This window comes from Peromyscus californicus, unplaced genomic scaffold (genome assembly GCF_007827085.1).
Source record: "Peromyscus californicus insignis strain IS unplaced genomic scaffold, ASM782708v3 Scaffold_5__1_contigs__length_169319896, whole genome shotgun sequence".
Lineage (NCBI taxonomy): Eukaryota > Metazoa > Chordata > Mammalia > Rodentia > Cricetidae > Peromyscus > Peromyscus californicus.
Genome location: NW_026294573.1, coordinates 2,353,369 through 2,493,653, shown reverse-complemented (window position 1 = coordinate 2,493,653; position 140,285 = coordinate 2,353,369). Strand labels below are relative to the sequence as shown.

The 140,285-nt window shown below is 49.1% G+C and overlaps 6 protein-coding genes across 15 annotated transcripts; 3 read left to right on the top strand and 3 right to left on the bottom strand.

Moving 5' to 3' along the window:
• Positions 1–24,063: 24,063 nt before the first annotated feature.
• CUNH1orf174 (chromosome unknown C1orf174 homolog) lies at positions 24,064–29,297 on the top strand. 2 transcript variants are annotated; one of them, XM_052717537.1, is made up of 4 exons: positions 24,064–24,184; positions 26,670–26,783; positions 27,773–28,237; positions 28,756–29,297. In XM_052717537.1, the coding sequence occupies exons 1-4, from the start codon at positions 24,170–24,172 to the stop codon at positions 28,861–28,863; spliced, it is 702 nt and encodes a 233-aa protein (XP_052573497.1). In that variant the 5' UTR covers positions 24,064–24,169; the 3' UTR covers positions 28,864–29,297. The 2 variants fall into 2 exon arrangements, with proteins under 2 accessions (XP_052573497.1, XP_052573498.1); XM_052717538.1 differs by lacking the exon at positions 26,670–26,783 and having other exon boundaries at positions 24,072–24,184.
• A 2,801-nt stretch (positions 29,298–32,098) lies between these two features.
• Positions 32,099–45,657, bottom strand: Dffb (DNA fragmentation factor subunit beta). 5 transcript variants are annotated; one of them, XM_052717543.1, is made up of 9 exons: positions 45,431–45,657; positions 45,120–45,250; positions 44,877–44,883; positions 43,501–43,521; positions 43,085–43,316; positions 41,475–41,554; positions 38,947–39,117; positions 37,572–37,672; positions 32,099–33,397 (listed from the first exon to the last, which is right to left on the bottom strand). In XM_052717543.1, the coding sequence occupies exons 1-9, from the start codon at positions 45,551–45,553 to the stop codon at positions 33,169–33,171; spliced, it is 1,095 nt and encodes a 364-aa protein (XP_052573503.1). In that variant the 5' UTR covers positions 45,554–45,657; the 3' UTR covers positions 32,099–33,168. The 5 variants fall into 5 exon arrangements, with proteins under 5 accessions (XP_052573503.1, XP_052573499.1, XP_052573500.1 ...); XM_052717539.1 differs by lacking the exons at positions 43,501–43,521; positions 44,877–44,883 and adding exons at positions 40,743–40,791; positions 41,139–41,185 and having other exon boundaries at positions 43,085–43,273; positions 45,124–45,250; XM_052717541.1 differs by lacking the exons at positions 43,501–43,521; positions 44,877–44,883 and adding exons at positions 40,743–40,791; positions 41,139–41,185 and having other exon boundaries at positions 33,250–33,392; positions 43,085–43,273; positions 45,124–45,250.
• A 116-nt stretch (positions 45,658–45,773) lies between these two features.
• On the top strand, positions 45,774–92,747 carry Cep104 (centrosomal protein 104). 4 transcript variants are annotated; one of them, XM_052717534.1, is made up of 22 exons: positions 45,774–46,177; positions 53,687–53,838; positions 56,153–56,326; positions 56,611–56,749; positions 58,222–58,284; positions 58,527–58,609; positions 59,984–60,152; positions 60,462–60,620; positions 61,706–61,933; positions 64,177–64,374; positions 64,846–65,013; positions 65,525–65,698; positions 68,438–68,614; positions 71,750–71,956; positions 72,443–72,550; positions 74,185–74,215; positions 75,121–75,187; positions 75,666–75,774; positions 82,840–82,978; positions 83,126–83,193; positions 85,326–85,416; positions 92,578–92,747. In XM_052717534.1, the coding sequence occupies exons 2-22, from the start codon at positions 53,726–53,728 to the stop codon at positions 92,634–92,636; spliced, it is 2,724 nt and encodes a 907-aa protein (XP_052573494.1). In that variant the 5' UTR covers positions 45,774–46,177; positions 53,687–53,725; the 3' UTR covers positions 92,637–92,747. The 4 variants fall into 4 exon arrangements, with proteins under 4 accessions (XP_052573494.1, XP_052573493.1, XP_052573492.1 ...); XM_052717533.1 differs by lacking the exon at positions 92,578–92,747 and adding an exon at positions 86,254–88,383 and having other exon boundaries at positions 45,774–46,119; XM_052717532.1 differs by lacking the exon at positions 92,578–92,747 and adding an exon at positions 86,254–88,383.
• Positions 92,748–93,918: 1,171 nt separating this feature from the next.
• On the top strand, positions 93,919–104,736 carry Lrrc47 (leucine rich repeat containing 47). Its single transcript, XM_052717536.1, has 7 exons — positions 93,919–94,560; positions 100,542–100,994; positions 102,114–102,230; positions 103,005–103,120; positions 103,551–103,653; positions 104,124–104,213; positions 104,322–104,736. Exons 1-7 carry the CDS (start codon positions 93,943–93,945, stop codon positions 104,565–104,567), a joined length of 1,743 nt encoding a protein of 580 aa, XP_052573496.1. The 5' UTR covers positions 93,919–93,942; the 3' UTR covers positions 104,568–104,736.
• Positions 104,737–107,867: 3,131 nt separating this feature from the next.
• On the bottom strand, positions 107,868–110,916 carry Smim1 (small integral membrane protein 1 (Vel blood group)). Of its 2 annotated transcripts, XM_052717545.1 has the most exons (5): positions 110,536–110,916; positions 110,131–110,258; positions 108,497–108,986; positions 108,268–108,396; positions 107,868–108,011 (listed from the first exon to the last, which is right to left on the bottom strand). In XM_052717545.1, the coding sequence occupies exons 4-5, from the start codon at positions 108,375–108,377 to the stop codon at positions 107,885–107,887; spliced, it is 237 nt and encodes a 78-aa protein (XP_052573505.1). In that variant the 5' UTR covers positions 108,378–108,396; positions 108,497–108,986; positions 110,131–110,258; positions 110,536–110,916; the 3' UTR covers positions 107,868–107,884. The 2 variants fall into 2 exon arrangements, with proteins under 2 accessions (XP_052573505.1, XP_052573504.1); XM_052717544.1 differs by lacking the exon at positions 108,497–108,986 and having other exon boundaries at positions 110,536–110,902.
• Positions 110,917–111,245: 329 nt separating this feature from the next.
• Positions 111,246–128,110, bottom strand: Ccdc27 (coiled-coil domain containing 27). The gene is made up of 12 exons (XM_052718420.1): positions 127,934–128,110; positions 127,130–127,256; positions 126,186–126,296; positions 125,313–125,464; positions 120,120–120,299; positions 119,420–119,512; positions 118,757–119,129; positions 118,426–118,556; positions 115,622–115,699; positions 115,114–115,326; positions 112,941–113,045; positions 111,246–111,606 (listed from the first exon to the last, which is right to left on the bottom strand). The coding sequence occupies exons 1-12, from the start codon at positions 128,108–128,110 to the stop codon at positions 111,484–111,486; spliced, it is 1,863 nt and encodes a 620-aa protein (XP_052574380.1). The 3' UTR covers positions 111,246–111,483.
• Between the last annotated feature and the right edge of the window lie 12,175 nt (positions 128,111–140,285).

The window sequence follows — 140,285 nt, the reverse complement described above, 5'->3', positions numbered from 1 at the left end:
TAAGTATTTATGCTTATACCCATGGGTTAATGCTGCTCTCAACCTTGGTTGGGAAGGATGGACAGAGACTAGGAAAGTAGGTGCTGAGGACCCAGCCCGACACGGCCCATCCGTGTCACCTTTGAGGAGCATCACAGAAGAGGGACAGAAAGAAAGAAATATTCAGAGGATGGAGAAGAGGGCTGGAAATGCTGTCTTCTGGACGTGACATGGCCGACACTTACAAACTTCCAGCAGCCGTGGCCATGTGCAAAGACCTGTACAAGATCAAGTTAGTTAAAATGCCAGTATGGATGGGAGGGGGCTCATTGGCAGCTAATGGTTGCTGGCCGAGAGGAAGTCATTTTTCTGTGGCAGTGGGGCCACTGGTACATTGACCGTGTTCCTGTAAGTGGTGTCACACCCGTGCCCATCAAGCAAACCTAATTAAACTTGTCAGGTCATAGAAAAAGACAGGCAGACAAAAGGGGCGCTTGTGGGAAGATTGGGTCCAGGGGGAGCAGTGTGGGAATAAGAGGGTCGTGGGTGAATGTGAACAAAATATACTTTATACACGTATGAAATCTTGCCAAAGAATAAATTTTAAAACATTTTAAGTTAATATAAATAAAATTTTAAAGGAGCCTGGGCTGGGGATATAGCTCAGTGGGTAGAACCCAGAGTTTGGTTCCCAGCAGCTCATAAACAAGTGTGGTGGCACATCCTGTAATCCAGTCCTTTGGAAGCAGAGCAGGAGCATCGGGAGCCCAGGGCCATCCTCAACTATACAGTGAGTTGGGGGCCAGCCTGGGACACATGGAACCCTGTCTTAAAAAACAAACAATAAGCCGGGCGGTGGTGGCGCACGCCTTTAATCCCAGCACTCGGGAGGCAGAGCCAGGCGGATCTCTGTGAGTTCGAGGCCAGCCTGGACTACCAAGTGAGTCCCAGGAAAGGCGCAAAGCTACACAGAGAAACCCTGTCTCGAAAAACCAAAAAAAAAAAAAAAAAAAAAAAAAAAAAAAAAAAAAAACAATAACAACAACAGAAAAAAACTTTTTATAAAGAAGATCGTGGCAGAGCCAGTGAGCCAAGGGGTGTGAGTGGCCTCTAGAGGCTGAGAAAGGCAAGTCATGGGATCTCTGGAGTTCACAGTGGAACCAGCCCTGACCTCTGGTCTGTAAGTGAAACCCTTGAAGTTAGTTTGAGCCACCAACCTGTTAGTCACCTGTCAGGGCAGCAGCAGAAACAGTATGGAGGGCTGGGTGGCCTCTCCCCAGCTTTTGCTAATCAAGTATTCCACAAGGCTTCATGAGTTCCCCATCAGGCCCAGCTTCGAGCCCTCTCCACCACTTCCAGCTCTACGGCCTCAGGCATGTGGTTTGTCCACTCTGTGATGAGTCTTCTGACTTAACAAGGACAACAGCTGGTCCTGGGAAGGAGCCATGGGAGCCTCTGGCGGCCACCATGGCCCTCTCAGGGCTGTGGGAGCAGGAGGCATGTTTCACACATTATCACAGAAGCCTCTGAGTGCCAGCCATCAGAAGCACCACAAAGAGGAAACATCCTTCACCTCAGAGGCAAACACAGCCCCATGGGCAGAGGAGACAGTTAAGGATGGAGACAATGGGTATGTGCTGAAGAAAGGGAGATTTGAGCTGGCAATGTTAATCAGGATCACGGCCTTCAACAATGGCCTTGAAACAGGACATAGAGATTCCCTCCCAACCCCAGCACCCTCCTCAAGGAGAAGGAACTGAACCCCCGAACTCTCCAGTTCATCTCATCATTCCGTGCAACAGAATGAATCCTCTATGAGTGTCAAAGAACACGAATCATGAGTCTCTGCCCTGCCCTGAGGAAACCCAAGGACTGGATGAAGGGAAAGATTCCAGCAAGACATTGCAATGGCCCATGGGGGCAGGTGCTTTGGAGGCAGGCCCAGGCAGGAGGGAGGATGCTCCACACACATTAAGCACCTGCTGGGTACACAAACTGCTAGGGCTTAAGAAAGGACTCCAGATGGTCTCAGCCAAGCGAGACATCTGTCATCTGCCTGAAGATAGGCGTGTGCAAGTCACTTTGCTCAAGTGATGTGCAGACACTTGAGGGCCACCCAGAGCAGGGAAGCTGGCAGAGAGATACAGACGCAGAGGCTCTTCTCTTTCTTAGGGGGCCAAGAGGGACAGAGGTTTGCAGATGCTCATCCTGATATGCCCTGGGAGGGAGTATATGAAAGGACAGAGTGTCCTCAAACACAGCAGGACACACTTGAGGTGGAGACTGGAGAGAGCCATGAACTTGACTTAGGGCTGTGAACTCTGAGGTCCAGGCAGAGCCTCAGCACGGAGGCATGGGAAAACACACTGGAGGAACACATGAAAGACAGCTAAAGCGACTACTGTCACAGCCCATGGAGGCCAAGAACCTCCAACATGTGAGCCACACTCCAGAACCTGTGAAGACTGAGCACCTTCACACTCCTCCCGCTGGCTTACAATCACATCCTCCTGTCCATCCATCCTGTTCCTCCCTCAGGTGCCAACAGCTAGGGAGATACATGTCCTCTTCATCCACACTGTCAGGGCAGTGTTAGACACAGAGGCACTGCTAAAGAAAGCACCCAAAGAATTTGGGGGACTCCCTGGCAGGTATAGGTGCAGACAAGCTAAGACCATTACAAGGTGGGGAAGGCAGAGCTCTTTCCAGAGAAGAATAGAGGGTGCTATGGGGTGAGTCCCTTGGTGGCATTCCTCCTGGGCCATCCTTGAAGTTGCCCTGAGGTCATTTTCTGTAGCAGAGTCCCCTCAAAGGCCTCTGGGAAGGCCTGTCCTGGTTCAGCACAGCTGTCAGGGTATCTGTAATAACTTCAAACTTGCCCTTAATCTCTCTGACTCTACAAGTATGTTACACAAGCGATGTGTCCATCTCCGGGGAAGCTTGGCATTCAGTGGGCCAGGATATCCCCAAATGATCCAGGCCATGTGCTCGCTGCGATGAGGATTCCTTTACCTTCCAATGAACAGACTTCTCCCACCCCGTCCCTCCAATAGTCTACCTCAGCCAGCAGCTACAGGCCCCCATTCCCAGAGCCTCATACTGTGTGACTGGAGGAAATGGGAATAGTAATGTCCAAATGCCATGTGTGCAGCCAGACAGAGTGATGGAAGTCGTAGGTAGATGAAGTGGTCAACCTGGTCCCCAGCAATGAACAGTCTCGGGTGGGGTTTCTAGTGCTGTAATAAAACATCATGGTCACCAGATGTGGTGGCACACGCCTTGAATCTCAGCATTCAGGAGGCAGAGGCGGCAGATCTCTGTGAGCTCGGGGCCATGGTGATCCATATAGTGAGATCTGGAAAGTCACAGCTACATAGAGAAATCCTGTTGGTGGTATCATTACAACACCACAAGATTGATTAAGAGAAACCTCACTGTCCTCCAAATACCATGCCACAAATATTTTTGGACATTCATGCCTCCATGATGAGAAGCACAGACTTGCTCCCAGCCACTGTGAGCCTTCCCACCTGGGACCTGCAAACAGTGGACAGGAGATAGATGGTCCACATCGTGACTACCCAAGCAACTGCTTGTCTCTGGATGGGATATGAAGGTAGGAAGGAGACTCCTGGGCTAGGGGAATGGCTCAGTAGGTAAGACACTTGGACAACTAGGAGGAACTGAGTTCAAATCCCCAGAACCCACATAAAATTCCCACTTCACTCATTAAAAAAAGAAAAAAGAAGAAACAGGCCCATTTGTTGGAGTTGTGAAACTCCATTTTATATTTTAAAGGCCAGTGAAGGTACCCATGTGGTCATGACCCAGAAGAAGAGATGCAACAGGATTTATTGCCCATCAAAAGTTACAGAGCCCCACTCCAGCCCAGTCCTCTCACCCAGAGTCCATGACTTATCTACTGATGAACTCAATGCAAGTTTTTGTTGATTTTGTTTTAGTTTTTGTTTTTGTATGTGTGTGCATGCTTATATGTGTGCACTCTCTCTGTCTCTGTCTCTCCGTCTCTGTTTCTCTCTCTGTTTCTCTCTCTGTTTCTCTCTCTGTTTCTCTCTCTCTCTCTCTCTCTCTCTCTCTCTCTCTCTCTCTCTCTCTCTCTCTCTCTCTGTGTGTGTGTGTGTGTGTGTGTGTGTGTGTGTGTGTGTACATGTAGACCATCAACATCAGGTAGTGTTCCTTGGGTACTGTCCACCTTGTTTTCTAAGACAGATCTCACACTGCCAAGTAGGCACTTGCCAAGTAGGCTAGCCTGGCTTGCCAGTGAGCCTCGGGCATCCTCCTGTCCCCACCTCCCCAGTGCTGGGATTAAAGACACACATCCCCATAGGTGGCTTTTTTCACAGGTCCTGGGGCTCAAACCCATGTCCTTGAATTTTCAAAACAAGAACTTCATGGTTGAACCATCTCCCACACTCAAGACAGTTTGAAGAAACCTTCCTGCAGTGATCTGGCCTGCCACCTCCCCAAAAGGAGAGGTGGGGCTGACTGCCCTCTCCAAGGCCACTGGAGCATTATGATAGAGTGTCACCCCCAAAGCTTCACTGCTGGGCCAGTCAGTGCTAACCACTGAGCACCTGGCAGGCAAGGCATAGGTCATAACAACACAAGGGGGCCTCACACTCTCGGATATGCAGAGTTCACCCAGCTAAGCGGTGTGCAAGGCTGAGGGCCCAGAAACCAAGGTGAGACAGAAGGCTAAGGAGATATGGAGGCAATGTGTGGAGAGGAAGGGATGAAAGAGCCAATGGTACAGGATGATCAAGACTCTTCCTCTTTCTCCAGGGCAGCCTGCTGCAGGGCATGGGAGGAGGCGTGGGTGGAAAACATCCTCCACTAATCATATCTGCCCATCAAAGTCAAAGCACCTCTATAATGTGAGCAGCACCCAGCCCACCACTGTTCATCCTTTGCCTGCTAGGGTCCCTCGGCGCCAGCCACTGTGCCAACTTGCCTCTGTCACCAGGTAAAGAAACCAAAAAGAGTGTGTGTTTCAAGGTAAACCCAACCCCCACTCACACACTGCCTGCTCCCAGAGAATGGTTTCCTGAGGCAGGGAAGAGCATCAGCTGCCCAGCACCACAGCTCCTAAGGAGTGGTAGCAGCTAGAGACGATGATGACTTTGAGTCCCTATTTGGAAAAGGAAAGAAATTGTCCCTGCAAAGGCAGCTGATGCCGTGGGTTGGGATTAAATGGCAGGAGGAACCAGCCTCCTCTGCTGGCCTTCCTGGAACACAAAGGCTTCCTCCGTACCAATAGGAGACCCACGTGAGTGTGAAAGCCACAAATAGCACTGGAGAGGTCGAGCCCTTTGTAGCTGGTGAATGTCTGGATAGGGGTCCAGAGGTGGGAGGGAAATGATGGAGGACCTCGCTGGGCAGATAAGGAGTGCTCTGCATTGAGTCCTCCATACCCACTCAGAACAGCCCTCTGCTTCCTTGGTTATCTGAGTGTGATGAACCACCAGCAGCCCCTGATTCAGGGCTCTTCCTCTCAGCTGTCTGGCCACCACCTGCCATCACTCCACATGCTGAGCTGTTTGTAGCAAGTGTTTTAGGAGAGAATTCCAATGGAAGCAGCTCATAGGGTTCTTAGGAAATGTGATATGTGGGTCTCAGAAAGCAACTTCAAGTGTTGACTTCCACTCCTCGTGTACACATGCACTTACCCCAGAAAATGAGGTTAAGTGCCAACACCCCAACCCCAAAGTCTGCAGTGAAAGAATCCAGATGTTTCCTCTGTGCCCTTCGCACCACAGATGTGTGCAGTCTGCATAGGAGGAAAGTCATCTGAACCCCTCTTTCGGAGAATAGTGAGCTCTGTTTCTAGCGGGAGCCCCCTTCTGAATGCCGACACCCCCTCCTCACCTCACCACACCTCTGCAGTCTGTGTGACTGGTTAGTCCTGGTTAGTCACAAAGAACAGATAGCTCTCAATGTTAGGAAAGGAAGATCCCGTCTATGAAGCCTCACTATATGACAAGCACCATTACAAGCACCCACATAGTCTCTACACGGGAGCAGGTGTGATAGTCTGTGAGATTGGGTTGTGACACCCCAGGGAAGCACCCACCTCCTATTGGCAATGAAGATTTCATGAGGATGGAACTCATGACTCTTTCCTCAGCTCCCTGGCAGGTGTGACCAATTAGGCTCCAGCCATTCCCCGACAATGAAGATGGGCTTGTGGCAGAGCCTGATACCCAATCAGAGCACAAGGATGGCAGACCAACCTAGAGTGGCTGGAATCTGGGAGGCTCTGACCTCCTAAAACATCACTGAAGCCTAGCAGAGATGGAGACTGGGCCCTGGGGCTTGCAGATGTGCTTCAACCCTTTCTTTAGCTTGAATCAGTTTGGGTTGTTTCACATTTTCACCTAGAATTCAAAGAGCCCCACAGTCAATTAGGAAGCTGATCCTCAAAGGGATTAAGTAATGCGGTCAAGTCCACGCTGCTGTTGAGTTGCTGAGCTGAACTTAAGTTTTTAAGTCAGATCTGTGTCTGGAGAAAGTACCACATTGTATCCAATCTCTACAGTTTGCTACCATATAAATGGGACACCAAGAAAGAACAAAAACAATGTATTAACCCCTCACATACTGCTTTTAGAACCCTTGTTGGGGGGGGGACACTTACTCAGACTCACTGGGAGATTTTTACATACACAAAAAGGAAACTATATGCAAATGACTGGTCTGTTGTCTCTAAACGTCCTCACCATCAGAGCCAAGCCATCCTCTGACCTGGTCTCTGGGGCGTTCCTGGGAGTGACAGGATGGACATTAAGCCTGCTGTTGCACCTGGGACATCCTCCAAGCTGCTGCTACCTGTTAAAAGGCTTATAGACTGTGAAGGACCCCAGTTCTTCCCTGGTCCTTTGTTGGTGTTTGGACAAAGATTTCAAGGCTGAGGGTGAGCATGTTGCTGCCAGGGTATATCCAATGCAAAGATACTGTGACAGGAGAGGGGGTCCTTTGGTTGGATGTTGACAGAGCATCTGCACATTCAGTGAGTATCCCATATGATTCAGAAACCAGTGATGTATCGCACAGTTTGCTATGTTTCACTGTAGGGACATGGGCCTGGGGATGACATTTGTGCCCAGGCCATATAGCAAGCTTAAGGCAGCACCCCGATTCAAACTCAGGCTTGCTACCACCAGAGCAGGGGTTTCATCTACAATTACAGAGACACCAAGGCAGGAGGGAACAATGATTCTTTACAATGCTGTCTTTAAACTTGACGTCTGTCAAGGCCTTTGAGGAGACCCAAATAATACTGCCTTTCTTCCAACTCATCATGAACCAGGTAAGGAATAAGACACATGAGTCAATGGGATGTTGCAATGAATGAGGCGAGGTCTGGATACAGAGCTGTGGGAGAGATCCAATATTGCAGATAATCCACAGATACTGATAATGGAACTATTTATTTAGAAATTATATTGGGGAGAAAAACTCACTAAACAGGATAGGCAAAATCGTCACAGAGTCCTGGAAGGCTGATGTCCGGTCCCATGCTGCTTCTGCCACCTGAGTCAGTCCACACCATCCGAGCCCACAAGGGTGAGAAGAGAGCAAGCCGTACATGCCCCTCAGGTCTTAAGCTAGCCCCGAGGCCATGCCCTAGGGCCTGGTACCTCAAGGTCATAGATAGAAGAGGTACCCACACATCCAAACAGGCTTTCAGCCCCAGAGCAGACCTAGTGAAGCCCTCCTAATGAGTGAGCGGTTGCTGGGGAGACAGGGTGGCTCACTACTGCATCTAGACCTGATTCAGAGGGAGCAGGGAGAGATGCAATCCTCTCAGCTTATGTAATCCTCTCAACTTCTGTCTATATCTAATGAGAGAAGTACACCAAGGACATAAATCCACCTGAGACAAGAGGCCATGATACATGAAGAGACCACTTCCACCTGGAAGGAAACATTAGGAGTGGACAGAAGACACCCCCAGCACCCAGCCAGGTCCTCCTTCCTCTCAGAACTGTACCTCATGACTACACACAGAGAACCCTCTGCAGTGGTAGCAGTGAGGTGCAGGACAAGCTCTTCTCTAGCTGGCACATCGCTTTTACAAGCAGCAGTACCCCTGTAGAGAACTCTGCTCCCGTGCCACTGAGCAGCCATAGCTACAGAGATCCAAGGAACACAGCCCCTGCACAGGTTTAAGGGAGGGGGGGTTCCATGTAGAGATCAGGAACTTATAAACACGGGGGTTGGACGGTTTAGAAAGGGAGATAGCAGAGAAGACCGGTGGCTCTTTTACCTAAAGGCCAGAATCAGGTAGAGACTTGGAGCTCTGATGTGTCCTGGGAGCTGAGAATGGGTGTCCAGTCCCCAAGCAGTCCCCTTGGTGTGGACACAAAGGAGGGCTTGATGGAGAACATTGTATCCAATGTTATTACAGCTGACCACTGGCCTCCGGGGAATCACTTCCACCCTGAAGCTCTAAATCTGTCTCATCAGAACTCCTAGACACCCCAGGGGGTAGGTTCTGGGATATACAGCTCCCAGCCTGGCTTAGATGGTATTGGTCAGGTGAAAAGTGATACCCCAGTCCTCTGGCTTTCCAGAGACCAAAATGTGCAGATGTTTGGGAGTGTCTATTTAGCACCAGATGGGGCAGAGGCAGGTTTTTCAAGCAGGGTTAGGGCCCAAACCAGGCATGTTGGACAAGGGATAGGAGGAACAGGACTCTCAGAACACAATGGGCAAGATACTTGTCTACATATTATTTTCCTTCTTTGAGGTATTAGTGACTCAAGGGAAGCCTACTACCACCTCAGAGCAAAGTAGGGCCTCAGGGAAGCCATGGGGAACAAGCTGGCATGAGGTGACCAGGTGTTCAGCAGAGGAGTTGAGGGTCATAGCTAGGATCAAAGTGTCATGGAAAACCTGTAAGCCTTGCAGGATCTTTTCATTCTGTAGGGGTGTTATAACTCTGGATGGATCCATTAGTCTCCAGAGGGGAATCAAGTATAAAACTGGAAGTCCCTGAGGACAGTATCTTACTGTGCATGGTGGGCATCAAAGGAAGTTTCCCCAAGGATAATAAAGTTGAGGTAACTTAGTTACCACTGACATGGTCTGATGACCACAGCCAACTCTGCCTAGGAGTCTACAGATCAGAGGTTAGCAGACAATCCCCCAGAGTGTAGCTGGGAGCCAGACAGAAGACAGTACCAAATTTCAGACATAGGGGTGACCCTTCATGGTCTCCCTAATTCCCCAATCCCCTGATGCATTCCTCAGAATAGATCCCACTCATGTCACTAACAGATGGAGGAGATGTGAGCCACAAGCTTTGGGGCCTAGAGACAGAGTCCTGCTGAGGTTCCAGAGAGGTGTGGGGATGATCTGAGGCCAGCGTGGAAAGCTGCTGGGAAGAGCAGTAGTTTCGAGAATAAGAACTGGAGAGGCCATCATGGAAACTCCACATTCACAAGAAAATCCCACATCTGCACAGAAACCAGACATCCACCTCCTACAGCAAAGCAGCCTCATTCCTCTCAACCTGGGGCCCACAGAGAGCTCTGGGAGGGTTGCAGATGACACCAGAGGGCAGACAGACTGGTGACAAGTGCGTCATGAGCCCTCTGTGGGTGGCGGTGTTCATGTAGATCACCCGCAGTCGAAGGAGAGTGTGGGAGTCAAGCTAACAAAATGTTCCCCTTGGGCAACTCAGCGGATACTCTAGTGTATACCAGATCTCTGCATGGGGCTGTGGAGCCACAGCTGCAGACATGTGGCCTGGCCTAAGTGACCTCAAATGCCATCTAGCCCCGGGGTTTAGGCGTGCTTCACATCTGCACCTCTGTTCTTATAGACTGGGTTCTCCCGAAAGCCCCTGGTAGCATATGCTCACTAGGCATGGGCCAGCCACGGCACATCTGTGTTTGCGTTGGCGGTTGGGCCCAGAAGGCTGCCCTGACACATGGGCAGCAACCAGTTGGCAAGGACAGGGTCAGAGATACCCTTCCACTCTACTCTCTGTGTTGGTTCTGCTCACAAGGCTCATGGCTGGCTCTCTTGCAACACTTAGGGGAAATGCCTATCCTCTTTGTTCCCCACAACATGAGTGGCAGTTCAGAATTACACACACTCCCTTCCCTGCCCAATGTGGGCTCCAGTCTTAGGGGAAGCCAACTTTGCCAGCTTACCCTTCTCCTATAGACTGGTGCCCATTGTGACCATACCGCTGGCTGTATGTGGTCAACCCACATGTTCAATTCCATCTATTTCTGTGCCTGGTTAAGTGAAGGCCTGGGATAAAGGTACTGAGCTGTGTACTGAAGCATGGCGGATATTCTGTGCCAGAGTGTGTGTGGTAACAGCCCACATTATGTAATGAGTTTCTCAGGACCACTCTGCAAAGGCTCTGAAAACCCAAAAGCAAATTCCAGGCTCCTCAAACAGGTATCAGGATCCAGGCTGGTGGAAGGGAGTCCTCCCACAGGCTTGGGGAACATGGATTACTGTGCAGATAGGGGTTGTGGCAGAGAGGCTGAGGGGGAAAAGGCTGGAGGCAGGAGAGAGAGAAAAGACATGCTGTGGAGGAAGATAGGGAGAACAAACCATTTACAGGTTGATAAGGACTATCCCAGAAGAGTGCACATACAGACACGCACCACAATCTGCCCAAGGCTCAGCCAGGGCTTGTGCAATTCTAAACCTCAGTTTCCTTAAATAGACCAGCACACCCTGGAGTGCCTCTCTATGATTTAATGGATATCAAGGGATAAAAAGTGTGTCCTAGAAAGTGTCCATGGGAATGGGGGTTCAGGAGAAGGGGGTGTCAGAGGACCTAGGCTGGGGTCTTGAATCTTTGTGTGTGTCCTGAGGGCCTAGAGCCCAATGTCATAGATGGATAGGTTACCTAGAGAGCTCAATGGAGGGGTTGGTCTTCTTCTGTGTACAGGACAGGCCCTGCTGCCAGTGAAGAGGAAGGCTGAGAGAATTAAGAGACCTGAGACCACTTCACCCAGGGATGAGCTGCACCAGAAGGCAGAACCCCAGCAATACCACAGCACCAGGGCATCCAGGAGCCCACGGCACACCAAGCCAGCGCATGCTGTGAGGACACAAGGGAATATGGTTTCTGAACTATACAACAACAGACAGGCTCTGGGCTGGCAAGCAGGGTGCCCGTCCTGAAGGTGACGGCTCTGCCTCTTCTTGCTGATGCATGTTTGATGCTTTCTCTCTGGACTTTTCAGGAACTCCAAAGCCCAAGGCACATTTTCTATGGGTTTTTCTGCTACCCCCATTTCCATCCTTCACAGAAGATTCTGGAAGCCACTGGGAAAGGAACTGCTTTCTCTGCTTGACCTGATGCCCATGCCACTTCCTCAAGGGCATCCTGAGAGGTCCGATCTCAGCCACTTTCCCAGGAGTGGTAGGCAGATCTGTAGCATGGCTGCTTGCCTCTTCTCCTGTCTCATCCTGCCCCCTGGTGTCGGTGGCCAGAGACATCTAGCTTCCAGCGGGTTCAAAGCCACTTTGTGGCCTTAGTACCTGTTTGCATGTGATCTTGGGTAAGTTACACCTCTTCCATGTGTCCCATGGTGTCACAGAAGACAGTCTGTGTGCATACCATAGGTGTCTGTGACAATGACATAGTGACACACAGGGAAACTTTGGAACTATGCTATCTATACACAGTCCAAGGTGCTCTCCATACACAGACATGGTCATCCCTGTCACCATCAAGATGGAGCCAAGCCACAGGATGTCTACAACTTCATTGAGGACCTGCTTCTTCAAACTGCAGCTGCTGTAGTCCCAGACTCTGCAGGCCCTATAGTCAGAAGTGGAGTGGCTAAGCCTGCAAGGCTGGGCATCATGCAACTTCTAAGACAGCTTGCCGTTCTTCCCTGCTCACTTAGAAACCCTGGGATCCAGTAGTTTATCCTATACTCTGCATCTCCAGGGACAGCCTGCATATGTGATACTGCACCTAGACCCCACCTCCCATGTGCACACACACACACACACACACACACACACACACACACACACACACACACACACACACACACACACACCATCTGAAGTATCCTAAGAATGAAAACCCAGGTGGGACAGCTGGAAATTCTGGGCATGGACCAGGGGAGCTTGTTAAGGACCCTGAAGTCTCTGTGTCAAGTATCCCTCCTGCTGAGATCTTAGCTGCAAAGTCTAAAGCACCATTGCTAGAACATTCTTCCCATCCAGCCCCAGATTCTCAAGCAGAAAACATCTTCCTCTGTGGCTCCCAGCCTATGGGTACCCACAAAAACCACAGGCACGAGGGCTGTTGTATACAGAGCAGCAACACTCACCACCTGGAAAGGACTCCCCTGACATGCCTCAGGTTGGAAGAAATGATGCTGATGGTAGCAATGATGGGTAGGGTTATCACTTACCAGGGAAGGTTGGTCATCCACCCGCCTCTCACTGGTGAGAGGGGAGCCGCCCATCCCCACTGGTGATGTTCTGAGGTCATGCTAGGGGCTGTAGGAGAGAGGATCCTGACTGAGGCTCCATAGGCCATAGGGAGGGAGAGACTGACTTTCCATCTCTGAGAGAGGGTGGGGTCCATTAGCAAGTGTGATGTCCCCTGGGCTGTCACCAGCCTGATTTAGGCTCTGTGCCAATATTAAAAGGACATTATCTGTGTGTCTCTCTGTTGGAAGGTTGCTTCCCCTTAGCAAAAGAGTCAAAAGATTTTCAGTAAATTAAAAAAGTATCCGGAAGAACATTTCTCTCTCGCTGAGAAAAAGGCGGGGAGCCTGTTCCCTCAGAGGAAAATGTTCTACAAAACCTTTTTTGTCATCAGGGGCATGCAAGAGGCGTTAGTTCTGGGGAAATTTCAATAGAAGTCACAAAGAGAGAGAAAGAGAAGAACGCACCAGGCAGCCTCTGAGAGGGGAATTAGAGACCCACCAGGGCTGTGCTCTTTTATCTCCTCACTCCCCCAAATGTGTGTGCTGAGCTCTAGAGGACTATGTGGGGAGAACTCCACCATTGTCCCAAACGATACCTAGACTTTGTCCTCAGCGTCCACGGGAGTGGAACCTCTAAGATCCCTAGTAGGATCTGCACTCTTTGTCTGGGATGTCAGCTCACCATGGATAGGCTAAGGGTATTATTTAGGGTGGTAAGAGCCACACCAAATGCAGGACTGGCCAACCCAGAAGGGCACTTTGGGCCATGAATACCAATCAAAACAGGGAGGCTATGACAGCCACTGGGTCTCCTTGTGCAACGGAGCCTTAGTGAGAACTCCAGACATGAGATTCAGTCTTGCCCCCAGCTGTCTCATCATACATCTGTCCAGAAGACTGGCCCCTGGGAGACAGACCAGCATGTTCTGCTCTGTGGCTTTTCCCAAAGCCCACCTTCACCCCAACGTGTCATTGGCTGGTCTTATTCTATGTCCTTTCCTCATAAGAAACCATCTCTGAGACAGTAACAGCTGTCAGGTTTCTACAAGTCCCTCTGGGAATGTGGAACCTGGGGTTGATCTTGGTGACTTGGCATGTTGACTGGTTTCAGAAGTCATTTTCTGTGCTGTACAGACTGTGTCTTTATCTTTGCAGGGAGTCTAAACTTTAGCTCTGTGTATGAGAGATACAGAGATAGAGAATCCACTTCCCCAACATCTGGCCCCATCCTATCCGCTGGGATACTTAATTGTATAATCCCAGAAATAACAAATCAATGCATGGATTATCCCCACCTTTTGCTTCCAAATTTAGGCCAACTGAGTTAGTCCAAGAATGTCCAAGAATTCCAGATGGTTGCCATAAAACCCCGACAAGACACACACCTTGTTAGCTGCAACCTACACACAGGAACTGACACCCCAAGCCGAGGGAAGCTGTGGAGACCAGATAAGGAGGTGGGCACTGTCTCCCACATTATGCCCAGACTCTGCAAAGAAGAAGCCTGTGAGGCAAGGGGGAGCTTACACTCCCAGAGATAAGGGGAAATTGTTTCACAAGACGTCTGGGAGACAGCCAGGGACCCAGCAACCTTGGCAGAGCCAGACCTGAGAGGCAAGGTTATGTCTACGACATTAGTTCACACCTGTTAGCCACTGTGAACCGGCAGCAGGTAGTCCTGGCTCTGCTGCCCATATGAACACACAATGTCGTTTATCCAGCATTTAGCTGCCCAAGATGCACTGACCTGGATCCGCACTGGCTTTTAGGAGGCATCAGGCTGGATTTCTGCCACAGGGACCTCAGCCAACACGTGTCCTTCAAGGAGTCAGGGTCTGCTCTATGCAGAGGAGCCTCGGTGAACAGAGATGCCACCCAGATCGACAAGAAGAAGCAGAGACCCCTCTGGCCTTATCAAGAACCATGGTTTACTTGAAGCTCCTTCCTGCTGACCTGTGGGCTCCTTGAATTCGGTCTTGCAAGGGAACCTCTGGACACCTTCATGGGGGACAGACTCACAGTGTGGAAAGACAGATTTTTCCCTGAGCCTTCTTGCTCCTGAAAATGATGGTGATGTCCCAAATCCGTCCAGTCCCCAAGAGCAAAATGGTTGAGTGGGAAGATGGTCTCTCAGCTCTTCCCACTCTCTGGCATCAGCCCTTCTGCGTACATCTTCATTGCACTTCCTGATGCCCTCCCTACCACCTCAGAAGTCACCATTCCCTGGACTCTGTGGCCCAGAAGAAACTATGTGACTTAAAAGGTGGTGACATTTAGTTCAGGGTGTGTGCACTTATGGACTCAGATCTCAACACCAACTTGAAGTCAGTCATCACCATCAAAAGAACAGAGGCTCCACTGTGAGCCTCTCATGGGTGTCTTTCCCTGTGGCAAAGCTGGCATGGATGAATAGATGCCTACATTGTTGTTGGTTTGTTTTGAGACAAAGTCTCACTCTTTCTTTTAAGGATTTATTTGTGTGTGTGTGTGTGTGTGTGTGTGTGTGTGTGTGTGTGTGTGTGTGTGTGTGTGTGTGTGTGTGTGTGTGTCATGTCTGAGTGCACCAAGACCAGAAGAAGGCATCAGATTTAAAACTGGTAATAAGGCAGGTAGTGGGCTGGCTGATGTGGGTGCTGGGAACTGACCTCCTATCCTCCAAAAAGCAACAAGTGCTCTTAACTATGACCTCATCTCACCAGCCCCACCCCAGGTTCTCACTCTTTAGCCTAGGCTGGCCAGGAACTCCTTGTGTATCCCAGGTTGACTTCAGACTCATGGCAATCCTCCTACCTCCGCCTCCCCAGGCATTTGGATCACTATCGAGAGCCACCACACGTGGCTCATGCCCTGGGTTTGATAAAGGAAAAATCTCTGGCCCTGACAGATCCCCTGGAACTTGCTTTTCCTGTGTTCAGCAATGTCATTACCCAGCCACGGAGGGAAAGAAAACAACAGTTAATGATCATCACATCTACGGGCAAAGCCTCTTCTCCAGCAGCTGTCCCTACTGTGCCACTGATGTTCAGCCAAATGAGCCAAAAGGGCAAGGAGAAGCAGGAGCATCTGAGGGGAGGCGGCGATAGCTGCTTCAAGGCTGATTCACCCACATTGCCTTGCAGTTTGATCCCCGTTTAATAGGATCACAGGAGCTCCCCACAGGAGCTCTCCATCATTGCTAGCACCCCCTGAAAGGCAAGGGACCCTCAAAATAGAGCTTTGCATCTATGCTTCTTCCTATCTGTCCAAAGGTTCTCAAAAATGGCATTTCTTTTTATTGAACTGAAAACAGCCATTTCAAAGTTCTGCAAACCCCAAGCCTTTTATTCAAAGGATGCTGTGACTGCGTTGTGGCCACAGAGCTGGCAGAGGGCTGTGAGAGGTTCAGCCTTTGTGTCCAGATATGTCGGAGTTCATGATGTGAACACTCTTTAGGGTTTGCAGTTTCACTAACACTTGGATGAAGGATGCCCTTGGCATTGCTGGGGCAAGCTTAAACTGGCAGTTCCCAAAGCCCACAGGATTATGGCATTTCTCTTACACCCAGATGTGAATGCTAGGACTCTCCAAGTAGACATCCATTCCAAGCCATGTCCAGGAACTCCATGCCTGCTGCATTCTGTGTAGTCTATGACATTCCTGGCCGTGGTAAAACTCACTCCAGGGCTAAATGAAGTTTGTCAGATGAACTAATCAGATAGCATCAGCAGTTTGGGAGTGTGGGAAGCCATTGAGGAGTATTTCTGGTTGACCGGGCTGGTTCCATGAGGCTTCTATCTCCCTTTTGTAACCGATGAGTAATCAAAACGACCTAGAGCTGTCATCAACTGCAAGAAAAAACAATTAGATTTTTCAAACATACTCGATTGATTGATAGAAAGAGACAGAATCCTCAAGAAGGAGGAGACAGGAGACTGAGACTGAATGGGACTGTCAGTATGTGGGGCATAAACACGGAGCCTCTGGTTCCCTGTAGGCAGCAGAGGGGAGATGGGAAGTCCAGCTGGGGCTGTGAGCTTTGGGAGAGGTCAACAAGCAAACTGAGGAGCCATCAACTCTGGGGGCTGATACCAACCTGCCCTCTGCATGGATTATGAAGTTATGCTGCAGAAACCAATGTGAGGACCCACCGCTGGATCCCCATCCCAGCGGGTTGTAGGCTATCTAAGGCAGAAAATGGCTTATTGTACTCAAACGTTCTAATGTCATGGGCTATTGATTAGTCTACAAAGTAAAGCTGCCTAAATGCCACAAGCACTTACCCCCAGTGAGCTCCGAAAGGAGCAGGCACAGGGCTTCCACCCAGGGCCAAGCCCAGCCCTCCTCCCTACTGTCCCCTCCATCTCCAGTGACATTTCCTGCAGCCCAAAGCCCAAGGCCATGCTGCCTACCACAGGAAGTGTGTTCTGACCAAGCTGACTCCATGTCTGCTTCTATTCCTTGTCAATGAGGCCCTTGATCCTACTCACCCTCCTTCCAGCTCCTCGCACGTCAGCAAATGTGTGGGATCAATGCATGCTGGATCCAGCACAGACAGCAATCCTGCTGTAGCTCACTGCTGCTGGTGAAGCCAGGAGATAAGCAACCTACCAGGAAAATAATTATCAGAACAAGTAAAAGAAGGTTTTTCAAATGGGCTGTAAGCTTTTGGCGGGGGGGGGGGGGGGGGGGGGGGGGGGGGGGGGGGGGGGGGGGGGGGAGGTATTCTCTCTTGGGCTTTCTCTTTACATTGTCTTTTTTCTAAATTTTTTACACTTATTTTGTGTTCATCCACGTGTGTATCTGTGTGTGCATGCATGTATACATGTCTGCACATGTAGAGGTCACAGGACAACTTGGAAGAGTTAGTTCTCTCCCTCCATTATGTTGGTTCTGGGGATAGAACTTGGGTCATCAGGCTCAGCAGCAACAGCCTTTACCCTCTGAGCCATCTCACCAGCCACTACAACATTCTTCTGAACACAGTCAGGACGTAGGAGGCACTCCTTCATCGCAGAGGCCTCCATTTTTTCAGCAGAAATTAAATGTGCTCTGGCTTGGGTGCCCTGGTAAATGAGGCTACTGACCAATTACTAATCACTTCAAAATCTCCTCGGCCTACAGTGTTTGAAAAGGCAAATACCAAGCGATGGATGTGCAGTGTTTAATCAGTGAATGTGTGTCATGCACAAGCATATAAAGTTCCCTCAGAACCTGCACACCTCTCTCTCTTTGTATGCCACCACCACCCACCCCACAAATGTTACTCTGCCAGCACTTAGGAGGCTGAAGCGTGAGGACCATAAACACAAGGCTAGACTCCATGGAGCAGGTGGAGGAGGAAAGGAACTGGGGTGGGGGCATAGTTCCATGGTAGAGTGTTTGCCTAGATGGTGCTGTGAGTGTTACTGGGGCTCAGCCATTATGCAGCAGTCACTATGCTGGACCTATGTCCTCAACAGACCCCCAGTCCATGTGGGAGACAGATCACATACAAGTACTGTATAAACACCATATCCTGCCACTAAGATGGTGCCCCCCCCACCAAGCCCCTACTCCTTCTTCCTGGGAGGTCAGTGGGTATAGCTGATCCCAAGTAAAGAAATGAAGTGGGCAAGAGGATCCAGAGGATCTAGGGACTTGGGGAACAGCTGGCTCTTGTTCTCTATGGACTTGTATCCCAGGATTTTCTGCATCCCAACACTCCAACATGGGAGTCAGGGAAGAGGAGGGAGAAGTCCAGAAGAGCTTCTCCATCCATTTCACCTCATGGAGAAGGTCACCTGACCAGTCTGGAGCACTACCAGATCTGTTGTTTCTGAAGAATCCTTGCTGTTCTCTCCTGATGGGCCAGAGGTGAATAAAGAAAGAGGTGACCAAGGGTTGAGAAGGTGCCTCGTCTGACCTGGGGAGGTCTGACACCCACCATGCCATGTAACTCCCCCCCACACTGAAGTTCTTGTTACCTTGAAAATGTTCAGAACGCTTGAAGTGATGTTTCGGTGGAATCTGTATCCCTGGCTGGTCCAAAGGCTGTACAAAGGCATGAGAGGGACTCACTTGCCAACACTGTAACATCTTCCCTGTCCCAGACCCACAGTGAGAACTTGGTAATGTAGGGGAATGAATGAATGAGCCACACTCTGGAACAGAAAGGAGTGAGAGGAATTCAATCTGTCACCCCATCCTGTGGATGAACACATAGCTCCAAGCAGTGGCCCACAACACCCTCAGTCTCTGAGGGACAACTGTTAGCTGGGGTCACTGACTGGACCAGGGGTTTCCAGGTTCTGGCTTCATAATCAAAGAATTGCAGAAGGGAATACAGAGTGGAAAGTTGCAAGAAACCTTATCGTTCACTTTCCTGACTACTTGGAAAGGCCCAGAAAGAGCTGCCACTCCCTGCTCACTAGAGGGGCTACCATCTCTAGAAGCAGTGAGAGACATAGCAGGACAGGCACTGAGAAAGCTTCTTCCACAGTTTTGACAGTGTGCTGGTTAAAAGGAGTGTAGCTGCAACTAACCAACCAGGTAGATTATGCTTCTAAAAAATCTCAAAGAAAGGTAGTCCAGGCAACAGTAGCAGCTGTGGGATGTGGCGCTAAGGAAAGGGTAGAGACATTCAGCCAAAGAGTGTGAAAGTCAGAGACAGAGCGTGGAGGCACCAGTGTGGCTCTAGTGACAAGAGTTATTTCTCATTTAGAGCTGGTGATATTCTTGGACATGAAGTTGCCCTTTTCACTGAAGTTCTGACATATTTCATCATGTAAATCATTTCCATGCCTCCCTTTCATAATAAGTAGGTGATGTGCAAACTAATGAAGAAAAAAAATGGAACAGTGTAGGTCAGATACACTACAACGAGAGCTGTAAGCTCCATGGGTTAAGCTATTCAAGGGACTCAGGCGAGTCCTGTATGAGCTCTGAAAGGAGGAGTTTTGTTGTCAAGAGGTGTACTAAGGATGGTGTTGCAGAAAGTCCCTTTATACTTTGTGAAGATGTGTCACTATGATTGGTTTAATAAAGAGCTGAATGGCCAATAGCTAGGCAGGACTTCTGGGGACAGAGAGGACTAGGAGAGGAAGAAAGGCAAGGCTGCCAGCCAGACATGGAGAAAGCAGCATTAGCAGTACTGAGAGGTAAGGTAATAAGCCAAACAACAGAATGTAGATTAAAATAAATGAGTTAATTTAAGTTATAAGAATTAGTGGGACGGGCCTAAGCTAAGGTCAAGCTTTCATAATTAATAATAAGTCTCATTGTCAATATTTGGGAGCTGGTAGCAAAGAGAAAGACTTACAGGATGGATCTGTTTTGATTAACAGGGTTGGATTATATAAACCTTGGCTTAGCTTACTGAAATGCCCCTTCCCATGATGCATTTTATCATCCTATGCAGGCACAATATGGATAGGCACAATATGGTAAATAGGGTTTCTTCCCTAAACAATCATTCAGAGGACACAGTTTGCCTTACTGCCCAAGTACTCAAAGCCAGTCTTGGCCCCTCACCCTGTACACAGCTATATTCTAAAATATGTTTGAATGGAAACTGACCACAAAAGGAGAGTTATTGATGGTGTTAGTGGAGGAGTATCTTACTAGTGTTGTTTTGAGACATGGTCTTATTATGTAGCTCAGGCTGCCCTGGAACTCACCAGGTAGACCAGGCTGGCTCAGACTTCCAAAGATGCACCTGCTCTGCCTCCTAAGTGCTGGGATCAAAGGTGTGTGCCACCACACCCAGTCCAAGGGGAGTATCTTATTCCTTTGTTCAGAGCATGATGTGTGGGGAATGAATGAGAACCTGAGTGAAGGTGTATTTTTGACATGAACAAAGCCATATCAAGGACCCTAACCTCTCAGACCAATGGGAATGGCAAAATCTTCTTCTGATCCAAGTACAGATATTATCAACAATTGATCTTTTGCCAAAACTAATATATGCAGAAAATGTCAACCACAGTTTCCTCCTCTCAGATAACTACAACTTGAAATTGTCCCCCTACAGAGACCTCCTACCAAGATGATCTAACCTACCTCCTCATTCAGCTGTAAACTCACCACCTCAAATGTGCTGAGTTTCTGGGTTGCAGCTGATCTTTCTTCATCAGATCACACTACCCATGAAATCCCAGCTTTTATGTACATGTATCAATCCATTTTTCATTCCTTCATCACTCTAGTCAGGACAACTCTAAAACCATGCAGGTCATGTCAGGGGTGCACAAACAATCTGATGCAGTAGAGGATCTTAAGTGGCTAAGTACAGTGTTAGGAGAGGGGTGTGCAAGCACAGGATATGCAGGTGAGGGATCCTAGGTTGCCAGGGTGTGTGTACAGCCCAAGCCAGGTGGAGTCCCAGGTTGTTAAGCTACTCCCTGTGCTTGTCTACCTTACGAAAGTAAAACTAACTCTTTGACTTTGAAGCAGAAAAGTATTTCACAGAAAGCCAGTCTAAAGCAGAATTGGAGTTTATTAAAAAGACATTTTAAATACAGATTTTAAGCTCAAAGATTAAGAGAAGGAACAAGGCCCTAGAGCAGTGGTTCTCAACCTTCCTAATGCTGCGACCCTTTAATACAGTTCCTCATGCTGTGGTGACTGCCAACCATAAAATTATTCCATTGCTACTTCACAACTGCAATTTTGCTAATGTTATGAATAATAATATAAATATAAATATAAATATCTGATATTCAAGATATCTGATATGCAATCCCTCTGAGAGTCTCGACCACTGCTCTAGAGAAAGCATCAGGGTAGGCTGCTCTGAGAGTTTCATTTCATGATCTTTTAATAGTCAGATACAGACCTGGTGTGGTAGGGTTTGAAGCTATTGTCCCCAACAAGTTCCTAAGAACCTAAGTAAGAACACAGGTGGTCCCTGAAGGGCCCCTGATGAGATTATGATTGATACAGTTCAACTCTATCTAGATCAGAGATATGTGGGAAGGTAGACTGACTTTACTATAAACAAAGTGAAGTGACTTCTTAGATTCTGCCAGGGAAAAAATAGAAAAAGGAATGAGACCATTTCAAGGTCATGTAAATTCACACCCTCAGCCTGATTTACTGCTATCTTAACACAAAATATCATATATGAAAACAATGATAAATCTATGTTACTAGCCATCACAGGAAAAGTGTATGGTGCTGGATTCTCCCTTTTCATCTGTCAAGAGGCTTCAGTCAGACTCCAAGATAAGGGGTTTCTTTCCCTTCTTGTGTCCTCATACTTTACCCTGCCTTTATATCTTGCCTTAGGAAGACATGGAAGCCAGCAAAAGGAGAGGCCTTCACATAGCAAGCGCTCATCTGTTATGGAATATTCCTTTACACTTTGTGGAGATGTGTCACTGTGGTTGGTTTAATAAAGATCTGAATGTCCATTAGCTAGGCAGGAAGAGGTTAATTGGGACTTCTGGGGACAGAGAGCTCAAGGAAGAAGAAAGGAGGAGTCATGAGCCAGACACAGAGAGAGCAAGACATGCAGGAGAAGAGATAAAAGCCACGAGTTACATGGCAACTTGTAGATGAATAGAAATTGGTTAATTTAAGTTAATTAAGAGCTAGTGGGACAAACCTAAGCTATAGGTTGAGCTTTCATAATTAATAAGAAGTCTCCATGTAGTTTTTGTGAGCTGGTGGCCCAAAGAAAAGTCCAACAACACTCATCCATGACCTACTGTGGGGGCCTGACAGGACCTCATAGACCCCATCCTTTATGTTAGCCTTGATTCTGGAAGCAGTGATGCCATCATATTATCCCCAGCAAGATTCCAGGCATAGATCCATTCTGGCATACATCTGCAATGACCGAGGAAAGGTGTGTCCAGCTGAGCTTTCCAGTCCAGACTTACAGAACTGCTATGGATGTGTCAGGTGAGAATACAATGTCAGGACCGCCCATGGAAGCAACTGAGGAAACACTATTCCTATCCCAGCTGGGAGTAGAGACAAGACAGTATACCTATGCTTAGAAGGAGCACTTGTTGCTATTGCAGAGGATCTAGGTTCAGTTCCTAGCACCGGCATGTGGCTAACACCCATCCATAACTCCAGTTCCAGGTGATTCAGTGCACCCTTCTGACCTCCAACAGCTGCAGACACACATTTAGTCCACAGACATGCATGCAGTCAAAACACTCCTGTACATTAAGTAAATTGATTCAAAATTAATGCAAAGACCACGAGCCTTTTGGAGTGTTAACCTTACAGCAATATGTTTTTAGGTTGACTGATACCAACTCCAAAGCCCAATAGAACCAGGACCTGGCTTCTGCACCTGAGCCCTCTGAAGGACAAAGGGAAATCACTGAGCTGAGCTTAGAATAACCACAGTGACGACTGGGCAGGCTTGTTGTGTCACAGCATAGGCTGGTTCTTAACAGTTGGCTGCGATTATATTAATTTCCTTTCCAATGGATTTCCTGCCAGTCACATGTCTGTCAGTCCCCTTTCAAGCATCATGGGAAATAATGGGGAAGAAGCATGAGGCTAAAGAGGAGGGAACACCAGCCAGGAAGGTGAGCAGAGGATACCAGTATGATAAAACTGCAAGATGCTTGGCTCCCTCCTCAAAGCGTAATCCTACCAGCATCCTAATTTCAGGGGCTCTGTCCATCTAATACCCAGTGGAGCCCTCCTAAAGGTAGAGGAGCCTCCACAGATCTGCAGTGCAGACAGGGCCTTTACATGCTAGTCTCCTTTAGTGCCCTGGAGAGAGGTGCAGGCTGGTCTAGGCTTGGAGAGAGCTGTCTGAGAGAGCAGAGGACATGAACTTCCAGGACGCAAGGGGAGCCCTAAAGCAGGTCACTCTCCTGTCCAGCCTTGGAGTCTCGCCCTTAAAATGACAAAACAGCTCAAAAAAACAAACAAAAAACAATGACAAAACAGATGTCAGTCTCCTTCACTTCATAAGTACTGTGACCAGACTCCTCAGTCCCAGCCACCCAACAAGACCAGAGGCTGAGGCCAAAGATTTCATCTGTATTTAAAGCTATTTATCATTTTCACATTTATTTATTTTGAGACAGAAAGAATGAAATGAGTTAGTCTCGGGAGGGAGTGTCAATCTTGTCAGGGTCTTGGAGTCAAACTCAAAAACTGTCAGGTTTGATTGCAAGTGCTTCTATGTACTGGGCTCCTGCCAAGGTCCGCAAAGAAGCCAGGGTCCGCAGCAGGCAGAGCTCGGGACCCCGAGCTGATGTTGGCCCCCGCAGGGTGGGAAGACACTGAGACCAAAGAGAGGAGGCCCTCCAGGGAGGCAGCTGGCCCTCTCAAACGCAGCGGCGACAAAGGCATCAAGGGATATGCCTTTTCAAACACGGCGACCACAAGTAGCAAGGAAGCGCCCGTCACAAACATGGCGGCCACAGAGTCATCAAGGGATGTGCCTTTTCAAACATGGCGACTCATGCATCAAAAGGAGCGCCCTTCTCAAACATGGCGGCCGCGGAGGCCTCAAAGGTTGTGACTTGTTCAAACATGGCGGCCAGACATGGTGGACACTTGCATCCAAGGAAGCGCCTCTTCTCCATGTGGCGGGCACGCCGCCCGGCTTCCGGCGCTCCGCCCTTGGCTCAAGTTCCCGGAAGCGCATTCTGCCCGCTGTCCAGAAGGACCAACTTTGTTTGGGGCACGTGATCTGGGGACGCCGCTCTGTGATTGGCCTCAGGGCGGTGACGTCAGACGCAGCGGCGGCGCGCGCTGAGAGCCGCGCGATTGAGACTCTGCGGAGAAGCGTTAGGCCGGGGCGCTCACTCATGAGGAGCAGGAAGGTGAGGGGCCGAGCACCCCCTGGGGAGCCGATGAGGGGCGGGCGCCTCCCTTGGCCCCGCCTGGCGGTGGCTCCTTGCCCTGGGTGCCTTAGTTTCCCCAAGCTCCGCCCCTGGGAGTGGAAGACCCCACTCCCTACACCCCGTTCCACCCCACACCCGTCCCCACGTCTGAGTGTGTCACACCACGGACCCTGCCCCAGGAGTGGGGCTCCAGACACATGCTCCCCCGGGTGAGGGCCACAGTGTGCCGTTTGGACGGGGTGAGGCCCCTCTCCAGACCTGCGCTCCGCCCTGCAGTGCGGGTTGCTGCCCTGGCTGCCTGCCCCTCGGCTCTGCCTGCACATGGGCATGGTGCAGCTGACCTCAGCCAAACCCCGTATCATGGTGATTGGGCAGAGGACCAGCAGTGTGACAGTAGGGAGGGTGACTGCGACTCTGACCTGGCATAGCAGTGAATTCCAACTCCTTTAATCTGAAGTGTGTCCGCTGTCTGCAGGTGGCCAAAGTCCAGGCTGGCATCCCGGCCTTTTGGTTGGACTGTGGAGGTGTTTGTGTGTAGTGTCGCCCGTAGGTCACGTGTTAGTATTGTCTTTTGCGTACCAGACTTAAGGGTTGAATTTAATAATTTTTCACGATGCTTTTTACTTCCTTGTGTGGGTGCTTTCAGGATTGTACTGCCTCAGTTCCAGGGAGATGCAGAATGGTCTAACTCGTGCGGTTCTCGCCCCACCTTCTGTGGTATTTTGTTGGACATCTATTGACAGTCAGCCTTGCAGTCTTTACTTTACCGCCTCTCACTTTAGCTCCTTCCTTGGGTCAGCAAGGCTCCCTCATACCCACCCCCTTTGTTACTGTTTGCATTTTGTTAACATGTTGCCTTTTGAGAGAAGTGTGTAAAATATTCTGTATAAGGACTTCCCTTGGGGGGGGGGGGGTGCTCCTGTGTGTATTTGGGTTTCTGTTTAGGTCACTAGCTTCAGCTAGAACTCCCAGCAGCTCTAAAGCAACATCAGTTGGCACCTGGAAATTTCTGTATCCATGCCTTCATTTTACAGGACAGGTTTTCTGATGGGGATTTTCTTAGCTGGCATTTTGTTTATTTAAGTGCAGTGTGGCTCCCACTGCTTCTGAAGAGTAAGGGGTTGGTTTCTCACCAGTTCTTCTAAGATTAGAACTGCTCCGGGGACGGTCTATCCATGGGCTTTTCCTTCTCTCCCTGTTGTGTTACAGGTGGCCTGTCACCTTGGAGTTGAGTTGGTTAAGATTCCTCAATGTATGGATTATTGTTTTCAGTAAACAGAGGTTTTCAGCTATCATTTCTTCGAATACTTTTTCTGCTTTCTTTCTTTGTGGTTGTCCCTTACACGTGTGCTAGTGTGTGAATTTAAGGCCAGCCTAGGCTACCTAGGGAATTCTAGGTCAGCTGGGGCAATAAGACGATGTGTGAAACAGTTGTGTGTGGTGCTGTAGGCTGTGGCCCCGGCATTCATGAAGCTAGGGCAAATGGATGGATGGAACTTCAAGACCTGTCAGAGTAATTTAATGAAACTTTCTCAAAAAATAATTTTTAAGGGGTGGAGTTGGGAGTGTGGCACAGTTGGTAGAGTGGTTGCCTGGCATGCATGAAGTGGAGTTCATTTCCCGGTCCCACATAAGCCAAATGTAGCAGCTCACATCTGTAATCCCAGCACTTGGGAAAGAGAGGCAAGCTCAGGAATGCAAGGTCCTTATTAGCTACACAGCAAATCTCAGGGAGCCTGGGATACATAAGACCCTGTACTGAAAAAAGAGGTGGGCTGGAGCTATAGCACAGTGGAATAGATTCTGCCTAGCAAACAGTAGGCTCTGGATGCCACCCCAGGATAAAATAATAATAATAAAAATATAAGACAGAAGCTATGTTTCATAGGATTGGGCCCAATGAAGGGGTAGAGGAGAGTGCGGGAGCTGGTGTTTCTGTCTCATGTTACTTTTGTTAGGGGCTTTGACACAGATGTATGAGTTCGTGTCCACTTACTACAGTGCTGGTTCTTAGAAACATACAAGACAGGGGACTGATGGTCCTGAGCTTCCACAGTAGACAAGTGGACACAGCCAACCTTGCATCTTTAGTTTTTGATTAAATGTGTGTGTGTGTGTGTGTGTGTGTGTGTGTGTGTGTGCGCGCACGCACATGTGGCATGTACCACAGCACAGGTGAGGCCAGAGGACAACTTACAGAAGTCAGTTTTCTTCCACCCTTTGGGTCCTTAGGATTGAACTCAGGCCCTCAGTCCTGGTGACAAGCCCCCTTTCCCACTGAGCCATCTCTCTGGCCCTGGACTCTCTGTCTAAACCTAGATAGCTGGTTGAACCAGCCTGGCCATAGCAATCTTTGTTTGTAGGTGAGGGAATGTGGGTACGCCTGAGGCTCTGAGCTGAGAACCCGCAGCTCTGTGCTGGCTCTCTGCCATAAGCTTGCTCTCTGAGCTTCACTCTTGTCTAGCTCACAGGTGGAGTGCGATCCTCAGCACGCCTTCGGGCCCGAAGTAACTCTTCAGCCAGCTCGGCCTCTGCCGAGGACGTTGCCAGCTCCACATCTGCCAAGACAGCATGTCTGGTGAGCTTCATTACCGAGAACACCAAGGCCTTGGCTCCACCCATTTCTATCGTTGTCACTCTGAGACGTGTTGTGTAAATACAAGCCATTGCTGCTGTGTATAGACTGGAAGACATTTCAGAGGCCATGTGACAGTGCCGTCACTCTGTCAGAGAGGTGCTCGTTGAAATGCAGCTGAGTTTGCTTTTGTGCACCATGCACGTGCGTGTATGGAAGGGTGCTAGCGATCCAGACACTAAGGCACAGCTTTGTGCTCTGTGCCACTTAGAAGGTGGCCTGTGCAGCCATGTGAGTCTGTCACCTGCCTCACCCCTAGAGCTGAGAGAGGGTCAAGCAACAAGGAACGGACTGTCATGTGCTCTGTTGAACATCACAGTGCAGCCGCCCTAGTCCAGGAAATCCCATCCCCACACTGACGCAGCTGGGGCTTGGGGCACACCTCCACCTCTGAGTAAGCACAGCGCTTACTCAGGACAGCATGCTGCCACTTTGCTAAAGCTAGCCTGAGTATCTGCTGACCTCCTATAGTCTCCAGGCATTGGTGATGGATAAAGCATTAAGAGCTGAGAGCTTGCTTTGAGTGGGGAGATGGAAACTGGGTTCTTCTACATGATTTTTAAAATTATATTTTCATTTATTTGAGGGAGAGGCACACATGCTATGGTGCTTATGTGGAGGTCAGAGGACAACTCGCAGTAGGAGATTTTCTCCTTCCATCATGTGGGTTTGGGGATATAATTTGGGCAGCAGGCACCTTTATGCTCTAAGCCATCTTGAGTGTCCCTACTATGATTTTAAAGCAAGCAAGCATGTACTTCAGGAAAAAAGCCCTGGGAAAGCAGATTGCTGGAGTGGTGCCGTGGAGTCCTCCTGCCCCTTAGCAGCAGGACAGATAGCAGCTGGTGGCAGAGGAAGAAGGGGGGCCTCTGGGACTGAGGCCTGTGCCTTTGCCAGGTCTGGTTTTCTCTTACATTTTTCTTTCCTGGCAGGCTTCCTCATCACACAAGACTACAGACAGACGCACTTCCAAAAAGTTCAAGTATGACAAAGGTCACCTTGTAAAGGCAGAATTACAGAAAGCTGACTCTAAAAGTGACACTTCTTCTTTGCCAAAAGTGGCCCCTGTGGCCCCTTGTGAAAATGAGTTTGCGGAGGACAGTGCTGAGGCTACTGTCCCTGCACCGGAGAGTGAATCGCCTCCCCAGGGCTGCTCCCAGCCTGTGAGTGAGGAACCCTCAACAAAGACTGAAGATGGCCTGCCCACACCAGAACCCAGCAACGCTGCCGCAGAGCAGGAGTCTGATGAGAGTTCTGCCCAACAGACAGAGCCTGTGCCCAGGACAGAGGAAGTGCAGGCACCTGTGCTCCAGATGGACAGCAGCGTCTTTCTAGATGATGACAGCAACCAGCCCATGCCTGTGAGTCGCTTCTTCGGGAACGTTGAGCTTATGCAGGTAAGTGTTACCTCCTGACTCTCGTGCAGGGCCTGGGCAACAAACTGCAGCTACCATGACCATGTGCTCCCAGCACTGTGCCCCCAGAATGCCACAACACAAAGGTAAACATAAATGGATCAGGTTCATGCAAGAGGAGAAAAAGAAAATGAGCTATGTGCTATTTGAGGTGCCTCCCTCACACCACCTCTACTCAGGCTCATAAACTGGGAAGCGGCTCTGGTTTGAAAGGCTGGGAAGGCGGGGTCCCTGGCTGCAGCCCCTGGGTGTGTCTGGGACCTCAAACAAGGTTAGGAAGTCAGATCTGTGATTTTGTGAACATGTAACCATGTTTCTGTTGCTATCTCTAGTTTGGAGCATAGCACCTTTCCTACCAAGGGACCAGTGCCTAGACAGACTTCCCAAGTCTATAACAGAGGCCAGCTCTGCAAGGCCCAGAGCAGACCGGGGTCAGGTTAGGATCTGGGTGCCCAGGCAATGTCACTCAAGACTGAAGTCATGTTTTCTTCCCCTCCAAGGATCTGCCACCAGCCTCTTCATCTTGTCCTTCCATGAGCAGACGAGAATTCAGAAAAATGCATTTCAGAGCCAAAGATGATGAGGATGAGGATGACGCAGAGATGTAGAACGGTGTCTTCACCTGTTCAGTAGGTCACAGTCGGACGATGCAGCAAGTTTTAAGATTTCTGTATGGCATCTCCAAGAGAACATGCTCTTAATTGAATACAAAATTGACGTGTCACCTGCGCACTCGGCTCCTATGGAAGGTTCCTTATGACCACAGGCTGCTGCCACCACTGCTGTACTGACGTCTTTTCCTTCTCTCATAGATGTGCCATCCTGGCACAGGTCAGCAGGGGGCTGGGCAGTGGGAAATAAGGAAAATTCCTGAGTGCTTTGGTTTTGGTAACACAAGCTTACTTTCCATGCCAAACTGATCACTGGAGATGAATTCAGTTTCTTCTGGAAGGACTCCTGTTTCTGAGTGAAGCTAATCATTTATCTTATAGTTTTTGCAAAGTGCATATGAGAAGGAAATAAAATATATTTTGAAAATACATTTAAGGAAATATTATGTCCCTAAAACTGTCAAATATTTGAGAACCATGGGAAGAAATGAATGGGGTCCAAAGCTGGGACCACCCTTCAGGCCCATTAGCTAGCAGGAGATGCAAGGCCCTTGGTACAGGCCTTGACCAAGAGGTATCATGACAGCCCCTTCCCTGCTCTGCTGGGACTGAGGCTAGCCATGTGGGTACTGGGAATTGAACCTGAGTCCTATTCAAAAACAAGTGTTCCAAGCCTGTAAGAAGTTTTCAGTTCTGTTCCTGTTCAGATAGAACTGCCCTGCCCAGCCCCCCAACAGCTAATGTTCCCTACCGTCATTGGCTTCCATTGAGATCCTTTCTCATTAGCTGTGACCTTCACCTACTCAGTTTTGTGATTTAATGATTGATGAACAATAATTTAAAGCTGTTGCTTGTGGTCATCTTCTGATAGGGATAATAACGCACAGCCTTAGATTGCTGGGCCCCCAGAAAAGACACACCAGAGTTCCTCAGTGGGACAGCTGTGTGGTTCTCACAAGCAGACTTCAGTAAGAATCCTTAATCACAACATGCCTACCAAAGAGACAGGCATGCCATGACCAGCAAAATGGGGAACGGAGCTTGCTTCAATCCTTTACTTAGAGCCCACCCTGCTGATGGATACTGGGTAGAAAGAAGCATGGGGACTAAGTGTCAGCCTACAGCAGGCCTCAGCAGGTACCACCTTTCCCTCACTGGCCCCATAACTCGAATGCAGTCAGCTCTATTTCTGCAGAGTCATCCAGCCCTGGGAAGCTCACGGAACCCTTTCCTGTGGGATTGGAAAAGTCTGCTGAGATGGAGGTAGTCACAGACCTAAGTTCCTTGCCCTGTCATGAGATGGAGGAGTTGCCAGAACACAGGTATCCTCTGTGAACGTACAGACAGGGTGGTGGGTAGGTGTGGAACATCAGGCACAAAAGGACACAGGGAGAGGGTCCAGCAGTGTGTGCTCACGGAGAATCCACAGCAGCAGAAGCAAATAACTCAAGAACAAATAGACAAAACCCAAACAGGTTTGTTTGGCTCATGTAAGGGTACTTGCTGCCAAGCTTAAAGATGTAAGTTCACTCCCAAGACCCCACACGGTGGACAGAACTGACCTCCACAGGTTGTCCCCTGACCTCCACAAACATGCCATTCATGGCATGTGAGCACACGCACACACGCACACAAATGGCTTTAAATCTTAGTATTTAAACACATTAAAGCTGTTATTAGAATCTACTTGGGGAGCTATACTAGGTTGTTTAAGAGCCTGAGCCAGCCAGCTGTTGCAAGAGTGACTTACCACAACCTTGACAGTCTATACAAGTGCCAAAGCCAGTTGAGAGTCTGCAGATGGGCCTGTGGAGGCTCCAGTCATGGACACCTGTGACACAGCACAGCCTGTCCTCCCAGTGCTGCAGTCCTGGGGCTAGCCTCCCGGGACTCAGGAACCAGTGACCACAGCAAGGACACTGAAGCCAGCGGCTGCATAGGGAGCGAGGGTAGGTCTAGAGGAAGTCAGTGTGTTTCCAGGTACCCTCCCTGTGGAGTCCTGTCGTTCCCAAGACAGTGGGAGACAGCCCGGTCAGGTCCTAGATATTTTTGGAGGTCAGTCACCTTGCTGAAGACCTGTTGTTCCCACTCCAGTCTCCCTGCAGATCAAATGGGCCATGGCCTGGGACAGACAAATTTCACCCAGCAGGGCACCCAGGGTGCTGGCTCCTGTGGGAGCTTCCTGAAGACAGGCCCTTCTTTGGACTCAAAGGTTTAAGCCAAAAACTTCCCCAGATGGCTTCAGTGGCTCTGCCTTGCTTAGGTATTTATGCCCACCCCTTCTCCTACATCAGTTGGCAGTACCTCATAGCAGCTTAGGTAGTTGAGACTCCCTAACCTTGCTTGGTACCAGGCTTCTGCTGCCTCTCACTGACTGTGTGACTCAGCCATAGTGCGAAAACACAATGAATCTGTGTCACTACGTATTTTTTGGTTCACTATTTTTATCCTGGGGTTTGCTGCCTACATTATCCTGGGAGTCTGGGGGCTTGGGTGACAACTCCTATCTGTGACACTTCTCATCTGTATCCACCACTCCATCATTCTGACCAGCTGAGGGCCCAGAAGCCGGCAGAGCATGTCCCATCAAGGACAGCCTTCTGGCTTTCACTCAAAGCTCATTTTTCATGTCCAGCTGCAACAAGTGTGGATTTCTACATTCTACCAACTGCAGAAACAGAGCCTAGATCAGGAGGGTGCAGAGCAATCCTCCACGAGGCACACTGGCAGGGGTGTGCATAACAGAAGGCCACAGATGTCCAACTTGGGGCTGAAGAGAAGGCTCAGCTGCTCAGAGCAATTGCTGCTCTTGCAGAGGACCCAGATTGGGTTCCAGCACACAATGATGGCTTGTTTACAACCCCTGTAATTCCAGTTCTGGGGACCTGCATGCACATGGTACACTAGCATACACTTAGGCACACACATGCACATAACAAGTATCAAACTTCAGAGAGCCCAGTTCTGGCAACAGTCCTGGCAGGGGGCAGTGGCTGTGCATGTCCATGGTGCTTGAAAAGGGCAGCCCTTTTCCAGAAAAATGGAAGAAGACACATTGTGAACAGTGTGCATCCATGACTGTAAAGCAGCACGGTCCTCTGAAAGCTCCACCCCACTGGCCTGAGGCACTGCCATGCATCCCTGTGAAGATGGACTCAGCTGGGGCAGTCACCAGCTGCTGGTATCACACCCTTAGCCCCATCCTCCTCAATACATGCAAACTCTTGACATGTCTATTTTGGAAACCCTTTATTGTTTTTCTGATTATATGGCAAATATAAAAATCCAAACATTACAAAACATATAAAATACTCATTAAAAAAAACCCTCAGGCTGAGCATGGTAGCACACATCTTTAATCCCAGCACTCAGGAGGCAGAGGCAAAACTCTGTGAGTTCAAGGCTAAGCTGATCTAATAGTGAGTTCCAGGCCAGCCAGAGCTACATAGTGAGATCCCATCTCAGAAGAAAAAAACAAAACAAAACAAATCAAGTACTATAAAAAAACATGGTGTAGGAAATTAGTACTTAGTGATCAAATCTCATCCTGCTGAATACCTCGGGATTACTGCTATCAGTGTGGCATTTCCTCAGACTGTCTCTGTGCACAAACTGATACACATTTAATATCAAATACCAGCTCTAAGGATGAGGCAGGAGTTTCATGAATTCAGGGTCGTTCTCTGCACAGGTAAGCCATCTGTGCCTTTAACAGCTTCCCATCTCTACACATAAAAGCTTAAACATGCTCCAATTGTGCATCCATAAATGTATCAGTGTTGGGTCATGAGATTCATGGCAGACAGACATTATTTAACCCATTAAAAACCATTTCACATAGCTCAAGATAATGCCACAGTCAGCTGATTTCACCAGGAGACATCTGGAAGGCTTCTCACCTGCCATTTTAAACAGTTCGGCAGAGAACATTCTCCATGTTCATTATGAAATGCAAACGTTTACCCCAGAGGTACCATTTCTTTCAGAGAAACGTAGTCAGAGCTGCCACTGCAGTGGAAATGGTGGCCATAAAAGCTGAGGTACAAACTAACACCATCCCCCATTCCACAGTGGTCAAGTTCAGCCCTGGAGCCATGTGCATGAAGACCCTGGCACAGGGACACAATGAGCACCCAGCACTGTCCTCTGCACACTGGGCTGTCAGAGGCTGGGGAGCCAACTGGGAAGATACTCAGATCTGTCAGAGACTTGTAAAGGCTTTTCTAGAACCTTCTAAGTGACAAAATGTAAGCATAGTAGCCCTGTCACCACTGCAGTCACCTCACAGAGGGCTGGCATGTGTCACCGGCGCCTCCGAGCAGGCCTCTTCTTCTTGGATCCTGTCTGGGGCCGGTAGATCCTGCTGTGGTCACACTGCAGCTTGTGTGTGGTCTTCTTGTGGCAGGCAATGTGCACCAGCTTCAGGTTCTCAGCAGTGAAAAGCAGGCTGTAGAAGTACTCCCAGTTCACCTCCCGCCCGTCCTGGATTGCTTCAGCCAGCGTGGGCACCACGGTGCGCTTCTTCTCTATTCTGCCAAGTCAGGGGAAGATGGCCCATCTGCTGTCAGTGCCACACATCACAGGGCACTGTGCACTTTCCCATCAGCCACAGACACTCATAGCACAGTGTCTACCATAGCAAATACCCCTGCTGTACTGGTTAGATTTTTGTCATTTAGGAAGAGGGAACCTCGATTGAGAAAATGCCTTTATCAGATTGTTGTGTGTGCAAGTCTGTGAAGCCTTTTCTTGATTGATTGCTGTGGGTAGGCCCAACCTACCCCTAAGCTGGTGGTCCTGGACTGTATAAGAAAGCAGGCTGAACAAGCCAGTAACCAGCACTCCTCTGTGGGCTCTGCATCAGTTCCTGTCTTGAGATACTGTCCTGATTCCCCTTCATGATGAATGATAAGCTTTAAGATGAAATAAACCCTTTCCTCCTCCATTGCTTTTGGTCAGTGTCTTATCACAGCAATAGAAACCCTAAGACACCTGCTTACAGGTGTGAAGATCTTGAGGATTCTTAAGGAATCTAAAGTAGGACTATTCCAGAAGGGCAGAGGCAGTGAAATGGATGGGACTTACGGATGAATCAACCAGAAGAGCCCAGCACCATGCTTCATAAACTGGTGACATTGGCCCATCCCTGACATGGGCCATGGGTGGACATGGTCAGTGTGGCACAGTCCAGTACAAGCAGTGCTGCTTGTCTTATTACTTTGCAAACTTGAATGGTGGGCACTGCTTAACATACTAAAAAGAATGCAAGAAGGCCCGGTTGCTCACATGGCCATTCAACAAAGCCAAGCCCCCATGTGTGAGCACTTCTCAGCCCCTAGTGACTCCTGTTTGTTCGTGGACCCATTTTATACAGGTGCCCACAGACCCCCCTCAAGCCTGGGCCTCCCACAGACATGTGATCCAAGTGTGTATGGCCAATGTGACATAGAAATGGCAAGCAAAACCAATGTCATGTCACTTCAGAGCCACTGAAACAGGGACATCTACAGGGAACAAACGCAGAGCTACTCTGCAGAGACACTTTGACAAGCCAACCATAGAAAAATGGTCACAAAAGAAACTCAGATCCAAGCACAGTCACAAGAACAGCAGAGTAGAAGGCAAACCACCTCCCCCACATTTATCATTTCCAACCCTGAAGCCTGGAAATCTAAGCCATTGCACAGTGGTCTGGTCTGATCAGGACCAACTTCCTGACTTGTCCTCACATAGCAGTGAGAGCATGAATAAGCTCTCCCACTTAGAAGAATGTCTGTTCTTGTTGGATTACTCTCCTCCCTATGACATCATAACTGTCTCCCAAAGGACCTATCTCCAGATGCAGTCTCATTGGGTGACTGTAGCAGGAATCTTAACAGGTCTTATTAATAAAATCAAACCTGAGCCAGGTATTGGGGTGAACGCTGGAAGATCAGAGAAGCAGAACAAGCCACAGCTACCTCACCTTGCCAATTCCTCAGCTGATCCTGTTTCCTCAGACTGGATGCCTCTGAGTCCTCATCCAGAATGAATCTCAGCTGAACTGCTGTTCGAAAACCTGAAAGCGTAACCAGCCAAATGCTTCTAGTTTCTGGTCTTCACGCCTTATATATCTTTCCTTCCTACCATCACTCCCTGGGATTAAAGGCTCACTTCCTGGGATTAAAGGCATGTGTCACCATGCCTGGCTGTTTCCAATGTGGCCTTGAACTCACAGAGATCCAGAGGGATTTCTGCCTCTGGAATGCTAGGATTAAAGGCGTGAGTGCCACCATTTTCTAGCCTTTGTATCTAGTGGCTGTTCTGTTCTCTGACCCCAGATAAGTTTATTAGGGTGCACAATATTTTGGGGAACACAATACCACCACAGGTGACAGTTTCGATGGCAGGGATGAGGGACAACAATTGAGTCCACAGCAGGAAGTTACCCGAAAAAGCAGTATTGAGCCAGAGCATGCAAGCAAAGCCAGCATAAAGGGGGTGAGTGGCAAGAAGTTCTCAGAGTGCCCATGGGAATCCAAGAGACTGCAGAGGAGAATCAGAACTCTCCAGGACAAGTCACAGCAGAACCAAAAAGAAAGTTCTGTCTCTGGATGTGCATCACTTTCAGTTAAGGGGAAACAAACTAGTCTTCACTGAAAAGGCAGACTGCTGACTGACAACAGCTCCCATGAGCAGATGCCAGGAATCAATGTGATCAGCCTCCCTCCAGAGAGTGCAAAAGGGACCTAGATGCCTGTGATTCCAGACCCAGTGTGAGATAGTCACTCTCCACTCACTCAGTGGTAGAAGTTTCGACAGGGAGCTCACCCTCAGACCCTCCTTAACAAGTACTAGGACCACTCATTGGCCAACCCCTAGCAGGACCAAGGAGATGTAGGAGGCACTGAGCCGAGAAGTGGAAGGTGTGAGTAGGCACTGACATGAAAACAAGCATCTGTGCAGGCTTAAGGCTAGGTGGGACGACAACCCAAAAAAACAGCCCCGGCACAGGGTACTTAGTAAGACCAGTGAACAGGCACAGCAAACAGCAAATGAAATGAATTCAAACCTACTTATTCATGCAACAAAATATCAAACAAATACTGCACAGCCACCATATCCAGACACTGGGACAAGGGTCCTGAGCAGGACAGTCTCAGTTAGACAAGACAAAAGGCAGCTAGTGTGCTAACAAGAGACACCCAGCCAGGGGGAGCGGGAGACCAAGAGCAGAGTAGGCATAGAGAGTCTCGACCTTCAAGTACCAGAGCACAAGAAGGACGAGCAGAATGACAGGCAATGACAGAACAGCCCTGGGAACTCCAAGACCTGCCCAAAACACACATCAGAACAGTCACACTGATCTCAAACACTAAAGTCAGGTGCAGCTGGAGACATGTAGCCTCGAGCATATGTTAAAACACAAAAGAGAGAAACCAGAGAACAAGGAGAAACTAAAGGAACACAAAGTAGGAATAAAAATAAAAGCAAAACTCGCTGCAGTTAAACACAGGGCAAAAGCAGCTGCAGACGATGGGGAGCAGAGAGATGCCCTGCACCCGCAGGAGGAATGGCGGGCTCTGTGCACAATCTGCAGTCAGGATTCTGACAAGAGCAGTGCCTCAGGCCCTAAGGAAGGGGCCTAGTCTTCTAGGGCTTACCACAGCCACCCTATCCAGTCGTGATAGAAGACATCAGAAATGTGCCAAAAATATAGCAACAATGTCTCTCACACAGACAAGCAGAAGAGAATCAGTGCCCAGGACAAAAGTAAACAAGCAAAAGGAAGGACATGAAAGCCACACTGGCAGAGCCACAAAGAGGCCGCAGCCTTCCAGGGGCCAGGAAACAGAGGCAGTCAAGTGGGTGCTCTCCTCAGACAGGGAAACGCAAAAAGGCACAGTGACACCGAGTGGCGGCAAGGACACTTGCAATCTGTGAACTGGAACATCCAGAGAAGGCTGGACATACTCAGAAGGGGACCACAGGAATTAATTTCCCTCATGATGCTGGGTAGGGCCCAAGGCTGCATTCCTCAACAGCTATGGATGCAGCCAGTGCACAGAAAGATTGTCAGGCATGGAACTGGGCGACTAGTGTTTCATCCCAGAGTTAGATAACGGTGAATTCTCAGAATGGCCTAAATGCCCAGTAGGGGAACAAATGTAGAGCTAGACTCTGCCAACAAGTGAAGGAGTCTGTGCTGTTGCCTGAGTTGTGTGGACAGACAGCACACATCCAAGTCCACACTTCCTGGTAAAGGTGTACAAGAGGCATTAGCAGGGCCTATTTCAAGACAGTAGTTTCCCTGACAACAGGGAAGGGGCACTGAGTACAGAGGGTAAAGGGTTCAAATATAACTCACTACTTATACTTTTTTAATAGTTTTGATGCCAAGAGTCAGGTACCAACTGGGGTACTTGGAGCACTCTGCCTTCATAAAGCAAGGTCAAGGGTAGTTACAGTCAGGAGAGTACCACAGCTGCCGAAGTATGTTCCTGCCCTGCCCTGGTTCAGGAGGAACGGCTACAGCTTGCCCAGCTGTGACCTCCCACACCATAGCCCTAATGTGGGCCAGAAGCCCCTTCCATAAGCATGTGGGGTCTGTCCCTGGGCTCAGGTGTAACATACCAGACCTGAGCTGCCTGAGCAGGCGTGGGAACCCAATCAGATACTGGGTTAGTTCTGGTTAGTGAACTTGAATCTTGGTGACAGACACTCACATATGATCCAGGTTCCAGGTGCTGAAGAGGATCCGGCTCTCCCTGTTGCCATAGGGGTTGATGGAGTGCTTGGAAAGACAGCTATCCAGGTCAAAGGGGCCCTGCAGTGACCACGGCAGGGGTTAGAAAGGCAGGAGTGAGGTATGTTATTGCTCTCCTCCAAGCCAACAAGCTTGCTAAGGAGTAGGCCCCACGAGGCATTTAATCCATGAACAGAAGTTTGAACCAGGCACAGTGGCAACACCTTTATCCCCAGCACTAAGAGGCAAAGGCAAGAGGATTTCGAGTTTAAGGCCAGGGAGATGGCTCAGCAGGAAAAGCACTTGCCACACAAGCCTGAGAACCATGTTTGGATCCTGGAGTCCATGTAAAAGTCAGGAGTAGTTTGTCCTCTGACCACACCCATGCCATGACATATGCACACTCACACACAAACATTACACACATATACACAAAAATAAAATAAACATTAGGGCTGGAGAGATGGCTCAGAGGTTAAGAGTACTGACTGCTCTTCTAGAGGTCCTGAGTTCAATTCCCAGTAACTACATGGTGGCTCACAACCATCTATAATGAGATCTGGTGCCCTCTTCTGGCATGTAGGCAGAACACTGTGTACATAATAAATAAATCTTTTTAAAAAAAAATAAAAATAAAAAAAATAAACATTAAGTCAGTCCGGACTATATAGTGATCTTAAGTCTAGCCTCAACTATATATTAAGACCTCATTTAAAAAAAAACAAAAGTGTTTGCTGTTCATCAGAGACTGGAAATTCTCTTTGTGGGCTGGAGAGATCAGAGGATTAAGAGCACTGGCTGTTCTTCTAGAGGACCAAGGTTTGATTCCCAGCACCACATGTGGCTCACAACCACCTGTAACTTCAGTTCCAGGTGATTTGACACCCTTGACACCCTCTTCTGGCCTCCACGGGGTACCAGGCACACATGTGCACAGACATATACACAGACAAAACACCCATACACATAAAATAAACCTAATTTTTAAAAATTCTGCCTTTGGAGTTCTACCTGCCCCCAACATTCCATTACCCCTGATCTTATATTCTGAGTTTCCAAAGATGAAGGCATTTCTGTCCCTGTTACTAGAGAATCATCCTTTGCTAGGTGCCTCTACACAGCCACACAGGATCAGACCTGTTATCCCCAGCATGCTCCTTTGCTCCTATGGTACCACATACTAACACCCCAACAACTGCATACCACCATCCCTACCTCCTCCTGCACTCTGAATGTGAGGGCCACCAGCATCTACCCTCTGGCCAGCTGCGGAATGTCCTCCCCGCCTCTCACCCCAGGAAGGCTGTGCTCAGCAGTACTCTTAGTAACCCCAGAACAAAGGGCACAAAGCTCACCTGGCAGGAAAACCAGCCTTCTGGAGTACAGAGGCGGCTGCTGGCCTTTGCACCTCTGTCGAAGTAGCTGCCATTGTACTTCACAGACTTGAGCTTCCGGCACATGGAGCTAAGGACCCGCTCATATTCTTCTCGAGCCGCTGGATCCACCACACAGGCGTGTGCACTTACCTGTAAGAGTGAGCCAGAGGCATCACTGAACCTGAGCCCATGCCCCGACCATGCCCAGAAGCCTGCATTCAGTCACCAACCTGTGCCATGCATTGGTCATCAGGAACCTGCCTAAGCCCAGTCCTACAGTCAGTGTCTGACCACTGCTCAACTATCCCAGCCTAGGAAACCATTCTGGGCCCATGAAATGGAATCAACAATGCCTCCATCAGGCTGGGAGAACAAAACAAGAACAGGCCAGGCAGAGTAGCACACATTTGTAATCCGAGCACTTGGGAGTCTGAGGTAGGAGGATCCAAAAGGCCAGCCTGCTCTACATAGCAAGATCCTGGTGGGGGGTGGGAGGGGATTAAGATCACATAGTCAGCAGGAGCAGTGTTCCCTCTGCTCAGGTGAGCAGCAGTAACAGAAAGGCTCCAGTCCATGCTGCCAAAGGTTAGGTACCAGGACCAGTCAGGGCACCTACAATGTTAGGTCATGTGGGAACAGTCACCAAGGCCACAAGAAGTACAGAACACAGGACACCAAAACATTAGCAGCTGTGACACACTGAGTGAGTTAAGCTGGGTACGGGGAATACAGGGACAGCACATGCCACTTTAAGGCATCACTTTCTACCTGCCAATCGATGAGGAGCCTTACATGCAAATGAGCAGACAATGAAGGCCAAGCTGACCCCACTTTGGGAGGGAGAAGAGGACGATAAAAGGTTTAAAAACAAAGAAAGCCCAGGGTGAAGGGGATCCACACCTGCTGCTCCAGCTGCCGGCCACTCAGGCCTCGGCTGGCACCCGCCTAGTTTTGGTCATAGTCCAGCAAACTCAAGCTCTATGTATTCTCTCAGGTCAGGCCTCCTGTCTGCCTGAGGTTGGCTACTGCCACCTAGAAGGAACCTGGGCAGAGCAGTCAGGCATGGAGTACCACTGTCCCCACTGCCTGCCACAGTGCTCCTACAGACCTCACTCCAGTACGGAAGACGACTAACAGGTAGGTTTGTAGAGGGCAGTGCCACAGCAGCTTAAGAAGGAAATCATGGAGCATGCCCAGTGGAGATATGGCCTGAGAGCCCAGCAGGCCCAGTGCAGGCAGACAGTGTCCACAGTGATGAGCGAACAGCCCAGGCACTCAGGGTTTCAGGCCAGCTGGTCAGACAGGTCCTCCATACCCTTGGGAAATGGGGGTAGATTCAACCAGCAGGTGGCTCTGGGAACACATGCACAGGTCAGGTTTTCCCCATAGGACACTAACACTTAGTTCAAGCTACACAACAGAATAAGATTTGAGAGGAGGGTGTTCATGAAGGAAGAAAACAGCCTTAGGATCTACTCTCAACCAAGCAGCTCAGGGGTGACATGATGTAAGACAGACAGACAGAGAAGCCCCAAGCCTGTGCCACTCGCCAACTGCTGGGCAATTACCCAAGGTTCTGTTGATAAATACGCCCCTAAGGAGAGCAGGGAGGAAAAGGTCCCTACGAGCCAAGCTGCTGTCCCCAAACCACCCATCCACTGCTCATCCTATCTAAATGAAGGTGTCATGTGGAGCCCAGTGCAGAAAGGCACAAAAGGCTCTCCTGGTAGAGTGACAGGCACCTCTTGCCCTCAGTATGGGCAGGTCCCACTCACCAGAGAGGGTCTCCTTCCACTCCGCATCTCACTGACATTCATGTCTGCACTGAAAGGAAGCCAGGCAGAGGAGGACAGGGCATCAGAAACAGCCTCCTTCTGGAGTTAGGCTAGGTATGGCTGCACTGGAACCACTGGTCACTCTTCACAGTGAAGGCCTTGGTCTACTCAGGAGCTGAGACCCCGCAGTCATTCAGAGCATATCTACAATGCACCCCAAGCAAAAGGCATCTTCAGTCCTCTGTTCCACTTTTCCGAGGTCAGAGGACTGCAATGTACCCAGAGAAAAAAATAAACACAAGTGTTAGGGGAAACTACCACCCAATTAAGAAGGTGACATCAGAGCAGATGCAGAAAACTTATCTATAATGGAAAGAAGTTTACATCAGAACAGACCTGCCAGATGTACAAGAAGCGAGCTGGTGCTGCTCTGAACAGGATCCCTGCCAAAGAGAAGAGAATAAGAGCTGAGACTTGAGGCCTCTGACCCTAACCAAAGCACATGGCCCAGAAAGGTTCTCACACCTGCTGGACAACAGGGTCAGAGGCTAAAGTGCAGAAGAGAACAGATGCATAGAGACAGGAGGCTTTTGCTTCTCTGAGGTATACATGCCTTCTGCTGACTTAGAAGCAACCTTACAGATATGCATCAGCAGAGGGGTGGAAACCCTACCAAATGATCCATCCTGTGCTAAGCACTCACTCAGCATGATCTGGTAAGCATGGCCTTACCTCTCTCAGGTAGCCCCGGATCCGGCTCTCGCAGCTATATCTCAGGTAGCCAGACTTATTCCTGAATCGAGACTCCAAACCTGCAAGAAAGATGATTCTGGAATCCATAGGCAAACCATGACCTCTTGGTTTGTGTCCCGCACAGCTCAGGAGCCAAGCAGACAAGAAAGGGGCAGGGAGAGATGTGACTCCACTCACATAGGTGTCACATGGAGGAGGAGTTCTATTTATAGAGCTGGACCGTGGAGTGAGAGGGTTGGGCTGCAGAGCCACAGAGCATGGGCTGTGCAAGATGAAATGGGCTCTGACATCAAACACCAGGGCCGATGACAGGTGAAGGTGTTTGGATGCATGAGTGCCACCAACTGCACCACCAGCCTTCTGTACAATAGATTCACCCAACCACAGACCCTAACCATTGAAAAATCTTACATCTGGGTAGGTGCACAGCTTTAATCCCAGCACTTGGGAGGCAGAGGTAGGTAGATCTCTGAGTCTGAGGCCAGCCTAGGTCTACAAAGTGAGTTCCAGGACAGTCAGGGCTACACAGAGAAACCCTGCCTTGAAAAACTAAAACCAAAAACAAACAAATAAATAATTAAAAAAAAAAAACCCTTGCATCCAAACTAAGTATGTGGATTGTTTTCTGTTTTAAAGGATGCCGAGTTTGTGTGTGTCTGTATGTGGCGTGTAAGAATGTATGCATGTGTGCGCACATCTGTGCAGGTGCACTCACCCATGCATGGCACATGTGAAGAGGTAGAGGTCACCACTGAGTGTCTTCCCCTGTCACTTTCCACCCTTATTTATTGAGACAGTGTCTCTCACTAAACCTGGAGCTCACTGTTGGGGCTATACTGGCTGACCAGTGGACCCCAAGGATCTGCCTGACCCTGCCCCCAACACTGAGGTTAGGCATGTACACTTGGATCTTACCTGGGTGCTGGGATCTAAACTCCAGTCCTCAAGCTTAAGCAGCAAGCACTACCCACTGAGCCATCCCCCAGGACCCTACAGACTGTGTTTTCTTGTCATTATTCCTTAAAGAGAACAGCCAACTACTACTTTCCCAGAATCTGCATTGCATCAGGTAACTTAAATGACCTAGGGATGGTATGAAGTATATAGGACAGATTCCTGAAGTTTGCTGGCCAGTCAGCCTGGCCTAACTGATAGGCTCCAACCATTCCTGAGGATGACACCCAGGGTTATCCTCTGACTCTCTGACTCTCTCTCTCTCTCTCTCTCTGTCTGTCTGTCTCTCTCTCTCTCTCTCTCTCTCTCTCTCTCTCTCTCTCTCTCCCTCTCTCTCTCGCTAAGGTGGTAAACTCCACATTCCATGTATTTTCCCATGGCTTTTGGAAGAATGACTTAAAAGAAAAAGAGAAAAGACTATTTTGAGGCTGCCCTGGACACTGCCTCCAGCCAGGAGTCCCAGCCAGATGCCTTCCCATGGACACCTTTTGTTATCACTCCAGAGGCCTGTCACCCTTGGTTGGGAAGCATCGGGATCTGAAATAGACTGAGATCCTCCTGAGCCTCTGCTCTAAAGAGGCCCTTCTCCGCCTGCCCCAGACACCCTGGCCACATGGTCACCCCAGTCCACATACCTTCAAACCAGGATGGGTCCTGCTCCCGGGTCTCAGCAGTGATGTTCTGGCTGACATGATGCAGAAGGTCGGCCAGCAGCTTCTGCCTCAGTGGGGCCTGCTCATCTGACAGCAGCTGCCGTGCAGCCCGGATGACCCCGGCATGTGGCTCATTAAACACACTGAGGAAGCGAGTGATGTCACTCACATCTGCCACTCCAGGAGACAAACATGTCAGGGACAAGGATAGAATCTCTAGTTAGTGGAAAAATACAGACCCCCATAAGACAGGGAACTAGATCATCTTACAGTCAGGTTGCCTAGCAACAGGACATTGAGGCAGAGCCCTTGACCCTTTCACCCTGTAAACATCCTATACAAACATCCTGTTAGCTTGCCCCACCTTATGCAGATGACAGCTTCTTGCTCCCCCCAACCCTGCAGGAACTATATAAACCCTCTTGGAGAAAAATAAAGTTACACCTTGATCAGAATCTAGACTTGGTGTATTTCCTTGTATCTCCTGTCCCTATCATTCCGTCCTTAAGGTGGTCGAGAACCCGTTGAAGCCCTGCGGGCGGGGCACAAACAGAAACACATGCACGCTGTTCTGGCCCCAAGAAGAGGATCCTGTCCACTCAGCCCAGAGACTGCCCAAAGTCAAGACTCTGGTGTCACAACCCTTGCCCTGGTACTTGACACCTGACACCTCCACAGGTGTGGCACTACCAGTTCCATTCCTCTGGCCACCTCCTGTCAGGTGATGGGGTTGTGGTGATCTAGAGAAGCACACTTCTCTTCTTCTGGCCCTCTCTCCTCCACACTAAGTCACCTCCTTCGCTCAATCCCTTAGGGACCCACTTCCAGGCCTTCTAATCCCTCTCTCTACTTTCCCAGAGACCCTGTCCACAAGTGACTACAGTGAGCTTTCCCAGCAAGTGCTGAACGCCGAGTACATCCTCCTGAGGATCTTATCCAAACAGGAGCAAACAGAACCCAGTACCAATTAAAAAGCACAGACCACAGCCAAGTGAAGCTGCAAGTCTGGTTCATACTCAAAAAACTCAGTGAGATCTGCTGTGTTAACAAGCTGAAGAAGTAAAGTCTAATGAACACACCAACGGATGCAGAAAATGCAGGAGGGAACCTCAGGAAGTAGGACTTGACAAGAGGTTTCTGGATGGTGAAAATGCACAGAGAAGAAAATGACAGTCTGGATGTCATCAAAGTCAGAAACTTGGAAGCTGGGTGTGCAGCACATGCCTGGAATGTCAGCAGTTGGTAGGTGGAGGCAGGAAATTAGAAGCTTTAGACCAGCCTTAGCTACAGAGTGAAGTTAAGGCCAGCCTCGGCTACATGTATGTAACCTTGTCCTCCCTTTCCCTCCCAAGTCTGGACCTTTTATTCTACTATAGAGCATGAAAAGAGCATGGTCAGTTAGCTCAGCTGGTTGGAGCTCAGTTCCAATATGGAGAGTGAAAAGGTACACAACAGGAGATATTTGAAAATCACATTATCTGACATCGAAGTCATAACCAGGATTTTCTAGGGGTGGGGTAAATACTTCAACAGCTTAAAAAATTCGATTAAAAACAAAAAAGACATGAAGACTCCTGCAGGTGGCAAATGGGAACACAGGAAGATGATATCCAATCCCATTAGCCACCAGAGACATTCATATTAAGGCCACAGGGAGCTGTCATCCCACAGTTACCTAGAATAGCTTTAATGAAAACCATGATCCCTGACAGCATTTCAGCATTCACATGCCGAAGAACAGCCCTAGGCAAGGGTGAGCGTGCCTGCCCTGCACAGTCCAGCTCAGCAACACCTTCCCGGGCCTTCCCTAATCCTTCCCCCTTGCCCTTGGCAGTTAGGAAATAAATTTAACACACACACACACACACACGGAAGAAAAAAAAAACAACAACACTGAAAACAGAGTTCCTCATCAAAGGCTCTTGGCATTCAGCGCCCCTGACCTGATCTACTAGCCCAGGCCCCTGGACCCGGGCTTAAACCGTGTGGGTCCTGCCCATCTCCAAAGTGTTCCTACTCACAGCCTTGCCAGTTCTGGCCAGCAGTGAGCAGCAGGAGTTCAGCGTCGTTGGGAAGTCCCGGGAAGTAGTCGTCGGTCACCTCCGTGCCATCTTCGTACAAGCACAGCCGGGAGCCCGACACCGGGAGCTGGAGGACAGGAAGAGCAAGCAGCTTGTCCCACACAGTCCAGGCTTTCAGACAGCCAGCTCAGGATGCCACCAGACTACAGGAACCCAGCACCCGTCCAAGCCCATCCAAGGGGAGGAAACCGTGTGAGCAGTAGCCAGGGTCCTCGCACCGCAGTGCCTGCCCCAAAACCCGGCCCACCTGGAAGCGGACGCAGCCCTTGTGCAGCAACTCCTGGCAGCTCCGGGCTGCCACGCCGAACTTGCACGCGCTGTGTAGGGCTCGCAACTTGACGCTCTTGGGTTGGCGGAGCACAGCACACATTGCAGGGCTCCGGCAGCGGACTCTGCGTGCACTTGATGACAATGACTGACGCCCTCTCCTCCGCCCTCCCGGAACTGTGGTGTGCAGGCGCCGCCCGGAACGCTTTTCTCTACGTAGGCAGGCACGACCCGAAACCTCCGGCTACAGGACCTTTCCCCAGCCGGAATCCGCTTGGCGTGGCTGCGCGCGCAGGCGCCTGCGGGCGGACGCGCAGGCGTATAACGCGGGCCGGCCTGGTTGCCATGGGAGCGTGGCTGCGGCCCGGGCGCTGGGCAGAGGCGGCCCGGGCTGCTCCTCCGCTGCCCTCGCCTCAGTGGCCCGGGGTGGGGGCGGCCGGACCGAGGCGAGGCTCCTCCGAAGGGAGCGGAGGCTGGCATCGCAGCGTCCCGCGGGCTCGTCTCCGCGACGCTCTGTGACCCCGCGCGGCCTCGGTCCTCAGCAGGCACCGAGGCGGAAGACACCTGGCCGTGGAGGGACGTGGCCGCTGCCCGCTTCAGGCCTCCGGGCAGCGCATCTCGGCCTTAGTGTCGGCAATCCGGGTCCAGCCCCGCCTTGTCCTCTTCTGGGTGCGTTACTGAACAGGACCAATTACCACAAGACTAAAGACAGTAGCTCTGGCCTCGGGTAGGCTACACTTTGATCTGTGTTGGTTTTTTTTTTTTTTTTTTTTTTTTTTTTTTTTTTTTTGGAGGTGGGGGTGTTAATTTGGTTTGGTTTGAGATGTTTTATAAGCTTTAAGATTCTCTAAAAATACTTTCAATCCCTAAGATTAATTGGTCTCAAATCAGTACTTAATATTGTAACATTTACGTTTCTTGAAAAGAAAACTGGAAACATTTTCATTTCCTTGTAACAAAGTATTTGAAAGTTGCTACATTGAGTTTGGGCTTAGGGCTGGAAACATGGCTTTAAAGGGTAGGCTCACAACCAAAAATATAAGAGTTTGGGCTTAGTTACAGTTTATAAGCAATGCTAGGGTAAATGTCACCTGACACTCCTGGCTAGGGCTGCCCTAGGGACAGCTGGGACAGCACCCAGGGCTGGTGACCAGCTAGTAACCCAGCATTGCACAGATCCAGAAGGCTCCGTGGTGGGTTTTGTGGAGCCACGAACATGCCAAGACTTCTGAAGACTGGGGGAAGGTGGGGGAGTAAGGGGTGGAAAGTCTCCCAGTGCACGGTCTGAAAATGAATGTTTTTGCAGCTGCCCATCTTGAGGTCCTGGTGTTTCTGGCCACACTGCCCCACAGCCCTCCTTGCCAGGGTCTTCAGTACCAGTTATTTGTTTTGCTTTTATTGGGGACACACTTGTATCTGCCTTTAACATTCTGTTTGTAAGTCTTGGTGCATCCCAGAAGGTGCTAGTTAAGACCAGAGACTCAGACCCAGTTGAATACAACTGTTGTCAAAGTAGAAAGGCCTGCTCTTTTTTTTTTTTTTTTTTTTTTGAGACTGTCATTTGTAGCCCTGTAACTCCTACATAGACCACGCTGACCTCAAACTCACAGAGATCCTCCTTCCAAGCACTGGGATTAAAAGTGTGTTCTACAACACCTGGCATAGGCCAGGCCCTTGAAGATGGTCAAAGAATTGGAGAAGTCAGAGCCAGGGGTATACCTTTAAGTGTTCAATAACTTTGGATGCTCTCTAAAATTCATGACATAGTGAGGCATAGTGGCACCTACCTGCCTTTAGTCCTAGTACTCGAGGTGCCAAGCAGGAGGAGCTCTGGGTGAGGCCAGTCAGGGCTGAATAGTGAGACTGTCTCAAAAGTAACAGCAAATTCAAGACAAGAAGTGAGAATGGGGGAAACAAGGTGTCAGGACAGAATCAGCATTTTAATTTCTAGATGGGGGGGGGGCCACAGAGGGTTTTGGAATTAAGACCTGGATAAAGGTAACTGAAGTCGGGTGTAAAGAATGTTTGTCTGGCAGGAATGTGGGTAGAGCAAGGCAGTTGTAACCATCTGGAATAGAGATAGGGAATAGAGATAGGGAAGAGGCTGAATGACTAAGACTTTCCATGCTGCTGGTGGGTACTAAAGGGAAGTATAGTGGCTAAGGGGAGCATTAGCTCCAGGCTCAGGACCCGAGTGACCTGACGTAGGAGAAGCATGTTAAGATACCCTGCTATGCTTATATACTACTCTTGATTATTTTCTAGATCAGTTTTCCTCCCCTCTACTGTGACAGCCATAGGGAACTCAGTGTAGCATCTTTAACAGGGACTTGTGACTTGCCATTCTAGCTTTAATACATTAAAAAAAAAAAAAAAAAAAAACCACCAGCAAACACCAGACTGGCATTGATCCTTGAAATGGTCCTTTTCACATCCGATGAAAGTAAGAAAGCTCTATATTGTACATCAGGTATGTTCATATGAGCCAGGCTTCCTGAGGGATACTTGATAGTACTGCCTACAGAATATTTCAATGATTTATCTTATTCCAAGAAACTTCCAATGGACTTCTTTTTCCTATGTTAGAAGGAGTTTTTTTGGTTTGGTTTGGTTTTTCTTGTGATGATGATTTACTTCACCACCAGTTGTCTTGCTTAGCAGGTATTTGATTGGTTTGAAAACTGAGGAGTAGCCATGAGGCCATGAGCATTTTGAGTTCTCAGTACAGTCACATCTGAGGACCTGTGTGTTGCTCTCTGATAGTGCTGCTACCCAAGGTTAGCTCTACTTGGGCAGGGCCTCCTCTGATGGTGGCCTTAGCAGCCCTGGACTCTAGTGATAGGAGTCTGGGGGAAGAAAGCTCCTTTGCTGTGACTTCAATATAATCCTGAGACTGAGTGTCACCTTTTCCCTCTGGGCAACATATGTGTGTGTTCCCATCCATGAACCTCCACTGTGCAAGGATGTGGAATTCATGGGCTGTCCGAGTCTAGGAAAGTGCAGCAGGCCCAACCAGGGCCAGAGGGGAATGCAGAGTCACCAATGCAACGCTGAGTCTGTGTGCTGTTTTCCAGCGTGGAGAGCATGGGTGCCAAGCAGCAAAGCAGACATCGCAGCATGCATCCTCCAAATGACAGTGGTGAGCTAGGACACAGATCAGTTCACCGGAAAATCACATTGAAAGGATCATTCAGCCAGTTTTTCCTCTCCAAGCTCCCCCAGTCTTGGCTATGTCACCCCTCAGCTTGGCCTCCAGCAGACTTTCTGTTAAAATAAGCAGTAGCATTCTTCCTTCACTAGGACTGGGAGGGCTGTCCCTGCTGCCTGACCCCATGCCTCCACCCAGGGCTGAATCCAAAATTTTTATCTTGTAGCCAGACCCTATCCTGGCCCAGCTTAATTGTCTAGGTTTGGGGGGCAGGGGTTGGAAGACTGACAAGTACTTGTGCCCATCTGGAGGGTGAAGGGAAGTGACCCAGCAAGGTGCCCGATTAGGCATCTCTGGGTGGTTCTCTACTTCTCAGGATCTGGGAGCCAGCAGATGATCCCAGTCCATCTTGTTCTCAGATAACCCTTCAAATGTCCTGAGTCAGGCTCCCGACACAATGTGCTCAGATAACCCTTCAAATGTCCTGAGTCAGGCTCCCGACACAATGTGCTCACTTGTGCGCCAGTGTGTCTGCACATCCTACTTTCCTTGGGCTGCTCGTTCACACAAGGCAGTTATTGCTGTACTAATGACTAGGCTGCCCCTCACTAATGACTAGTCGTTGGTCTCCTCGATAATGCAAAAAGACACTTTGTACCCTACCAAAGCTTTGGTTTTACCATGAGAGTATCATAAGCAGGATGGCTTAGGAACTTCAGAGCCAGAGGGCTGGCATTGGAATGGCAGCAGGGACAAGCATCTCTGCGATCTGAGTCCTTCTGCCTTTTCTAGCTCCTGATGGTTTCCAACACTGACCTTAGCCTTAACTGAGTGGCTCTTGTCTCTGTCGGTCTGTGGCATCCACTCCATGTGTGTCTGAGCCTCCACTTTTTGTGTGTGTTTATTGGGGGGTTGTTTGTTTTATGTGGGGTGGGGAGGTTCTGGAGATGAAACTCACACCTGGCCTTCTGTATACTAGGCAAGTACTCACCCCCAGATTATTTTCCTTTTCCTAAAAGTACACCAGCCTGTAGCTGGAGTTTTCTCTTGTCCTGCCTGGCCTGTGGTCAAGACAAATCTCTCTCACCCACCAGTCCTGCAACCACTTAGACCCAAATAAACACACACAGGCTAATATTATTTAAAACTGCTCAGCCATTAACTCAGGCCTACCACTGACTAGCTCTTACACTTAAACTCAGCCTGTAGCTGGAGTTTTCCACAGTCCTGCCTGGCCCACAGTCAGGACAAATCTCTGTCACCCGCCAGTCCCACAGCCGCTCAGGCCCAACCAAGTAAACACAGAGACTTATATTGTTTAAAATGTTTGGCCTAATGGCTCAGGCTTCTAGCTATCTAGTTCTTGCATCTTAAATTAATCCATTTCTATAAATCTATACCTTGCCACGTGGCTTGTGGCTTACCGGCATCTTCACATGATGCTTGTCATGGCGGCGGCTGGCAGTGTCTCCCTCTGCCTTCCTGTTCTCTCAATTCTCCTCTCTGTTAGTCCCGCCTATACTTCCTGCCTGGCCACTGGCCAATCAGTGTTTTATTTATTGACCAATCAGAGCAATTTGACATACAGACCATCCCACAGCACTCAGCCCATTTCTGTTATTCTATATGTTGTCACATGTTCCGTAGCTTTACCTGTGTGCCTGTTACATGCTGCTCCCTGGACAGCGGACTGACATCTCCTGACTCAGCCTTCTACTTCCTAGCATTCTCCTCTCTGCTTATCCCGCCTATACTATACTTTCTGCCTGGCTACTGACCAATCAGCGTTTTATTTATCAATCAATCAGAGCAGCACATTCACAGAATACAGAAAGACATCTCCAGCACTTCCCCTTTTCTTTTTTTCAAAAAGGAAGGTTTTAACTTTAACAGTAAAATTACATATAACAAAACAATTATCAAGCAAGAATTACAGTTACAATATCTAGTCTATTTATAGTATCTAGTCTATTTGTATTTGGCAAAATTAAAGAAGTTATCCTATCTATGTTATATTTGTGAGTCTAAGGTTTTATATCTAACTTATCTTTTATCATAACTAAGGAAATTGTAACTATCTAGTCTTCAACTACATTAAAGACCCCAGAAGGATGTAATAATACCTAAATAAACAGGAAGAGCATTGTAAGCAACTACCAAAATTTAGAATGACAGACAGCTGCCTGCCTGGACCATCATCCAAAGTTCCTCTGCAATGCTGGGGCATCCATCTTCAGCCTACAGGCCTAGAGTCTCTCAGTCACTTCTTCCTGTGCCTGTAGAACATCTGGCAATCTCTTCTGCAAAGCAGGAACCTGAAGGACCATCTCGCCTTACAAAGTTCAGTGGTCACCCTCTTATGGGTCCTGCATGTCTACTTTATACAACATACTGTCAAACAGTCAACACAAGGGCACTTTTTTGCCCAGTGGCTAACTTTTGCCACAAAGAAAGCAAACTCAATAATGAGTTTCTTAATAATGAGTTTCTTCAATGCCCATCATCTTCCTTAACGTATTTGGTGCTGCCAAGAACAGACGTGTCTCATTATCCAGGAAAGTCTAAGTTTTTAAAACATTTTAAATGCCATATTCTGTAGGTCTTTGAAGTGTTTGAAGATTATCTACCTAACTGAAATGTATCTAGGTATACCTACAAAACTTAACTAATATGACTATAAGTTTGATTATCATGGATGACTAACTATTAATCTGTGTTTCTTAATTAACCATTACAATTTAAATGAGTTACATAAACATAATACCTTAAATGAGAGTAGAAATATATATACAGTATAACAAAATTAAATTTGTATCAATATACTAAAATCTATACCAATGTAAAACATTTCTAAACAAGTTGTTGCTCTTTAAAAGTAGGTTCATTAATCTACCCTTTCATCCTATCATATCTACACTATCCTCTTTTCTTTTTTAGAAAGAGATGGCATTTATAATCAACCTGTTTTAAATAAAAATACTGGTTTTTCTCTGTCCCACACCAGAGAGCTCTTCTGATATGGGACAGAAGAATATCTCAACCTTTTCTTTTAGCAATATGCTTGGGTTTAGAGAAGGAGTGAGCCAATTCCATCTCCAAAGCCAGCTTGTTATATTTGGGAATTTGGGCATAGCTTCCCATAGTAATTCCTGCTGCATGAGGGTGCTGTATTCTTATGGGGACATAAAGAAAATTTTAGGATTATGGGGTAGTCCATGAAGCTGTATTGTCTGAGCCAGTTGCCTTGAAACCGTGGATGTTGGATCATCTGGGCCATGATGTCATCAGAGACCTTTCCAGGGGTCCTGGCTGGTCAAACCTGATGTATCTTAATCTGGAACAAATCCAGTAGCCTCTTGCTTTCTGTGGAAACAAAAACAGAGCCTCCTTTGAAAGGCAACATATCCTTACATCCAAATTTTGAAGTCAAGGTACCTTTAAAGTATACATATTGGTTTAACTGAGCAGCCTTTACAATCAAATGTCTTTCTGCAGTTAAAAAGTCCCAAAGACAACACAATCCAGATTCTCTGTGTGATGTCCATCTTTATGTGACTTTTTTTATATTACTTTTACTTTCTCTTTAAAGACTTTATTTTTAAAACTATTTCTTTATATAACTCCATATATTACTTTTTTTTCTCTTCCATGCCTATATACATTTTTACACACATTGTAAACTGTTTAGAGGTTTATCCCATCTGAATCTGTCATACTGTGAATCTATTGGTTTTTGTTTGTTTGTTTGTTTGTTTTGGTTTTTTGAGACAGGGTTTCTCTGTGTAGCTTTGTGCCTTTCCTGGGACTCACTCTGTAGCCCAGGCTGGACTCAAACTCACAGAGATCCTCCTGGCTGTGCCTCCCAAGTGCTGGGATTAAAGGTGTGCGCCACCACCGCCTGGTGTGAATCTATTGATTTAAACTGCAGCATTCTAAGACTGAAATGGCAGCTGTGGCTGCTGGCTCCACCCACTTCAGCTTTCCAACATGGGGATGGTACGTTTACCGCCAGCTCTGGGTCTGGTAGCCATGTGTACCATCAACTCTCAGAAGCAGTGGGTCTATGCTTCTATCAAAGTAGCATGTAGCCCAGAAACCTCTCTTTTTTTCTTTTCTTTTTGTCCTTTGTACTAGCAAAGGCTAAATCCACCATGCAGTGTAATGTGCGGCTTGCAGCCACCTCCTTCCCACCATGCTGTAGGTCAAGCCTGCAGGCCATGAACCCACCAGAGAGTAGCTCAAGCCCACAGACTGCCACTATCTTGAGAGAGACAACTAGGAAGCTGTTTTTAGCTCTGTTTTAGAATCTCCTTTCTCAGATTTTAGGTGGAAACTCTTGCCCCACATTTGGCGCCATTTGTAGCTGGAGTTTTCTCCTGTCCTGCCTGGCCAAGACAAATCTCTCTCACCCACCAGTCCTGCAACCACTTAGATACAAATAAACACACACAAGCTAATATTATTTAAAACTGCTCAGCCATTAACTCAGGCCTACCACTGACTAGCTCTTACACTTAAACTCAGCCCATTTCTGTTATTCTATATGTTGTCACATGTTCTGTGGCTTTACCTGTGTGCCTGTTACATGCTGCTCCCTGGACAGCGGGCTGGCATCTCCTGATTCAGCCTTCCACTTCCCAGCATTCTCCTCTCTGCTTATCCCGCCTATACTATACTTCCTGCCTGGCTATTGGCCAATCAGAGTTTTATTTATCAATCAATCAGAGCAACACATGCACAGAATACAGAAAGACATCCCCAGCACCAGCCACCATGGATTTCTCCCAATAAGGTGTCATTTTAATTTGATCACATCCGCAGAAACCCCAGTAAGGTCATATTCACATGCAGCAAAGGCAGGGTCTGATCATTAGTAAGGATGTAATTCAGCCCGCAGCACAGGTCAGACTCTTAGGAAAATCAAGACAGCTTAAATGATACATGAAGTAGAATTAGAACATCCATTTAAAAAATGTTTTTTAAGACAAACTAGCCTTTTCAGAGTGGTGGGCAATTCTGAGTACTTTGTGGCTCATCTTGTATGACGTGAACTAACATTAGATCTAACCTAGTTGAATTCTTTCACAGAACTCTTCCCTGATCTTCTGAACAGCCCATGTGTGCAGAATGCCCCACAAGATTGGATTTGTAGTGGTCAGCTCTTCTGGACATGAAGATGGCTTCAGTGCCCGCGAACTAATGATCCATGCACCGACTGTCAGTGGCTGGAGGTCACCAAAGTATGGCTGGACTGAGGGGCAGGGCTGAAAGCACACCTCTGAATCTGAATACATTTAGGGTTTACCTCATGAAATGCATGTCTAGTCAGGTATATGGTATATTTCAGTGAAAACTAAATTAAATCACTAAAATTAAAGTGCATTTTCCTCTTGGGGTTTCTGAGGGGACCCGGTAAATCCCCTCCCCTCTATGCCTGAGCTCTGAGGGACTGGAGAAGTCAAGCAGATGAAGCAGAACAGCACTTGATGGAGCTGTAGGTGTTGAGGTTCCTGGTGCACTCCCTCCCAGGCATGCCATCCCTACACCTACCAATCCAGGTGCAACTGGGAAGACCAGGCCCGTGCTCCAAGTCACACCCACTTTCCTCCCAAGCTCCCCATGTCAGTGGTCTCCTGCCTCCCTCCAGCTGCAAAGGGTAAAGCTTTCACTCTCTGCCTTCTGCATTCCCCTCTGCAGAGATCTTCATCATTTGCTATGTCTGCCCTGCAATTTCATGAAGCTTAAAGGTTCTTAAGTAGACACACAGGGCTTGCTTCATAACAGTAATTATGCAAGTCACACTAACATGGCACTTTTGTCATTGGCATGGTATTTCTTTAAGGTCATAACTATATCCATTTTAGTAACATGCTTCCGGAGGCTACCAAAGGAGAGGGTATGTGTACTCCTGGTCACCCCCACTGAGTCACACTAGTTTGGGCCCAGGAGTCTCCTGATACCTGAGGTCAGATATGTTGCAGGAGTTAAGGGAAAGTATCCTCAAAAGAAGTGTCACCAAGATAGACAAGGTGTCCTGTCAACAATGGCTCAGGAAGCATGTTCAGGGTGCTGGTAGGGCTGGGTACAGAGTACTGCTTATGGGATGGGGGACGTTTCTGCCATGTCTTTCTCAGAGCCTTGGGATCCAGGCTTGAAATCTCCAGAGCTGACTGCTCCAGCCTGCACACCAGTCTCTGTTTCCAGATGATTTTTTTTTTTACATTTGTGTATGTCCATGCATGTGTGTGGAGATCAGAGGTCAACTTGTAGGATTCAGTTCTTTGTTTGTTTGTTTGTTTGTTTTTTCGAGACAGGGTTTCTCCGTGTAGCTTTGGTGCCTGTCCTGGAACTCACTCTGTAAACCAGGCTGGCCTCGAACTCACAGAGATCTGCCTGCTTCTGCCTCCCAAGTGCTAGGAATTAAGGCATGCACTGCCACCACCTGGCCAACTCAGTTCTTTCTTAACACTGTATGAATCCCAAGGATCAAACTCAGGTTGGCAGCAGGCACCTACACCCACTGAGCTGTTTTTATTCAAAGCAGATTACGTTTATTCAAAAGCAATCTGTCACTGTCAGTGTGTGTTATAAGGATGGGAGGCTTGGGGTGTAGTTCAATGGGAGAGCACTTACCCTGAGTTGAAATAGTCAGAGAACTGGGAGGTGAGCCCAGGGCTGATGTGTGAGTGGTACCCAGGCTAACTGCTCCTGGTTGGGGAAACGGCTCCACTCTTGAAGAGCCCCAAAGGAGCCCCACCCAAAGAAGGGCCTGGCCAGCAATGACAGCACACAAGCACACACACACACACACACACACACACACACACACACACACGCACGCACGCACGCACGCACGCGCGCACGCACGCGCGCACGCACGCGCGCACGCACACAGAGTGATGTTGATGCTTGTGAAGGGAGAGGGTCTTTCCTGACTGCCCCATCCTTCAGAGCTCCCTTTGTTCCTCGTGCCCATAGTGCCTACCAGCTAATGTGTGTCAGTACTGTCTTATCCACATACTGTCCTGCTGAGTCATGATTGCCTTGCTGTGTGGGCTCCTTGCTGACGGAAGGAAGGAGTGCTCTAGCCAAGTCTTGCTTGGTGCTCATGCAGTGTGTAGGTCCTGAGCAAAGTTAGATGCTTCCGCTCAGCCTGCCCCTGGAGCCCTGAGCACACCTGGAAGTCACCTCCTGGATGGTGACAGCCTGGCATCATAAGCAGGTGCTTCACTTATGTCCTCAGGGTCCTGTGGGAAGCCTTTGGCTCTGCCTGGCCTGCTGGTACAGCCCCATAAGAATGGTTGATTTGTCTCCTGATAAACTTGAAGTCCACTTCAGCCTTTAGTTTTAACAGCCTGAGGTTAGGTTTGCAGGTGGCCAGCAGAGTCGATCAGCCTTAGGTCCAGGCTTTAGAAGAGAGGAAGCAGCAGTCTTCCAGTCAGGTCACACTACCCCACATCCAATGTGCTGTGCCTCACACTCCCCTGCCTGAAAGCAGGCAGACAGGAAAACTGCAGACATTGCCCAGAAACCCAGAACTGTGTTTGCTTTCAGATTCTGCCAGTTTCCACAAGAGATTGTTCTCCAGATGGTGGAGAGGTGTCGGATAAGGAAGCTGCAGCTGCTCGCTCACCAGTACATGATCTCCAGTAAGGTCGAGTTCTACATCAGTGAAAGCTTGCCTGAATACCTGGTGCCATACCAAGCAGAGCGATTCCGCAGACTGGGGTGAGAATGAAACACAGTGTGTAGTGGTGACACTGAGCACGACGGCTCCGTGGATTGTGCCTCTTTGGCCCGTGATGATCTTCCCAGCACACGTCTGGGACTTCATATGCTTAACAGGCAGGGTTACCATATCTGTGGGTGCAGCAGCAGCTGCTTCTCAGGTAGAAGGCTTTTCTCAAGAGCATTCATTGGAGCCTGACCCTGGAAGGTCCCAGGCCCTGTGGGTTCAGTGGGAGTGGGAAGGCTTTGTCAGCACTGTGCTTCAGCCGTGGCTTTCCTTCCAGCTATGTCTCTCTCTGCGATAATGGAAAGACAGGCTGCAAAGCCCGAGAGCTCAAGTCTGTGTACGTGGATGCCGTGGGGCAGTTTCTTAAACTGATTTTTCACCAAAACCATGCCAACAAGTACAACATATATAATCAGGTAAGATCTGTGCGTGTGCTTGAGGCTCTGCCCTGACACCACAGCACACCCGCATGAGAGGACTGCTCAGGTGGCCTTGTACATGCCGAGGCAGGTGCTCTCACGAGGGCAGTTGTTTGAGTGGCTGTTGCTCTCTGAAGCCAGGTTCTCCCATATGTCAACTCTGGCATGAAGTCATGGGGCACACAGAGCCTCTGACTGGACCAGACTCAGATAAAGAGTGTGAAAAGGGTTCCTGGAGGTTTTTACTCCTGTTGTGTGTAGTAGCTCGACACCGTTATGGTAAAATCACTTGCGCTGTTCCTGCCTTGTGTTTTCTTTCCTGAAAGCCTGTGTGACTGGCAGCCTGTTGCTTTGGCAGCATGATGCCGATGAACCCTCTGAACCGCCCAAGGCCAGTGCCCGTGTAAGCTGCTTACCAGCAGCTGGGCCAGCTGTTTCAGCTGCACTGCTGACTTTTCCTTGTTCCTTTCTTTCTTTCTTTCTCTCTTTCTTTCTTTAATTAAATTTATTTATTTATTTATTTTACATTCCAACCACAGTTTCCCCTCCCTCCTCTCCTCCTATTCCCTTCCCCCACCTCCCTTCTGCTACTCCCCAATCCACTCCTCCTCTGTTTCTGTTCCAAAAGGAGCAGGCCTCCCATGGGTATCCACAAAGTATGGCACATCAGGTTGCAGTAGGACTACACTCCTCCCCTTGTATTAAAGCTGAACAAGGCAACCCAGTATGAGGGAAAAGTTCCCAAAAGCCAGCCAAAGCATTAGGGACAGCCCCTGTGTAGCCAGTGGTAGGGTGCTTGGTAGGGTAGTAGGACACATGCTCAAAGCCTGAGTTCAATCCCAGTACCTCTTCCCACCCTGAAAAAAGAAATCGTGTGTCCAGAACAATCTTGTTTGCACACACATTTATAACCCTTGCTGCCTCTCCAAGAAGAGTAGGAGAAAGCCAACAGGTCACATTGTTGTACCAGGCAAATGAGTTGTGAGGTGCTCAGCTGCTACATCATGACATCCATTATAGTGGGGCCTCAGGAAACAGGAAGGACCATTTCTAACATTTTTCTCCCTTCCACCCTATCTGCATGTGTCTACCAGTAGGAACTGGTTAGGAACTTGGGCTGCAGTGATGGTTGGGAAGGAGAGCAACTTCTCCACCTATGGTGAGAGGTGAAAATCAGCACATGGGTAAACTGAGCTGTGTTAATTTAGTGTTTCTTTTCCTTTTCTGGGGTAATGTGGATAGAGACCTCTTATTGGGAAACTCTGCTAAAACCCTAGGTTAGTGATTATTATTTTAGAACCCTGTAAACCTTAGCAACTTGGTTGAGCATTAGAAGAGTAGTCCTCTTAATGTATTGATCACTTACTGTCAGTGCACTAGGGGATGCCCCCTCCTGCCTGATAACACCACAGGCAAGAGTTGGTTAAAGGGCTTAAAGCATCTCAAACACTGATTTGACTATTTCTTAGGTGGCTTTGGTTGCAATAAATATCATTGGAGACCCTGCAGATTTTGGTGATGAAAGCAATATTGTAAGTATAGAAATTTAGTTCCTAAAAAATAAAAGGAATTTCTGTGGGAGGAGGAATCTTTAATTCTCATCACAAAATATGTCAATTCAGAAGGGCTCAAAACTTTCCTCAGGAGTTTTAGCTGCCCATCCAGAAGACTAGGGCCACTGAGTCTTGTTAGCATCTCTCTTAAACAGCTGTAAAGTTAAGATTTGTTTTGTCCTTTGTTTGCTGAGAGTCTAAGAAGATGTTTTTTCCCAAAGACCTCTAGAGAGAAGCTGATTGACCATTACCTTGGCCACAGTCCCCACAGTGAGGACCCAGCCCTAGAAGGAACTTTTGCTGGGTAAGACCCTTCCCCCATTCCTTCACAAGACACTTCATAACTCCTCAGTCATTCCAAAGGATTCGGGGTCTCAGTGAGGCTTAGGTCAGGTGAGAGCAGATAAGCCACTGGTTGGGTTACTTTGTGTCCATGCAGAGATTAAGGTGACTGCATATCTTGCACACCTGCACTGCTGCCGTTCAGAAACGCTTCAGTTCTGTATGTACAGGTGTTAGCAAAGGTTCCTGAGAACAGTGATGCAGTTGTCCACCAGGCCACAGCTCTCAGGCTCTGCTTCAGAGTTCTGAGTCTGCGGGAGAGCCGAGTGTACCCTCACCTCTGTCACCACTGGTCAGCTCCTTCCTGGTGGCCACACTTTGATTTCCCCAAAGCCTGAGTCTGCAAAGCAGCCACAGCACACAGTGCATGCTCCAGAGGAGCTTCCACCTTTAGTGCTGGGGCAGGCTGTGCCTGGCCTGTCTGGCCCCCAGGATTTGGTGAAGCGTGAGTGTCAGTGCTGAAATTCACTGTGAGAACCTGACCTGGCCCTGGGGTGCTGCATAAGAGTGGCTATGCTCCTGCCCTAGAAATTCTGGCTATGGTGCCATGGGACCTTTTTTTTTTTTTTTGGTGAGGTTTTTAAAAATAAAATCTATATTTCTGGGACATCATGGCAAAGTGATGTAGAGTTGCAAGCATAATGTTGAGAGTTAATATGCGGTGTGTAGGGACAGCATGTACATTATGTCAACCCTTACATTACTGGATAGAAGGGATGTTCAGAGCGGCTGCAGCTGTCCATCACTGTCACTGGGGCTGGCGGACAAAGGGCCTGATTAAAGGGGGCATGGGGTGACAGAAAGAAGCCTGAGGATTTTTAAATGGTATATGCCCAAGTCCCATTTGAGCTTATTATGATTCAAGTTTTCCAACTAATTCTTTGTTTGACAAATAATATTTAATTAAACTTCACCTAGATGTAAAATACCCAAGTCACAGCTTGTGTTTGACTTACTTCATGCAGCCAGTGCCGCTTATGTGAGACCCTGAAACTGGTCCTCTGAATCTGTGCAGTGTGGTCCTGGCACATGCTATTGCTGCACTTTGTAACCCAGAAGGAAGTTAATCACTGCCGTGCTGTACATTTTAAGAATAGTGGCAAAAATCACATGGTCATGGATGCCGAGTTTATCTGAGGCTCAGCCTGACACGTAGCTCAGTGAAGCACCAGGAGCAGGAGCCCAGAAAGCTCCTGACTGCAGCCTGACCAGCCTCTCTGAGTCTGTACTCCTTCACATAGGAGGCCCTGTGAGCTGTGCTGGGACCTTCCTTAGCTGTGTGTTCAACATGGGCTCTTGACTCCCCTGACCTGAGGGGCTCGTCTTCTCTCCTTAGGAGACCTGACTATATCTCTCCACTTGATGACTTGGCATTTGACATGTACCAAGACCCCGAAGTCGCACAGATCATCCGCAGGCTGGATGAAAAGAAACGGGACGCTGTCAAGAAGGAGCGCTACGACCACGCCAAGAAACTGAAGCAAGCCATCGCTGACCTGCAGAAGGTACAGCTTCCGAGAACATGCCCTCCGCTGCTGCCTGGGCTGGGTCTCCTCTGCACCACCCCCACAGGGTTCCTAAAGGCTGAGCAACAGACAGGGAGTCAGTCCCAGGCAGGTAGAGTTGGGGATGGACAAGCAGCACCTTGAATGTGAAAATGTGGAGATGGAACTGGAGGCTTACTGCTCCTTTGGCTGTTGGGCTGTCTTGGCCTGTGAAGCTCCTTTAGCACCCTGCGTTGAGACAGCATGCAGCACAAATCCCTCCCACCCACAACTGTCCTGTGAGAGCGGATGTCTGTGTGTGTGCCGCAGGTTGGTGAGCGCCTGGGACGCTACGAGGTGGAGAAGCGCTGCGCAGTGGAGAAAGAAGACTATGACCTGGCCAAGGAAAAGAAACAGCAAATGGCACGCTACCGTGCCCAGGTGTACGAACAGCTGGAGCTGCATGGCCTCCTGCAGGGCGAGCCAGAGGTCAGAATGGGCCACAGGGTAGGGGCAAGTGGGAGAGAGTGAAGGCTAATCAGAGTTGTGCTTGGGCTTTGTGATGTGTGGACTAAAGCAGGAACTCCATGCCATGTGCAGTCAGCAAGTTTCTGCTGGGATGGGGTCTTCTAGAGTTCACATAGAAGATGAGGAAGAGCCCAGGGTCAGGACGATCCAGGCACTGTCACTTACCAGGGACCCCTCCAGCCTGACCTCTACATTGTATGGGCTGTGATACCTGCACCATACGCCCACAGATAAAACCCTGGATTAGTCTGAATGAGCGAAGACAGACCTCTAGCAAGACGCCCGTCCCTAGTCTTACAGTCCATGTAGGGAGGATGACTCCATGGCAGGTGAAGGAAGGGGACACGGTGCCACATGCAGACTGCCAGTTTTTACCAGTCCTACTCTAGGCTGCCAGTCTCAGGCTGGTACTGATGGTGTGTACCTCTGCCTTCCTGGCAAGTAGAAACATAGACCAGTGAGAATCGCAGTGTGGTATCCAGGGCAGACCTGCCAGTCAGCTCTGCCAGTTTGTATTGTGAAGAGTCCCTTGACCAGCTCTGTAATGCATGGCCAGTTCTAAACCGAGGGTCCTGCCCCAGTGCCTGCCTGCTAGTGTGCTTCTAGCACAGATACATTTGTGAAACATGCCCCAGCATGCATGCTCATGCTGCCAGGTGTTTGGCGCTGCTTGTAGGCTGCGCTGTAACCGTGGCAGAGACAGCTGAGGAGATACTATGGTCCTGGGACTTAAGAGTGGACCGTTGTGTGCTCATGAGCATGCCAGGGTTCCTCGCTCAGCATGGCTTCCTTCAGATGGCCTGCCGTGGTCATGGCCCCTTATCCTTCAGATGGCCTGCCATGGTCATGGCCCCCTGTCCTTCAGATGGCCTGCCGTGGTCATGGCCCCCGTCCTTCAGATGGCCTGCTGTGGTCGTGGCCCCCATCCTTCAGATGGCCTGCCATGGTCTTGGCCCCTTGTCCTTCAGATGGCCTGCCATGGTCGTGGCCCCTTGTCCTTCAGATGGCCTGCCGTGGTCATGACCTCTTGTCCCTCTTTCCTCCAGATACAGCGGCCTTTCGCTTTGCCCCTCCAGCCCCTTGCCTCGCCCAGCAGTCCCCAGCACTGGAAGGCAGTGTCCTCACTCCCGCGCACAGAAGAGCTGGTAACGGAAGACACATTTGCAGGCCCTATCCTCCAGGAAAAGCCCTTGGCATATACCTTGGCATCTTCTCCTCGGCATTCAGCAGTGGACCAGTCTCCGCCTGCCGCAGGCCCTGCACCTAGGAGCCATGTAAGTTACTCCACTCCAGCATGACTGTTACCAGCAGCATCACTGAGGACCTGGGCTGTACTGGGTACTAATCCCAAAGCACAGGTATGTATCTGTCCCCAGGGCCAACCCTCCTCCTCAAATCTAAGAGGGACCTGGGACTCTGACTAGAGCAGAGCATGAGTAAGCATAGTCCCTTGGCTACATCCCTTGAGAGGCACATCTGTAACCCACCCTGCTGGGCCCTCTGGGTCTGCCATGTCATCTGTGGGCTCCCAAAGTCTATCTTTTGAACCCATGATTCTTCTGTAAGAAAGTATATATATATATATATATATATATATATATATATATATATATATATATATATATATACTTCAAGCATTGCTTCAAAGAATAAGAAAGCATGTGTAAAATTGCCCATACCTGGATCTCTCAAGAAGCTGAGGCAGGATTGCTGCTGGTTCAGCTTGGACTACATAGCAAGTACCAGGACATCCAAGCCAATAGAGTGAGAGCCTGTCTCAAAATAAATGGTAAACTCCCCTATACATACTTTCCAGATAGAGCCTCAGTCATGTGTCCATTGTCACCATTCCTGTTAGAACACAGGAAACCTGAATCAAGCTTGGCTTTTTATTGACTGTTCCAGCTAGAAACACAATGGGTCCTGCAGGTTTCAGGATTGGTGTGACTCAGGAGCTCAACATTGTCAGCAGAAACCGGATTTCTTCCTGTCACTTGACTCCCCAGCTCCTTGTCTCCCTAGGCTGCCTACTGTCACGCCAAGAGGTCCCCACTTCAGTCACACACTCCAGCCTCTGAAGCAGCAGCAAGAACAGAGGAGATCCCTATGCTGACTGACCCCACCAGGCCTTTCTAGAAGGGCCTTTGCCCATGCGTCCATCTTAGAGTACTGATGCCGCTGAGGCCTAGTCTTCCATGTTGTCTCAGGGTTTCACACAAGTGGTTTCAGACTTTAAGAAATGTGTTCTCCTCACATGTGTACAATTGCCTACTGTCTCAGCTTCAGTGCTGAGTCGGGAGTGCTCCCTCTCCACTCCCACTCTACTGCACAGCTGCCTTTTAATTCTGTGCCTTTGTCTCTGACTGGACAAGGCTGGAGTGCTCCCTCTCTGCTCTCACTCTGCTGCACACCTGCCTTTTAATTCTGTGCCTTTGTCTCTGACTGGACAAAGTCGGGAGTGTTCCCTCTCCACTCCCACTCTACTGCACACCTGCCTTTTAATTCTGTGCCTTTGTCTCTGACTGGACAAAGTCGGGAGTGCTTTCTCTCTGCTCCCACTCTACTGTACACCTGCCTTTTAATTCTGTGCCTTTGTCTCTGACTGGACAAAGTTGGGAGTGCTCCCTCTCCACTCTCACTCTACTGCACAGCTGCCTTTTAATTCTGTGCCTTTGTCTCTGACTGGACAAGGCTGGAGTGCTCCCTCCCTGCTCTCACTCTGCTGCACACCTGCCTTTTAATTCTGTGCCTTTGTCTCTGACTGGACAAAGTCGGGAGTGCTCCCTCTCCACTCCCACTCTACTGCACACCTGCCTTTTAATTCTGTGCCTTTGTCTCTGACTGGACAAAGTTGGGAGTGTTCCCTCTCCACTTCCACTCTACTGTACACCTGCCTTTTAATTCTGTGCCTTTGTCTCTGACTGGACAAAGTTGGGAGTGTTCCCTCTCCACTTCCACTCTACTGTACACCTGCCTTTTAATTCTGTGCCTTTGTCTCTGACTGGACAAGGCTGGAAGGGCACCATGAACAGTGCCTGGTGACTTAGGTACTAGAGGACTGAAGGCTAGGATGGCAGCTGCCTCACCAAGGAGCTTGTTACAGATTCCCTAACTGGGGGCTGTGTTGGGCCCCGAGATAATAAGTGTGTTTATTGTTCAGTGCAATGCAGTAAAAGTGTGTCAGCAAACACTAGTCTGAAAAATAATGGGATGACCCTTCCTCCTGAACTTCATGTCAGCTGAACTGAAATGGCTGCAGGTGACTAGTATCTGAGCTGAATTTCTGTGGTGGGAGTGTTGTTATTCCATGTCTAAGTGAGTTCAGGCAGGAATGAAAGGCTTCATCAAAGTTTTCCAATTATAACCCACTTGTAGGAATTATTCTAGTCTGATGCTATTTATACTTAGATGAGTAATCCTTTTAGACCTCTCGCCCAGTAGCCCATCAGGCTGTGGAGGAGACATCCTGGGCAGAGCACCCACCCACAGCACTCTGCTTGCCTCTGCTCACCTATAGGTGGACGCCCTGCCCTACGATGAACGGCCTCTTCCTATTACTCGAAAGCAGTTGGGGGAAGCATCTGCAGAACCAGAAGTGAGAGAGCCAGACAGCAGTGATATCCGGAAACGGGGTGTCTCAGGGGAACCCGAGCCCTTGACAGAGAAGGCCTTGAGAGAAGCCAGTTCTGCCATTGACACCTTAGGCGAAGCCTTGGTAAAAAGGAAGACCAAGTTATGCACATGCATGGCACGCATGTGTGCACATACAGTGTGCACATGCAGTGTGCACATGCATGCAAACTTGGAACACACTGATGGGGAAAGAAGGGAAAACAGCTCTAGGGTTTTGTTTGTTTGTTTGTTTGCTTTGTTTAGTGTGTGTGTGCATGTGCGTGCGTGCATGCGTGTGTGTGTGTGTGTGTGTGTGCATGTGCGTGCGTGCATGCGTGTGTGTGTGTGTGTGTGTGTGCATGTGCGTGCGTGCATGCGTGTGTGTGTGTGTGTGTGTGTATACATCCTGCCATTCACATGTGGAGCTCTCAGGTCTTAATTTCCCATTAACGCAGCTCTACCTCTCATTCTGCAGAGTAAAAGAGTTTTAAAGTGCAAGATGTCAGTCTGGGGTGGCTGTGTGGGGCTGGACAGTCTGCCTCCTGAGGTAAAGCAGGACTGCTGTTCCTGGCAGGTGGCTGGGGCCTATTCTAAGACATGGTCCTGCCGAGAGGATGCACTGCTGGCGTTGTACAAGAAGCTGATGGAGATGCCTGTTGGAACCCAGAAGGAAGATTTGAAAAACATACTCAGAGCATCTGTCTTTCTCATCAGAAGAGCCATAAAGGACATTGTGACCTCAGTAAGTCCCTTGCCTGCTGTCCCCAGATCATTGACATAACCGTGAGTTAGCTTTCAGTAGGCCAGGAATGAGGGTTCTCCAGCAAGAGGCACATCCTAGGCTCCAGGGAAAACAGCAGGTGGGAGATGCCGCCCTTTCCTGGGCACTTCCCCTGCTCTGCACAGCCTCCATTTTCCCACAGAATTCAGCAGATGTGCAGCCAACATCAGCTCTCATGTTTTAATGAGACATGAGGGGCCGGAGAGTTGCATCCCTTTTTGTAGCTCTGAACAGGCTTGAGAATGAGCATTCCAAAAAAGAAAAGTTGAGGACTGGGTGTCTGTCAGGAGTGGTGAGCTGGCATCACATGGTCAGGAGAGTTAAGTAGTGAGGGCTGAAATGAGAGCAGGGCCCGGGCATGGGGTGCCGTGCTTGGAAGCAGATTATAGTGTAACGTTCACATTTGTTGATTTCCTGTTTCCTCCTGAGCTCCCACCACAGCAGCTGATCTGTCTGACCTCATTTTCTTCAGGTCTTTCAGGCTTCATTGAAATTGCTGAAAATGATAATTACACAGTATATTCCCAAGCACAAGCTGAGCAAACTGGAAACAACACACTGTGTAGAGAGAGCTGTTCCCATTTTACTCAACAGAACCGGAGACTCCTCGGCTCGCCTCCGTGTCATAGCTGTGAATTTCATTCAGGTCTGAACTTCCCCAACACTTTGTGGATGTCTAACTCTGCCTTGCGGGGTTCTCTCCTTCAGAGCCTCAGACACCTGCCATCGTGCTCCCCAACACTGGGAAAGATGAGCTCTGTCTACACATAAACTTTTCTTGTTGTTGTATTCTGTAATGCTAGCTAGACTTGAACTCTCTGTGTAGTCCAGGCTGGCTCCTTGAGACTCAGGGATCTTCCTGCCCTGACTTCCAAGTGCTCAGATTGCAGGCAAGATTCTATACCCAGATTGTTGTAGATAAAAATAATGAATAGATAAAGCTAGGGAGCTGGCTCAGCAGTGGAAGCAGTTGCTGACTCAGAGTTAAGATCCTTTGAACCCACATTAACACCCGTGGGCACTCGCTTACCTGTTATCCCAGCCTTGGAAGGTGGAGATAGGTCCATGGAACAAGCTGCCTAGCAAGACCAGCCATGTTGGCAGTCACTGGGTTTGATTAAGAGTCCCTGCCTCAAACAAGGTGGACTAGCTATGGAGGAAGATTCCTGAAACCAACTCAGGCCTCCACACATGCCAGTGTGCATAGACATGCACACACACCTTTCACCTCCACACATGCCAGTGTGCATAGATACGCACACACACCTTTCACCTCCACACATGCCAGTGTGCATAGACATGCACACACACCTTTCACATGAACGAAGAAGGGGCTGGGGTGGCAATTCAGTGGGTAAAAGGTGCCTGCCACCAAGCATGCCAGCCTGAGTTCAGTCCCTGAGGTGGACCCACACAGTTGAGGAAAGAACTCCAGCAAATTGTCTTTTGACCTCCACTCTCCCTCTGTGGTGTACACACACACACACACACACACACACACACACACACACACACACACAGACACGCACAGATTGAATGGATAACATGTAATCACCTAGAGAACTAACCAAAGAGGGAAAGAGAAAGAGGAAGCACACTGCTGTTCTATCTGTTCTCATTCTTTGACCAAGCATACTTACTCTAGGCTCAGTGTGTGAAAAGCCACATGTAAATGGGCAAGAGGTTTTTGACATACAGTGTATGAAGTACTGTGAAAATATATTTGGCTTTATTTAAAGTAGCCAATGAGCACGTCTAGTTTAGGAACCTTGTTTTGTTTTGTTTTTCTTATTGTGAGACATGGTCTCATGTAGCCCTGGCTCACCTGGAACTTGCTGTGTAGCCAAGAGTGACCTAGAACTAGACATAGTGTTCGTGCCTCAGCCTCCAAAGCACTAGGATTACAGATGTGCATTGGCCAGCCGATTTAGGGATCCTTAAGCTCCATATCTGGACTTGAGAAAATCTGAGAATTCGTTAAAATTTGATGCAAGTTTTGTGAGTGTATACATCTGTCTTAGAACTGTCGTCATTTTTCAGAGTGTGAAGAATCTCAGACCTGGTTTTATTAAGAAACTTAAATTTCAGAGAAAACAGATACGGAAAAAAATTCAGCAGAATAGAGGTGCTGCCATGTGCTTGTAGTGCAGAGCGTGGGCAGGGTGTCTCCTGTGAAAAGATGTCAGCCCTTGAAAGACAGAGGCAGGAGGATTGCAGTGAGTCTCAGCACAAATGAAAGTGTGTATTGCTTCATTTCTTTCCTACATGGGAAGTTGGTTTGGTTTTTGTTTTCCGTAAGAGACAGGGACTATCCATGTCACCCAGGCCACCTCCCTGGGCACAGGTGTTCCTCCACCTCAGCCTTCCCAGAGCCAGAGCTGCAGGAGTGCCACCACACTCAGCTCATGTTTAATGCTTTTTTAAGACACTTTTACCATATAGCCATGCTACCCTCAACGCACAGTTCCCCTGCCTTAGCCTCCCTTGTGCTAGGGCTCCAGGAGTGTGCCTCTCTGCCTGCTTTCCCTGTTAGTTTCCTGGTGGTCTAAAGCTGAGTACGCACTACCTGAGGTAATCCTGTGCCAGATGTTTCCAGATGGGGCTAGAGAGACAGCTCAGTGAAGCGTGCTAGCTGTTCTTCCCAAGGACCACAGTTGGGTTCCCAGAAGCCATGTGTGGTTTCTCACACTCCTCTGTGACTCCAGCTTGCAGGATCCAATGCCCTCTTCTGGCCTCCAAAAAACACCTACACTCATGTGGCATACACACACAGACACACTCACACATAAATAAAAATAAACTTTCAAAGTCACCGGATTAACTGAGCCTTCGTGCTAGGCCCCCTTGTTTCAGGAACCTGCTGTCCTAACCTCTGGAGGCCATATTTACTATGCCGTTGTGCTTAGTGTCTGGACCATCACTCATGGTCCAGTTACAAAGAGAGATCGTGACTACATACTGAGCGCATGTGGTGTGGCAAGTTTAAGGAGCCCTATCACCTAACAATGGAAGCACTGGATGGGACTTTCACTGGTCCACCAGCAATCGTATTACCAGAGAATCATTGACACGTGATGCTAAAATTCTATCTCTAATCCTAATCTGTTTCCAAACTTTACATTCAGAAAAAATACCAAGAATAGAAGCCTTCAGGTCTTCAGGGGTTTTTTGCAAAGTTCTCCTGGCTCTTGTGTCGATGTCTTCTGCCTCTGATCTATGATTCTGAGACCCCAGCTCCCATTCCTAATTCTCCTGTGGCTTGTCACTGTCCCTTTGCTTCCCTGTTTGTTCTCTTTGGTGTTCAATGTGACAGTCATGTTAAGTTGTACTAAGTCACCTCTAGCTTCTTACCTGTAATAGTTAACCAATTGTGCTGCATTTGTAGGAAATGGCCTTGTTTAAGGAGGTGAAGTCCCTCCAGCTCATTCCGTCCTACTTGGTGCAGCCGCTGAAAGCCAATGCTTCCGTTCATCTGGCAATGAGCCAAGTGGACCTTCTGGCCCGGCTGCTGAGAGACCTGGGTACTGGGAACTCAGGCTTCACCGTGGACAATGTGATGAAGGTGAGCCAGGCTCATGTGGCATGACACCGGCCCCAGCACCACAGCTTAGAGCAGGGCTGTCTAATCAGTGACTGAGGCAGTGAACATGCTGGAACATCTGGATCTTCCTGCTATTTCCTCACTAATTAGTGAGAGCATAGAATGCACAGGACACTGTCCACAGTGGGGAGCAAGCATAAAACCCCAGGTTCAATCTGCAACACTGCATACACCAGGCTGTACACTCCTGTAATTCTAGCATGTAGGCGGTAGAGGCAGGAGAATCAGAAGTTCTAGATTATCATTGACTACATCGTGAGTTTGAGGCCAGCCTGGGCTACCTAAGATGGTTTCTCAAAAAACCTGAAAAACAAAAAACTTCTAATGGAAGTCTTTATGGTCCAGCCTTAAAAACTTTCTCCCAGAGTCCAAAGGAGGCTCTACAACCAGCAGAGATAAACTATTTCTAAGGGTTGTGGGATGAGTCTACTCACAACATGCTTTTCTATCCATGTCTCTTTATTCTCTCCTTCTTCTCTAAATCTACAGTTTCTTTTCAGCTCTCATTCTTAGCTCTCTCTTGCCTGACCGTCCACACATTTCTAACTCCTTGCAATCCTGAGAAAAGTCTCAAAACCCTCAAGGACATAGCACATGCCTAGAATAGACGATAACAAGCAGAGCCATTACCGTGGTAGCGCAAGGTTCCAAGGTCTGAGGACCAGAGTCGGGGGCGCAGTGCCCAGTGCAGCAAACTCTGAGACATAGTGTTTACCAGCAGACTCGGCAAGCGAAGAATTGGCAGACTCTTCTTAGGGTGTTTTGTGTTAGTAACCTTGGTAAGACATCTGCAACTGTGACCTTGTGCATAACTGTAAAGTTTTAAACTTATCTATTTACAAAGGCCTTTAGTCTAGTTTGAACTTGCTTTGAAATAAAAATGAACTAAATGCATGCAGTTTGTGTTAGACTGAGGAGAGATTTTTTTTTGTTTTTGTTAGTCTGAGTAAAAGGAACAAAGCAGACTTTAAGTGTCCACAGTCTCATGGGACAATAGATCTGGCTATGAAGTATATCCTAGTATATTTTCTATATATCAAAATTATATGCCAGGTGGTGGTGGCACACGCCTTTAATCCCAGCACTTGGGAGGCAGAGACAGGCAGATCTCTGTGAGTTCGAGGCCAGCCTGATCTACAGAGTGAGTTCCAGGGCAGCCAGGACTGCTTCACAGAGAAACACTGTCTTGAAAAAACAAATAAAAAAAAAATTATACAGCTAAATGAAAAGTCATTTTCCTGACAACCCATAGATATATGGGCCCATAAGATTTAGATGTAATCAAAAGATTACAAATACACATTTCATGAAAATACATGGTAATGGGGAGATATCATTGCATAAGAAATTACAGATAAAAGCAACAGTATTCAGAGTTGGTGGCCTGCAGGCCTTGCTCGACAGGTTAGCCCATCAGAGAACATTCAACTGGTGGGTTGACATCTGAATTAATAAACTGTAATTGCATCATGACCCACAATAGCTCATGACAATGACCTCTGACAAACTTCTTTGCTTAAAATACAGAATATAAACCATGCCTATCTTGGTCTCCTGCCTGGATCACTGCCAGACACTTGTTTCATGACTGAGCTCCGCTGTCCATGGTACAGGACACCCCTAGTGTGTGTGGCTCAAGTCTGAAGTGAAACAGAATAAACCAGTGGGACACTGATGGCTGCCATCACATTCAGCTCCACCTGATGATGCAAAGGAAAGGAAAAGAGGAGTGCAGGGATGATTGCAGGAATGGATGAGCAGGGCCAGGGGGTGGCTGTGCAATGCAGACTGAATGCCGAGGCAGGGAGGCTCCAGGGAAGGGCGGACCAGCGTCTCTGATGTAAGAGTACATGAAACAGACTGGAAGGAACAGAGGACCCAGTGTGGGAGCCTGATGGTGATGTCGAACAAGCAGGTATAGGGTAGAACCTAAGAGTGGGGCTCAGGTTGAGCCCTTCAGAAGTGTGGGAAATGAGAAGCCCAGTGCCCAGAGCCACTGGGGAGGCATTGACCTCTAACATGGCAATGCCAGTCTAGACCTGGGTCATGCATTGTGACATGATTGTATGATGGCACCATAGTGCAGTTAAAATGAAAGACATAGGCAGTGGTTCTCAACCTTCCTAACGCTGCAACCCTAGAATACAGCTCCTCATGTTGTGGTGACCCCAACCATAACATTATTTTTGTTGCTACTTCATAACTAATTTTGCTACTGTTATGAATTGTAATATAAATATCTGTGTTTTCTGATGGTCTTTGGGGGTCATGACCCACAAATTGGGAACCACTGACATAAGGTGAGTGAGCTCAGGATCAGGAAAGCATGATACCGAGCACTGGTGGAGCAGAAGACACAGTGTGCATGTGGAGGTCAAAGGATAACTTGTAAGAGTCAGCTCTCTCCTTCCACTGTGGGTCCCAAGGCTGGGACTCAGACAGTCAGGCTTGGTGGCAAGTACCTTTACTGACTGAGCCATCTCGCCAGTGTGTTTTGGCGCTATGTACAATTACAGTGCTAGGGACAGAACATGTGGATATGTTAGACAGGTGCTCCTAACACTAGCTGCATCCCCAGCACCCTGCTCATAATGTTAAAATGACAGAGCTGCACAAAGAGACGCTCTATGCAAAGTGACAGCCTGTGGGCAGCAGCACACATCAGCTGCAGACAAATGGGAACCTCCAGGCAGGGGAGGAGAACAGCCTGGGGAGATGGACAGGGTACAGGAGAGCCAGACAAACAAAAATCCCATAGAGGTATCACCCTACTTGACATAGATGCTGCGTCCCTGTGGTTTGTGTTAGTCCCCTATATATGTGGAGTATTTCGTAATATTAAGTGTGGATGGATGGAAGTTAAAGAGTGCTTCATAGCACACTAGAAGTAAAAGCAAAGCATAGCTCTGGACTTGAATGTGCTATGTGCATGTTGAAGGGATCTGTAGGTGTGTGACTCCCTCTGCTCTTGTCTCCTCATTGCCTTGTCTTTATTTTCCAAGTCTTTGCAGTACCCCATCGGTCACTTTTGTGCTGGGAGAAGTTAACTTTGTTGTTAGAAAATCAGTAGCAGAACTGAGACTGCTTTCTTTGCAGTTTGCACTGAATGCCCTGGAGCACAGGGTGTATGAGGTGCGAGAGACAGCAGTCAAAATCATCCTGGACATGTACAGACAGCACCCAGCCCTCACCCTGGAGCACCTTCCTCCAGAAGACAGCAGCACACGCAGGAACCTTCTCTACAAAGCCATTTTTGAGGGATTTGCTAAGATAGATGGCAGGCCAACGGAGGCCGAAGTCAGGGTGAGTTGGCGTTCATGAGTCAATGAAACTGCAGTCTGTGTTTAAGAAGTGACCTGGAACATGGACCAGCCTTGCTGACTCTTGCCTGTGATCTCAGCACTGGGAGGCTGAGCTAAGAGGATGCTGTGAATACAGGACAGACTGGGCAAGGGAGAGAGAGAAATAGCAGTGCCACTTGAGACATAATGGATGGCCAGTGTCTTTCCTAAGGACTCCCTTTTGGAGAAGCACAGTCTGTAATAAGAAGCAGGTCCCTGAGCCAGGCCCTGACCTGTCCTTGTCCATGTCCTGCCTGTGAGCTGTGAGACCATCATCCCCTGTCTGGGAAGAGCAGGATTAGTGATGCACAAACCTTTAGTAAATCACTGAAGAATTTGCTTTTAATATGAGTTACAGTCATCCAAATTGATGCTATAATTTGTCTTCCAATGTCTGAAGCTACCCTCAGAAAGTTCTTCTGATGGGGAAAAATGTTTTTTTAACCAGGCCCAGAAAAGAGCAGCCACAAAGGAAGCAGAAAAACAGAAGAAAGAGGAGATGAAGGCTCTGCAGGGCCAGTTGGCGGCTCTGAGAGAGACCCAAGCTGGAGCCCAGGTCAGAATGTCGCCTGAGTGTGGGGGGGTGCTGGGGTGATGCAGAGGGTGGCTTTACTTTCTTTTTGTTTGGTTGGTTGGGGCACAAATGAAAGAAGGCCTGCACCAGGCCCATGGTGTCCCACGTCAGTTACTAGCCAGTTCTACTGCTACTGTGAGGCTTGAGGCGAAAGTTCTTCTGCCTACCCTCAAGATGGCTCAGAGGGTCTTTACTGCCAAACCTGATGAGCTGAGTATTCCGGGGACCCGCATGATACAAGAACTACTAACTCCATAAAGTGGTCCCCTGACCTCTGTACTTGACTGTGGTGTGCATGTGCTGCTGCCCCCATAGACACAGTTAAAGTAATTTTTAAAATGTAAGAGGGCAGAGGTCTTAAGAAAGTCCACAGTCCCAAGTGCAAAGTTCAGTCTTGCAAGGCACACTTGGAGCCTGCCTCCAAGCTCCTCATGCCTGTGGCCACAGCTACTACACAAGCTCCAAGGATGCTGTGAAGTGGGCAGAGGTCTCCCACGCTGCTCTCTACCCAAATGAGAAAGAACAAGTCAAGAAGCAGAAAACACATCTACAAATATATTTGCCCAAAAGGGCTGAAGGTCTCTAGACCTTCCCACCAAAGGCCAGTGTGAGAGTAGCAGTAAGGAAAGGAGAAAGCAGGGCAGCCTGGAGCTGGCCACGGAGACTGCGATGCCTCCTGGACCACTGTGGCAGGATGGTAGCCACCAGCAGGGGTGCAGTCCGTGCTGAGTGGTTTCCCTGCTAGTTTACAGGTGTGGCTAACTAGAGGCTAACTCCAGGTCACAAGCTAGCTAGGACACGGCCAGGTGTCTGCTGCCCACCATACCTGTGTTGGTGGGGCTCGTGGTCACTTGACTAATAGAAATGAAAGTCACCTGTGGAGGAGATTGGTAGCCTTGGTGTATGTGTGTCTATGGAATGGTGGAACTAGGAGGCTTAAAGAGAGCAGGAAGAAATGCTGGAGTTGTTTTGTTGTTGTTGATTTAACATGGAGTCTCACAGTGTAGCTGAGGCTACCCTAGAACTCATCAAGTAGCCCAGGCTGGCCTCAAATTTGTCACCTTCTTGCTTCTGCTTAACAGGTGCCAACATCACAAGTGCTCACCACCAGGTTTGGCTTGAAAAGATTGCTGATGCCTCTTTCATAGTTTGGTGGAGCTGAGTTAATTACAGCACTGAAGAAGCTGAGGCAGGAGGATTGCGATATTGAGGCTAGCCTGGCCTGCATAGATGAGACTGTCACAGATAGATGATAGATAGATAGATAGATAGATAGATAGATAGATAGATAGATAGATAGAGAGATAGAGAGATAGAGAGATAGAGAGATAATAGATAGGTAGGTGGGTAGATAGATAATAGGTAGGTAGATAGATAGATAATAGGTAGGTAGCTAGGTAGGTAGATACATAAATAGGTAATAGGTAGGTAGGTAGATAGACTGATAGGCAGATGGGACTGTCATAAATAAATAAATAGAAAAAACATGAATTCTGTTACTCTTTGGTGGAAATAACAAACAAATCCAGACATGTACTTTGAGGATAGTGCATCCTGGGTATATTGCAGCTCCCAGCCGCAGTTCGCTCCTGACTATTTCTGTCTTTGTGTCTTAGGAGAATGACGCTATGAAGCTTAAGAATCAAGGTGAGCAAATTCCAATCAGGGCAACTCAACAATGAAATCTCTTCCTTTGGCAAGCACATACCTTTAATCCCAGCACTCAGTGACGGGATCTCTTGTGAGTTTGAGGCCACTCTGGGCTATATAAGTTTCAAGCCAGCAGGGCTGCATAGTGAGACTCTGTCTCAAAACAAAACAAAATCACTTCTTTAACAGGCCTGGTGTCATACATATGAGCTAGGGAATGGCAGATGAGGCAGGAGGATGGTGAGTGTCTTAGTTACTTTTCTGTTGTGCTAAGATGTCATAACCAAGGCACCTTGTAGAAGAAAAAGTTTATGTGGGGCTTGCAGTTTCAGAGGGTGAGCCCATGACTGTCATGGCAGGGGCATGGCAGCAGTCAGCAGGCATGTGCTGAAGCAGTAGCTGAGAGCTCGTATCTGATCCACAGGCATGAGACACAGAGAGAGTGAGATGCTGGGAATGGCATGGGCTTTTGAAACTTCAAAGTTTGCCCCCAGTGACACACCTCCTCCAACAAGGCCACACCTCCTAATCCTTCCCAAACAGTTCCACCAACTGGGGACCAAGTGTTCAGACATGAGCCTGTTCCCACTCAAAGCACTGCAGCAAGTGTGAGGCTACTCCAAGCTACATAGCAAGGCCTTGGCCACTCACCAGGGCTGCAGTGTAGCACATGGCAGTAGTGCTTTCCATGGATGTGCAAGGCCCAGATTTGACTCCTAAGAAAAAGAAAGAAAGCTGCTTCTCTTGACTCTGCAGCCCTAACTGGATGCAAACTGTGTGTACACCTTACCACTGGGTTCATAATAAAACAAAATGACATTTTTTAAAATTACTACTTTTTGCTGAAACTTTAAACATTTCAACCAAACGTTACTTAAATTGTGCTTTTTTAATCTGCTCAGACCCTCAAGGAAGGAAAGCTGCCCCACCTGAGACTCCAGAAATCCCAGATAACCACTATTTGGATAAGTAAGTGATACCACCTGTGTCTGTTGCATGGGGGGCATGGAGAGGCCCTGGGTGTGCATCTCCTCCCTGGCTCACTGTGACTCTCCATCTCTGGATGACTCTTCCTGATTCCAAAGCCTGGAAACAGCCCTAAGCCAAACCACACTGACTTGGGCCCGCCACAGCCACAGCCCCACCTTTGCCCCACAACAGTTGCCGTGGACATCCTGTCCAAGAGCAGGTCCAGTCTGTAAGGGCCTGGGCTGTCCTCTAGCTCTTCTGTGACTTATGCCAGCTGTTTGGTAAGGTCCTTTCTCCAGGCATTATGCATGGACCCTGAGCCCTGTTATCCTCCCCAAGAGGTGCAGCCTGCCCTCAGAGCACCAGGCATTTCAGGACAGGAGGGGTCTGAGGAGTCCTGAGTCTAACACAGTGGGGGTTGAGTGGTCCTGGTAGCCAGAGCGTGGCTTTCACTTCCAGGTTTCCTATTTCATTGTAGTCTGTGCATCTTTTGTGGGGAGAGGAATGAGTCCTTCACAGAAGAGGGTCTGGACCTGCACTACTGGAAACACTGCCTCATGCTGACGAGATGTGACCACTGCAGGCAGGTCAGGTGCTGGGCATGGGCTATGGCTACTCACAAGTGACTACTGCAGGCAGGTCAGGTGCTGAGCACTAGGACACCTAGGTTTTGACAAAAAGACCAAAGCCTGGGGTAACCCAGATCTTTGAAGCTTCAAAGGGAAAGTCGTGAGGAAAGTAGAGTCCATGCTGTGGCCCAGAGGGACTGGCTCTGTCAGCCACTGTCTCTACCACCCTCCACTCAAGCTATCTCCATCCCACTTCGATGGTATTCACGGCATTGTTGCTTGGACTTGGGTAAGTGGAGTCCTGCAGTGTGGGCCCATGCTCTCCTGTGTCCGATTGCCTACTGCCATGTCTGTGCTTTGCATAGACCATAATTGATTCATACGCTTGACTGTTCCAGTTTGGGACTGCTGGCAATAGCTCTGCTGCTGGCAGTCTCCGGGGAAACATAAAGAAACACCCATTGTCCCCAGCCAGGACACTAATTCGGATGCTCCAAGTCCGACTTACCAGTTAATTTATTAGTTACTCATGGCTGACCCTTGAACAGATGCAGCACTGAAAAGTATTCCCACTCCCCAGCCCTCAGTCAAGCTTCCACTTACTGTCTACCGCACAGTACACAAGACCGTGTGTGGCTGACGTGGGACCAGGGATAGTGAGTGGAGCCTCTGGATGGTAACAGCTCCGTGACCATCACCCAGATCTATTGATCATGATGGTCATTTCTTATTTCATCATTATAAGTGTGGGGCCAAGGTACTCTGTAGGTCACCACAGTCTCTGCCCCTTGGGGCCAGTCGTTACATTAAGCCCAGAGGAAAGAGCTGCACTACCACACCACATCCTCCAGGGCTTGCCTTCTTTCTGCCCGCTTCTGCTGTGTTCTCGGAGCTTATGGGGTAATACAGAATATTACCACTGTTAGGTGGAAACTGCAACCAACAATTTACACCAACACAAGAAAGCAAAGAAATGTGTTCACCCTCGATCAACAGAGGCCAGGACACAAGGGCAGTGGGGTCATGCTGGGCTGAATGAAGCCAGTGGCTGGTTCATAGACGCCATCTGTGGCACCGGTTCCATGAGCTTGTCTCTTCTGGGCAGTTGAACTTCCCTTTTTGTTCCCTTACGTGGCTCAGCAGACTCTGGGACAAGGTTGTAGGGTAAAAACAGTGCTTTCCCACCTAACCAAGGCTCAAAGAGAGTAAGTTCGGCGAGAAGATGTTTTTGAGTTAACAGACGTATTAAGTTTGTCCTTCTACATGTCACAGCAGCAGACATGTATACTCAGCATTTAGGCCCATTAGGATTCTCTGAAGTAACTGGTACTCGTTACAAATGGAAGTGCCCTTGACCACAGCTCACAGTAGCAATAATCTAGAGACATAAACACAAATGCTCGGAAGACACTATGACAGACGTATCATTTGGGAAAACAGTAGCAGTAGCCTCCCCGCTGGGGCCCATGACCTCATCACTATGGGTCTTTGTTGGCTTACCTGGGTTCTCTGCTGTAGAGTGGGGTTTAGCCCTGTCAGAAAACTGTTGGCTATACCATAGAACTTGGCTGCTGTTGCACCAGCAGGACCTGGCATGTTGTAGCGTAGCAAGCAGAGTTCATAGCTGACAGTCCTTCCCAGTAGCCTGCATAGCACTTTCTGGCACTGCCTTAGCCAGCCAATGGGGAGGAGCCTTGCTGGATTCCTCCATGTCTTTCTACTACAGCATGTAGTGTCCTTAGCAGTAGGGACTTAGCACATGCTTCTGGCATGCAGCCAACAGTGTGTGTGATTCAGGTGGCCTAAAGGGGCCTCCTGGTCTACAGATTGTTGGGGCGGTAGCCCACTTGGAGCACTGAGGTTTTCCACCAGGAGCCTTATGGTTCCTGGAACAGGGTGTCTTCTGCTTTTAAATTCTTTACCTGCTTATATGACTGCTGGCACAATGCCTTCCTAGGTCTGTTAGAAGGCTATAGTGAGACCTTTCTACAGAGTAGGCAGGTCTCTGAAGGCCTCTTGGAAAGAAGTTGGAGTGGTTTCCACCCCATGAGCGTTCATTCCTCCACAGCAGTTGGGAAAGGATCAGCAGCACCTCCTTGTCCTCCGTCCTGCAGAGGCCCATGGGCATTGTCTGCCCTCCATCTCCAGCAAGTAGCCAGGTGATGGGCACCACTGTGGCCTGCTTCCAGTCTTGCCCCCTGTGTGCTGCTTGAAGGCATGTACTGTGTCCTCTGAGTGCCATTTTCAGGACCTCCTATAAAAAGGTGTCCCATCCTCCACCACACAAGGACAGGCATATGGAGATTCCCCTGTGGATGTTCCAGCCTTAGATAGCTCAGCCGCAGTTGCAGATGCCTCTTAGAGCCTGTAGCAGGCAATGCAGCTGCTTTTCCCAGACTGTTTTTTGGCTCTCTCATGTCTATGGCTCTGATGTGCTGTGTGGATTTTCCTGTGGAGACATACAGAACATCTGTTCCCCCAGAGGACACCAACAGAACAAAGAGACAGTTCTGCCTGGCGTGGTGAGCCAGTGAGTTTCCTGAGGCTACTCATGGCAGCTGGTACAGTTCACAGAGCTGTGTCAGTGGACCTTCCACTTCCATGTACTACTCTAGGGCCTCCTCAGGATGACCTCAGGAGTAGTGAGCGGAATCTCAGGCGAGGGCTGCAGCTCCATCCGTTACCATGTATCAGGCTATTGGTGTATTGTTTTGCATAATTTCATTGCCATAACTCTGGGTTCAAGATCAGCACAGCGTTCTCTGTTCTACAATGCCCATGATCAGGTTAATCATGGAGTATCGATATGACCACAGCACTGGGCTACATGTCTAGCCTGGTCCTGTTGTACAGACTTTTTCTACTGGACTAGTATCCAGAAATACTGCAGAGTCCTGGCCACCTGGCACTTCAGTTCTCACATGCTGCACACTGACTGTGACTGAGGTGGGTGCCCTTTGTCCACTGGTCAGTGGCCATCTTTGCTAGGTGTAGCATGAATCTTAAAAGTTCTTATTAATAAGATCAAACCCGGGGCCAGTTATTGGGGTGAAATGCTGAATGGTCAGAGAGACAGAACAAGCCACAGCTAACCTCACCTGGCCAACTTCTCAGATGGTCTTGTTTCCTCAGACTGGAAGCTTCTGTGCCCTCATTTCTGAGGCTCTCAGCTGAACTGTGCTGCTAGAAGCCTGAAAGCTTAACCAGTCAAATGCTTCTAGTTTCTGGTCCTCACGCCTTATAAACCTTTCTGCTTTCTACCATCACTCCCTGGGATTCAAGGCTCGCTTTCTGGGATTAAAGGCGTGTGTCACCATGCCTGGCCGTTTCCAATGTGGCCTTGAACTCACAGAGATCCAGAGGGATTTCTGTCTCTGGAATGCTGGGATTAAAGGCGTGAGTGCCACCATTTTCTAGCCTCTGTATCTAGTGGCTGTTCTGTGTCTGACTCCAGATAAATTTATTAGGGTGCACAGTATTTTGGGGAGCACACTCCCACCACAGCTAGGTGCCTTTCTGTTGTCACCTTGTCCATCTGGGTATAGCCATCTGTCCATTAGATGCAACGGGCCCGCCCGTCTTCTCTCCTCAGCCATGTCTGTCTTTTCATTGTCTCCACGTGTCTTTTGAATGGAAATCTATAGTCGGACTTTCCTTTGGGCTGCCAGCTCACAAATAATGACACTGAGACTTGTTAATTATGAAAGCTTGACCATTAGCTTAGGCTTGTCACACTAGCTCTTATAACTTAAATTAACCCATATTTTTGTTAATCTACGTTCTACCACATGGCTTTTACTTCTCTCACATTCTGTGTCTCAATGGTGACTCCTGCGTGCCTCAATTATCTCCTCTTCCCCTCTCTGCCCGGAAGTCCTGCCTGTACCTCCCACCTAGCTATTGGCCATTCAGCTTTTTATTACACCAATCACAGCAATACATCTTCACACATTGTACAAATATCCCACAACATCCCCCACTTTTGTCTAAATAAAAAAGAAAGATTTTAATTCTAATACAATAAAATTATACACAATAAGGACAATTATCGAGTAAGAAATACATTTACAATGTCCAGTCTTTTTGTATTTGGCGAATTTGGAGAAATTCCTTTATTTTCTATTCTATTTGGATGAATCCAACATTTTATACCTAAAACATTTTTATCATAACTTGTATTACCATCCTAAAAATATGCTTTTAGATCTTAAAACATTTTCTTAGATAAACAACTTAGACTTTTATGTCTCTCAGCCTTTATAAACTTTATATCTCTTATATGAGTTTCTTTTCTGAATTTGGTAACAAAGAAAACTGTAACTATAACTATCTCATCTTCAACCCCATCAGAGACCTGAGTAAACAGGAAGTGCAGAGCAAGCAACTTCCAAAATTGTAAAAATGACAGAAACATCTGGCTGCCTGGACAGTCACGCAAGGTTCCTCTGCAACATTGAGGCATCCATCTTCAGCCTACAGACCTAGAATATCTGACAGACTTTTCTGTGAAGCAGGAATTTTGAAGAACTGTCCTACCTTGTCTTGGCAAAGTTCAGCAGTTGCTTTCTTTTGTGTCCTGCAAGTCCAGTTTGAACAACATACTGTCAGCAGTGTAGGCAAGGGCAGTTTCTTGCCCAAATGGCTAGCTTTACCACAATGAAAGCAAACTCCATATATATATGGAGGTTCTTTGATTTGCCCATCAAGTACATGTGTCTCACTGTCATGAAAAATCTTATGTTATTAAAACATCTTAAATGCCATATTCTGTAAGTCTTTGAAGTGGTTGAAGACCATCTATTTAAAATATATCTGTTTGGCCTTGAAAACATACCTAACATGACAACAAATTTGATTGTTATAGATGACTAACTACTAACCTACATTTCTTAATTATCTTAGACAGTTTCTAATAATAGCCTTTAAGGACTAGAATGTTACATTACATTTTAAAATGAGCTGCATAGGTACAATACCTTAAACAAGAGTAGAAACATATATACAGTATGTTCTAACAAAAATAACCTTAATTTTGTATCAATATGAAAAAAAAATACCTTAAGCAAGAGTGGAAACATATATTCAGTATAACAAAAATAACCTTATATTTGTATCAATATCTCAAAATCCATACCAATGTAAAATATTTAAGACTGGTAGTTGCTTTTTTAGTTTAAAAGTAGATTTGATAATCTACCCTTTCATCCTATCATTCCTATATCCCCCTTTTTCTTTTCAAAATGAGATCCCTGAATCTAATCTCCTTTGCTCAGCTTTTTTTCCTGACCATGATCAATAACAACTTGTAACCAATTCCCCTAAATGATGATAAACATACATAACCCATCAAATCACCAAGAATCATCCACCCCACCTCTTGGGAGTATGGCCAGCATGTTTTCTAGACTGCTTCCTGTTGTCTGGGGGCATCTTTAGGGGATCCTTTTTTTTTTTTTTTTAAGATTTATTTATTTATTAAATATACAGCATGTATGACTGCAGGCCAGAAGAGGGCACCAGATCTCATTAAAGATGGTTGTGAGCCACCATGTGGTTGCTGGGAATTGAACTCAGGACCTTTGGAAGAGCAGTCAGTGCTCTTAACCTCTGAGCCATCTCTCCAGTCCAAGGGGGATCCTAAGAAAACTGAGATAATGGTCAAGTCCTGGGAGATCTAGCTGTATTATTTATTTATTTGTTTGTTTGCTTGCTTGCTTAGTCTCTGTATGATGGGAAAGTGTAGAGCTTTTCTGAAGTCCTGGCTGGAGTAGTCTGTGAGGCTGGACCATCTCAGCTAACAGCTTTGAAGTTGTTCTAGATGCAGAATTTTGAGGAAACTGTAACAGAGGTATTCTGAGAAGCTGGATCATCTAGGCTACTTATCTTCATTGGTGTCTGGTCCTTTTTTTCTGAAAACACACAAATTTAAGTAACATATATTTGCATTAACACAAGTATGGAATGTGCAGTTTGTACAAGTCAGCCTAAGATGATTTTCTGCTTTATGTTTGAGCAGGTAAAAGGCAATTGTCAACTTTATAAGTCCATTTGGACTGTATAATCAAACCTCTATCCATGCCATATGAAAGGATGGCATGTAATAATAAGTCATGAGGACTCTGTAGCCAGCAAGATGTATCATGTCTCATCCCATCTCAGAGCTGTTCCCATGCAGAGGGCATTAGCATACATGTCACCTGTCTTGTAGTCTTTCCTGGATTCCTTCCTCACGTCTGCAGCCAAGATCCTCAGGAGGACTCCCCTAGTCAAATCTGATCTTTGATAATTTTGAAGGAATCCCCATAGCTTTTCGTTTCCTGTGGAAACAAAAGCACAACCTCTTCCCCCATTCTGTGTCTCCGACTCATTCTGCATTTCAGTGGTGTCTCCTGCGCGCCTCAATTATCTCCTCTTCCACTCTCTACCCGGAAGTCCCGCCTATACCTCCTGCCTAACTATTGGCCATTCAGCTTTTTATGACACCAGTCACAGCAACACATCTTCACACAGTGTACAGATATCCCACAATAGAAGTCTTTAGTTTGGGGCTGTCCCCCTACCAGTCTTTCCTAGGGTTCATGCCCTAATCTACTTCTCTCCTGCTCTGGTCCTCTCTCTTCAAATGAGGAAGACAAGATGGGGAGTGTTCTGTTTCCTCTGCCACACAGGGAAGAGTGTAAGAGGGCAGGTCCTCCCCTTTGGACACTCACACCCCTGCCTGGCAGCAGAAATTCTGAAAGCCCCAGGTGTGCGACTGGCCTTGTCAATAGTGTGTGGTGCCATGGCTATGTGGAAGGTATTCCTACCAAGTGTTAGATGAGTGGGAGAACCCTATATATGTGCACATTCTTAGAGATACTGGAGAGCCAGAATTTGAACCCAGAGCCACAGCAGACACTGAAATCAACTGTAGCTCCACCCCCTCCCATGACCTTTACATGGCACTAAGGTGGCATGAGAAGGACACAGGGTCTCTACAGACACTGTAGGTCAAATACCAAAGGACCCAGAAGAGCTGCCCTGTTCTCTATACGGTCTGCACTGCCCCACAGAAGTCACATTGCTCTGTCTCTTGGGGTCCAGGTGGTTGAGATATCCAGCCTGACAGAACACCTGCTGACAGAATGTGACAAAAGGGACGGGTTTGGGAAGTGCCACCGCTGCAGCGAGGCTGTTCCCAAGGACGAGCTTCCCAGGCACATCAAAACTAAGGAGTGCAACCGTGAGTGTCATCTGGTCACCAGGTGTCCTCCCTGGTCATGGTCCAGTTGCTGTTGGGGGTCAGGCCTGGGCATTGTGGGATTAGATGCATCCTTCCTCTCCCTGAGAGTTCACCCAAGTAACCAAGTCTTTGTTGAAATCATTTCAGCTGCCAAATCGGAGAAGGTGGCAAACCGATGTCCTCTGTGTCATGAGAACTTTGCCCCTGGAGAAGAGGTGAGGAGGCCTGAGCTGAGAGGGAGCAGCAGGGAAGCACTGGACATATCCTTAGGATGATGGTTATGAGGCATAGTGCCCTCTTGGCATCCTAACAGCTGAGCCTCAGTCACGGGGAAGTCAGAAACTGGTTTTACACTTCCTGGTCATGGCTTTCATGTGTGGATCATGGGCGTGTCTGTAGCCCATAACCATTTGGAGTAACAAAATGTTCCCCATAGTGGTTGATAGTTCTCTTCCTTCTCAATGACATGCTCTCCTCCTGTCCTCAGTAAGTAGCATGGTGACACAGGCAGCTTTTTGGCATGGACTTTGCCTTTGGTGTTTGGGTATGCTTGCAGGGCCCGGGGTATCCATGGATCTACCCCTTTCTAGCTGTCTACACAGTACAGTGGTGGTGCCCTCCATGCCAGGCAGTTCTAGAGACCTTCTCTTGGCTCTGCTTCTGCCCCAGGAGATGCTATAGAGCCCAATATTCTTTCAGGTCACCTTTCTTCATCATCAGTGTTGTGTGACTTTTCCTGGGGAGACACACACATCTCTTCACCCCAGAGAAGGAGCCCACAATAGTACAGCACCAAAGTCCAACTTAGTGAACCATGAGTTATCCTGGGATAACTTAAGAGGAATATATTTTGAGTTGTTTACCTTCTTGCTTAAGGAGTTTTCCCACTGGATGAAATGTTTCAGTCTTGAAGGAAACTATTACACAACACTAGGCAGCTTTCAGAATGACAGACCAGCTCACTAGGTGGCAGCTTATCAGCTTTTAGTGTCTTGCTAAACTCATGGATAAGAGTAGATACAGAGCCACAGCCATCCCTGTCCTTATGGATGATCACCTCTGGACAAAAAGGGTCCCTTTGCCTAGTCTCCTGTATACTCATACATGGCCTTAGGTAGCATCCTCCTATCTGGAACATTCTGCCCAGACCAGGAATCAGCTGTCCTGCTAAGGGTGTGGCCCTCTCAGCAGGCCTCAGTGCTCAGCACGGGGAAGACCACTGTTGCCAAGCCACAGTGGACAGAGCTGGGACACTTACATGTCACAACCTGCCAGTGCACACTGCTGTCTCCCATCCACACCCAGCCAGTGCTCCTTTCTCACCTTGTCTTCCTGGAATCCCAGCATGCCCCAACCCCAGTTCTGTAGCCTCACCAACCTCAAAGGCCCTTAGGACATGAAATTAGTGTGTCTACCCTAGGACAGCTCCAACAACACTGGAGGCGGTAAGTCCAGTCCCCTGGGGTCTGACCAGAGTCAATGTTCTGTTAGAGCCCAGGGCAGTGGGTAACCGGAGTCAGGTTCTGTTCTGGAGCCCAGGGCATAGCTCCACCAGTCTAGACACCCACTGAAGACATGCCTGGGTGCATGGTTTTCATTTCACTGGTCTAGGGGCTTGAGTTCTATAGATGGTTTCCCCAAGTCTGTAAATAAGGCATGTTCAAAGAACTGCATCCAGGCTGAGGCTGCTGTCCTTGTCCCCTACCTTACCCTGTGCCAGGAGGACTTGTTCACACCTGCACATCCACAGCTTCTGCCTTCCACTGCTCATTTGTAATTTAGGAACCTTCATTTTAAATCGCTGTCTTTACTGACCCACTCCCAACCTCCCATGGTCGTCTCTCTTTTCCCATCGCTCTGCTGGTCTCTGTCTTGAGCAGTAATGAACCAGTCAGCAGCTTCCTCCTTTCTCCCCTCTGGCTGTCCGTGCTATACAACACACACCCTACTTAGCCCTGTAGGACAACATCCATTTACCACTCATGGTTCCCCTGATTCAGGGCCTGGGCAGGCAGACCTCCTGGGCTGCTGTGGAGCTCCTGGCTAACCTACGTGTTCACCTGCAGCTCATCGGGGGAAGGGCCCGCTGCCTAGTGCTTCCTAGCCGCTGGCAGAAATAAGTCCTCATGGCCACAGGGCTCAGGTTCCACTCATCCAAGGTAGAATGTGAAATGCATACTCACCAGCCTATGAAACTCAGGTGCTAAGGCCAAAGAAGGGCAGGGAGCCAAGCCTCTCATTGGTTAGCACCTCGTTCTCATTATGAACAATGAGTTGTCTACTCTGGTAGCGCCCCAGGTCCCTTGGAGCCACCAGGCTACCATGCTGAGCCTCCTCCTTGTTGCAGGCATGGAAGTTTCATCTGATGGGCCCTACCGGCTGCACAATGAACCTGCGCAGGACACACATTCTCTACAAGGCCACAGCCCCACAACAAGGTGAGGTATAAACCACATGTGGGGCTCCTGTGTTCTGCTATAGCTTAGGCGAAATGCATCCTGAGCTTCCTGTCCATGTGCAGCTGACCTGCTAACCCCATTCTCCAAGTGCAGGCAATGGCTGCTCCTCACAAATGCCTCCTGGCAGCTCACTGGGGGCTGGTAAGGCTCACCACAGCTGCTGCACCTTGGCTCTTTCTATATGACTCACTCTGAAGGATTTAGAAACATGATGTTAACTACACTCACAGAGAAAGCCACTGCCTTCTTTACATCCCACCCTCTAAGGCATTCCATTTCAAATTTAAGACAGCCTCTCAGGAAACATCTTTTGCTAAGAGATGCCTCCAAGGCAAAAGACCTTTGGATATAGTGACACCATGTGATAAAACAGTGACCTGTCCTGGGGTTGTAGCTCAGTGTTTCAGTACTTATATACAAGGAAGGCCCTCCATTCCCCTCCTGGCTCACCAGAAAACAATGGCCCATGTTCCTGCTCAGGCTGCACCAGGTGCAATGCCCAGGGCTCACATGGCAAGATCTCCTCTTCACCCAGCCTCTTAGAAGTAAGTGGGCACAGGTCCGTGGCTCCTTGTCAGGTTCACTCAGCCACATTCACTGTGGCTGCTGACATATGTCTGGAGTTAGGTCATTGAACTGGTGGCCTTCTGTGCCTCACATTCTTTGTCTTCCTCTCCCGCTGCCATGTGGGTCTCTTGTCCCAGTATGGGTTCTCCCAGCAATCCTCACGGTCACTGTGGAGTCTGCAGCCCACCTATGGGTAAGAGTTCCTCTTTTCATGTGGTTCTGTGTCCTGTGCATCTGTCTCCACTGCAGGGAAGGGCCCAGCAGCATCGAAGTCAGGAACCTCAGGACCCAAGGTTGGAAGCAAGATACCTACCCCAAAGGGGGGCCTGAGTAAGAGCTCCAGCAGGACATACACAAGACAGTGACAGTTTCTGTCTCTGCCAGGGCTGTGCCAGTTTCCCCATTCTAAGCCATGTGTGTTGACGTAGTGATGCTGGGCTCGGTACCTGCTGTCCCTGGCCTCTTGTGTCACAGTGTCTGCTCTCACAGGAACAGAGTGTATGGATATGACCAAAGAACCCTTCCCAGTCTAGGTCCCACAGTGCTGGACCCTTTGTCAGTGCCCAGGCACAGAAGTACATCTTGCTCAGGAAACCAACAGTGCAGCACCCACTTCCCTTACTACTGAGATGTACCCTAAACATTGAGCTCACTGGTGTCTGTTGCACACTGTGGACTTTGCACAGGGCTGAGCTCACCTTTGGTGGCCCTAGAGGACAGTAGCAAGCCAGGCCGAGCCTGCTGTGCCATCTCTCATGCGCCTGTCTGCTAGGTTGTCACGCCATATACAGCAACAAGCAATAAAGGAAAGCAAGCAAAAGAGAGCCATTCTAAGAACAGGCCCCTCCAACACACTTTGCCCAGTGCTCCTAGTGCACACCTATCCTCATGACCCCACTGACAGCCCTACCTTGATGCCATCTGTCAGTGGCTCAGAGTCCTAAGTGGATTTTGGATGATGTCCCCCTGGTTACCCTATTCTCACCTGCCCACAGCCCACCTGCAACCCACAAAGACAAGTCCCGCACACCTTGCTGGCCCAGAGCCTCCAAATGAGTTGTGTTACGTCCCATGATGTAAGTGAGCCCACTCTCCAAAATCATTCATAGTATGTCCCTCACAAGTGCTTCAGTGAACAGTGGCTCAGACCTCAGGAGACACCTGCCAGCATCCTCACCTGCCTTCCTGCCAGGAGCTCTGGTCAGACAAGCATCTGTGGGAAGGACCGAGTCCATCTGGAACTCCTGTCACTGTCGCCACCATGGGATGAAGGGTGGCCTGCTGAGGCCCTGCACTGAGCCTGCTTCCTGAGGTTTTCCTCATGCCCCTTTGAAATGTCTAAGATTGAGAAAATTAGTGTTATAAAAATTAGGGCATATTTCTTTAAAATTCCCAACCATGTAAAACAAAATCCATAAAAATGTATAGGTGCCTAAGCAGCGAGCATGCTGGGTAGTTAATCCCATGAACTCACCCCTGCTTTTGGCAAACAGCTCCTACTGTGCTTGGCCCAGAGCATCAAATGGAACAGCGTTTGTTGAGAGGAGAATCCTGTCAAAGGCCTTGAGTGTGGAGAGAGCACGAAATGACTGAGAAAGCCAAGCACAGGTACCATAGGGTAACAAGGAGGTCCTTCGGGTCAGACGCTGGCCATTGTCTTCTAGCCCATCTCAAAGTATGGACAGCAATGGAAAGTTAACCTCAGAACTTAAGAAACAGATACCTGTAATGCTTTCTATCTGTTGTAACCTTAAGCTATTTGTAAAAATCCTTCCTTCTTAGCCTAGCACAGTGGCTCACACCTGAACTGGCGCTTGGGAAGCCAGAGTCAGAAGCTCACCACAAGTTCAAGGGAAGCCTGGCTCCAGAATGAGGCTCTGGCTCAAAATTAAACAGAACAGAAAAGAATCCTTTGTTTTTAGCTCCCACGTTTGCCTGTTACAGAATCATGAGTTTCTGCAGAGGTGACTGGCGGTATTGGCAGCCACAAAGCTCCACACCACTGTGCTTGATTCAGGGAAGGAGCTAATAACCCCACCATTGATAATATCAAAATGTGGAACACTTCTCACGCTTCACATATGATATGTTGTGGATATTTAATATTTATTTATATTATTTTCATAAAAGATTCTATTAAATCTAATTTAAAGGAATTGTGTCATCTGATACTAGAATACAAATGTAAATACCTTTAACGAAAATTTGCAACTTTTTAATGTTTTAACATAGTTTTTCTATTTGTCTTTCTTTCAGGTACCAGAATTATAAAATAATATATTTTTATTGCTATTGTTTTAGGGTTTATGTGCTAATTTGCCTTGAGTACATTAATACAGTAAAAAGATCATTCAGTGTTTTGTCACTTTTGAGATTTTATATACCTATTTCATTTGTTTTTTATTAGATTTATTCCTTTTATGTATGAGTGTTTTGCCTACATGTATGTTGGTGCACCACATGTGTGCCTGGTGCCCATGGAGGTCAGAAAAGGGCAAACAGATCCTCCTCAGCTGGAGTTATGATTATGGTTCTGAGCCACCATGTGAGTAGTGGGAATTGAACCCAGGTCCACTCCAAGAACAATAAGTGCTCTTAACCACCGAGCCGTCTCTCAGTCCTGTTTTTGTTTCTGAGTCAGGGTCTCACTATGCAGCCCTGGCTGGTTTAGAGCTCATGGTATAGACTAGACTGCCCTTGAACTCAGAGATCCACACATCTCTGCCTCCCAAGTGCTGGGATTAAAGGCGTGCGCCACTATGCCCAGCTCAAAGTAGTAATTAAAGAGCAAGCAACTGTAGGGCTGGAGATGTAGCTCAGCTGGTAGTGTGTTTCCCCAGTGTACACAAGGCCCTAGGATGGGTCTCCCAGCATTTGAGAATTAGAAGCAGGGGATCCCAAGTTCAAGGTCATCATTTGGCTACATGTGAAGTATAGGCTAGCCTGGGTTACATGCGACCCTTCTGGAAAGGAGGGGAGGGTGTTTTAAATCACTCCGAAGTTGGTACTGAGGGTAGCTCAGCCCTTAAAGTTTGCAGAGAGTCTTGGGAGATCTGGGTCTCTAAAACACTGTTGAAAATGAGTTATAAGTTTACTGTCAACATGCAGAACAAAGAATTCACTCTGTGGGACAACTTCACAGAGTTCTGGGGTTTCTCCAGCTGCTGAGGAAGGGGTGCACTTCACAGTCCTATCAGAATAAGTTAGTTCCTACCAACAAGTTGGAAAATGCGAAGCTGTGGGTAGAACAGAGAATTCATCCTGTAGAATGACTTCTCAAGAAGAGGCAGACTGACCCATGCTGCATTCATTCTGCAGGCCTAGAATACAAACAAACACAGATAAACTTAAGGCATCATTTTAAAGGGGGTGGGTTGATTGGTTGGTTGGTTGGTTGGTTGGTTGGTTGGTTGGTTGGTTGGTTGGTTGGTTGGTTTAAAAGGTCTCATCATAGCCCAGGCTGACCTCAAACTCACAATGTAGCTGAGGGTGACCTTGATCTTCTGATCCTTCTGCCTCCTCTTCTCCATGCTGGCATTACAAGTCTGTGCTACCGTGTCCACAGCAAGGATCCCCAACTGCACATGTTGAGAACCTAGTGGTGGGCAACACCCTCACCTGTTTTGAATGAGGTTCCTGGGTCCCTTTCATGAGTCCATAAGAGCTACCTCTATGGTCAGACTGTGGTGAAAGGGCCGTGGTCTTCAAGGATGGGGCTCTTCCAGGCCACTGAGAAGGTCTGTCTAGGATCAGCTGACCTGGCAGTGGGGAAAAGAGGTGCCTGAAGAGAAAAGGACACTAGGCCAGGCTTGAGCTTCTGAAACTCCAAAGCCCACCCCCCAGTGACATACTTCCTCCAATAAGGCCACACTTCTGATGTTACTCCCTGTGAGTCTATGGGGACCATTTTCTTTTTTCTTTTTTTTTTCCCTTTTTTAAATTTTTTTTTGTATAAATTTCTTTTTCATTTTGTATACCAACCACAGTTCCCCCTCCCATCCCTCTTCCCGCTCCCCGAGACCCCCCAATCCCCCCAATCCACTCCTCCAAAAGGGTAAGCCCTCCCATGGGTAGTCAACAAAACCTGGTACATTCAGTTGAGGCAGGATCAAACCCCTCCCTGCTGCATCAAGGGTGAGCAGGGCAGCTTACCATAGGGAATGGGCTCCAGAAAGCCAGCTTATACATAGGGATAGATCCTGATCCCACTGCCAGGGGTCCCTCAAACAGACCAAGCTACACAACTGTCTCCCACATGCAGAGGGCCTAGTTCAGTCCCATGCAGGCTCCACAGCTGTCAGGCTAGAAGTTGTGAGTTCCTGAGAGCTTGGTTCAGTTGTCTCTGTAGATTTCCCCATCATGATCTTGACCCCCATTACCCCCGCCTTGCTCACATAATCCCTCCTATCTTCGACTGGACTCCTGGAGCTCAGCCTGGTGCTTGGCTGTGGATCTCTGCATCTGCTTCCATCAGTTACTGGATGAAGGTTCTATGATGACAATTGGGGTAGTCACCATCTGATTACAGGAGAAGGCCAGTTCAGGCACGCTCTCCACTATTGCTAGGAGTTTTAGCCAGGGTCATCCTTGCAAGTTCCTGGGAATTTCCCTGGCACCAGGTTTCTCACTAAATCCATAATGGCTCCCTCTGTAAAGATATCTCTTTCATTGCTCTCCTGTGGTGATAATTTGTTGTACTCTAATAAAGCTTACCTGAAGATCAGAGGACAGAACTAGCCACAGAATTAGCCATAGAGGTCAGGCAGTGGTGGCACACACCTTTAATCCTAGCACTCAGGAGACAAAGATCCAGATCCCTCTGGATCTCTGTGAGTTCAAGGCCACCCTGGACTACACAAGATTAATCCAGTCTAAAGAAACAGAGCCAGGCAGTGGTGACACCTTTAATCCCAGCACTTGAGATCTCATGCCTTCACTACCAGTATTTGGGAAGCACACACACCATTAATCCCAGCACTCAGAAGGTTGAGACAGGAAGTGATATGGCTGGGTGGAGAAAGGCATATAAGGTGAGAGGAGACAGGAACTGAGGCCCTTTTGCTGAGGACTCAGAGGCATTCAGTCTGAGGATTCATAGAGACAGGATCTTCTCTTTTTGGCTGAGGAGATGGCGAGGTGAGAAGTGGCTGTGGCTTGTTTCCTCTGATCTTTCAGCATTTACCCCAATATCTAGCTCTAGGTATTTATTATAAGACCATCTAGGATTCGTGCAACACTCTCCCACTCTGTCCCTTCCCCAGCTCAAACATCCTGTTCTATGGGGGCCATTTCACTCAATCCAACACAGCCTCTTTTCCCCACTGCCAGGTCAGGTGATCCTAGACAGACCTTCTCAGTGGCCTGGGAGAGCCCCATCCTTGCAGACCATGGCCCTTTCACCACAGTCTGACCATAGAGGTAGCTCTTATGGACTCATGAAAGGGACCCAGGAACCTTATTCAAAACAGGTGAGGGTGTTGCCCACCACTAGGCTCTTAATCCCAGGGTCTGATCCTCCTGCCTCCCGTTCTCCATACTGACATTACAAGCCTGTGCTACCATGTCCACAGCAAGGATTCCCAACTGCACATGTTGGGTCGTGGGTTCATGCCCCACGTTGGGTGCCAGATATAGTGAGAAATCCAAGGGAGTCTGTTTAAGGGGTATAATCAATTTATCAGGACATAAATTGGAAAAGACAACTCATTAAACAGAATAGGCAAATCATCGCAGGGGTCCAGAAGGCTGAGGTCCTGTCCCACACTGTTCTGCCAATCCAATTCTGTACCATCCAAGCCCATGAAGGAGAGAAGAGAGTATTGTACATGCCTCTCAGGTCTTAATGGTAGCCCTGAGGCCACACCCCAGGGGCTGGTACTTCAAGTTCATAGGTGGAAAGGTAACCACTACAGGTTTCAGAGGAGAAGAATATTAATATGTGGCCTAAAGACTGTTATTGTGATATTTTGGTGAAGAATGTATCTGCTTTCAGCCCTTGTCTAAAATCTTGCCAAGGCTAAATTGAAGAGTTTTGGTAATTGTGTTGGCAGAGGAGATTTCAAAACAGCCTAGTGTTGACTGTGTCTTGTAGTCTTATTCAGATCTATAATAAAAAGGAGCAAGCTGAGCAAGGAAAAAATACTAAATGTATAATTTGAGGAGAAAAGGGGTACCCAGGGAGTATAAACAGTTTAAAGAAAAGACTCATGCTAAGTGCAATAAAGGGAGTGGTGATCTCAGAGAAAGACCACACCCAGCTAAGCTTCCAACTTATGAAAAGGAATTGAAGAAAAGCTTAGGGCCAGGTGTAGTGGCCCATGCCTTTAATCCCAACACTCAGAAGGTAGAGGCTGGCAGTTTGAAGCTGGCCTGGTCTATACAACTAGTTTCAGGACAGCCAAGTTTAAGCAGTGAAGAAAACCATCGGTAACAGAAACCTGGTGAAAATGTATTTGAATGAGGTAACCGTGTACTGCCCCAGCAAGCAGCAGAACTTGGAGGCATCAGCCAGTGGTTCTAAATTTAAAGTCCAGGATAGAAGAGATGGGTTATGGAATCTTCCTCTGCAACTAGGAAAGCCCCTGAGGCCAGGCATGTGTCAGGGGTGCCCCTACATGGAGGCCTTTGTGTGAAGCTGTGAAGGTGAAGCCTGGATTGCCTTGGAGACCCCAAGATGTTGGAGATGCCAGAGTCATGGGATACCTGCCGAGGAGAGCTGCTGACAGGGAGTGGAACCAGCCTAAGAGAAAGAAGTGTTACAGTCAACAGAGCTGAGAGGAGTTGGAGATAGCACTTTGACATCAGACATGGAGATGCAGAATTTTTGGCTTTCAGATTTGCTTTGGTCCAGTATTTTCTCACTGTGCTCCCTTCCCTATGTTTTGGAATGGCAATATATATCCTGTGCCAGTGTATGTTGGAAGTATGTGATCTGGTTTTTTATTTGATTTTACAGGGTTTACAGGTAAGAGATTGCCTTGTGTCTCAGAAGAGACTTTGAACTTTGGACTTTAAAACAGTGTAGAGACTATTATAGACTATGGGGACTTTTGAAGTTGGACTCAATGTGTTTTGCATTATGACATGGCTACAAGCCTATGGGGGCAGAGTTTTGTTCTAGCCTATTATTTCTGACCACTAGATCTCACCCTGGAGCATTAATTACTACCTGTGGAAATTTGACAGCTTCCCCCTCGAAGGAAGACAGCAGAACAGCTTCAACTTCTTGGACCACCTTGCAGGACCAGAACATAGATAAAGATGGCTAGGTCATACATTGGCCCAAGACTGCTCCCTCCCACCAGTACTGGGGATTGAACCTTGGGCTGGCATGTGTTTCTAACGACTGGGCTGCCTCTTGTTGCCTGTCCCAGTTCTTCCTCTACTTAAACCTAAGGCACATGTCAGTACCCTGAAGACAGGCTATGCGGTTCACTGGATCCCTTTATCTTTTCCTCATTCCAGTATGCCACACTGACTAAATCTATTCTCGTTGCCTGTCTTCTTTTATTATTTTTGAGATGTGGCCTCATGTCGCCCGACTGACCTCAAACGTGCTATAATGCTGAGGGTGACACTGAACCCCTAATCTTCCTTCCTCCACCTGCTGAGTGCTGGGATGGCAGGTGTGCACCACCATGCACCGCTTATGCAGTGCTGGGAGTCAAACCGAGGGCTTCATGCGCGACAGACGAGCGCTCTACTAACTAAGCTACATCCCCAGTACAATTGTGCCCTTAGCTGGTATTTGGGTGTTGGAGAAGGAGGCCACCCTAGCCTTAGGATTCCCGGGACTGCCCGCACCCACACTAGACAGCCCCAGGGAGGCTTCCAAGTGGCCGGCCCCGCCCACCCATCCCACACGTGCTCTCTGCGGTCATTTCCGGCTCCCGCAGGAAGTAAGGTACCGCACTCCGGAAGCGGCGCGCGGACGGTGTGATGGCGGCGGCGGCGGCCGTATCCGAGGCCTGGCCGGAGCTGGAGCTGGCGGAGCGCGAGCGGCGTCGCGAGCTGCTGCTGACCGGGCCGGGGCTGGAGGAGCGGGTGAAGGCGGCCGGGGGACGGCTGCCGCCGCGGCTCTTCACGCTGCCGCTGCTGCACTACCTGGAGGTGAGCGGCTGCGGCAGCCTGCGTGCGCCGGGGCCCGGCCTGGCTCAGGGCCTGCCGCAGCTGCACAGCTTGGTGCTGCGGCGCAACGCGCTGGGTCCCAGCCTGAACCCGGAGCTGGGGCCGCTGCCCGCGCTGCGCGTGCTCGACCTATCGGGCAACGCGCTGGAGGCGCTGCCGCCGGGCGAGGGCCTGGGCCCCGCCGAGCCTCCCGGGCTGCCTCAGCTGCAGAGCCTCAACCTCAGTGGCAACCGCCTGCGCGAGCTGCCCGCCGACCTGGCGCGCTGCGCCCCTCGCCTGCAGAGCCTCAACCTCACCGGCAACTGCCTGGATGCCTTCCCCGCCGAGCTCTTCCGACCAGGAGCTCTGCCCCTGCTCAGTGAGCTTGCGGCTGCCGACAACTGCCTGCGGGAGCTCAGTCCTGACATCGCGAACCTGGCTTCGCTCAAGGTCAGATGGGGCCCAAGGGGTGGGGAACGCGTCCCTCCTTGGAGGATGCCTTTGCCTCCGCAGCCAGTCTATCCCAGATCGCTTCTCAGACCCTCGTACTCAGGGGTCTCTGGACGTGTGACAGTTTTAAAGTTGTTTTCAAACTGGGTCTTCTTATGTGGGAAGAAGTCCAAGAGCAGGGAGCCAGGTTCTAGTTCTTTTATGTGTAATTGTAACTGATCGGGTTTCCAAATGGCGGTACATCCAGAGAAGGCACAAAAACGTGAGAGAACTGGAATTGGCGTTGTACGACGGATTGAGGTCTATACAGTATTCACCCTAACAACAGCCTTGAGAGGTCGGTCCGGGTCGGGGCTTCCGTTTCATAGAAAGCTGAAGTGCTTACCCAAAGCCAACTCTAGGTGTCTAGAGTTTTTCCGCAGGACTGCTTTGTGTAGGTGACTGGTTTCTTGTGCTTTTGTGGATCCAGGCTCCCTCCAATGCTTGATGCCCATCTGTTGAGTGAGGGATGGGAAGGCAGAAGATGTAGAGCCACAGCCAGACCTAAGTCCAGTCTGGGCTCTCCACAGTTCCCCCCCTCTATGTGCATCCTTGACAGGGCAAGCCTGTATCTTCTCCTGCTTCTTATCCTTGAGTTTATGCAGACCTTTCCTAGTGAAGGTATATCGACATAGCAGATGGATTTGCAAGGAAATTTGCTCTTGAGAGATCGAGCTCACTTTGCAGTTATTCCTGTATGTCTAGTTAAAGACTTGGCTGATAATATGTTCGTTTTCTCTCTCTCTCTCTCTCTCTCTCTCTCTCTCTCTCTCTCTCTCTCTCTCTCTCTCTCTCTCTCTCTCTCTCTCTGTATGAGAAATGGACCAGCTACTCTGCAGAATACCTGTTTTTTGGCATCTCCTGGAGGAGGCTGTGGGAGTGACTCCCTTAGATGCCTTGGACCTCTAGGTCATAGGCATCCCTATGGCTTAGGTGGGATACAAGCTGTACACTATGCCTTCCTATGTAGTAGATTGTAAAGACTTTTCTCTGTCCCGCCCTGTCCCATAGCTGGAGACTTATATTAATTATAATATAATTATATTCACTCAGAGACTTATAAATTATAAATGCTTGGCCAGTAGCTCAGGCTTATTACTAATTAGCCCTTACATTTAAGTTAACCCATTTCTGTTGATCTCTGTGTCACCATGTGGCCTGTGGCTTACCTGTGTTCTAATACATCTTGCTCCTTTGGAGGCAACTGGTATCTGCCCTGACTTCACCCTTCTTCATCTGTCTTCAGATGATAGTCCCACATAACCTTATTCTGCCTCACCATTGGCCATGCAGCTTTATTTATCAACCAATGGGAGAACACATTCACAGTGTGCGGAAAGACCATTCCACAGCAGTAGATGTTTTGGTTTTCCGGGAGGACTGATGATTGCTACACCATGGCGCCTCTCTTTGTACCAACCACTGGCCTGTGTAGGCTCCACCGATTGATTCAGCTGCCTTTGCTACCAGTCACTTGGGTTGCTGTTCGGCTGCTCCTGGGCCGAGCTGACTGCCTGTTGTCTACATGTCATCCATCTTCCTGGAGCCCTTCCCTCTTCACCTGGCAGCTCACAGCAGAGTTGTCAGGCTGCAAGGCTTAGCCTCTTGGCACTAACCCACATTCCACTGGTTAGGAAAGCAAAGCCCAGTGCAGGCAAGGATGTGGACACAGAAAGCCTGCTCGAGGAGGCCCAGGACAATGGCACTACGGCCTCTGCGTATCTCCTCACTTCCAGAAACGAGAATCAAATGCAGGTGCCTTGGCAGTGGCCCCACACCAGCTTGAGGGGCTACCAACAGGACCACAAAGCCATATAGTTCCTCAGCCCTAATGGAGAACAGTAGGAACACTCTTTGAGTCTGCTGTTTAGGCATCTGGGGCAAGGAATGCAAGGAGCAGCTGGCCTTCCTCTGCTGTCCTTTGCCTCCCCTGTTGACTGTGCTTATTAGGGTATGGACTCATGCTCTGCCTTAGACCTGTGTGGCTTGGTTTCCCTTTGGGGGAGACCTGTGAACCTAGAGTCATATCCATTCTCTTCTTCTGGGGTTCTGTGGCCTCTTAGGAATCATGCCAGGGCTGTGGTAAGCCGGGGAGGATTATGTGACATCACTCCAGCCTATTTCTGTAGTGTCTGTCAGCCAGACCTGCGCTGTTCTCCTGTTGGAGCCCACTAGGTTTCCTAGTGGCTGTACCCAGAAGGATTGCATAAGAGGTTGATTGGACCATGGGCCTGAGTACCAGGTGTTTGGAAGGCTCTACACCTGGCTGTAACTAGCAAGGGGGAGGTCTTTTGCCCCTCCCCTTGGCATCGTTATAAATAGCCCTTTAGAATAAAGTTCTGGGCCAGTGGATAAGGATCCAGGCCCACCCGAAGCTATCCTGCATTTTTCTCTGTTTCTCTCCCCTCTTTATTTCTATCTAAGTTTCTTAACTCTCATTCCTCAAGAGTCCCTGGGGTAAATAAATGTGGGAGCTGGTCTCCCATACTCTCCAGTTGAGACTGCTGAAGTAGACAGAACAGCACCTTAGTCATCAAAGACATCCCCAGGGAGATTCTTCTTGGCTAAGGATTGGTCCCTCCCTGTAGCTCACACAGGGAACAGACAGCTGTCTCTGACAGGAGAATCTGGGGTAAACAGATCCTTCCCAGTCTTTGAATCTCATTGTTGTCAGAAGTAGCCAGATTCACCTGGGGGACCTAGTAAGTCCAGATTCGTCCAGAAGCCGTTGCCATGTTGTGGTTTCTGAGATTGAGGTGGTCCCTTGTGTGTCTCCCACAGACACCATCTCACATCGCCCTCACCACTATGTTGTGATCCCTTTCCTAGCAGGTGTCTAATGCAGAGTTGGCCCTGGATGTCACTGTACTGGGTAGGGTTTGTGTTCCTGGGGATGCTCTGGTGTCAGAAGTTCAGCACATCCTGCAAGGCATCCAGATGCCCCAAGCACAACCACTCACAGCTTCCCCTTGGCACTGGGAGCACATCTACCCTTCGTCAGCCTTCTATTGTTACTTTCCACACAGGAGGGCCCCAAATGCTTCCCATCACAGCTGGCACCCGGGCTCTACCCCCATGACAAGGTCTCTCTCCAGGCACTGATAGCTGGCTGAACATGAACGAGCATCACCTTTCTCACAAGGACGCTTCGCCCTGTGGCTCTGTGCGGCAGGACCCGTCTGCTTCTCTCTGACTTACTCTTTTTGCCTCTGTCCTGTCCTTGTCAGGTGGTGTCCCTGAAAGATGCCCCTCCTTGTTGCTCGAGTTTTCCTGCCTGGCCCACAGTCAGGACAAATCTCTCTCACCCACCAGTCCCACAGCCGCTCAGACCCGACCAAGTAAACACAGAGACTTATATTGGTTACAAACTGTATGGCCGTGGCAGGCTTCTTGCTAACTGTTCTTACAGCTTAAATGAATCCATTTCCATTAATCTATACCTTGCCACGTGGCTCGTAGCTTACCGGCATCTTCACATGCTGTTTGTCATCATGGCGGCTGGCAGTGTCTCTCTGACTCAGCCTTCCACTTCCCAGCTTTATTCTCCTCCTTGTCCCGCCTATACTTCCTGCCTGGCCACTGGCCAATCAGTGATTTATTTATTGACCAATCATCAACACATTTGACATACAGACCATCCCACAGCACCTCCTCTAATGACTGTTTCTGAGGCGGTGCTGGACACTCAGCCCTTCCACTGTCCCCCGTCTGCTTGTTGCTCTCCCAGGTCTTCAGTAAATTGCATTTCAACAGTGGAAACAGAAACATCTCATTCAACCCAGTGTTTGAGAAGTGCGTTGTCCTCCCAGTGTGTCCACGCACGCCCACAGGGCTGCAGACAGACGGCTGCCAACTGACAGTCAAATAAGGCCTGCACCCAGTCTCAGGCTTCCAGGGGCCCAGTTCCTCTGGGCTAGTGACCCCACAGGGTTGGGAGGAAGGTACAGGCTTTGGCAGTCAGGCTCAGACCCAGCACTTGGCTCCTGATCGTGTCATAGTGGTCCTCAGAGTAGTTCCTGGGGAACCAGCTAGGTTCTGAGGGTATACTCTGCCTCCAGTGGGGAGAGACGTAGAATATAGATCTGAAATGCCCCAAACTCATCTGAGTGCTGACATGACTGCACTGTGGAACATGCCAGCCAACACTCATGAGCTTGCTTCAGGCTGCATGTATAAAGCAGCTGAGCCGTGTGCTTGACCCTGGGTTCCTTCCTGAGATACCTCATTACGTTCACACAAATACCCACATCTAAGAAATGTTAAAGCTACTGACTCTAAGTGTGTTGGTGCAGGAGCACTGTACTCAGAGGCTCTTCCTAGACACAGCCAGCAATACTGCTCATGGTGACTCCCTTGCAGGGGTGCACAGGCCAGCCTTGCGTTTATACCCAGCAGGCCTTGCTGTTGTCAGCCTCTCCCTTCTCACTGGCCCCTGTCACTATTTGTTCATGCTTTTCTCCTCTGGCTTTTATAGCTGTCACCTGCCTCGTGAGTTTCTGCTGAACTTTGGTGGTGTGTCTGAAGCCCCTTTGTGCTGTGCCTTCCCACCACAAGCAGCCTGGTGGCTTGAGCCGAGCAGATTCCTTCTCACTTGCTTCTTCCTAAGTTGAGGCTGAGAAGTTCTACCATCCAGATCAGAAGGTGTTTCTGTGGCAGTCCCTGCCCTGTGCTGTTGTCTTCCTGTGTCCATGCCCCGTGCTCCTAGGACTCAGCTGCCAGACTACGTCTGAGTGCTTGCTGCAAGGCACCTACATGGTTTTTCTGAGTGCAGAGGTGAGGTGTCACACCCGTGGTGGCTGTAGACCTCGCCCAGGCTCTTCTGAAAAGATGCTTGATGTGAGAGCCAAGAACAAGGCAGACCAGAGTCCCCCCAACCCTGAGAGAAGTGCTTATGTATGATTCTCACAACCGCTTCCAAGCCAGGCTTGCAGCACAAGGCACCTGTCGACAAAGAAGCTCAGACTGATGGCTCTTCATTGCCTGTGGTAAAACACTGTCCTCTGGACAGAGCAGCTGCTTGCAAGAGACCAGATCAGGCTTACTGACTGTTGATGTCCCTCATAGGAGGAGGAGGGTTGTTGGAACTATCTCAGTCCTTCCCGGACACTTGTATGTAATTCTGCTCCAAGTGCATGTGACCTTGTGATCTGGGGAGGTGTGTAGATGCTCCATCTATTCATCCATGCTGTGATGAGATTTTCCATGGCCGCTTTGAGGTCACTCACGTTCCTGTAAGTAACCCTTACCCATGTTCTATAAGAAAGCTCATTAAAAATCGTTGGTTCCCCGAAGTGGACACTGTTGCTCCTCTATAAGGCAGGGCAGGCATTTGTTTATGTCTCCCTAGAGAAGAAATTTTTGACACCCAGCCTGCCGTTGAATGCATCCCCTCCCCCAACCAAAATGACTTTGTGGAGGCTGAAGGGCTGCACACTCTTCCCAGTGTTCAAAACTGCAGCATTTGTGCGTCAGTAGACTAGCAACAGGAAGTTCTTTTCCACGGACCACTGGGCTTTGTGTGGACAGATGGCATGGACACCATGGCCCTCCTGCCTTTCTCCAGCCCACCCTCATGAAAGAGAACAGTGGTGAGGCAGTGTTCCACTAGTGATGTCAGACTTGGTGTGGAGGGAGGGTTTGCTGGTGTTTTTGTTCATTAAATTCAAGAAATAGGGGGTGCCATTTGAGGAGCCTGTTTCAGATTGGAAGGAGTTCTGGTCTGGCCCCTAGCCTGCTGACAGACCTGAGTGTTTGCTATGGTTGTCGCAGGCCGGATGCACTGAGTTGGCCAGCCTCTGGATTGGGGGAGCGGGGGCAGTTAATGGGCTTGCAGGTACCTCATGGGGTAGCCTGGCTGTGACTCCTGGGCCTGGACCACAGTAGAGCTTGTTGTCCACCTGCCCAGACCTGGGCATCCAGCTCTTCTCTCCTTTTCACTCCAGACCCTGGACCTCTCCAACAACCAGCTGACCGAGATCCCTGCTGAGCTGGCAGACTGCCCCAAGCTCAAAGAGATCAGCTTCCGAGGGAACAAGCTTCGAGACAAGCGCCTGGAGAAGATGGTGGGTGGCTGCCAGACCAAATCCATCCTAGAGTACCTGCGTGCTCGTGGCCGTGGCTGTCGGAGCAAGGGCCGGCCAGAGGGCTCTGAGAAGGAGGACCGGAAGAAGAGGCGGGAGCGGAAGCAGCGTCGGGAGAGCGGGGAGGGCGAGGAGGAGGTAGCCGACTCAGCCAGGCTGATGCTCAAGGTCTTGCACGTCTCTGAGAACCCCACACCCCTGACAGTCAGGGTAAGCCCGGAGGTCAGGGACGTGCGCCCATACATCGTGGGAGCTGTCGTGAGAGGCATGGACCTGCAGCCAGGAAATGCACTCCGGCGCTTTCTCAACTCCCAGGTGGGCACTCAGTAGGTAGACTTGGGGGACTGCATGCTGGAGGTGGATACATGGCAGACAGACTTGGCTGCATGTTGGGGTGGGCATGCATGCAGCAGGCAGATTCGGGAGTCTGTGCTGGGTATGGAGGCTGCATGCTGGGTATACTACTGGGGCCAGCAGTCAGGTCAGGAACAAGAGGTGCAAGGTGGTGTCCATGCCTTAGTTTCCCTGGTTCAGGGTGTGGAAGGCAGGTCCTTGGTATACAGAGCACACCCGTGTCAAGGATCTGCTGGGCCTGGGCTATTGGTTTCTCCACACAGCTTTCACATGTTGCCCCACTTCAGACATGAATTTATTGATGATGTCTGATACTAGCGGGAAATTTCTGATTTCTGCAATAAAATGCAGTCTATTTTATATGAGACCATGTTAAAATTGTCTCTTCTTGCCAAGCATGGTAGCACACACTTTTAATCCCAGCAGAGGCGGACAGATCTCTGTGAGTTCGAGGCCATTCTAGTCTACATAGCAAGTTCCAGACCAACCAAGACTACACAGTGAGGTCCTATCTCAAAAATAAATAAATAAAATAGATTAATTAATAATAAATAAATGGATAATAGTAATAAGTAAAATTGTCCTTTCTCAGCAGCACATTCTCATGGGAGTTCCTGGGTCCGGCTGACTGGACCACTCCCTAAGGTTCCCTCTGGCACCTGTCTCCCTGTGGAATGAAAAGCATGTCTTTGCCTTTTGTGCCTAGCAGAGACAGGTACAGCCTTGTATAAGCAAGGCCAGAGTTGTTGTCTGAGACTCCCCTCAGCAGCTCAGGGAGGAAGCCAGTAGTTCCCCCCCCTCCCCAGCCGTGCCCAGCCTAGCAGCAGACCTGCAGTCTGTCTTATAGATGGAGTAATAGATTGAGATGAAAGTGCTTCAAACTCTGAAGTGCCATGTTCTAGAATTTAAGAGAAAGACTGCTGGTGACCAGATAAATACATAGTTGGGAAACAGGGAGGTGCCACTTTGTAGTGGTGAGCGTGCAGGTTAGGAGGGTCCTGCAGGCAGTGCACTGGCTTTGATGTGGGTGTCCCTGGACAGCAGGGACCCTGAGGCCCATTACTGTACTCTCATCTGTAGACAAAGCTCCATGATGACCTCTGTGAGAAGAGGACAGCAGCCACCATTGCCACCCACGACCTCCAGGCGGTACGCGGGCCCCTGCTGTATGCAGCCCGGCTACCCGAGGACCTCAAGGTGCCAACTGCTCTGCCCTTTCTGTCTACACTTGTGCTTTTCCTTGGGAGACTCACAGGCTGGGGGTTGGGTCTGGGAAGCAAGTGCATAAGCAACATGGTTTCTGCCTTCACTCTGGGACCCAGTGCCTGGCTGTGCAAATGCCCATCGTAAGGGAGGCCTTTGGAAGGTGCTTCCTGTGCTTATCAACTTTTATTGAGACAGGGTCTCACTCTGTAGCCTTGTCTGGCCTGGAACTTTCTGTGTAGAGAAGACTGGCCTTGAACGTACAGAGATCTACCTGCCTCTGCACTAAGTGCTGGGATTAAAGGCGTGTGCCACCATGCCTAGCTAGCTAACCAACTTTAACCAAAGATTTTGGTTTATGTCCCACTTAACAGAATACCATAGTGTGAGCTGAATCACCAGGTTGCTGCTCTGGGCTATGATTTCCAAGCTTGGATTTGGCATAGAGACCCAGGGGAAGGGACTTGGGTGCCGGGCTCAAGCAACTGATTCCTTTCTCTCCATTGGCCTTCTAAGCAGTCACATGTTTTTAGAAACACAGGTGTTTATGAACTTAGAGCTTTTGAGTATTGTACACCCCCGCTCCAGAGGGGTCTCTGGAAATGTAGCCAGCCAGTGTGTTACATGTGATGGGCCTCAGTCTCTTGCTTCCAGATTTAGAAACTTGACCACCCACTTCCCGGCTAGAGATTAAGGTAGAGAGAGGTGTACAGCATCTCTCATGCTCATAGGTGGCCTCAGTAGCACAGTGAGCTTCTGCTCCTACAGATCGTGCCCTTGGGGCGGAGAGAAGCCAAGGCCAAGGAGCTGGTGAGGCAGCTGCAGCTGGAGGCTGAGGAGCAGAGAAAGCAGAAGAAGCGGCAGAGTGTCTCAGGGCTGCACAGGTCAGTAGACTGGCAGATGCAGGAGGTCTAGATGCACACTACCCACAAATCAGTTGTACCTCAGCTCACCCCTGCAGCCACCAGAAGTGCTACATAACCAGAGGGAGAGGGACTGTCCCCAGACTTCCTTCTAAGAGAGAGTAACTACCCCTCCTGAAAGGGCCAGACTCCATTGGGGGAGGGGGGCATCCTGCTCCAGGCGTCCATTCAGGTTCTCAGTAGTGGGGTCTGGTTGTCAGACCTAAGGCCCTCTGTTGAGCTTCACCTCCCGGATCTCTGGGCAGATGAAGGTACAGGGCTAGAAGCAGCTCTGGTGTCACATCCACATACTTGGTTTTGATGTTGCTTCTGGTTGTCTGCAGAGCTTAGCCCCCGCTTGGCTTTTCCACTAGCTCACACTGTGCCTGTCACCCGGATGCCTCCCACACAGGTACCTTCACTTACTGGATGGGAAGGAAAACTACCCTTGTCTTGTGGATGCCGAAGGAGATGTGATTTCTTTCCCACCTATCACAAACAGTGAGAAGACGAAGGTAGGCAGTGTCTGAAGTGTGGACATGTCCTCTAGGCTATCCCACCATCTAGTTCCCGCTTGTGAGAGAGAGAAAGAAATGCAGCATAGAGGGCTGGGGCCCTTTGCTCCTCAGCATTGCCCACACCTGGTGCCACCCACCCTACAAAGTCACCATTGTGCTGTCCCCCAGTCTTTGCTACAAGTTCTTTGAGACAGGTTTTCATGTAGCCCAGGCTGGCCTTTAACTTGATATATAAGCTAAGAATTACCATGAACTTCTGATCCTCCTGTCTCCACTTCCCTAATGCTAGGGTTATAGGTGTGCACCGCCATGTCTGGTTTACGCAGTGCTGGGGACTTAACCCGAGGCTTCATGCACACAAGGCAAGCACTCTGCACCTCCAGCCCTGCGTAACTCTGCCTGTAGATTGTTCTTCTGAATACGTCCCAACACCAATAACCATTCTTTCCTGAAACCCGACTCTTAAGATTAAGAAAACAACATGCAACTTGTTTTTGGAAGTAACGAGTGCCACGAGCCTGCAGCTCTGTAAGGACATCATGGACAGCCTCATTCTGGTGAGTGATCCCAGCCCACGATCCTGTTTGCCGCTCTGTGGGTTACTACAACCTGGCTTCCTACGTCCCCACTTCTCCTCTTCATTAAAAAGTTATTTTCATTTGCAGAAAATGGCAGAGCTGAGCAAAAGCACTTCTGAAAATAAAGAGGAAGACGCAGTCTCGGGTACGGAAGCTGATGCCAGCTGTGGACTTTCTGATCCCAACTTGAATCAAAGAGCTAGGAAGGATGGACAGTGCCCCCTGGTGGTGGAACAGGTCCGAGTGGTGGACCTGGAGGGGAGCTTGAAGGTGGTGTACCCATCCAAGGCCGACCTGACCACCACCCCTCCCTATGTGACTGTGGTTCGCTGACAGTCCGGGCTGTCATAACTGGTTCCACTTGTGGCTCCTGTGGGTGTGCTGGCTGTAGATGTCTGTGTGGTTGTTCTTCGTTCCTTTTCTCTGGGTATTTTAAGGTGTCTGCTTCTGTCCGGGTGACTGTTATAAAGTGAGCTGTGTCATCATTACAGCACTCATGTGATCTACTGCTCTCATGGATTATTCAAATAATTGCTGGAAATGTTCTGAATCATGTGGCGAGTAACTTGGGAAAGACACAAAGCTAGGTTTACCAGTGCAGGTCTGAATTCAGGTTAAATGGCAGGTGTTCTAGTGAACGGCACTTGTTTCTCTACAACATGTTAATGGCTTTTCTTTTTTTAACACCTGTGCAAAGACAGTTGGGAACATCATGTTGTGATCTTCATCTTTTCAGAGCTTGCTTCCTAGCACAGTGTTGCTGCTCTGCCCCCAGGGCAGCATCTGCCTCCCACAGCTGTGCCCAGGCCTGGAGTGCTGGTCATTGCTGGTGCATCCGCTCCTCGGCCAGAGGTCATGCCCATCTGTCCTGTGTAGTGGGACGGATTTCTGAGAGAGTGGATGGGCAGGCTGGTTTGTGGGCTGTCGACCAGTGACGGGAAGGTGTGCCACACACACGGCCCTACGGCTTCCATCTCAGTGTGTCGTTGTACACCACCTGTCTCTCTCTGTGTATGTTGGCTTATGTACCCAGCACACCCGTCCATCCCTGGAGCCAAAGTGATTGGTCCTGAGGACACAGCCAGCTGCAAAAGGGACTTAGTGGCCCTGAGCCTTAACATCTGGCTGCAGCAGAGAACCAGGCCCTTCAGCCTTTCTGCCTGATGTCATCTTCTCCTTGGTCTTTGACCTCCAAGGACAGTTTGTCTTCTGTAGAACAACAGTGGTTTGGGTTTGTTGTTTGGGGTTTTTGTTTTGAGGCTGTGCAAGAACCTTTCGTTGTCAGAACCACTGAAGCTCCAGATCCCTTATGGCAGTGTCTGGACAAAGCTGGTAGGTGTTGGAGCTACCTCGTGACTGCACAGTCGCCGCTCATAGGTCCCTTTGAGTGGCTGTGGCAAGAGCTCAGCTATTCTGTGTGGATTCACCAAACTGTAAGGGTGGAGCTGCCCCGTGCCCACCTCCCACCCCCACCAGTTCCTGATGTTCCCTCCAGCACAGCCCATGTGTGAGATTGAAATTTTTTTTTGGAACTTTTTACAAATACAAACAGAATGCCTCTTTGTTCTAATAAAACTAATAAAACCCCTTGGTAGCAACATTTCCTCTGCATCCAGCAGCCTCCCATCTGTAGGGGATAGTGCCACAGTTCTAGTGTAGCAGACGTTCACATGTGAGAACAGCCCAAATCCCCCCCTGGTTTTGGACCCTTCTAGGGGGTCCCATGGCCTTATGATCACTTGAAGCAGCTCCCTGCCGAGTACTGGCCAGAAAGCTCCAGGCTGAAGATGCTGGACGGTTGCCAGGGGTGGGCTGGGAGCACCTTAGTTTGGAGTACAGGATGTGGCTAGATGCCCACCCCCTCACTGTCATCCCAGGAGCACAGGAATACCAAGAGAAGCCTGCATACTTCCTTTCCTCCCCACTGGAGCCCCTTGCATGGAACACACTTGATTCTCCCTGCCCCGCCTCCCCACTGCACCCCATATCCTGGCCCAGCCATGTCTGCCTTGTCTAGACACACCTGCTCCTGCCCCAAGGGCTACCAGGCCAGGGTGCACTGCTCTTGACAAGGGCCACACTAGGCCTGGAGGGGTCCTTCCCTGGAACCTTTCAGTGCCTGTCTTGCAGTGGCTCATGGCTGGGGGTGCATTCCACGGTCTTGCCTCAGTTGGGGCCTGTGAGTGTGGGCAGAGGTGTCTGTTAGAAGCGAGGCCTAGATTTCTGGTGCAGAGACCCAGGCCAGTTGGAGCAACTACTGCAAACTCTCCCACGAGGGCCACTGAAGCTCAAGACAGTCCAAACCAGAAGCTTAGGACGAGGCCAGCCGTACCAGCCCTCCCTGGCCAGACTGGCCAAGCCCCTCAACTTGCCAGTGTGATAAGAGCAAAAGGGAGGGGACTTTCCAACCTGGGAGCAATGGGTTCAGTCTTTTGGTACCCATCACCTACTATCTGGCCTCCCTTCTCTGCCCACAGACAGCAGCTGCTCCTGGGCCCTCCACCCTCTCAGCTCAGGGTGCAGACCCCTCAAGGTTTTCTAACGAATGGCCTGCAAGCCCAAGAACATTTCACGGCACACCAGGGATGAGGGGTGGTCCAGGGAGATTCTACATAGGCCACTAGAGAAGCCACAATACCTTCACGTGTTGACGGCCTTGTCCTCACATGGTCCAGTAAGGAGAGACAGGTCCAACCACATCCTAACCCTTAGGTCTATGTGTGTTCTTGAGAGATGGCCCAGCCAGGAGGGGCACATTCCAAGACAGGGCACCAAACAGGAAGAGCTGTGGAGGAGGGTCAGGCCTGGAGCAAGTCATGCCTGGCTGGGCAGCACTGTTGGAACAGTCACCCACTGTTCCTTCAGTAAACAGTGATTTGTCTACAGGCTCCTTAAGGAGTGGGGGCCTGTGAGGAGGCAGTGGGTAGGGCACCCAGCTTCCATTTTCCCTCAGGGCCATCCCTGAAGACATGCCAACTTTGCTATGTTGTATGCCAGGTGACCCACGCGTTGAATCCCAGCACTCATGAGGCAGCAGCAGGTGGATCTGAGTTCAAGGCCAGTCTGATCTACAAAGTGATTCAGGACAGTCAGGGCTACACAGAGAAACCGTCTCAAAAAAACAAAAAATGCAATGTTGTGTTTGAGAAGGCCTCTGTGCCCTGCACAGAAACAGAAACAAGCCTTCTATATGGGGCCCTGTCTGTGTCCCCTAAAAGAATAGGTAGGGGACACATCATTATTCAGGGTCCTCCCTGCACAACCAGGAATCTGGAAGGCCTAGAGGACCAGGCGCCTGGCACGATGCCACAGGGAAGAGCACACTCCTCATCCCAGCCTCAGCTAGGGACAGGCCGAGGCCCTAGGCTGAGAAAGATCCCACCTAGCATTAGCCACAGGAGTCTGGACACCCTGGGTGCAGAGCCAGCCTAAGGAGGTTCCCTACAGCTCTGCAGGGGCTGAGCCTGGTCTCCAGCATGTGTACGTCTGGTGCTGCCTGGGCTGGGGTCTTGGGTCTTGGATCCACCCTGTGTCCTGGAGATGTGGAGCTGTGCTGACAGTGCACACTGGCATCTTCATATGGAGGAGTGTCTGTACAAATGGTCTGTGTACATGGGAGGGAATCCCCAGGGGTGGGAGTGTGGCAGCTTTTATTTGCACTTGTGCACATAGTAGCCAGTGATGTAGCCCAAGATGAAGATGATCCAGAAGAGGGCCACTCCACCCAGCACCTTCATGGCGATCCCCAGCTTGCCCGAGCACAGCTTCTGGGAGATCCTAGAGTGAGAACCGCCAGTGAGCCCCAGCCAGGGCTACAGGGAGGTTCCTGAGTGGGCTTGGGTGGGAAAGGAGGGCTAGATCAGGAAAAAGCTTGAGCGGAAGTCGGAGGCCTGAGTGCTTTGCTGGAGTTGGGAGTTACCTGTCTACCCAAAGGTAAGGCCCAGAGCCATGGGTACCTGGGTGGGCTGTCATGGGGCTGGGGCTGGACAAGGCCAGTCAGTGCAGTGGGGGCCATGGCCTGCTGGGATTTTACCTCCTATAGCATGAGGCCTCCTCAGTGCTGGACCCGGCAGTCACGCTGACCTCATCCCGGCTGCTGCTGTCCCACCTGCTGTACTGGACGCCACTCTCCTGGGACTGCATGCTGCAGGCCTGAGGTGGGCTACAGCATGCAGAGTGGAGACAAAGACAGGCATCAGGCCAGACTCACTGAAGATGACCTCCAGGGGAGGGTCAGCCTGGAAGGAGGGGGCGGTACTTACCGAGATAATTAGAAATTAGCTCAGGGTCGAGTCAAAAGGACTAAGCAAAGCAGGAATTCCAACCCAGGGGGCAGGGCAGTGGCCCAGCCCTGGCCCTCAGGAATGTAAGACACTGTTTTTCCAGCTGGGGCCTCTTCTGAGGGGTGGGGGCTCTCCTCCCTCGAGGGACATTTATCAGGGGAGGCAGCCAGTGCCGCCCTCAGAGACCAGGGAAGTGTAGCTGCCAAGGACCTGATAACTGTCTTCCTCCCCGGCCCCGCCGATAAGGTCTGGAGCTGCCCTCCAAGAGAGGCTGGCAAGGGGAGGGATGAGCAGTGGATGGTGGCTGGTACTGCCAGTCCAGCCAGCCAGGGAGCTGCCTGGTAGCAGCTGTCCTCAGCCCCTCCTCCACCTGCTGCCCCTGAGAGGAGTCAAGCAGGGATTCTGGGGGCCCAGGAGCTCCAGAAGGCTGTAGATTGTAGATTAGCAGGAAGTAGGGCCACATGAGTGCCTAGAACAGGAAGGTTCCTATCACTAAACCACCCCTGACTCCCTCAGGGACAGCCATCCCCAACAGACGGCGGGTTGGGAGGAGTCGCCGTGACAATGTTGCCATGCATGGCTGCTCCTGCCTACCTACAGGCCTGCACTGGACACTTGACTAACCCTCTCATGTACCCTCTGACCTCTCCTGTTACCTCTTGTTTACCTAAGGGGAACAGGGCACACACCCCAGTACAGGCTGTCAGATAAGGATAAGGTTAGGTCTCCTGTGTCCTAGGTATCCAAGTGTCCCCTCATGGCACCCATCTCCAGGACCCTGTCTCACAGCAGCGGAGGCAATGGGAATACAGCACATCCTAGATAACCCCGTACACACTGACCCAAAGGCACAGCAGGCCAGTTGGCTACAGAAAACCTCTGCAGAAGCTCAAGATGCCAGGCTGGGTGGGTGGAAGAAGAGAGCCATCTTAACCCCCACAAGTGTCTTCGGGTGGGGCTCCAGCTGACAGCTTGAGGTGATGAGTGTTGCTGAAATGAGGGTTCTGTTTGTTGAGTACACCAGCTAGGTGTACTTCCTCTAGGTGGACAGTGGGGGTGTTGGCCCCCGGTGGCAGCCTCGCTGGGATGAGATTAATACCCCAATGCCTCCTTTGCCGTGTTACCAGCTCTGGGCAAAGTGCCGGGTGGAGCAAATGGAGGGGGAGAGCTTTTGCTTTTTCAGAGTTTAGAGCGGCCACCTCTTTCCTGCTTACGTGTGGCCGGAGCGGCTACACCACACATGCAGCCTAGATAGCCATGCAACACCAGCCCTAACTGTCTCTAAATCTACGGCAAACCCTACCCGCGTGTAGAAGGGGAGGAATGAGCAGTGGGTGGTGAGTATGAGGGTCTCCCCGATTTGTTCAAGCCTGAGGTAGTGGGATCCTGTTATTTGCCACCCATCTATGGCTGGACATCGAGCTCCTTGGGCCAGGCTCTCCTGGGCTTTGTGCACCCTAATCTGCACAACCGTCATAGACACAGTGGGAAGGGCCTACAAGGCCCCTTCAAACCCAGAGCCTCCCCTGAAGGCGTGTGCACACAGGAGTCCAACATGCGGTTGCTCATAAGACTCGTTTGCCCACAGAGCACCTCTGAGACCCCCAACTTACAAAGTCGAGTCGTGGTGGGGACTGAAGCCTCCGGAGTTCAGAAAGGCTGTCAGGGTCTGGTCAGTGGATCCCACCTTCCCCCAGCAGGGTAAGCCAGGATGTGAGGTAGGAGGGTTGGTGCCTCAAGCCTTAAAAAAAGAAAACAAAGGTGGGGAAAGGAGCAGCTAGCTAGAGGAAAGGGAGAAACTGGTTCCAAGGGTATTCCTGGGTCCCAGCAGGAGCTGGGCCGGCAGTTCCGGGCCTGATAGCCCTTGGTAGTGAGGCCGATCTAGCCCTTCCCACTCCGGAATTCTAGAGCTAGGGAAGCTCTAGCCCCGGAGGACACAGGAGTGGTAGGGGCGTGTTGCCAGTCCCACCTCCCTGGGCTGCAACGGGAAGCAGCAGTCTCTGCTGAGTGCGTCTCACCTGCGCCCCTCGCCAGGGCCGCTGCGCAAGCCCGGGACGCGTCTCCAGCCCCCTGGGTGACGAGGGCAGGGCCGGAGGTTGGGGGCGGGGTCTGAGGGGCAGGACCGAGATGAGGGGGGCCAGGCTGGGAAGGGGGCAGTGAACCGGGAAGTCTAGTCCCGATGGGGAGGGGCAGACCCCCCTGGCTGCTGGAGCTGCAGAACCGAGCGGTCTACCGGAGAGGCCTGCAGAGGGCGCCAGGTCCTTGCTCAGCCTCGCAGAGTTAGGCTGAAGCTCAGAGAAAGCTCGGTATCCAGGCCTTCTGCTCCCCAAATGGAGGACAGAGGTGGTGCTCCTGGACTGGTGGCGCCCAGTGCACCGGCGGCTGCAGGATCAGAAGAGTGTATGCACAAGATGTGGGTAAAGAGCCGCAGACGGATGAGCTTTTTATTATATTCGGCAGGGTACGTAGCACAGACTTAAGTCAAAACATCCTGACCACAGACACCAGGAGGCCGTGGATTGGGAAGAGCTGTACTCAGTACTCAGCACCTATACCACCTACCCCATCCCACTTTTTCCCCACCTTCCAATGGGGCCCCAGTAGCAAGAGCATGCCCCGGGCAGAAGTGTTGAGTCTGAAGCGCGCGCGCAGGAGTGGGGGGTTGCGGGGGGGGGGGGGGGGGGGGAGGGGGCAGTCTCTGGCCCTCTGCAAAGTGAAGCCTGAAAGAGAGGCCCTGGAGGTGTGAATCTCCCCACAAACAGGCTGTGGCCCAGGAGAGGGAGCTGTGGCATGGGACATGGCCCAGGTAGTTCAGGTGTAAAGGATGAGGTCCTGTAGGTAACCAGAGAAGATGAGACAGTGGCCAACTCTAAGGTTTAATTATCACAGAGCAGCCACACAGGTGGCTTCCCCAGCAGGGCCCTGGCCTCTGCCGGGCAGGATGCGTCCTGGGGTCCCAGCCAGGGCTACTTGGAAGCTAGCTTCTTGAGCTTGCTGGGCAGGGAGATGTCTGACTGCTGCAGCGGGGGTACCTTTACGCCTTTTTGTTTCAGCTGACTGTAGAAGTCACTTCTCTCTGTGATGATTTTCTGGACAAAAACAGCCAATGGGGTGCCTCCAGCTCCACACCTCGGTCTCCCGTCACCCACCCAGGACTTGCCGCAAGCGGGCAAGTGCAAACCAGAAACTCTGCATCTGAAGTGTGGTATCCCTGCCAGAGCTGTGGTGGGGCTGCAGAGTTGATGTCCCAGTAGGCAGGATGGAAGGAGAAGATGCACTTGTCCCAGGAGTCAGCTCACACCTGACCTTCACTAAGCCCACCCCTTTAGTCAGCATGGCACTGAAGGGAACTTACACGCCTAGAAATCAGAAGCTTCTGTTTCATCTTATGCAGAAGGCCCGGCCGCTCCCTCCCCAACCCTAGCCCTGTTCACACTCCTAGCACAGGACCTTGGGCATCTTCTGTCCTTCTGTTCCTCTTCCCTCCCCACCAGCAGACACAAGGCCAGAGGCCTGTCCCCAGGTTCCTGCCCTCCAGAGGTGGCAGTCACCCAGGCTCCCCACAAGTCCGAGGGAGATGTGGGCAATGCAATGCAAGGCCTAGACCTTGGGAACAGAGTGGCTGCTAATGAGGTGTGATCCTGTGTGGCACATGACCCCAACCAGAGCAGCCTGGTACCTCAGCGATCCCCAGGGCTCTAGTGCCCTATACCTTCAGGGTAGCCATGTTCACCCCCTTTATAATATATATATATATATATATATATATATATATATATATATATATATTCAGAGAAACACAAGCAGCTAGGATGCTGAGTGAGTGGTGATTACTCCAGTTCACAGGCACCAAAGCCTGCACCCTCAGGCTCCTCTAAAGCTTCTGCTTTGGGGGACTCTAGGTCCATAGGAGTTGGCAAGGCTGAGGTCAAGAGGGAGGAGTCTGTGCCAGGACTCTGGCCCAGCAGCTTCTATGGAGGGGGCTCCACCATAGAGAACTTCTAGAACGCAGGTAACTTGTCCCTCTCCCTGTGCAGACATGAGGGTTAGGGGCAACTGAGTGTCCCTCCTCCATGAGGCCGAGAGCAGCTCAGACTCTCCACCCCAGGGATGGTCTGATCCCCTCTGGTTGAGCAGGGAAAAAGGACAGGCCTGGAGTTACAATGTGTGGGTGACGTAACTGGGGTGAGAACTGGGTTTCTGAACTGAGCTCAGGCTCCCCTCCTCCCCCAGCCTCTGCGATGGGCAGTGGGGACACAGCTTGGGTCCCCTTCTCCCCCAGCCTCTGAGATGGGCAGTGGGGACACAGCTTGGGTCCCCTTCTCCCCCAGCCTCTGCGATGGGCAGTGGGGACACAGCTTGGGTCCCCTTCTCCCTCAGCCTCCAGCTATAGGCAATGTGGACACAGCTTAGGTCCCCTCACCTGCAGGGACTCCAGGATGTAGTTGTCCGAGAGCTCAGTGGACAAGTTCTTGGTCCCACTGACACTGAAGACAGCCTGAATGATCTTATTCCTTAGTCTCTCGAGCTGTGAACAAAGGTGAAAGACATGGCCTACTGTTACCAAGAAAGATGCCTGGCCCTGCCGCCATAAGCCCTGCAGGCCAGGAAGGTATTTCTTGCTCCTGCTTGTCATGGCTGGAAATGGAACTTGCCTAAGAGCTAGAATGTTCTGGATCAGACCCCAGTTCCTGGGTGGCCCCACATTGAAGCACAGAAGTTGTAACATGCCAACACACTTATTTTTATGTTCTTAAACTAGAAAAGTGCACTTCCTCACCAGAAGTCCACTCACTTGCTAGGAAGCTCCCCACCACTGAGATATATTCCTAGGTCTATATATGGTTTTAAAATATCAGCACAGGGCTGGAGAGATGGCTCAGTGGTTAAGAGCACTTGCTGCTCTTGCAGAGGATCTGGGTTCAGGTCCTATCACCTAACAGGACTCAGGACACACAGCTGCCTGTAACTCCATCTCCAGGGGATCTGATGCCCACTTCTAGCTTCTGTAGGCATGTAGACACAGACTCACACATGCACATTCATAAAAACATATTTTAAAAATAAAATAGTGAAACAAACAAAATATTTTTTATTTTAGTTTCTGGCTGCCACTGAAGACATCAGACTCTCTTTTGTTTATTTTGCTCTAATTTTATTTTATATGTATGGGAGTTTTGCCTGAATGAACGGCTGTGCACCAAATGCATGCAATACCCACAGAGGCCAGAAGAGGGCATCAGATCCTGTGAGACTAGAGTTGCATGTGGTAGTGAGCTGCTGTGTGGGTACTGGGAATTGAATCCATGTACTCTGGAAAAGCAGCTAGAGCTCTTAATGGCTAAGCCTCTTAACAATTCACTCCTTCTCTACAGACAATCAGTTGTTTAGACATATCTCTCTCTATTATCTATGATGTAAATCCCTTAAACCTTGACAATCAGAAAACAGTCGTGGGGGCCAATGTCAAGCCAGTTAAAAACCCTAGCATAGTTTGGCAGGCGAGATGGCTCAGCAGTTAGAAGCCTGTTCTGCCCCTGCAGAGGACCTGAACCTGATTCTGTCTAGATACTTTCCTATTGTTACGATAAGACACCATGACCAAGGCAGCTTATAAAAGAAAGGGTTTAATTGGAGCTTAGGGTTTGAAGGGTTGAAGTCTGTGATGGTGGAGCAAGAGCATGGCATACATACAGAAGAGCTTACATCTTGACCCACAAGTAGGAGGCAGAGGGAGACACTAGGAATGGTAGAGTCTTTGGAAACCTCAAAGCCCATCCTCCAACACTCCATAGTCCTTCCCAGGCAGTTCTATCAACTGGGGAACAAGTATTTAAACATATGAACCTATGAGAGTCATTCTCATTCAAACCCCCAGAGACAAGATCTTAGCACCCACATGGGGTGTTCACAACTCCCTGTAACTCCGGCTCCACGGGAATCTGAAGCTTCTGGTCTTTGCAGGCATCCGTGCTCACATGAACTGGCACCCACATACATACACATGATTTTTTTTTTTTTAATTCCAGCATGGAGGGGAATGGGCTCCCAAGGCCCCACCCCTAGCCGAGGAACTATTGGCAGTTAATGACTGCTATGGGAAGGAGTCACTTTTCTTCGAGTGGTGATCACTGACTGGTTGTTCATGCCCCTCAGTGTGTGAACCCACAGCCATTCACATAAGAGCAGCACTAATTGGACTCAGTGAGTTATTTAAAAAATCAATTAGAAGAGATAAGAGGACTTGTAACAGGAGGAGAGATAATGGGGAGGGGCAGCGGGGAAGTGGTGGGGTGAAAGGAGGGCAGACATGGACATCATCACCCTCCCTCCTGCCTTCTTTTCTAGCTGAACCCAAGGCCCACTTTCTTGATAAACAATGCTGGCCCTTGCTCTCTGTGTTTCCAGAATGTTCCATAAGCCCTCACGCTCTCCTCCACGACTTCCCACGCCTCAGTTCTATACTGCATGTTGCAATCTGAGGCAGAATGAGCCAGAACCCTTGTTGCTGGGCACATGGTCTGTGTGGGTGGGCAGTGAGTAAGGATATAGGTGGCCATGAACTTGAACCCTCAGTGGGGGGCAACAGGCATTACCCTGGCCTGAGAGGACTCCAGGATCACACGAGTCTGTTGCTCTGCTTGCTGAATTGTCTCATTCCGGCTCTGGAGGTCATCATGGAGTTCTTTCCACCGCCTCAAGTGATCTTCGTTCAGGTCGATCTGAGCCTGCAGCTCGCTAGTTTTGCTGTGCAGCTCCGCAATGTCCTGATCACGACTCAGGAGCTCTGTCTCCAACTCAGACACTTGCTGGGGGGAACCAGGAAGGACGGAGCATTAGCTGTGTAGCTGGAGCTGCTCCTGTGTGGGTCCTTACTTCTTCCCAAAAGATGGGAGCAATGCACCTCTGGTTCCTGCAACCCAGCCCAGCCACTGCCAGAGGACCCCAGTGTGGGTTGGGGAGGGGGTGTTGAGTGGGGTGCTGTCTAGATTAGGAGGCCCAACTCAACTGTGGAGGTGCTCCAGCCTTATCTTGTCCATCATGGTATCCCAACCCACAGGGATGGTAGCCCAGCCCAGCCTTCAGCGATACCCAGGCCATCACCTGTCGGAGGATGAGGTTTTCCTTCTCAATGAGCCCCATTATCCCCTGCTGCTTCTTTTCCTCCCGGAGGCTGGAGAACTGCAGGGCAGACAGTGGGGTCAGCGTGGGGCCCAGGCCCAGGGCAGATGGAGTACAGACATCTGACCTGACTCCAGGCCTCCCAGGAAGGAAAGGGCCCCAAAGACACAGTGGAAGATGGGAAGCAGAGCGTTGAGTGGCATCCAACATTGCAGATCCGAGAAAGTCAGATGCTCAGCTGTTCACAGGAAAACCAAAGACAGCACAGCTCAGTTTCCTAGAACAGTGGTCAGTGGCCAGCTGTTACCCAAAGTAAGAGCTGTGGACTCACGCTAGGCCCTGGCCTGCCAGCTGCCTGCCCTTTATCCACACTGGTAAAGACTAGTCAGTTTCAGGCCTGAAGATGCCACCCTCCCTTGCGTGCTGAGTGTGGACACTCTCAGCCTCCTGGCCCAGAACCAGAGCAAGAAACCTTTGCTTGTTACCCAAGACACTCTCGGCTCCCTAGCTTTCAAGGAAATTTGACTACCCCAAAGACCAGAGGAGATGTCTATGATGGAAACTCTCCAGGGGGCCACTCTGCTGGGGATCACAGTGTAGTTACCTGCATAGTCCAAGGTTCCAGGCAGCCCTGGGGCAACAAGTTTAACATGAATAATAGAGGCCAAGGGAGGCTCATCAGAAATGGAAGAGCAAGACATTGAAGCAGCAATGATACTGGGATCCCTGGGCAAGAAGGCAGAAGCAGGAGGATTGCCATGAATACCAGGCCACTGGGGTTCAGATCTGGACCTTGTCACAGACAACAACAACAAGCTCCAATTAATGCTGCCTTTGCAGAAAGAGGGGACAGTGCTCTTGTGAGGTAGAAAAAGGGGTGGCATTTGGGAAAAAAAAAAAAAGGAAAAGAGCCTTCAAAGCATAAATGGACATTTAAAACAGAAACTCCCAAGCCGAGTTGCTAATGGAACTGAGGAAACCTAAGAGATGGGGAGACAGAAAGTAAGAAGGAATGGCAGGTCACAACAAGAGGACCAATCCAAGACCCAGAGCTCCATAAGAGAAATTGGAAAGGAAGAATGTGTGTAAGAGCACTCGCTGCCCTTGCAGATGGCCAGAGTTGAGATCCCAGCACCATGTCAAGCAGCTCACTCCAGCCGACAGGATATCTGACACCCTCTTCTGGCCTCTGTGAGCACCTGCACTCATACCCACATACTCATCCAGATGCAGATGCACACATACACATAATCATCTAGATAAGAATGTGGTGGTCAGTCTAACTGTCAACTGAACACAACCTACACACCCGGGAAGAGGTTCTCCATGAAAGATTGTCTGGATCGTGTTGGTCTGTGGGGGAGTTGTCTTCTTAACTGATATGGGAAGGCTAAGCCTGAAAATGGGCAGTGCCATTCCATAGCTGGGGTCTGAGACTATGCAGGAGCGAGCAGACAAAGCTATCTGAGCATGATGCATACAGGCATTCACTTTCTCTCCTCTTGACTGAATTTTAGCTGCTTCTGGCTCCCGCCTTGACTTCATTGCTGTGGCAGACCTACCGCGGCCTGGAACGTGAGTGAAAGACCCTTTTGTCCCCTAAGCTGGCTTCTGTCAGGTTGCTTTGTCACGACAGCAGAAATAAAACTAGAACAAAGAAGTGAACAGCAGAGCAAACAACGGTTCTAGGACATGTGACACTTCGGAAGGCCACCAAGTGCCTGCCGTATCCTGTGAGGTGGTACTCCGCCAGGCAATAAGGCACAACTCTGTGAGGTCTCAGGACACCCTGGACAGAGACAGGCTCTCACAGCTTTCCAACAGACAATCTTCAAGACACAGGTGACCTCAGACTTCCCACCAGCAGGCCTGGAAGCTACAAAAACAATGTCTTCGTCTTCACAGCTTTTACAGTAAGGCGGGATAATGACTTCCAAATTGTGGTCAACCTGATGGCTATTAATGTGTAGAATCAAGGCATTTGCAGGTAGTTTGTGTCCCCAAAGCTTCGCAGAGAGACATCCTTTCTGGAGAAACCCCTAGAGATGTGCTACACAAAAACAGAAGGGCATCAGTCAAGAAAGAGAAGGATCATGACACGAATCTCAGGACTGTTTAGTGAACTCTTGTATGTTTCAAGTAACTGCTGGAATGATGTCAGCATGGTGTCAATGCCGCTGAAGGTGGGATAAGATGACATTACAAAGGGTGGGGAGAGAGCCTGCCCCGTGGAAGGCAGATGAGGACGTGGGGAAAGAGGAAATCATTCCGTGATGTCACAATGAAGATAACCCTATAAGGAGCATTATCTGATGTCATAATGGAGTTTCCTGAAGAGTTTGCTAGAAGACTTAGAAGCCATTGCCATGGGCTGGGGGATTATGAGAGGGAGGCACTTGTGGAGTAGCTTAGATAAAAATAAACCTTCCTACTGCATAACATATTCTGTCTCAGGCATTTGCTAACAGAAGTGTGGGTAAGCCCAGTAACTAAGCGGACTCTAAACATGGATAAATTTAGCCCAGGGATCAGGGACCAGCAAATGTTTAGGAAGTAACCAAGGTTACCATGGCACAGGACATAGGGACACAGACCGAAGGACAGTAGGGCTGTGGCTGTCCACAAAGTCTAGTAGGAATCTTGGCTCTGCTGCCACCAGCTGGTGCCCTGGGCTTGAACTCTTTGTTCCTAGGGAAAACCATGCTCTCTGAGCTGCTGGGACTACTGGGCCCTGCTGGCTTGGCACACTGAGCCAGGCTAGTGAGGGCTGCTGAGTGCACAGCCACCTTGTTGGTCATGGCTTGGATCTGCCGCTTCCGTTCACGGAGTTCCTTTTCCAGAAGCTCGTTTTCTGTGGTGACCTTCCGCAGTTGAGACTCTTGGAAGTCGTTTTGCCGTTGTAAAGATGTGATGGCTCCTAAGAGTAAGGCAGGAGGCAGGCAGAGCAAGAACTGTTAGCCCCAGGGTCTCAGTTGCTCCTCTGAATGCCCAGTCACCCTTCCTGATGCAACTCCTGGTGGAGAGGGACCCACAACTCCCGCCTCTCCTGCCCACCGGGCAAAGTCAGCAGAGCTGAGCACCCACACCCCATGGCATCAGCCCTTTGGTCCTTTCTACCTGTGGCCAGGGAATATCTGGCCCTAGTGAGTTCCAGCTCACTCTGGAAGTCCATCAACATTCGCTCATACTCCTCCAGCTGGGCCATTAGCTCCTCCTCAAAGGACTCGGTCAGAGAGTATGACCTCTTGGGACGCTGTTCCTCTTCCTCCTTCAGCTCCCACAATTCTTCCTCCTGTACCACCACCTCCTCTTCCTCATCCTCCTCAGCTCCTTCTGCTTCCTCCTCCTCCTCCTCCTCAGGGCCCTCTTCCAGCAAAGTCCCGATCTTGCCAGTTACAGCCTCCTCCAGGGGCCCCTCAGCGCCCTTTTCCTCCACGACATTTCCTACTTCCATCTGCAGCTCCCTGTTCTCTACCATGTTAAGGTCGTCCTGCATCCGGGCGGCAGGGAGAAAAGGGGCTGGCATTCACACAAATGTCCCCAGGTACAAGGTAGAGATACCAACTCTAGTAAGCATCCCAGTTCCTTTGTCTCCTCCTCCCAGGACCTGTGCTCTTGGTGGGGAGGGGGATCGAACTTATCCACTGGGCTCATCTGCACTTAGAGAGGGCCACCACAGATGAGGACTGTAGGCAGGGACGCTGTGGCCTCCCTCCTAGCACCCATCCTCCCCAGGAGGATCTGCAGAGTGACAGCCTGGGGCTTCAGCTTGTTCAACACCTGCATCCAGCGCTGCAGCTCCTCCTCTTCTTTGTATGCGGTCTTCAGCATGCTCAGCCTTCCCAGCTTCAGGGGAGCCTCAGAGGACCGTTCCTGTCAGATGCTGCTATGAACCTCAGGCTCTCCAAATGCTCCCATGGGAGCTCCAGGTGACATCCCCCCCTCCTCCCTCATCCTCCTGGAAGGGAATGTCATTCTCTCTAAGTGAGGATGGGTAACCACAGCAGAGGGCAAGAAAGCAGTACCATCCGGTAAAATAAAGCGATGGTCTGCAGATGAGCAGCCCTGGGGGACAACAGGGTTCTGGGCCCCACCAGACCAGCTTCCAGCTCCTTTGTAGTTCACTAGCTGCCCTGTCCTCTCATGCCTGCATAAGAGCCCTTGGGGGAATAGGGAGCAGAAGTCCCATTTGCTCTGCCTCAGGCATCTGTGTGGGCAGTTTCTCCCAAGGTACTCAGGCACTGCCCATGACCTCTCGACCTCCTTCCTGCTCTGACTTCATGTCTGCCCCAACATAAGTGCAGGCTGTGCCATCAGATATGAAAGACATCATGTCTTGGACCAATCAGGGGATCATTCCTGGCCATACGGACCTGCCTCACCCAGCCCTCTGCCAATACCTGAAAGGACAGAGGAAGCAGAGCCTGCAGCTCATGGGGACATCTCAGTCCTCCCATAGGCCACCTGTCAGAAGGCTCACCATCCTGGCGGAAGCTGAGGATGTTTCTGTGCCTCTGCTTCTGAGAAGGGTCCTCAGCTGCTTCTTCAGGGCTTCCTTCTCCTTTTGGAGCATCAAGATCTCCTGATCTTTCTTCTGCATCTGGGTCTCCAGCACCGAAAGACGCTGGAGTTTTTCTTCCAGTTGGATCAGGGAATGATCCTATGTGAAAACCAGAGACAGCTCCTGGGCCACTAGGCAAAGCCAATTGTCCCCAATATCCCCACCCCAGCCACCCAGAAGACAGGAGCTCCCAGACACTCAGCCCCTGGGACAAGCTGTGCATCTCTCTATTGCAGCCATGCCCCCAGCTTCTTATAACCTTTCCATCTGTCCTGGGAGCAGACCCTAAATCCCGTGCAAAGGCATTCAGGTCAGTGTCAGAGCCCAGTCAGCCTTCTCGCTGTAATTCGAGATATCTGTATTCTTAGTGGTCCCCACACTTAAGTGACAACATCACTCAAGAATAACCCCCAAGGGGCTTATCAGGTCCCTCAGCCTGCCTTCTCAAAAATCTCAACTCCATCTGTTCTTCAAAATCAGATGACAAATTACAGACATCTTCAGCAAGCAGTTCTTCACGAACAGATATGAACTCAAAGACTAAAGTAAGGTTTTCAGATAGGAGGAAAATGACCCAAACAGAAGTCTGGAAGGGAAGGTAACTAGAAATCTTTCAAATTATTTGAAATAACATTGTAGGCTTCTATGTAGCCTGTGGATTGAATAAGAAACCACTTGAGAAGTTAGAAAACATTATGAATGAACGAAATGGAATGTGGGGCCATCATAACACCTCGGATAAATCTAAAACTGTGATTAAAGCCAGCTTGTAGGGGAGTAAAGATGTCTCTGGTCAAGAATGAGCACTCCTCTTTTGAGACAAGGGTCTAATTATAGCTCTGGATGGCCTGAAACTCACTATGTAGACCAGGTTGGCCTCAAACACACAGACCTTCCTGCCTCTACTGAGATTAAAAGTTTACACCACCATGCCCAACTCAATACTGCTCTTGCAGAGGACCAGAGTTCAGTTCCGAGGACCCATGCAGGGCAGCTCATGACTATGTTTAATTTCAGCTCCAGGGTAGCCAACACCCTCATCTGGCCCTGGGGGTACCTGCACACACATGGAAGAAAGTCACACAGGGACACAGACAGACAGATACACACACACACACACACACACACACACACACACACACACACACACACACAAAATAAATAAATAAATAAATAAATAAATAAATAAATAAATTGCAGATTGCAGTGCTTATTGGGCAAAATATAAACTAATATAAACAGTCATCTTAGGTGCTGGAGAGCTAGCTCAGTGTTTAAGAGCATTTGCTGATCTTACAGAGGACTTGGGTTCGGTTCCCAGCACCCACATGGCAGCTCACAACTGTCTGTAACTCCAGTTCCAGGAGTTTGGCACCATTTTATCACTTCCACTAGCACTGAACACCCGTGGTGTACAGACTTACATGCAGACAAAACATCCATACACATGAAATAAAAAAAATAGACATCTCAAAAATTTAGAATTCAGAAAATAACCAAAAGTTGAGCCTCAAGAAAATAGAAACCAGGGAAAAGTGTGAGACACAAGAATTAATGAACTCCCAGTTTGATGACCTGAAACCAGGAAAAGTGTGAGAAATAAGAATTAATGACCTCCCCGCTTGATGATCTGGGCCTGTAATCCCAACTATTCATAAGGCTGAAGCAGGAGGGTCATAAATTCAAAGTCTGCCACCTGAGCTATTTAGTGAGATCCTTTCTGAAATTTTCACAAGAATAAAAAGAGAGCTAGGGACATCATTCAGTGGTAGAACACTTGCTCTATGGGTGAGGCCCTGGGCTCAAGCCCCAGTCCTGGGGGGAAATGTAAAAGAGTTTATATAGTGAGAGGGATGGAAAGGAGGAATGGGAGAAAGAGGAGATAAGAGTGAAGCAAGAGGGGGTGAGATGGCTCATGGACAAGAATGCATACTGCTCTTGCAGAAGATCTGAGTTTGGTTCCCAGCACTCACATCAGGAAGCTCACAACCACCTGTAACTCCATCTTCAGGGAATCTAATGCCCTCTTGTGGCCTCTGAAGGCACCTGCACATACCCACATACAGGTCCATCCACACACATGCATGAATTGAAAAACAAATCAAATCTAAGGAAGAAGCAAGTGGAGCTGGCAAGGTTGATATCTAGCTGTACAAGCATGAGGACCTGTGCTGTAAAATAATCCTTCCATACACTGTGAAGATGTTTTGCTCTCATTGTTAACAAAAAGTTGATTGGCTGTTGGCTAGGCAGGATTTTTGGGGCAGAGAATGCTGGGAAGAAGAAAGGCAGAGTCTCAGGAGTCGTGAGGAGCCATGGACCAAAGCAAAATTAACTTGACATGTTAAAAAAGGTACCACAACATGGCAGAGTATAGATAAGAAATATGGGTTAAATTAAAATGTAAGAGCTAGTTAGCAACAAGCCTGAGCTATCGGCCAAACATTTATAATTAATAGTAAGTCTCTGAGTGGTATTTGGGAGCTGGTGGCCCCAACAAAGAACTCCACCTACAAACCTAAGTTTGGGTTCCCACCTCCCTCATAGAAAGCCAGATGTGAGATCCTGTGCACCTGGAACCCTGGTGCTGGGTGGGGTACAAATGAAAGACCAGCTATGAGCCTTGCCAAAAACCAGCTAGCTCCAGGTTTGGTGAGAGACCCTGTTTCAAGGGAATAAGACAAGGGGCAACTGAAGAGGACAGCCAAGGTCCTCTTCCTACTCTCACAGGCATCCACATGGGTTCAGGTACCTGCACATGTCTACAAGCACAACACACACACACACACACACACACACACACACACACACACACACACACACACACACACACACACAGAGAGAGAGAGAGAGAGAGAGAGAGAGAGAGAGAAAGAGAGAGAGAGAGAGAGAGAGAGAGGAGCCAGCACGCAACATTGTAACATTGGAAAATGTGAAAGGGATGTGGGAATTATTTGTGTGACTATTACAATGTTTAACGTTCAAAATAAAAAGGCAAAGTGGGAAAACAACACCAGAGAATACATCTGTCTTACTGTTCTGACCACGGTGATTTTAGACATGTGCACATGTCTCCAAGTAGTCTGGGGACCACAGGGGGAAAAGCTAGCTCATTCCCTGCTGGGAACTGCTGAGATGGCACAGTGCAAGTTTGCTGGCTCTTGCCACTATATGAGAGGATCTATCTACGGCCTTTGAGAAGACACAAAGACACCCCTAATAATGCCATCTGAGCTCCTGGTGGAGCCAGGCCTGCTGCCATCCCTCGGTATGTGTGGGTAAGTAATGACAATATGGTGGTGAACACCTTTGCCAGCATAGCAGAGGTGGAAGTGCTGGGTCAAAGGACAGACACACTTTTGAGCTCCCGGACACATCACCATATAGTGTCAGCAGCACACATATACCAGCTGTCAAGGACCCATCCTTGCTGGGACTTGCAGAACTTCGTTTGCTTCTGTCCAATTGTGTTCTTCCTTGTGCATTCAATAACTGTTCAGAGTTTCCCTTAAAGCCCTACTGGCTTTTAAAAAAGCATGAGAGCTGGGGAGATGCTCAGTCAGGAAAGTACTTGCTGTGCATGTAAAATAGGTGTTGAGGCTCGGGAGATGTCTTCATGGTTAAGAGCATTGGCTGTTTTTCCAGAGGACCAGGATTTTATTTCCATCACCCACATGATAGCTCACAACCCTCTGTAACTCCAGTTCCAGGGGATCTGGTGCCCTCCCCAGACTCCATAGGCACCATACACACATAGAACATAGACATACATAGGTAAAACACTCATACACATGAATAATTTATTTAAAAAGATGATACGAATAAAATCAAAATGAAAAACTGTCTCACTCTATTAAAGCCAATAATTTAAAGTTAACTCAACATAAAAAAAGTTAGAAGTGGGGGCACACGTATATCCTAGCACTGGAATGATGGACATGGGCAGATCCTTGGGGCCAGCCTCATCTAATCAGTGAGATCCAGGTCAGTGAGAGATCCTGTCTCAAAAGACAAGGAAGACAGCACTCCCAGAACAACATCCAAGGTTGACCTTTGTCCTTTACACACACATGCACACATGTGCATGAACACATGAATTCATGACATAGAAATCGTAAGCATACACTTGAGAAAGTCAGCACAACCTAGAGCGAACACTGAGAGAAGGCCTAGCACAGAGAAAGCAGCCCATCAAAAAGAGACACAACAGGAGTCAGGGACATCGGGAATGAAGGGGCTGCTCCTGCAGGAGCCACAGGCAGTGATGGTGTGGCTCCCTTCTGCTGCAGGAAACTTCCTAAATGCATGTTAACTGAAGGAAGAAGAAAAGAGGAAACACCTACCTTGTGAGGAAATGAAACCTGTGATTTATTAAAACTTATCTGTTTTGTAAGCATGGAATCCCAACTCAGTTGAGAGGCTGAGGCAGGAGGATTGTCAATTCAAGGTCTTCCTGGGCTGTAGAGTGAGTTCAAAGCCATCCTGAGCAAATCAGTGAGACTCTGTCTCAAAATAAAAAAAATAGAAGGTTTGGGGCTATAAGCACATGAAAGATCCAGGATTTGAGCCCCAGAAAGCAGAATGGTGCAACAGGTGGATTGAAAAACAAGTCTTCAGAATTTGGGGAACAGCGACACCCTAGAATCTCCCAAAGCTTAGATGAAGAGCTTCTGAATTTTTTAAAAAAAGGTCAGAATAACCTGAATGCCAAATTTCAACAGAATTCTAAGACAAGTGAGTTGTGCACTCAAGTCTCACAAGCATCAATTTATTATTTTTGTTTTTTAAAGAAAGAATCCCACCAGGATGTGCTAGCTCATACATAAATCTCTGGGCATTTGCTGACCTCTAACTCAGATTGTTAGAACCTACTCTTACAGAGAATTCTGGGCTAAGGGTGTACCGAATGGTTGATGGCCACACACACAAGTTTTATGCCGGCTTAAAGTGCCATTCACCAGGAAAAGGAAGGAGGCAGGTCAGGTGAATCATTGGATTCCTAGTAGCCAAAGTAGGGTGTCCAGATGTCATTTTAGGCTACAGTTAGCCAGACTGTAGAACAGCAGTCCCCTGTGGGGTGGGCAGGATGCAGGGCCAGGCGTGGAACCCTACCTTCTCATGGATGACTGAGATGTACCAGGGCATTCTGGTTCTTTGGGACCTCTTGACCAAGGTTGGGCTGGTGGGACTTGTGGCTGGGGGCTCACTCTTCTTCCGTGAGTAGTTGAGCTCACAAGCACTCTTGCTGAGTGAAAAGAGGTGCCCTGTGGAGAAGCAGAGGCCAGAGGGCAGCTGGATTCTTCCCTGGGGATGCGCTGTAGGATCTTCCACGACACTATCCGTACCTTCCCTCAGAGGCCAGCGTCTGTCCAGTGATCTATCTCCCACTGCCAAACTAAAATCTTAAAGTTTTTCTGTCTCCTCGACCAGAAGCCTATGTATAGCCCTTGAAACCGCCACATCTGCCCACACCCACCTGGAATGTACTGAGGAAAGTGGCCGAGCATCAAGGACCCATCCAAATCCCAGGGTGGAGGAATGAGAGCCCGAGAGTCAGGACAGGAAGCCATCTGCTACTGTCCTTGTTGATCCCATGACCCAGCCCTCTTGCACCCTAGAGTCTCACTTTAGATTTTGGGGTTCTTCACCTTCTTAATCCTGGAGGGAGTTGTTCACTACAGGCATTATCTGAAATTATGTTTATCTCACCTTCTGGCAAATGAAAGCTTATTTCTCTATTCAAGTAGGTGGTACCCAGGGGGCTGGAAGTAAAGAGCACAGAGAAGGTAGAGGACACAGATTTCAGCCAAAGACATTGTCTTCCATCAATGAGAGCAGAGTTCTGGGTAACCTGTGTCTCAGAGTTTTTGAGAGGCAGGCAATCCTAGGAATAGTTCCATAAGGGCACATCAGGCATCCCTGGGGAGCACCTTTATTGCTCAGGGCCCCAGCAGATGAAGGCAGAGGCCTCCAGGATCCCCTTACCATCCACACTGGTGGCAGAGCCCAGCCTGTCCAGGGGCTGGTCCTCAGTCATCCTCCAAGTCCCAGAGCTGGTACATGTGTCCCTGGGCAGATCAACCGTGGTGGCAGAACCTGGAATGTGCAAGGTGCCAGGAAGTGTGACAAAAAGTCCCCCTGTCCCAGGATCTCTAGGGTCAAGGTTGTCACATTATCTTTAAACATGAGGCCAGGAACAAATGAGTCTTCCTGATGGAGGCATGGGACTGAACCCTGGGCTCCACCAAAACACAGGCTCTGTCTTTTTACCCATCTGATCACAGTGTATCATCTGAGCAGACTGATGGTGGTACCTGTGAGAGAATGCAGATACAGACCCTGCAGCCTAGACTCTGTGGCCCCTCAACCCACCCTCCAGCAATCCCACAGTTCCCTGGGGAGTGGAGCATGTGCCTGGCTATTGCTGAACTTCACAGACAAGTCCCCAAGCTGGTATTGGGGACATGGGACAAAAGCAGGTCAGGGATCCAAGAGGTTGGGATGTAGCCTTGACTCTGAATGATGTTTCCCTGGTTGGCTACCAAGTGCACTCCTGTGCTTCAGCAAAACAAGGAGGAGCAAGACAGAAGGCTTCTCGGACTCCTTGGGGTGTTCGCTCCCACTGAGGTGTCTGTAGACTTAAGAGCCTCTTCACAGAAGCTTCTGGAAGTTCCAACCCTCTCCTCTCCCACCCCAACACTTTAACAGTGGAACAAGAAGGAAACAATCATGAGGATGAGGAGGCTGCCATCTTGCTTCTATCCTTTATGGTTGGCCCTCCCCCAGCCTCAGCACAGGTCTCACAAAAACTCTGTGCTCCCACAGAGAATTTCAGACACATGAGCAGTGGCTGCCTACAGCCTGAAGGGTTCCAGGAGGTAGCAGGTTGCTCCAGTCACCCTTGGTGGTTTGGGGGATGGTGGTCTTACCCATATGAGACACAGATGTGGCTCTGGTACTGAACTGGGGGCATCCAGGCCGCATGAGAAAGGCCTTCCTCATTTCTTCCATTTCAGACACAAAGCCATTAGGGCTAGTGAGCTTCTTAAGCTGGCTCTGGCAGGAGAAAGAGTGAGACCAGATGCTTAGGCTGTGCCTTCAGGATGGCTGCAGGGGTGCTGTCTATGCTGTCACTGGTGGCAAGGGCCACCCCTTCCCTGGCCAACTGGAAAGCATCCCAGAAAGCCCCGCCTTAGAGATGACCCTTGGCTGGGTTTTCAGCACCTAACTAGGAAGTCAGTGAGCCTGCCACTGCCATCCCTGACTCCCCTGGTGCATGGAGGGTGCAGGTGATCTTTCCATCTGGACTTCCCTTCCTTGGGTCTTTCTCTCATTTTCACCTTCCTCTCTGACACTCAGGACAGACAGGATTTCTTTGCTCAGGGTTTGGAGTTGACTTCCTCCTTTGGGCTTGGCTGACGAGACCAAGCAGGAGCCAAGATCTGCAGAGGGGGAAGTCAACTACTCCACATAGCTATCTCCCCAGGAAAGCCTAGGGCCTCTGGGAAGGAGGTAATAAGTCTTTCAAGAAGTTGGGCAAGGCCAGCCCAGGGCTCTGCCCCACCAGAAGCTGCAGTCCTCAGGCCTCCTGGGCTCTGTGTGGCAGATTGCCAATAAGCATGTACCAAGCTCTGCTGACTGACAGCTCCCATGGTCCTTCAGGAAGAGAGAGGAGTGGCTAGCTCCATGGTGGCCAAGCTGGGAAGTTAGAGATACTGCACCCAGCCCCATACCACTTTGCGGTAGTAGCGGCCAACGGCCTGGGCTGACTTGCTGGGTCTATGACGGTCTTGCAGCTTCTTCTCTGGCCCATGGGAGCCCCGGTTGGCCACACTCTGAAGCAGCACCATGCCGTTGCTGATCTGGGGGGATGGCAAGCTGAGTTCATCAGGGAAGTTCTCCTTCTTCATTGAGAAGACAGAACCAGAGACAGAAGGTCAGCCTGAACGACCACACAGGCCTGCTGCTCCTGTGCACAGTGCCAGTTATGGAGGGGAAGTCAACCTTAGCTTGAACCTTCAAAGGTGTCCAAGCCAGAAAAGACAAGCTTCCAATGCTCCTGTCCTACAGGCTCCTGGTAGCAGTGTGTGTCATCACAGATGTCTCCATAGAAACAGGGCATGGTCATAGTCTCCTCAATTTTCTGCAATTATATAAAGGAGCTGGGGAGCAGACCCAAGCATTGTTAGCACCAAATCTTGGGATGTCACAAGAGTAAGAGAAATAGTCTGACCTCAGAGGCCGGGAATCCTCCTCTCTCATTTTTGTTGGGTGCAGTAGTACTTTTATTTTATTGGCACATGTTCACAGTACATATTGACAGAACATTTCATTCCAGGATATCACATACTTTAACCACATCATGAGAAACAACAATCCTTCTTCATAATAAGAGCACTGGAGACTCAGAGTACTGAAATCAACAGGGCTTATTTGAGCATCTTGCAAAGATGAGCATCAGTCTAGACTGACTGACATGAGCCTTCCTCCCTTTGTGTAATCAGGGGGTTTCAACTGTACACGTCATCCACTCTTTTCTCTTTTCAGGGTCCTTGTCATTTATTTGTTCCTCTAAAGACTTAGTTTTTACTGGACCCAGACCTAGTTCTCCCAGCAAGGACCGCCTACATCTCCTGGCATTCTGCTCCTGATGGTTTTCTTTGTCTTCATTCTCTTGCCCCAAAAGTTTAGCGTATTCCGCAGCTTCTTCCTTGTGTTTCCCAGAGCAATACGTCGGTGTTCATGTTGCAGGACAAAGGAAAGAACAAGACACTGAATCTTGAGCACTTGGGTCCTGGGCTTCTCACCTTCTTTGTTTAAGGTCTTTCTGACAACACATTGGCAGACATCATCTCCTTTAGAGAGACTGAAAAGCTTTCGGGCTCTGCTAGCTCTTTTAGGTCCCAACTGATGAGGCACAGTAGTATCTGTCAGTCCAGGAATTTCCTTCTTTACTTTTTTTTTTTTAATATTTATTTATTTATTATGTATACAGTGTTCTGCCTGCATGTATCCCTGCAGGCCAGAAGAGGGCACCAGATCTCATTACAGATGGTTGTGAGCCACCATGTGACTGCTGGGAGTTGAACTCAGGACCTCTGGAAGAGCAGTCAGTGCTCTTAACCTCTGAGCCATCTCTCCAGCCCCCCCCTTTTTTTTTTACAATAACCAAGTTGAGAGCACTCAGATTGGCGCCCACAATGTATATGGGAACAGACTCCCTTCCTCTTTCCAGCTCTCTTTGGTCTATAACAAGAATGTCCCTCTCTCAACAGTAGGTGCACTCTGCCGTGGGTCCAAATGCCTTGCTTCATGGGAAAACCCTGTTTGTCATTCCCACCACTGATTCGAACCGCACGACCCTTCCACTCTTCACCTAAAGCACCCACAGCTACTTCTGTGGCCATGAACTTCTCATAGATCATACAAAGCTTGCCTTCAGCATCCACTGCAGTGAGTTTCTGACAGCCAGTGGCAGACTGCCTAGGAGGTGTCATGAAAAGGAGGCCTGACCTCCACTTAGCCCAGGTCATTCTCTGCTACTTGTCTTTTCCTCAACCAAACCTGTGCACATGTTCATGTCTACATCTTACAGCCTGTTTGTGGTCAAATGTAACCAGACGGGCAAGAAAGCTTGGCTGTGAGTAATGTTCTACTCTAAACTTCTAGTCTGGCAGATGTAGCCTAGCAGTTTGGGAGGCAGTAGCTAGACCAGCAGGAATTAGCGGGAGTCTGGTGGTTTTGATCGTTTGTCGCTGGACCGAAGCTGATTTAAGGCACCTTTGAAAATGAACTGTCAGATTTTTTCTTCTTTAATTTTTAAAAATGTGTGTGAGTGTTTTGCCTACATATATGTTTGTGCATATACATCATGCCTGATACCCATGGAGGTCAGAAGTGAGTGTGACATCCCCTGGAGCTGGAGTTACAGGTGGTTATGAGCTGCCATGTGGGTGCTGAGAATCGAACCTGGGTCCTCTGCAAGAGTAATTAGTATGTTTAACCTCTGAACCATTCCTCCAGTCCCCAGATTTTATTTCTAACAGTTTTCAGCCCCGTGCCTCGCTTTCCTCACCTCCCTCCGGCAAGTCCTCTCCTTTACACAGACAGTCTCTCTTCTTTCTTTCCATGTGTACATATAAATGACTTTATGGATCTATACATAAAGTCCACTATCCACACATGAGAGAAAACATGAGCTATTTGGCTTTCTGAGAGCAGTGGCCAATCTGGACTATCTGGGCTTGACTACAATCAGAATCAGCTAACCCCCAAGCAGCAGGACTTGCCTGTTAGGGGTTTTCTGTATTGGATACTCAGAGGTAGAATGACCCATCCTAAATCTGGGCCACTCCTTCTGATGGCAACCACAATCCCACATGAAAGGACATGAAAGAAGCAAGTTTTACTTTCTGCCTGCTTGCCCTTGCTCTCACTGGCAAGTCTATGTATCCTGTTGCTAAGGCATCCCTCTGCTGGTCTATGCATCCTGTTGCTAAGATATCCCTTTGCTGGGTTAGAACTCACTTCTTCTGTGGGTTCCCAACACTGACTGAGACCAACAGCTCTCTAGGACTCCACCAGACTGGGACTGCTGAGACACCCAGCCTCATGGACTGAACAACTACTGGATCCTTGGCCTTTCTGTTGGAAAACAGTCATTGTTGAACTACCTGGACCACTGCCTGTAAGTCATTCTTATAAATCGTATGTGTAGACACACACACACATACACACACACACACACACACACACACACACACACACACACACACACCCCACACACATACACACACATAATGAGTCTTGTTTCATTAGACTTATGTAATGAGTCTGGTTTGTTTCACTTAATATGAATTTCAAGGAGTCTCACTCTAGCCCAGACTAGCCCAGAACTTGCTATGTAGCACAGGCTGGTCTGGCACTCACAATGATCCTTCTGCCTTCTAAGCACTGGGATGAAGTCATGTGCCACCTAGTGTGTGTGTGCATTCTTTTTAAAGAGTTTCTTCATTCGTTTTTCACACTGTTTGAAATCTGACACTACCTTGGTGTTTGTAATTAAAATGTCAATATCTTGGTACAAATCCACAGTTTAAAGGCATAAACTTAAACTTCTTAATAGTGCACATACAACTCAAAAAATAGGAGTTGAGGTGGCAGGGGCAACCTCTTCCAGAGAAGGGCTTATTCTTGTTGTTGGTTGTTGCTGTGCTAAAAGCACACACATGTAAAACGGCTCTTCAGAAGCGTCTTGGCTATGAACCAGCAGCGGCACTTCCTTCACCTCATGGCACAGCTGTCCCCACTGGCTTTCACCACACCGTGGGTGTGCAGGTAAGCTTCACCATGGTTAGGATCTGTGGTTCCAACAACGAGTCATGTTAGACATATCCATGTACTCACTGGCCATTTCTACAACTTTTTTTAAAATGCCATTTAAGTTATTTACTGATTTTTTTTAAACTGGGGGATTGGTTTCAGGAAATATTATATATTCTAGATGCTAATCCCTTATCAGAGATTATGTATTCTGCATACTGATCCCTTATCAGACATGATGTATTTGGGGTAAGATCCCTTGTCATCTATGCTTTCTGACACTGAGCCCTTCTCAGATATGATGTTTTCTATGCCCTCCTCTCTTAACAGATAGGTATGTTTTCTGCACCCTGAGCCCTTGTCAGATGTGACCTGTAGTTAATTATGTTGTGTCATGAGGAATACCTTACAGTGTCACTCTGAATCATCACACAAATTGAAGGAAATCCAATCCTGATCATCAGTTTCTTCCCCATTTCCTCCTTGTTTACTATCAATCTCGGTGTTTGGGCTCCAAGCCCAGGCTGGAGTCAGCCTCCAGTCCCACCCACTGCCTTCCCAGGTGTCAGGTGCAGACTTTGTGAGTAAGGACCTTTTGGAAGTGATTGTCATCACTGTCAGTGCCTCTGAGACTGGGACACAGGAGCTCATGCTGCCTGGCACCACAGTTGTCAATGAGCAGAAGCAAGAATTGAATGTCTGTGTTGTTCAGATGGCTGGCAATCTGAGAAAACAGCAGGCTGACCCCCCAAAAGCTACCTTGCCCCCTCTGTCTCCAACTGGCTGTTTTATAGAAAGTAAAACAAGGACAGCTGATCATGGGAGCTCAAGCTTGTCCCTTTGGTCAGATGACTGCCTCACTGCTGCACTTTGTGACATGTCTCCCTTGTCACCACCCTCTGGATATCTGACAGTATTGACTGTTCGACTTCCCCAGACACCACCTGGGTTGAAGGGTTAACTCAGAACACATTCACAGCATGTACATGAAGGTTCCTTCTTATAGGATGTATATTAGGGTTCTCTAGAAGAACAGAACTGATAATCCCAGCACTTAGAAGACTGAGGCTGGAGGATTGCCTCAAGTTTGAAGCTGCCCTGGCCTACACAGTGAATTCTGGGCCAGGCATGGCTACAGAGTAAGACCCTGGTTCAAAAAAAAAAAAAACAGCAGAGGGCTGTGGAGGTAGTTCAGTGAGTTACAGGCTTGTCTCACAAGCACAGGGTCCTGGGTTTGACCCCCAGAACCCACTTTTTGAAAAAGTCAAGCATGAAGCACACATCATAGTCCCAGGTGGAGACAGGTGGACCCCTGGAGCTCAAAAGCCAGGCAGCCTACTTGGCAAGTTCTCCACACACGTGTACACACACACACACACACACACACACACACACACACACACACACACATACCCCTCAACAGCAAAAAATCCACTTCATTCATTGATGTCCGTTTTACATCTTGGGCCTTGAAGTCTATCTCGTTGGGCATGTTTGCAGTTAGTCTGCCCGTCCACTCATTCATAACTTGTCCCTTTATGTTTAAAGTGCACATCACAGGGCGGAAACCCTGTTTCAGTGATGAAAAGCCCTTTTTGATCTTGCAGAGAACCTAGGTTCATCAACCACATGATGATTCACAATCACCCATAACTACAGTCCCAGGGGATCTAATGTCTTCTTCTGACCTCTATGAGCACTGCACACATGTGGTGCACATACATACCTCCAGGCAAAACAGGCATGAACATAAAATAAAAATAAATCTTTTTGGCCAAGCATTGGAGGTGCACGCCACTGTGGGTTTTGAACTTAGATCATCAGACTCAGTAGCTGGTGTTAACCATGAAGCCATCTTGCCAGCCACTCAGCATTTCTTGTAGCCTAGGCACAAGCCACACACCTTCTGGCTTTCAGTCATTTCCATCTGAGGCACCCAGGCACACTTCCCTTACAGTCCAGTCTGTTTGGCTTTTCCCTCAGCTTTTAGGAACTCTGTTCTCCTTCCACATTTTCTCTCTTTGCCCAGGTGTCACAGAGCTGTGGTGGTATTGTGTTCCCCAAAATATTGTGCACCCTAATAAACTTATCTGGGGTCAGAGAACAGAACAGCCACTAGATACAAAGGCTAGAAAATGGTGGCACTCACGCCTTTAATCCTAGCATTCCAGAGGCAGAAATCCCTCTGGATCTCTGTGAGTTCAAGGCCACACTGGAAACAGCCAGGCATGGTGACTCACACCTTTAATCCCAGGAAGTGATGGCAGGAGGCAGAAAGGTATTTAAGGTGTGAGGACCAGGAATTAGAGCTGGTTAAGCTTTTAGGCTTTGAGCAGCACAGTTCAGCTGAGATTCATTCTGGATGAGGATTCAGAAGCTTCCAGTCTGAGGAAACAGAATCAGCTGAGGAATTGTCAAGGTGAGGTAGCTGTGGCTTGTTCTGCTTCTCTGATCTTCCAGCATTCACCCCAATACCTGGCTCCAGGTTTGATTTTATTAATAAGACCATTTAAGCTTCCTGCTACGCAGGGCAGCTCAGGACCACTCACTCCGTGGCAGCTCTAACCAACTTGGTGGCTTGCACTGTGGGAGCTAGCTGCTAACTAGTCCTCAGTGGCTGGATGGGCACCCCAGTCTTCAGTAGGTGAGGGGTCAGGGAAGCAAATCATGAGAAGAGATGAGAATGAAAACCCCATTCAGACTGACTTTGTCAACCTGTCAGACTTCAAGGAGTCTAATGCCAGGTGGCTCATTGTCAGCATATTTAAAACACAGTACAATTTGGGAAAAAGTTTCCAGGTGACAATCATTCAGGTACACAATAAATCTTAAAGTATGACTCCACAGGAACTCCTTTACAAAGCACATGTGACCATGAGGGTGGGTTCTATAGCTAAAAGGCCTAGGATTGAGTGTTGACTCTTATAGCATAGAGGTCAGCGGGCTATAAAATACATGTGACATCTTCCCTAAGGATGGGTTTAACTGGGAGCTAAAGATAACAGTCTAGGAAGAGAGAGTCTGGGATAATCATTCTGGGGGATTTGGTGAGGTCTGCCTCCAAGGACAGCGAAGGTCACCAGGTCGTTAACAAAATCCACTCCCAGCTTTCTGGATGGAATGCAGGCATTTGATTTCCTCTCCTCCAGTGAGGAGACACTCCTGCATGATTAACATTCCTGGTTCTCTTAGTGCTTCTTTGTGAGTGCAAGGACCTCTGTGCCCGCAACAAGTAGGGAACTGTGGGTGGGTACAGAGGGCATCTGAATACCCTCAGACCAGTCTGCCACCTCTGGCTAAGCAGCAGTGACCTCAAGAGCTGGCATGGTCCATTCGCCCTGAAGTTGCTCCCTGGTCACAGCCTTCTCAGCGGCAGCCTGCTCCTCCTTCTCAGTCTCCTCCGGTCTCTGTAGAAGTAAAGATCAGGCATAACTTCCCATGGGTGCTCACGGGAGATAGTGCTAGGCATGCAGAGTACTTCCCAGGCCAGCAGCCACCACATCAGACCACCCGAGTGAGCTCTCTTGTTGTTAGGATGGCAATGTCCACGTAGCACAGAGGAGGGTGTTAAACAGAGCGATGGTGGGCAGTTGACTTGAGACACCTCTGTGACAGGCTGGTGGTCATCCCTTGGATCAGTCACCACTAGACTGTGGCTCCCTGAAGGCTGCTTGGATCTGGGTCATGAAGGTGCCAGGTGTGAAGCGGCAGCATTTGGAGTGGCTCCAGTGGTGACAGCAGACTTTTTTTTTTTTTTTACTTTTTTTTTTTTAATTTATTTTGCAATACAATTCAGTTCTACATATCAGCCACGGATTCCCTTGTTCTCCCCCTCCCATCCCCCTCACTTTCCCCCCAACTCCCCCCATTCCCATCTCCTCCAGGGCAAAGCCTTCCCCACAGACTGAGGTCAACCTGGTAGACTCAGTCCAGGTAGGTCTAGTCCCCTCCTCCCAGGCCGAGCCAAACAATCCTGCATAGGCCCCAGGTTTCAAACAGCCAACTCATGCAATGAGCACAAGATCTAGTCCCACTGCCTGGATGCCTCCCAAATAGATCAAGCCAATCAACTGTCTCACCCATTCGAAGGGCCTGATTCAGTGGGGACCCCTCAGCCATTGGTTCATAGTTCATGTATTTCCATTCATTTGGCTATTTGAGGACCTATATGACAAGAACTTTAAGTCCCTGAAAAAAGAAATTGAAGAAGATGTCAGAAAATGGAAAGATCTCCCATGCTCATGGATAGGCAGAACTAACATAGTAAAAATGGCAATCTTACCAAAAGCAATCTACAGATTCAATGCAATCCCCATCAAAATACCAACACAATTCTTCACAGACCTGGAAAGAATAATACTCAACTTCATATGGAAAAACAAAAAACCCAGGATAGCCAAAGGAATCCTGTACAATAACACAACTTCTGGAGGCATCACGATCCCTGACTTCAAGCTCTACTATAGAGCTACAGTAATCAAAACAGCTTGGTACTGGCATAAAAACCGACATGTGGACCAATGGAATCGAATTGAAGACCCTGACATTAATCCACACACCTATGAACATATAATTTTTGACAAAGCCAAAAGTGCACAATGGAAAAAAAGACAGCAGACTTTTGCAGGTCTTGCTGGCCAGTGTTGCTGGAGGAGAGGACGCTGCCATCAGCAGGGTTCTCAATGACGACAGCCCAAGTGCAAGCGACGCTTTCTCCCAGGTCCTCTTCAGATTTATGATGCAGATACCATAGCTTTTTCTTTTGTCGATTTGCTGCCCCATCTGAAAGGCAAGGTTGGTGCCACCTAAGTGGGTCCCCACCTCAAGAAATTTGAGGACACCCTCCTTCATCTTCAGGACATTGTGTAAGTTTCTCTTTAAGTTACAATAGGAATCAAGAACAATGCTGTATGGACCCGTCCCCAACATTTTCTGACTTTTAAAAGGAATCTTTGGATTTCTGGAGAGCTCCTCAAGTTCACTAGGTTAGGGTAAGATCTTTCCTGCCATTCATTTTTCCAATATTTAAAGCAATGCTTAAGCTGAGTGTGATGACACATGCCTGTTATCCCAGCAGCCAGCAAGCTGAGAACCACAAGTTTGAGGCTAGCCTGAGCTACATAAAGTGACCCTGTCAAAAAAAACAAAAGCAATACCCAGAATTGCAGATTACAAGGTGACCTTGAGAATGAGACCCTCTTGCTGAGAGGAATGAGAACAAAGAGAAGTCTGGATTCTACTGATGACTTGCAGGTCTCTGTCCATCTCCAAGGCTGAGTTCAGCAGGGTCCGGCTGGGCAACACAGCAAGACCAGGCTCACACACAAAAGGATCTGTCTCGAGACACTTTGCACAGTGAGGACAAAACCCCTGGCCCTTCCGCTGTTTAGAGAGAGGGGCTTCTTGCTGGCTGAAGGAAATTCATGGTTTTCTCCCTTCTGTCCTAGTTGGCTCTAATTGTCCATTTGTTGCAGCCTCGAGCCATCTGAAAGGAAAACCTCAATTAAGATTGGCCTGTGTGGGACTGTTGTCTTGATGCAGAAGGGCCCAGCTTACTATGGGCAGCATCACTCACAGACAGGAGTTCCTATGTGTATACGAAACTCTAAGTATGAGCCTGTGAACCAGCAAGAAATGTTCCTCCGAGGTTTCTGCTTCAGGCTCCTGCTTGAATTCCTTCTCTACCTTCCCTCAGCGATAGATATGACCTGCAAACTGGAATAAATCCTTTCCTTCTCAGTTTGCTTTTGGCTTTGGTGTTAACCACAGCAACAGAAATATAATTAGAATACCTTCCAAGACAATTTCAAGGATCCACAAATGCTTCAAAAAATGTTGTAGCCGAAAAAAAATTACAAAATAAATCTCTTTTGTATTTGATCTTTGGACAGATTTTAATAAGAAATGGAGCTAATTACTATTTACAATGGCTGAGATATGGAACCAACCTGGGCTCCCAACAAGAAAGGATTGGAGAATTAAATGTGATATGAATTCACAATGAAAGTTTTTTTCAACCATAAAGAATAACTATGTGTTTTTCAGGAAAACAGATAAAGGTGAAGATAACTAAATTTAGTGAATGAAACCATTCTCAGAAAGACAAACACTGTGTTTTCTTTCATTTACATAGACACATCAAATCAGGTAGGTCTTTATGACATGGAAGTAGATATGAAACTGTGTGTTAGGAGGGGTGAGGGGGAGAAAGAAAAGAGCAGGGAGGCATTCAAGGCATGTGCTCGACAGACCATGTGTACTTGTGAGGAATGATTTCTAAGAGAAGGAAAAGGAAATGTGGTCTTTTATCACTTTAAATCTAGAGAAGTCAGTCTCAGCTCGCTGGCTTCTCTCCGGGTGGTTATCCTAGGATCTTCCAATACAGCCTCTGAGTGTTTCTGAGGTCATCTCAGAAACAACCCCTGCCCATTCGAAAGGCACGTATTGGGGACTGGAGAGATGGCTCAGCCATTAAAAGCACATGCTAGTCTTCCAGAGGACTTGCACCCTCTTCTGGCTTCCATGAGCACTTGTGCCCGCCCCCCCCCCCCCCACACACGCATGCACGCGCGTGCGCGCGCGCTCACACACACACACATACACACACACACACACACACACACACACACACATACACACAAATAAAATGAAATAAAATTATTTGTGGTTTTTTGAAATAGGGTCTCACTATGTAGTTCTGGCTGTCCTGGAACTTACTATGTAGATCAGGCTGGCTTCCAACTCACCTGCCTCTGTCTCCCAAGTGCTAGGATTAAAGGCATATGCCACCATGCCTGACTTTAAAATAAATACTTTCAAAGTCACAGATCCGGGCTGAAGAAATGGCCCAGTGGTTTGGTTCTCAGCATCCACATGGTGGTTCCTAACCATCCATATGAGCACCAGTGCCCTCTCCTGACCCCTGTGGGCACTAGGTGTGCTGATATGGTGAGCACACATACATGCAGGCAAAACACTCATCCACACAAAGTAAAGGAAGTAGATTTTTAAAAAATCCTATTAAAAGTTCACATTGTCATATTGTCCTTTCTCTAGTTTTTACTCTGGTTTTCTAAGCTGAGCCTAACCGCAAACTTGTGGTCACTAAAACACTCAAGTAGACTTCCAGTTCCATTATAGAAATGTAGAGTGATAGGTGATACAGAGACCGAATCAATTGCCATTAAACAGAGAGCTTTATCTTGGGACAGACATTCAAATTTAATAAACGAATCAGAACTCTAGTCTTATTATTCCAAGGAGCAGTTAATAGATTTTCTCCAAATTTGGAGGCTTTGTGTGGAATTGGCTTAAATGCAGACAGGTGGCACTGAGAGTCTCGTCTAATGAAGTAAGAGTCCCTGGTGGCTGGCACTGCTTGTTATCTTGGGTCTCATGAAATGAGAACAGCTATGACAGGTGTGTGAGCCTCACAGGCACAGCAGCTCCCAGACCCAGGGACCCAGGTGAGCACAGCACCACACCTTATACAAGTGCTCTGTGTCCTCACCACAGAATGGCAGCCTGGTTGTTTCAAGAATTTCATTAATGAAACTTGGTTGGGATGTCAGGTTCCTGAAGTGACTATTTTTGTTGCAAAGCTAACTTTTCAAAGGTATACATTGGAAAGAAAAAGCTGTCAATGCACCAAGGTGATCCCCTGGGAGGAGATGCTTCACCAGCAGGAAGATAATGGATCCAGAGAAGGGACTCCAAGGTGGAGATGGCAGGCACCTGGGGACAGGTGTGCTCGAACAGGCCAGAACTTGTCTCTGTAGGGCCAGCCCTGACACCAAGCCCCCAGACAAGAGCCCCAACCCCCAGCAAGGAGCCACCCACAAGATCTTTGCCCCTGGCTAGGGATCTGTTCTCTTAATATAGTCCTGCCCACTCCCCAACTTTACCTGCTTCCAGATCTGACTCCCCTGAGCTGAGCCATAGAGCCCTTGTAAGCTGGAATAGGCTGGGGACAGCTGCAGGCCACACAGCCCTTACCATGCCTCATACCACCACCTTCCCAGGAGGCCTGCTTGTCTTGGCCATCTGATGCCAGAGCCTTGATGATCCCCCCCACCTCATCAGAGGGGCGTTCATAGCAGGCAAAGCTCTCCTGGCACTTGGGCTGGGATCTGCTCCAAAGGCCCCATCATCACCTACATATTTGCTTAATGGAAAAAAAAAGCTTCAAAACTAGCCCAGAGACCAGATTTCTTCCCCCTTTATTAGGCACAGCTTTCAAAGTCTTTAATAACGAGGAAGAGGTCTGGAGAGTCACAAAGGCCAATCTAGAGGGTAAAAGAGATATGTGGAAAGCTTAGTTACTGCTGCAGCCAGTGTCTCATCTCTGCCCACCAAGGAAATCCTGCCACTCCATCTAGTGGCCACCTGGTCTAGTCTCAGAGAACTAACCCAGCCTCAGGATACATCTTTTCCAGCTGACGTGGTCAGCCAGAATATTTCAACAGTCATTGCCCAAGCCACCAGGGCACAAGCTTCTTCTAGATCCACATCCAGACTGCAAAGTAGGGACAAATTGGAAGTGAAAATGCCTCTCCTCTCTCCTGGGGGAAAGCCAGTATGGCTAAAATTTCTTCCCAGGGGAGACATAAACATCAACCCCTTAAGGTCCCCACAAACCAAAGTGTGAGTCCAGTAAACTTCACCATGGAAACCAAAGAGTACATTAGGCTTCCTTACAGAGCACTGGGTGAGGGGCTGTGAGCAGGAGCACAGGTAACCTCAAAGCAGTCAGGACAGAAGGTC

Coding starts and splice junctions, on each gene's coding strand:
- Smim1 (XM_052717545.1), bottom strand. CDS start 108,377: ATGCAGTCCCAGGAGAGTGGCGTCCAGTACAGCAGGTGGGACAGCAGC. Junction 108,012..108,267: donor GAGGCCTCATGCTATAGGAG/GTAAAATCCCAG, acceptor TTCTCACTCTAG/GATCTCCCAGAAGCTGTGCT.
- Dffb (XM_052717539.1), bottom strand. CDS start 45,553: ATGTGTGCTGTGCTCCGCCAACCCAAGAGCGTCAAGTTGCGAGCCCTA. Junction 43,274..45,123: donor TGGCCAGAACTGGCAAGGCT/GTGAGTAGGAAC, acceptor CTGGAGTGGCAG/ATGTGAGTGACATCACTCGC. Junction 39,118..40,742: donor GTGGAAGGAGACCCTCTCTG/GTGAGTGGGACC, acceptor TCACTCTTACAG/GTAAGTGCACACGCCTGTGT.
- Lrrc47 (XM_052717536.1), top strand. CDS start 93,943: ATGGCGGCGGCGGCGGCCGTATCCGAGGCCTGGCCGGAGCTGGAGCTG. Junction 100,995..102,113: donor GGCGCTTTCTCAACTCCCAG/GTGGGCACTCAG, acceptor TCTCATCTGTAG/ACAAAGCTCCATGATGACCT. Junction 104,214..104,321: donor TCATGGACAGCCTCATTCTG/GTGAGTGATCCC, acceptor TTTCATTTGCAG/AAAATGGCAGAGCTGAGCAA.
- CUNH1orf174 (XM_052717537.1), top strand. Junction 26,784..27,772: donor CTGCCAAGACAGCATGTCTG/GTGAGCTTCATT, acceptor CTTTCCTGGCAG/GCTTCCTCATCACACAAGAC. Junction 28,238..28,755: donor GGAACGTTGAGCTTATGCAG/GTAAGTGTTACC, acceptor TTCCCCTCCAAG/GATCTGCCACCAGCCTCTTC.
- Cep104 (XM_052717533.1), top strand. CDS start 53,726: ATGCCCCACAAGATTGGATTTGTAGTGGTCAGCTCTTCTGGACATGAA. Junction 58,610..59,983: donor CTAGAAGGAACTTTTGCTGG/GTAAGACCCTTC, acceptor TTCTCTCCTTAG/GAGACCTGACTATATCTCTC. Junction 85,417..86,253: donor GGCCACAGCCCCACAACAAG/GTGAGGTATAAA, acceptor TCTCCACTGCAG/GGAAGGGCCCAGCAGCATCG.
- Ccdc27 (XM_052718420.1), bottom strand. CDS start 128,110: ATGAAGAAGGAGAACTTCCCTGATGAACTCAGCTTGCCATCCCCCCAG. Junction 125,465..126,185: donor CTCTGCCACCAGTGTGGATG/GTAAGGGGATCC, acceptor GCTTCTCCACAG/GGCACCTCTTTTCACTCAGC. Junction 118,557..118,756: donor CAGATATTCCCTGGCCACAG/GTAGAAAGGACC, acceptor CCTTACTCTTAG/GAGCCATCACATCTTTACAA.